Genomic DNA, 125,150 nt, shown 5'->3' on the forward strand with positions numbered 1-125,150 from the left:
GTGCGTGTATGTGTATGCGTGTGTGCATGCTTATGTATGTGTTGCTAATACATTTACAATAATAGCCATAAATTTTGATGCACACTTATCCTGTGAATGTTCAGAAAGGATGGAAAAATGTAACTTCAAAGATGGAAATAAGGCCAGACCAATTTTATTTATTCTTTTACGGATCCGCCGGTCGTATTTTACAAGTATAAGAAAAAAAATAATAATTAAGTTTCCCCCGCTCATAAAATAAAATCCTTATGCCTTATTGGCCTAAAATGTAAACTTACAAAAAAAACTTTTTTTATCCCCCGACAATATAGCAAACTCTGGGAAATAAGCGTCATCAGAAACCAACCTTTATCCAATAAAATCGCTTCTTACAACTGCGAAAATATTTGTGGCAAGGGTACAATAATATTGTTGATGTTCAGAGCTCTCGATAGATAACCGCCATCAAACGAACCGCCTCACATGTTATTCATACAGAGCTTCTAAAACTGAGGTATATCCTGCTATTGCATCACATTAGCGAGCGGAAAGCCACTGATATCGAGAAATAGACGACCATACATATTATTTGAGAAATTAAAAAAAAATAATTTTCAAATATTACGTCCATAAGGACGCACTGGATTTTCATTTGGGGGTCCTTCATCAAATTTCTGCATCCAATACGCAGGAATCCCGCATCCCGTAAAACCCTGGGGATATAGTATAAGGCTCTGTCTGTCCGTCGGTTGACTGGATTCTTTTCATATTGGGTACCTAGGTTCATCGCAGTAAAATATAGGTCCCAGTCAGGTTTGGTGACCTTGACCATTTCAAGGTCACAAGGGGACTTTAACGTTTTACCCTTATCAGCGAGATATCTCAAGAACCGTTCACTGGATTTTCTTCATATTCAACACCAAGCTTCTAGGGAAGCGCAGGGCCCAGTCCATTTGGGTGACCTTCACCTAATTTTCAAGGTCATGGCAACACTGAAGATTTCAGCATGTTAACCTTCATGTAAAGATTGTCTCTGAGATATCTCAAGAACCATTCACTGGACCTTCTTCATATTTGACAGAAAGCTTCATCAAGGGAAGGTGCAAGGCCCAGTCCATTTTGGTGACCTTCACATAATTTTCAAGGTCACGGTGACACTTTGAAGATTTCAGCATCTTAAACTGCATGTTAAGATTGTCAGTGAGATATCTCAAGAACAGTTCACTGGATTTTCTTCATAGACTTTCAAGACTTCCCTTCAATTTTTTTCAATAAGGAACTTCTTTATTACTATTTTTGCATATTTCATACACTAAGACATTTATGTCAAGGGCAAAGTGAGTCTTAAAAATATTTGTGGGTTTCAACAACTACAGAGCAAGATATCAAGAGAGGTTGACTGGTCATGTTTTTGTTTACATTTAACTTCATCTTAAATTACGACCTTCGCTTTCATTTAAGAATTGAATGTCAGTTTGTGTGTTTGCACTGAAAAATGAACGATGTCAAAGCGGTGTTCAAACTCGTGTGAACGAGCGAGTTTACGAGCGAGTTCACGCGAGAGTTTGAACAACGCTTTGACATCGTTCATTTTACAGTAAACAATACACAAACTGACATTCAATTCTTATAATTTCGCACTTTTGAAGTTTACACATACGTTTCCACCCACTTGTAGATGATCATTGTTTGAGTGTGTTTTAATACCTGTAAAATGTTGTAATGCCATTCGGTTCAAGAACGTACGTATTGCAGCGATGTTTGTATACACAGCGATTTCTTTATACACATGTATCCCAACCCTTGAAGAAATAGTTCTCAAAGTATTCGATCTTTAAAATATAACAACAAATTCGTTATGAGGTTTGAAACTGCTTCAATAAGTATAATCAATAACAGTATCAAACAGAAACAAATATCAGAAGCAATAACAATACCATTTTAACAAACTGGCATTGTACCTTTTCACTTGTAAATACCTTGTTTGACCGCGTAATAAATACACTGACCGACTTCGAAGTTGTGCGGCGTGGCGAATAGGAAACAGATCTTGTTGTATTCTATTTATTTGTGATTGTTTATTGTGAAATTTATTGAGCAGTTGTTGCAAACAGACCTCGGGGCAGAAAACCGCCGGATGAACCCGCAAACTGCGAGACATTAAACTCCTGTGAAAAGGAACAATGTTCAGCAATCCGTTTGGTAGTGACATTGCCAAACTTGGGGTGACTTGAAACAGGTTCGTTCGCGAAATTGGTATCACCAATTATTGGGGGTCCTTGAAACCGAAGCGAAAAACGTTCACACACGTATGAACGGTGTGTACACAAGTATGAACGATTAGAGGGGTTCAAGAGTAATGAACCTTGAAATTTAGATCACATGACCGCTCTCTCAACCAACCAACGTTCGGGAATCTGTGTAAACTTGAAAGCACGAAATTATTCCTTTTTATCCCCCGCAACGCGTTTTGCGGGGGGTATTAAAATGGACTCCGTCCGTCCGTCCGTCCGTCTGTCCGTGCACATTTGTCTTTTCCGGAGTAGAACTCTAAAACCGTTCAATATTTCTTCACCAAATTTGGCACATACATGGATCTGGTGGTGTACTGGTGCCTTTTGGTAGTTTTGGAATTCTGAATTAAATATTTTTGGCATTTCCATGGCAACAAGTTCGACTTTGACTGAAATTGGTGGTAGTGCTCTTTTCCGGAGCAGAACTCTAAAACCTTTCACTATTTCATCCCCAAACTTGGCACATAGATAGATCTGGTGGTGTACTGGTGCCTTTTGGTAGTTTTGGAATTCTGAATAAAACATTTTTGGCGTTTCCATGGCAACAAGTTTGACTTTGCCTGAAATTGTGGTAGTGCTCTTTTCCGGAGCAGAACTCTAAAACTGTTCACTATTTCTTCACCAAACTTGGCACATAGATAGATCTGGTGGTGTTCTTGTGCCTTTTGGTAGTTTTGGAATTCTGAATAAAATATTTTTGTCATTTCCATGGCAACAAGTTTGACTCAGACTGAAATTGGTGATAGTGCTCCTTTCTGGAGCAGAACTTTCAAAACCTTTCAATACTCTCCTTCCACTTTTCTATATACACACCTCAATATTTGACATAATCATACCTCGTAGACATAATCATGAAGAGTATTTTGCCTTTGCAGGGAATATTGATGACTTTGTCTTCTTGTTAAGTTTGATTTGATAATTTGCGGCAGGGATTATGTCACCTTAGTGACAATGCTTGTTTTTTTGCTCCATATATACTTCATAAATTGCCAGAAGTAAAATTCTTTTAATATTTAGAAGGAATATATTACTTTGACTGGTGGTTATTATTTTATTTTATTTTTTCCCTACTGCCTTTAGGTTTTCTGAGGAAAAAAATCTGTAAAACAAGAAATAAAATTGATCTGGGCTAATTAAAAAAAATAATCATGTAAACCTGTGAGAGCTGTATTTCATGTACACTATCGTGGCTGCAAGAATAAATCAGCTACTTTTGTCCTGGACCCATAAACTTTATTCCACAAACTATGTTATACTTAGTCAAAAAAGAAACTTCACATTCTTTCTTCAGGGAACTATAAAAGAACAAGGGATGGTAAGATGGTTAAATTGTTATTATTTCATTGCTGAGATCTGGGTGATGTACTCGATACACTGACAGTGCCATAATCAGTTCCATTAGGCTACACCGCCGTTCCAAAACATGTGAATACAGAATGTCAAGTCACAAGAATAAAAATGCGAAATGTCTCAGTTCAATATCATGTATGGCCGCCCCGTGCATTCACCACTGCCAAACACCGTCTCTTCATCGACTGCCTGATGCTTGTGAACACGTGGTTGGGGATTCTGGCCATTGCTCTTGCAAGGCAGCGCCAAGTTCCTGCAAATTCTGAGGTTGGTTCCTAAGACCACGAAGCCTTCTCCCAAGTGCATCCCAAACGTGCTCTATTGGATTAAGGTCAGGGGACCTCGATGGCCAGTCCATGACGTTGATTCCAGCGTTTTGAGGAAATTTCATGTCAACATCGCGGTATGCGGCCGAGCATTATCATGCTGGAACTGTAGACCTGGGCCATGCGCCACCAAGAAAGGAACGAGTTCAGAGGTGAGCACCTGGTCGCGGTAAGAAGCAGCTGTGAGGTTTCCACGGATGACCAGAAGTTGGGAACGGTTGTTCCCACAGAAAGCACCCCACACCATGCAACTTCCGCCCCCGAATCTGTCGACTTCCTGTACACAACATTGGGCATACCGTTCATGATGTCGTCTCCAGACTCAATGCCTGCCGTCCGCGAATCTGAGGGTAAACCTGGATTCATCGCTAAAGACGACTCGATTCCAGTCTCTCTGGGTCCATCGGAGGTGACGTTGGGCCCACAGCAGACGTTGACGTTGATGAAACGTCAATATTAGCCCACGATATGGACGTCGAGAATGGAGATTGGCAGCCCGCAACCGATTTCGAATGGTCTGTGAGGACAGTCGACCTCTGAACATCTCAGCCCTGGTTCGTGTAGCCAGCAGAAACCTGTCACGTAGGTGACGTAGGACGATTTGACGGTCTTCTGCTTGTGACATCACACGTGGACGACCCGACCTTGGGCGATCAGAAGTGGTGCCAGTTTGTTGTAGACGACCTCGCAAGTCATACACAGTACGACGGCTGCATCCCATTGCTCTTGCGACGTCAATAACTGATCTTCCCGTTTGCAACATGCAAATGGCACGTTCACGTCGCACATTTGACAATCGTGGCATTTCAAGTACCGTTAGAACTGTGGTTTAAAAGTGGTTTTCAATTCTTGAGGCCAATGCAAACACGTGCATATGAAGAAAACTTCGATGCAAAGATCACGTGATCGACTGCACGTGCAAAACCTGATTTGGCACTAATGTCATTTGCACGCCAAATGGATGGGTTTGAGTGGGTTTGGCTGACGTTTTTCTAGAGTCGAAAGATAGGGATCCCATTTCGGATACATAGCTGCATCATCAGAGAAAAAATATTCATTAATTTTCAAATTACATTTTGTGAAGTTTCTTTTTTGACTCGGTATATTATCAAAAACAGGACTTCTTGTTCTGCACATTGGCATTCATGATGCCCACGCCCATGTTATGCTGTGAGACTGAAAGTGTCATCAATGAACAGTTTGATGGGGTGCAAAATAGGTTTTGAATCATTTGAGTTGCTCAGATTCATTGCATTTTCCCTAAATGAATTATAGCGAGTATTTTTTAAACTTTTTATTCCTGATGCTAGGGCACATTGAAAGTATTTCATCGATGCCATTTCAGTTTTTCCTGTGCCATGTCATGCAGATTAAGCACTGATCCCTGAATGGTAATTAAACAATAAGCCATTGTGAAAAGGAGCTTTAGTAAAATAATGCAACAGGTAGACCCACAAAGGTGCAAGAGGTAATATTGAAAAACAAGCTATGAATGACCAGTCAGTAACACCCAAACGTGACTAAAACACAATAACAAATGATGCTAACTAAATTGAAAGCAGTTTTATGCAGTTGTCAATGGTTGTACACATCAAAGGCTGATAATAATAGATACAGAAATATGAAAAGCAGTAGTTATGGAAATATCTATGCTTTACCTCCATCCCAAATGTTTATGTTGCAAGCAGAAAATCAAGAGCAGATAACTATGTTGGTTACTACTACTGAAGTATGGGATATTGAAGATAAGAAGCAAGATGTCTTTGGCGTACAGGGGCCTTGTTTGTTGTTGTGTGGTAAATTTGCTAGGTCCACAAGCACTTCAGTGGAAAAGTCTTTTACTTTGTCTGTTTTTGTGTGCAAAAACTGCAGAAGCTCTGCACATTATTTGCAAGTTTAGCGAAACTTAATATCCCTTTCTTGGAACTTGTTTGTTTTATGGTCTCAAGGCATTGGCAGGATACATGCCTTTACCTTTAAACATGGCCTAGAATATTTGTGGAGATTTATATTTTAATTATATTCATGGTAGTACTCCATTCCTCCTTGAATCTCAAAACTGGAACATTGCAAGATCAATTGAACAGGGACAAATAAACACTTAATATAGATTATCCATTGACAAATAATTGTCTATATTACCAGCCTCTTTTTATCCCACCGGCATGTAATGCGGTGGGATATAGTCGTCGCCTCGTCCGTCCGTCTGTCCGTCCGTCCGTCCGTCTGTCTGTCCGTCATAACTCAAAGACCGTTCGATATTTTTTAACCAAAATTGGTAGATTTGTCAAACATAACCTAAGGTGGTGCCTTTTGCTATTTACAGATTATTGTCATTTTTATTTTTCTCGGTTTCCATGGAAACGTTTTGGACTTAGTCTTAAAGAAGGGTGGGCTTAGTTTCCGGAGCATAACTCAAGAACCGTTCAGTATTTTTTAACAAAACTTGGTAGATATATCAAACAGATCCTAAAGTGGTGCCTTTTGCTATTTGCAGATTTTTGGCATTTTTATTTTTCCCCGTTTCCATGGAAACGATTCGGACTTAGTCCCAAAAGTGAGGGGTGGGCTTCGTTTCCGGAGCATAACTCAAGAACCGTTCAGTATTTTTTAACAAAACTTGGTAGATATATGAAACAGAACCTTGAGTGGTGCCTTTTGGTATTTGCAGATTTTTGTCATTTTTATTTTTCCTGGTTTCCATGGAAACATTTTGGACTTAGTCTCAAAAAGTAAGGATTGCTTTCGTTTCCGGAGCACAACTCAAAAACCGTAAAATATTTTTCTACAAAACTTGGTAGATATATCAAACAGATCCTAAAGTTGTGCCTTTTGCTATTTGCAGATTTTTGGCATTTTTATTTTTCCCGGTTTCCATGGAAACGATTCGGACTTAGTCCCAAAAGTGAGGGGTGGGCTTCGTTTCCGGAGCACAACTCAAATACTTCTCTATATCTTTCAGCAAAACTTGGCAGATATGTGAGGCAGATCCCAAAGTGGTGCCTTTTGCTATTTGCAGATATTTGTGATTTATTGTTTTCTCGGTTTCCATGGAAATGATTCGGACTTAGTCTCAAAAAGGAAGGGATTGGTTTCATTTCCGGAGCACAACTGGAAAACTTCTAAATATCTTTCACCACAACTTTGCAGATATGTGAGGCAGAAGCCAAAGTGGTGCCTTTTGCTATTTGCAGATTTTTGTCATTTATTTTTTTCATGATTTCCATGGAAACGATTTGCACTCAGACTAAAATCAAGCTGGACTTTAAGTAACTGTCAGATGATTTGTTCTTTCAAAGATGTGGAGGCCGGGGGGATATGTCATCTTCTGATGACTCTTGTTTCTATTGTTTGCATTGCCAGTCTTTTTTGCAGATTTGACGTTGATGTGAAATACTCTATTTTATGTGGCTGCTAATGATTTTCCTGTTTTCTTTCAGTACAATATGTTACATCAGGATGTAGAGATGTGGGAACCTTAAGCCATTTCAGTCATGGCTACAAGAGAGACTGCATTCTGTATGTATAGATACATGTATTTTGTTTATTATGGCGGAGAAAGTATTCACTGTGTTGGAATGAAATTTGGTACATACGTTTCTTAGGGTGTGGGATTGAAGTGCTTTTGAGTTACTCTAGTCAAGGTCAATGGATTGGGAATTCAGTAGGTAGAAATTATCAAGTCAACATAAAGATAAAGATCAGGTTAGTACCTTGTGTGTAGGGCTAACTGCAGGGCTACAGTAACTTTAGACTAAGGAGGCTCTGTGAAAGCCAGCACTGGTAGTTTATCTGCATTTTGGGGGGAGAGAGAGAGAGACCTGTTGGCATCCATATTATATTATCACCAATCTGCATATACAGGCATCCCTCGCCATAACGCGGGTCTTGGGGTCCATGGATGACCCCCCGCGTTATTAGACACCCGCGTTATAAGTAACGATTACATAACGCGGAACAAAGGCCAAGTAAAATCGTATTTTCCATGGACATAACAAAACTGCTATTTTGTGTATTGTGCCCAGTCAAAACTATATCGTATTGTTGGAGGTGGAAAAAACAACAACTTTGTAAATAAAAAATAGATGTATGTACATGAAACTTGCAATCAAACACCACAAGACATGATAATTCAATTGTTGTTCCTGTCATGCTACCTGTTATTCAACTAAGCCGGAAATAGCAATCAGCTGGGCACACATCGATGTTTTGGTCCAATGTACCGGTGATTCATTTAAAAACGATCCGTAAATATAACATCCACGAATTTCTATTCCATTATCAGAATAATTGATATGTCAAGCAGTTATTCTAACAGAGATCTTATATATTGCTATCGTATAAGTATAATGCATGTTTTCTACGAACATATTTAACATAATAATAAGCATTGCTAAGCACTTTGGGTTACCTGGCTGGATACATTTTACGTAGGAGACAGTTTGACAAGTCACCGCTGACTTCCCGCGGTACGTGCCACTTTGATTGTAAAAACAAAATGTTGGCAATTAATTGTCAAATATGACTTCAACGAGTCAATAACGCGGGTCTTGGGGTCAATGGATGACGAGGCTGTAATCTGTTTGTGATTGCTGAGAAAAATGTGAAATTGGTGCTATCGCGGTAGGCGCGAAAAACGGACCCTCACGAATGTGGTAAGCGGGTGTTGTATGGAATGAGGTAATGCCATTTCACTCACGGTTTCTCTGTTGTTATTGTAAACAGTTTTAATGAATGAAAATGGGATTGAATTTAATCAAATAAAATGTGTTTTCTGACATCATACATTCTCGGATGGCGGTATATACCCGCGCAATTACGCGGTGTGTTGCATCATAGCAAACGTTGTAAGTACTCGGCTGATAATCGACATGTCTTTATGATAAAGTTATTACAATGTTTCGCTGTTCATCAATTATTATTGAAAAAGACCCTGCATGTTTTTAGCATCTGAAAAAACATGGATATATACGATAAACACTGTTAATTGCAATCCGCACTGAATTTCAGTAGTTTACTACGTGATTAACCAGAGCTCAACAGCGGATTTGTTGATGTGCTATTTTCGATCACGTGAATATGTGTGATAACTGGGCAACTTTTATGAGAGCCACGGATTACCCCGCGGTTTAACCGAATCCGCGGTATCGCGAAGAGCGTTATTGCGAGGGATGACTGTAATTGTATTTCAATGGAAATGTATTGTGGAATATAACGATTCTGTCAACGTTTTGAAAATATGGTGAGCTGGCTTATTCTGTTTCTTCTTCTTCTTGCAAACATCTTTTTCTAGTGATTCTGTTTCTTCAAGTACTTGCAAACATCTTTTCTAGTTATTGAAAGTGATTGCTATTATACGATGCCATGTGGACCTGTGATGTTGTTTGGTAACTGAGATGGCTCTGGAGAGGTTGTACAACTTCAGCTTCTGTTCCATCTCACACATTGAAGAACTTGAAGCACCCATGGTGTCTGCTTAGGAAAGTGATTCATTTTGAGATATGTCGTTATTCACCCAGCAGTAAATGGGTATCTTGTAGGATGAGAAGGTAATGTGCCTGTTACCATTCTAGTGCCTCAAAGGCTGCTTGGGCTGTATTTTATCAAATGAGCTGAACAAATAGAGGGCACTCTGATTCCTTGACCTGAGTAATGAGAGTGTCAGCGCTTTGAGTATGGTTTTAAAGGATGAACTTTAGTGCAATACAAATGTCTTTTATTATCCCCCGCCGGAACAGATGATAACCCAGACACCAGTCGATTTGGGTGACCTTGACCTTATTTTCAAGGTCACCATGACACTTTGACCACTTTTCAAACTGTTGTTAATGTGATATCTCATGCACTGTTGTATCCAATATCTTCAAATTTGGTGACAGCCTATGTTAGGGATGACAAGACTTTATGGATGGTCAACTTCTTTATTTGGACAATGGTGATGTTTTGGTATAGATTCATATGCCATTTTCAAGCATATGGGTGAATGAAGGGGCACACCTAGACTGTTGGCATGTTCATGGGACACAGTATTCTAGAACACTGCCCAACACCTCACCAAAGTGTTAGCCATACTGAGCAAAACTGCTGACTCATATATTTCAGACTCTGCTGAATTTTGTCATAAACTTAAGACTGTTACAGACCCTGGTAAGATCTTAAGCTATGATGTTGTGGATTTGTTTACCAGTTTCCCCATTAATAAAACCCTGCACATCCTCCGCCACCGCATTGACAGCCGTGATACCCCCCTTGACACTAACCTCTCCACTGACACTAACCTCGGCAGCAACTACATTGGTGAAATATCCACACCACTCAACATACGCATCAAGAACATAAGACATCCACAAACAATGCAGACACCAAATCAGCCATTTCGGAACACATCACCAAATTTCCTCAACACAGCATCAACTGGGACACTGTCAAAACACTTACAAACAACAAACGTGATTACACTCAGCATAAATTGGCCGAGGCATTACAAATACACTGTTTTAACCCCTCTATTAACAGGGATCAGGGCTCTTACATCCCATCAGCTTACGACCACCTAATCCACAAATAATTATCCACTCAACCCACCCTGGCTTCTCATCACCTGCCTAACTGACATTCCTCACCACTGGCTTCCCACTAATCAATCTCCCACCACCTTGGCTTCTGCCTAATAACTTACATTCACTAATTGTCATGGTAATCCCACTCATCTCATCTATGTTAGCTTAGCGCATCATCATGCTATTGTAGCTCATCAACGTCAGTCATTTTGGTGACCTTGACCTTATCTAAGGTCACCACAAGACTTTGACCACTTTTCAAACTGTTGTTAAGGTGATATCTCATGCACTGTTGTATCCAATATCTTAAAATTTGGTGACAGCCTACAATGGGGGATTAGGCAGACACCAGTTGATCTGGGTGACCTTTACCTTATCTTCAAGGTCACCATGACACTTTGAATACTTTTCAAGCTTATTTAAACACAATATCTCATAAAACATTGCACCCAATGTTTTCCGTTATCGACAGCCTACATTGGGTGATTATGCAGACACCAGTCATTTCAGGCATCTTGTATGTGACCCCAAAATATAAACATGATAAAGTAGTAAATATAGATATTCCATACTTTAGCGGCGGGGGACATTGCCATATCAATGGCAAACACTTGTTGTTTTTATGTACAAAAGAAATATAATGGTTTGTCTAAGAGACGGAAGGGGAACTAATTACTGAATGAATATTAACTGATCAAATGTCCAAATATAATTATATACATCTTTTTCTTCAGCTCTTGAGATTATAGTCTCTGCTGTTCTTACTCATGAGGATGGTACAACAGAGGATGTTGATGACATCAAGACTCTACAAAAACAGTTCAAAGACTATCAAGTTGTGCAGAAGTTCCTTTGCAATGAAACCTACTTCCATCTGCAAGGAGTATGTACAACTAAAGATGAACTTCTGCTCAAGTGTTATGTTTTATCGGACAGTGAACTCACTGATCTGGAAGAAGCTATTGCAAGTGATCACTTGGGACAGGAACTGACTAAGTATGTTATTTCTGTTGGACTTGAAACTGAACTAGGTTTACCACATGACAGTGGTAATACACTCAGTTTGGAGTTGGAGTTGAGAAAGCAGTATATCCGACATGGAAGGGCATATTTTAAGAAGATTTCCAAGTGAGTTAATTTTCTGTCTGCTTTCTGTCTCTGTGAATGTACTTATACATATGAAAAGCCTTCAATTATTGGTAATGTTTGAGCATAATTTTGTTTGAAACCAAACAACAAAAAGAAATAATGTTTTGATGCATTTCTGCTTTACTAATTTAATATTGCTACATTTAGAGATAAAGCTGTTTATGTTTCGACTGACTGAAAGTCAAGTAGTAGGTCTTTATTCATGAAGAATGTAGGCCCATGTTCATACAAGTGGTCAGTCAGCATATAATGTATATGACAATATATATATAGAGAGAGAGAGAATAATAATTAATCAACAGGACCTGGTAATTCTGAAGCAATTTGCAGAATAAATATACATGGCCAGCTGTCTGACAGCATTAAAGGGGCACTGATCCTGAGCAATTTCCATGGACTGGTTGCTTTTGTTATTGTTTTTCTCTCGTGAGTACCCGGATGATATCCCAGAGTTCCTGACTGGTTTGTGACCTCTGCTGCACCACCAGCATGCGCAATTGATAGTATAAGTATAGAATGATCAACAAAAATGAAATCTTTTTACTCGATAATATTTCCATCTTCATTTGCATGATAACACTTCAAAATTTTGGTAAGTTTAACCATCTGCCATTGGTAAAAAATGTTAGGACTGAAAAATAACGAAGTCAATGTACTTCTTTATATTTTGACTTATAATCCTAATGAGTTTATTATCATATTTGTATGCACTTTGAAACTTAAAGATCACATATACTCTAGGGGGGTACAAATACATAAATCACTAACTGGCATCGCTATAAATGAAACCCCATCATTGAAACTACTCACTTCGATCTTTAATCGACTTAAATCAACCTTTTTGACAACAGTGCACAATTCTCACCCGCGAACGAAATTTCAACCAATCAGAGCGGGGCGTCTCTGTGACGTCATATGAGGAATAGATATGTGGGCCGATGCAGATTTCATCTACATTTCAGGGGGTAAATTATCTTGTTTACAGGTTTGTATAAACCTGAAATCGTGACAACTGTTGTGGAAAATGAAAGCTATATGTTTTCACAATCTACTGTCATATAATTTTGTCTCCTGCTTTGCCTAGTTTCCGAGTTACAACTTGTTTTCATAGACGACTCTGTCAAAATCGCTTGGTGTCGTTAGGCCTTATTTGTATAATGACTGATCCAAATTGATCTCATTTCTGTGTTTTTTTACCTCGATATTTAATCATGTCATGTAAAAATATGACGTCTATTACGTATGTTATCGCATGATATTGCAGTAAGAACCGACTTTCTTGAGAAGAGGACTACAATGAAGGAAAAACAGAGACGCAACTGTGGATTTAATGGCCGAGGGTGTGGAGGTTCTAGTGGGCTACCCCAATCTTGAAATAGAATGCTAACAATAAGCCTAAAAGATTTTAGCTATGTGGCAACTAGCGTCGCCAACATAATTGTTACTAGCCAAAGAATGCTGAGGCCCAAATGACGGAAACGTCGCAACCTGACCAACGCTGGGGGGGTCAAAATTGGGAGCGAACGCCGCCAGGCCCAGCTGTGTAATTGCTAATCTATAATTAATGCTAAGACCCCAATGACGGAAACGTCGCAACCCGACCAACGCTGGGGGTCAACAATGGGAGCGAACTCCGCCAGGCCCAGCTGTGTAATTGCTAATCTCTAATTAATGCTAAGGCCCAAATGACGGAAACGTCGCAGGTCTAATTGGGAGCGAACACCGCCAGGCCCCGATACTTAACTTAACTGTTACTAGTTAACCAGAAACCCTAATTAACACATATATATTCTTATGAGTTATGTTGAAAGGTAGCCCACAAGAACCACGCCACCTAGCACAACAGTGCTACCCCACACCATACGGCTAAGGCTGAAGATACGCGTACCCGCCATGATTGCCTCATATAAGAAATTCACTTACCTCTTTAATATGTACTTACTTGAAAATTTGTACCAAGGCATCGTTTATGTCGCTGACGAATTGATGAACCCCTTTAGTGCTAAGGTGTGTCCCATCCTACTGGAACCAGGATGGGTCCGTGGCCACTATATGTGGATGGGGGGATTGCTACAAAGTTAGGAATTTGCGTAAAATGGTTGGCTAGACGCCGGTTTAGTTTGGACATACTGCGGTCCACCTTACGTGGGTCCCGCGCATTATGCCAATAACGGCGTGGCAAGATGTTGGAATATAATATCTTGGCGTTCGGCAGGTGGACCTGTAGCCGCTTTATGGACATCTCCATATCACCCAGCAGCTGGCTCGCCTTTGTGGTGCAAAGGTCGTTGGAGCCAAGGTGAATGACTACAGCCGTGGGTGGTCGCCGCATCGCCTGGATTTGAGCATCTATCAGCTGGTCGAGTTCCGCCCAACGCAAGCCCCCCCTCGCAAGCCACAGGATCTTTCTGTGACGAGCCAACTCCATTTGATGCCTTTGGAGCTCTCGCCTGGCTCTTGCCACGAAACTTGATCCTACGATCCATACTGGAAAGAAAACGCAGTAGTAGCATCGGAAGTCATTTACAGGAGTTAGAATATCAGTGCCCTTTGGATACAAATAGGTCGTTTGAATGTATGAAGATTTAAAGAGAGTGCTTGATATTATTTGATTACATTTACAAAAAGTAACTGATATGCTAAATTATTTTGTTGGTAGCCGAATATAGGACTGATAGCATTGTGACTTCCACCTGCCGTACTGCTGGATGAGATGTGGGGGGTACCCCATTCATGGCTGCTGTAGTTGCTGCTCCAATACGGAATGAATGTGAAGAATAGTTTTCAGTATTTATGGAGCTTAGGGCCAAGGTTCTTTTTTAAGTACGGCTTGGAATTGGTACCTGGTTAGCGGAGTATGGTCGAAATGGATGAACGCTGGAGAAGGGCCTAGTGGGCGGGCCCGCAAATAGGCCTTAAGGGCTGCTATTGGGCATGTGGATTGACCAGGTGTTGCCTCAATAACTACAGAAACGCCGAACCCTCGTGGGTCACCATTTGAATGTGGGAGGTGGATAGTAACTGTCTCAGGTTGACCTGATATACTTACGTCCTGGATGGTGCAGCCAGGCTGTGATGTCTTTGTTTGAACTAGTTCACTTACCCTGAAGAAACCAAAGAAGGCCACGCAATATACTGCTTTGAAGAGGCATACTTCGTATGACGAGGTACAAACCTGCCTGAGATTGTTGTTCACTATTTTTAACAGATCCAGCGTAATAGGTTTTCTCCTGTCCTGCCGCCCACTGGACTTGTACATACCTGTTATCAGTTTATTGACAAGGAAATGCCCGGTGCAGTCCTGGAGGCCTTTGAATTTATGGTAAGAAGACACAGCTGCGATATAAGTTTTTACTGTGTTTGGTTTACTGTGAATGATTAGTGACTGACAAATGAGCAATAAAGTTTACAACCTGATCCAGAGGGACTGGCCATGTCTCCGGGAAGTCGATGTACTGCTCGAAACTGCTGCAGGGCATCGATGCCTGTCTTGTAGGTCGACCAGGTATTTGTCGATAGGGACCGACGTAGGAGCCTGTCTGCTTCTTGTTCTAGATCTGCCATATGGTGTCTGGGATTGGCGTTGGTGCAGCTTTCGCTTCTGGTGCGGCTGCCCGAAAGCGGTCGAACTGAAACCTCGAGAGTGCATCAGCTATAACATTGGAATTGGTGTCAATGTATTTAGATTTAAACAAGATGTTATGATTAAAGCAAAGAAGAATAAGGCGACGGAGGAGATTCATCACCCGGGGCGCTTTGGATGATTGCTTGTTTATGAACGCCACCACTGCCTGGTTGTCACAGTAGAAAAGGATTTTCTTGTTTGCAAGCTGAGGTCCCCATATTTTGATGGCCAAGACGATGGGAAACAGCTCCAGGAAAGTCATGTCGAGTGTGGTCCCATTCACAACCCACTGATCAGGCCATCTGCCGCAAAACCATTCCCCCCGAAGGTAGGCCCCAAAACCTGTACTGCCTGATGCATCTGTGTAGAGCTGGAGATGAGAGTTGTCTACCCACAACTGGTCCTGAAAAACTGATACACCATTAAACTTTGTGAGAAATGTTAGCCACATATGCAGGTCCTGTTTTACCCATTCAGTGATTCGAATATGGTGGAATGGTTGCTTACCTTGACAGAGAAGGTCGATGAGCCGTCGGCAAAAGGCTCTACCCATTGGATTTGCCCTACAGATAAAATTGAGCTTTCCGATGAGGGACTGTAGCTCCTTTCTTGTTACCTTGGAATTAGGTTTGGAGAGGATATGCTGTATCTGGGATGTGATTTCACGTATCTTACTGTGACAGGGTGTTTAAGGTTTATCTTTCCCTACATACTTAAGGTAATTGGGAGATTCCTTTAAGACACGTGGGCTAGTGTTTGGGGATAAAGCTATAAATACTTGTCGTCTGGGGTTAGCTTAAGGCACCTTGGGACAAGGGTCGCCCCAGCATTGGTCCAGAGTGAAAGATCTACTGATAAGAGAGAGGGAGCGAGTGTGAGAGTTTAAGGAAAAGACAGTGTGGGGGTGAGAGCAGAGAGAAAGAGAGAAAGAGAAGCTAAACTGAGTGGCTGCTCCATGTGCTTCATCACACAGAAAGTTATGGAATACAAAATGAACTGGATACTCTCTTGTGTGATATGTTGGTAGACCAACCCCACTTGGTCACATTACCTTCAGGTATTCTAACCTGCATGGCCAGCGTGTCGATTTCAAGACCCAAGAATGTTAATTGAAATGCTGGGCCAACTGTTTTGTCATGAGCAATGGGAATACCTAGATGAGTTAGCATTGCCAGTGAAGTCTGTAAGTTAGCCTGGCACTGGGTTGTGCCCTGTGATCCCCCAGTCAGAAAGTCGTCGAGGTAGTGCATGATTTGTATGCCTGGGAGGCTTTGACTTACGCACCACTGTAGGAAAGAACTGAAAGTCTCAAAGACAGCACATGATATTGAGCAGCCAAAAGGTAAGCATTTATCAAAGTAGAATTTACCTTCGAACTGTACCCCCATCAGTTCAAAATCAGCTGGGTGTACTGGTATAATTCTGAATGCGGATTTAAAATCGAACTTTGCCAGCAGTGCCCCCCTGACCCAAGTGTTGTATCATTCGGATAGCTTCCGACCCAAGTGTTGTATCATTCGGATAGCTTCGTCAAACTTAGCGTAAGACACTGAGCATGCTTGCGGATCTATGTGGTCATTTATTGACCCGCCTTTTGGATAAGACAAATGATGTATTAGACGAAAATCGTCAGCCTGATTTCCCTGCCATAATTGGGATTCTGACTGTTTCTTTGGAACAAGACCTATTGGGGATACTTGCAAATTAGCAAAGGGGGGAGTGTTAAACGTCCCAGCCATTCTGTTCAGATCCAGTTCCTTTTTTATCCCACCGGCATATAATGCGGTGGGATATAGTCGTCGCCTCGTCCATCCGTCCGTCCGTCCGTCCGTAATCATTTTGTTTCCGGACCATAACTCAAAGACCGTTCGATATGTGAGTGATGATGTATTTGTCTCTTGCTTTACGTCTTGTCAACATCCCTCTAAGGAAGACCAAGTCTCCTACACGGAGATCAGGAGGAGAGCTAATTTGTTGACTGATAAGCTTTGGATTTGGCACTGAAAGGGTGGTTAGTTTTTCTAGTTTCACGCTGGAGAGATTACGCTTTCGCCGGGCAATTGGTAATTGATCGCCAGTCAACTGGTCACGTTAGCGTCCAAATCTCGAGCAGAAAGGCCGGTGTTCAACTTTGGAATTTAGACTTCGCTGTAAGCAAGGGCTAGAGTCACACTTGATATCGGACCACCCTCCGGTGATTGATGAAGTAATTCTAATCCAAGTTCCTGGATGGCCCTTTCAGCCACAGGATTCTTGTTGGGATTCTTGGCATTGCCGATGGCAGGTTAATGCCATACTGGGAGAGCAGAAGGCTTTGGCTAAAGCGATGAAACCAGGCCCAGGGTCAACACGAACAGTGATACCACCAACATTAGGTAGAGGCCTGCACAAAGAATGAGAAAGGCATCGCGTAGAGTTTCATGTGGCTCGTTTTCAATCAATATTGTGAAAGTCATGGAGGAAACCGTCTCTCACGGAGGACAAATATCAGCTGGCCATATCGGCGCATAACATCAGCGCGTATGACAAGCGATGGAGGTTAGTGAAGGGTCTGGACGCCTGAGGGTATAGTTGTTTGGGGAATGATTTCCAGTGACATACAATGGTGGCACGATGATGTCACGGGTAGCAGCTTTGTCTATTCCAAGAGCAAAGAAATATCTGTTAAACAGTGACTTGACCTGATATTGTGTTGGGTGGTCAAACCGTATGTGTATGGCAGTGAGGAGACCATCCAGAACGTCACATGGTACGATGATTCTTTCACGACTCGGTTGAACTGGTTGGGAATCCTTGACAACTAGCAATCCATCTCGAGCTATGGTAACTTCTCGCTGGTAACGTTTCACATTAGGAGCGTTAGGTCCTCTTCTTTGATGGGCCGGGTACCTTGTGTGAGGTGAGAATGGGTGCGTCTGAGGTCCGGCATTAGATGTTGGTATCCAGCCATGCTGCTCGGCTAGTGAATGGCATCCTGACACTATTTTCTGTGACATCTTTGATAGAGAGGCCGCGGATAACTGAACACTCTGTTTGATGGATGAACTGGCATATCTGACAGCTTTGGTCTGAGCACTCACTGGGGTGTCTACTGGCATAATCCGAAGGCAAGTTAGCTACACCAGATATGTGTCTGATCTCAACGATGAATCTGCTGACAGTTGCCAGGAAAGTTGTGACACGTGAGCTGGCTGAAAACTCCCCTCGCCTGAGTTTTTGGTAGGCTTGGACACAGGGTTGACTGTCGGTGAGGACTTGTACAGTCTGTTTTGCCTGGATGATATAGGGGGCAAAGTGTTTCACAGCTGCGCTGATGCCCAAAGCTTCTATTTCACATGGTAGCCAGGTAAGTTAATGTTTCTTTAGTTTTGCATTGAAGAACCCAGCAAGTAAGAGCTTGTTATGTCTCAGTGCGTAGAAGGTAGCAGCGAGGCCTTTGTTCTTGACAGAGGCATCAGTGACTATCCATAAACAGTCAGTTGGTCTTTTGAATGTTTCAGTTAGTTCATCCGTCCAGATAATCTTTTCTTGTGATTGTCTCCCCGCTGTAGCTTGTTCAAGGGGATCCAGAAGCTGTGTGTATCCATGTAGAACACGACTCAACACTTTGTAGGCACCTGTGAAGGAACGTAGTCCTTGGACTGTGTTGGGGAGATCAACTGATGAAAGATCAGCAATTCTGTGAGGGCTAGCTGTAAGTGTGCCATGTGACCAGACCCAACCAAGGATCGTTGTGGAACGTGGACAGATGACTGTTTTCGATGCTGTGAGTCTCAGGTTATTGTCCTTCAGAGCTTTGAGTACACGACTCCAATTGTGTAGAACAAGGAAGGAGAGATTGAGGTACTCGACAGAGACATTCACTTGCTCTGGTTTAGCGAACACGCCCGCAGACTCGAGTTCATCAAACTTGTGTTGAAGTTCAACAAGCATGTCACGGTTGTAATGGGGGAGCCTTCCTTTCCTCTGAGGGGGGAGTGTAGGTCCCATATTCACAACTGCTTGTATGTTTCCACTGAATCCATTATATTTGGCAACAGTAGGGTTGAAGACATCTTCAAATTGGTTGTGGAGATCAAGAAATTTGTCCCTTACATCTTTGGAGAGGCAGTTGTCAGGGTCTAGGGAGATATTTGCTGAATATGGCGGTGGTACTCTGGGAGGTGTTGAAGGCATGTTGGCACATCCAGGTATGTTGGTGAGAGAGGCTATTATGGCTCTGATCTGGCAGATATGTTCATTGCGCTTCAGCACAACAGGGTCATCAAGACTGTTTGTGACTCTGAGAGAGTGGCCAACAGAGTTTATTACTTGTGGGGGAGGCCATGCTCTTTGGAATTTGTGGGCAGAGTTAGAAGGACTGTCTAGTCTTGGCTCCAGGGCCCATTGAGTATCGGGATCACAGAGAGTGGCCAACAGAGTTTATTACTTGTGGGGGAGGCCATGCTCTTTGGAATTTGTGGGCAGAGTTAGAAGGACTGTCTAGTCTTGGCTCCAGGGCCCATTGAGTATCGGGATCACAGTCACTTGGTGTAGTTAGTTCGACGAATTCACCAGGTAAGACCACTGTTCGGTGTGATGGAGCTCGAAGCAGGAAAGCTTGGGTTCTCCTGACGGAAGCATCCATGTGAGGAAGGCTGCCGTAATGTACAACCTCAGAGCCTCTGATTACTATCTGGCTTTTGGAAGGACATGTAGCGATGTCGTTGGATGACTGAATGGGTATACCAGCTATGACATCCACGTCAAGATGCTTGACAACAAGAGCATTGAGTTTGAAGATGTGTGAACCTCTTGTCAGGTTACAGTGTATCTCGCCTAGTACCTCCAATGGTGTCATGCCATCAGCGTGGTGGGCTGACTGAGAAGCAGGTTTGATCGTCAGTCCGAGGCCCTTGGCAAAAGAGTCAGTTACCATATTTGTGGTGGCACCTGTGTCAAGTGTAAGTTTCACAGGGTGTTGTAAGTAGTATGCATACAGCACTGGGGACTGGATAACATCCACACGGCAAACTGCTGGAGAGTCTTTGAGAGGATCAGGGTTGGATTGCCCATCACTAGTTGTTGGATCATCTTGCTCTGTGTAGGCCTGTTCATCATCATACTCATCATCTATGATCATGCTGGAGAGGCTCAAGCTTCTCTTGTCAGAGTCTGGTAAGAATCTGCAGTCAATGAGGTTATGTGATGAAAAGGTTTGACGACCAGCAGTTTTGCAGAGGATGCAATTCTTAGGCTGTTTGCGACGCATTGTGTGTTGAGGGTGGGCCTTGAACCTTCTGCCTGGGTTGAAGGTGGAACTCCTGAGTATCTTAGTGTCTTCTATCGAGCGAAGTTCATCGAGGAGAGACGCCAAGGCTTGTGAGATTTCCAGTTAAAGGGAAGCAATAGATCTGTTGCGTAGTTCTGAACCATATTTCTGTTTCACATGTTGTGGCAAACCTGGATGAACCTTCTTGAAGCCAAAGAACCACAATGGTGTTCTCGAGTGTAGGGGTAAGATCCTCATCAGTTAGAATTTCCTCGCCATGATGTGCTATGTTTCCCTCTGTGGTTAACAGATTGTCTTCAAAGAAGGCTGTTAATTGTTGGAAAAGGTCCTCAGGTCTTTCAGCTGGCTTGAGAGTAATATTAACAAGGTCTAGGAAGTGTCGAACCCTTATGATAGAATTTCTTGAGATAACAGAGCAGTAGTTCGCGATTTGTCCGAGCATGAGTTCAAGTTGAGCATTTTTCTGAGCAGCAGTTTTACGTCATGCCTGTGGTACGGAATCACCATCAGATTGTAAGCCTCTGTGGGGATTAGCGGCACTTTTCTTCTGCCAAGTGAATCCATCGTTTAAGAAGGGTGCGAAGTTATTGTCCAAAGAGAAAATATAAATTCACTTAAGAATTGATAGTCTCATTAGTAGTTAACTGCCACTGCTTGGGTGCACGTGCTGCAGCCTTTATATTCCTGAATGGCGCTCACGAAGTTAATAATTGACGCAGTTTGCTTGGGCCTACAAGAACGTAATGGCACTCGATCGCACTGCTTACCGGAGGTGAAAGGTGTCGTGGGTTACTTTGTTTGTCAAGTAAATGTCTTCCAACGTGGGTAAAACTGCTGCCACCATGCCAGTAAACAGAAACACCAATGCTCCAATGCAGATGCGGCGAGGCCGGACATGTATTACCCAAAGAACGGAATGGCGCGTACAAAAGTAGGAACAGTATATAAACGAAAAGAAACGTAGTGGCGCTGATCATTTGTGTACGAAATAATTTGATAAACTACATTTGAAGTCAAATGAAACTCAGTATAAATGAATGCAAGGGTGGGGTTTTGAGTGACCTCTATGGAAGGTAAAGGTCACTTGGAGTCAAATTTTGGAGAAAGCTTCAAGTTCAACACATTTCAGGTTACGTTTAAAAAAATACAAGGAATATTCCCAATCAGTTATAACAGTAATACAAGACAAATCTTAGGGATAACAGCTTCTTGATTTATAATTTTTCACAACGTTTCTAGGCTAGTCCTTACGGAAGCGTAGTAGGGCCACAGTGGAAAAATGAAAGCTATATGTTCTCACAATCTACTGTCATATAATTTTGTCTCCTGCTTTGCCTAGTTTCCGAGTTACAACTTGTTTTCATAGATGACTCTGTCAAAATCGCTTGGTGTCGTTAGGCCTTATTTGTATAATGACTGATCCAAATTGATCTCATTTCTGTGTTTTTTTACCTCGATATTTAATCATGTCATGTAAAAATATGACGTCTATAACGTATGATATTAAAACTTGGCATTTGATTTATTTGAATTGGTAAACTAAACAACCCTATTTTGCCACTGCTAGAAGAATCTGAAATTTTACTTAGGTAAATAGGTACATACAGTTTTAGCACAGAGCAAATGCTTATATGTATTTCTTATGCAACAATGAAGTTCTGTTTGTATTCTCAAAACAGTGTCGGCCCATAAGTTTGCACATGCAATTAAAATTGCATGCAATACAGCAATTAATACTCCCTCGTTGTAACCCGTGTTAGGTTGTATAAACCTACACATGTTATTTGTCATCATTCACTTGATGGTCAGTTAATGAATTTATAACAGGCATAATTAGTGGTAACACCACTTAGATTACCCGACAAAGGTTCCCATTTGGCATTTCTTGTGTCTGGAGTAAATATTCAACATTTTAAACATCGATCAAAGGATTAACCGATAACACGCTGATTAATTACTTTTATCTTACACAGCGGATTTGTCAAAGGTAGTGTTTATGTATAAAGATTTACTAATCTATACTGAATACACTCTGTAGGTGTCTGTGTCTCGCGTAAAACAAGCGTCCTTCCTTCAAAGGATTAACCGCCAATACAGTGATTGATTGCTCATTATTGGCTAACTAAATTACCGCTTTTAAAGAATGGCGGACATTATGCAATCAGTTGCCAGGTGTGCTATCTTGGGTGACCAATGAGACTATACACCAATGTGACATACCTGAAACGATATATATCACTTTTTCGTATACGAGACTGTTAAAAGACACATTACTTGGAACAGCTGCAGATGAATGGCATATCACTTGTTTTTGTGGATATTGATGGATACATTCCTCGAACAAGGTAATAGCCTGACATTGTTCCTATAAATTTAGTCTGTTTTAATTTTAATATTTGCATTTTGTTTTTATTCATTTGTCGTAGCATTCAACAGAATCATTGGTTTTGCCGTGAAGTGTAATGAGACATACACTAGGGCATGTGTGCGAATTATGATTCACATTGGCAAACTATAAAATAAATGTCTAGATATTACAGTCCTGTTATAAATGCACTATAAGTATCAGCAGATCGTCTGCTATTTATTTAGTTTCAGAATGCATACAAGTATGATAATAAACTAATTAGGATTATAAGACCAAATATAAAGACGTACATTGACTAGTATCTACATACTGGTGAGTGCACGTTAACCATGTGAATGCAGCAAGAAATTTGTCGCACAGTATTGTCACTTCGACCCCCCCACCTCGCTTCCATGGAAGAAATCGTTATGTTATAAGTTGTGTCATGCAAAATGCTTTTGATTATGATTCTACAAGTAGAAAGTAGTTTTGATTTTCTAACTTGATGAAAACAAACCATAATCTCATTAATTCTAACAGACTTTAGCCCGTGACTTCACGATTTTCAAAAATGGCTGCGCCCTATCACGAACATCCGCCAGTCTGAGTTTAAATGCTATTTAGGTTTGTTTTCACCGAGTTACAAAATCAAAACTACTTTCTACTGGTAGTAAAATATGTATTTGATTGATGGCCAATAGGATTTTGCATGACATAGCGTATAACATAACAATTTCTCTCGTGGAAGCGAGGTGAGTGTCAATATAATACTACATGTACTTACAGTATTATTGTTACTTCGACCACAACCTCGCTTCTGAGGCAGAAATCGTTATGTTACAAGTTGTGTCATGGAAAATCTTTATGGTCATCAATCATATACATATTTTACTACGACTAGTGAGTAGTTTTGATTCTTTAACTTCCGTGAAGCGATCTGAACACAAGTAAGATATCGTTTCAGGCTTCCACAACGGCTTCAAGCCGCACTCACAAACATAACCCATTTTGCACAAACTGCGGGGTCCTGTGGAAATCTGTGCATGGCAACACCATCAGCCCGACCTCTAGGAGCAATTGGCGACAACGCAGCGATTTGGCATGTCTTCGTTGATGTCGAGAAATCATCAAAATGACGAGCTTGCAACACACTTTCTATACAACTAACTGAAAATCCTTCCTCATATGACGTCACTGCAGTGCTCCGGCAACAGAGTTACGTAACCTGTCTGTGGTTTCGTTGGCGGACAAGAGTGAAGCGACTTTTGGCAACTTTTAAAGTTTTTAACCACAAGTTTTAAAGAATGAATTTGGTGTTCCATAAGACTGACCACATATCTTTCATATGTAATAGTTAAAAGAGTAAAAAAAACCAAAGTTTATTTGTTCTTTAATAAAAAGCATACGATCTGCTTATACTAATATATATAGTGATTTTATAACATGACTGTAATATCTAGACATTTTATAGATTGTCAACGTGAATCATATTTCACACATGCTGTAAGTCCAACCTAGTGTATGTTGTCTGTCTCATTACACTCAACAGCGAAAAAAATGTTTCTGTTGAATGCTACCACAAATGAATGAAAACAAAGTGCAAATATTAAAATTAAAACAGACTAAAGTTATAGCAACAATGTAAGGCTATTACCTTGTTTGAGGAATGTATCCATCAATATCCACATAAAGGAATGATATGCCATTCATCTGCAGCTGACAAAGAATCCTGTTCCATGCCATGTGTCTTTTAACAGCCTAATATGCGAAAAGTGATACATTGTTTCAGGTTTTTCACATTGGTGTATAGTCCCATTGGTCATCCAAGGTAGCACACCTGGCAACTAACTGCATGATGCCCGCTCTTTAATAAAAGTAATTTAGCTAGCCAATAATGAGCAATCAGTCAACGTATTGGCGGTTAATCCTTCGAAGGAAGGACATTGTTTTTACACAGGTACTTTACGTCAGGGTGTATTTGGTATAGATTAGTAAATCTGCATACATAAACACTACCTTTTGACAAATCCACTGTGAAGTAATTAATCAATGAGCATGTTATCAGTTAATCCTTTGATCAATGTTTGTTTTTGTAACTCAGCTGATAATTCGTCTTGCTGCACTTCCATGCTCATGTAGCCGGGTGATATTTCATTCTACTAAAACTGAAAGTGTGATATTTTGTACATAGTTTGGGCATATGTCAGTTCATATTTTATTTTATTAAAAAAAACAAAAAAACATAAAATAAAACATACCAAAAACAAACTACTTTTTTTTATAAAATATTAAAATTACCTGAAGTGCCATGTGGGTGCTGTAATAGCAGTCATGTCATGTCATGTCATTGTCTGGTCTTGATTGTTTACTAACACTGGTCACCATCTTGGTAATCTATGTATTGTATGCAATTTTAATTGCCTTAAAAAACTTATGGGCCAACACTGTTTGGAGGATACGAACGGATCTTCATTGTGGCACAAGAAATGCATATAAGCATTTGATGTGTACAATTGAAAAATTGTATATGCCTATTTAGCTAAGTAAATTTTCAGATTTTTCTAGCAATGGTAAAGTGGGATTGTTTAAATAAATCAAATGTGTGTTTTTTTTAAATCATATGTAATAGACATCATATTTTTACATGACATAATTAAATATCGTGGTAAAAAAACACAGAAATAAGATTAAATTGGATCAGTCACTTTACCATCCAGGCATTAGAAAATCCGAAAAGCCTTCACTGCTGCTATACTTTATTACAATCAGACAAGAACTACCGGGGATATTTTCAAATAACGACATCTGATGGGCATCCACCCTTCCCAATGTCCCAATGTTTAGGTTGAAGAAATATTGCCAAGATGGACAGTAGCCCAGTCCTCGTGTCCGACACGGTCAAGGGAGCAGGTACCAACCAGCTTGCAGCTTGGTTTCATAATTAGACTGTTGGTGAGAAACATTAATTGCTCTGGATCAGTCCCCTTTTTAACATTCGTTGATGCCAAAAGCATGTTATATTTATCACACGTAGAGTATGATATACATTTAGTAGGTACTTCTCACGCAGTGTTTTATAGTGAACACAATTCATCTTCGATGTAGCCTTCATTACACACAGTGCTCACCTTTTATCTACAGGAATATTGACATATCGGCCTGTTGACTGAAAGTCAAGTGATCTTGTATTTTGACCTAATTTTTAGTGGGATCAATACTCATGCTGTTGATCACTGGATTGTCTGGTCCAGACTTGGTTTACGTACAGACCGGCACCATTTAGCTGGAATATTGTTGAAACTAGGGTGTCATTTTTGGTGGGACCAAGCATGTCAAGTATTTGATTCATCAAACAAAGAGATTTCTTTGAAAATGTGTACAATGCATGTTGCTCTTCATAAAACACAGGCCCCAATAATATTACTTTCAGCTCTGAGAGTGTATATTTTTTAATTTAATTACTAATGTGAGTTGCATTTTATCTGCTTTGTGGCTATGATTTTTTATATTGCCAACATATCAAGATTCAGGTGAGCTCCAGAACCTTATGACAGTGTCTTTACATGCAAGCAACATACAAAATTTCCGTTGAGTAAGTTCTGCTTTGAGTTAATAGGTAAATTTATTTATTTTCAGACCTTCAAAAAAGGATGGAAAGACTTCATCATCAAAGAAAAAGGGAGGGAAAAGTGATGATCGTGACCAACCATTGGACGATGCCTCACCATCAATGTAATTAACGTTAAAAACTCAGTTGACTTGATGTATTTTGCCTTTCTTTCACAGAACATGATGTATTTGTCTGTCGTGAATTATTCTGTAAACATCTTCTCTCCTCTGTCTTTCTTATTTTGAGAAGTCAAATTTGTTGGTCATTTTTTGTGTCGTTTGTGACTTCTCCCAAATGCTGTGTCACCGTATCCCAAAATGCATAGATCGAGGTTCATGACGTTGATCACTGGATTTTCTGGTCCAGTTGCAATTATTGACAGACCGTCGCCATAATGCTGGAATATTGCTGAGTGAGCCCTAAACAAAAAGAAAAACAAATATCATACTTCTGATATACTGTAAACGTATTATATTTCGCGCAGGTTTTATTTTCGGGCTTTTTGCGCAAAACATTTTAGAGCGAAAATTTATACACCACGAATAAACCTGTCATTCATTCAGTCTAACCACGGTCGCCCCGGAGTTGTTACCATTACACATCAAGTTTGAAGACAGAAATCTACGGGAATCTTAAAATGACGACTGATAGTAGCATAAAGAATCATACTTAACTGTCGCTGTAATGAATTTCCAAAAACATAATTAAATAATGAGTCAAATCCATCGCCTGAATTAGCGAAAACAGCAATGTGTGTTGTGGCCGCCATGGAAATTGGTCACATGACAGATGGTTTGATACAAAACAGATTACCATGAAGCGACTTCGGAAAGAAATAATACAGCAGTATTTTATTTATTCATTAAGATTTTATTTACCAGTACATCATGAAGCGATTAGTCACTTAACACTCAATCATCTCATTCACAACAACCCGGCTTGTTTGAAATCACAGAGCTGCATATACAGTAGAAGTTAATTCGTCAGATCGTCAGAATTCGGAACATAAGACTGATGTGTTTTTCATCTCTTCCGTGAGTAAACGGATTACTGTGTACTAGTATATCGCACAGATAGGGATTTCCTGTGAGTATGCAATACACGCCACCTGACAGGTTAAGCCACTTTGTTTGTTTTCACTGCTATTAGTGGCGGCCAAAGAGACAGCTGGCAGTTCCGGCAATTACTGATTGCGCGAATAATTGACCGCGCGATGTAGTCTAAACTGTCGATTCCGCGAAAATTGCGACACGCGAAAATAAGTACGTTTACAGTACCTTTTAGGACATGATTGTTAAGGTCACTTGTTATGAACAAGGGATCTGATCATTTGTGTACGAAATAATTTGATAAACTACATTTGAAGTAAAATGAAACTCAGTATAAATGAATGCAAGGGTGGGGTTTTGAGTGACTCAACTCTAGAGTGACCTCTATGGAAGGTAAAGGTCACTTGGAGTCAAATTTTGGAGAAAGCTTCAAGTTCAACACATTTCAGGTTACGTTTAAAAAAATACAAGGAATATTCCCAATCAGTTGTAACAGTAATACAAGACAAATCTTATAGATAACAACTTCTTGATTTATAATTTTTCACAACGTTTCTAGGCTAGTTCTTACGGAAGCGTAGTAGGGCTACGGTGAAAAAATTGTTTGGTCTCACTATCTCCAGGGTAGGACTTAAAATCTCCTACATAGGGCATAATATCTCACCATCTTGGTTCCTCGGTTCTTTCAATTTTCACCCTCTTCTTTTTCTGAATTGGGAATCATCCCAATTCACTTCAATTCTTCTTTTCTATAAGTAGACTCACCTTATTGCCACTTACCTGCCACTGATTGGTTTCTTATGCCAAACAATTCTCTTCTTGGCTGTGATTGGCCCTATTGGTTTGCCATAGTTTTCTTGTTGCTCACCTGTAGATTGTTCCTCAGTGTGTGTACCTGTCCCCCACTGAGAGACATTCTCCTTCCATATGCAGGTGAGTCAACCTTTCACAGTTTCATTGGAGATAAGTTAGGCATAGGTTTACTAAATTTATTAAACATGTTAAACATTTATTACAATTATCAACTATTAACTATCAACTAGAACATACTTTAATTTAAATTAACATTTATATATCTGGTCAATTTATAAACTTAACAATGGCCATGTGCTTGTTGGCGTCGGCCATGACAGTTTTTCCATTATAATATGTAAAGTCATAGTTGGCACATGTGTTTGGTACAGTCACATACTGTGCATTGATGTAGTGCTTGTAATATTCATGTAATGTTGCTATGGTTGGCCAAACTGTATTGTTATTGTTGTTAAATGTGACAGTGTGTGTACCTGTCCCCCACTGAGTCATCACCATCCATAATAAAGAACATTCATAGTTGGCCCTAGTTGACTGTTGTATGTGCAGCGTCGTTCAGAGACACGAGTATTATACCCCTGGACCATGGTCTCACTCATATTAGATAACATGTAATACATTTGTCACATCAGACCTTAATTCAAAATGTTAAGTATTTACTCCAGACACGAGAATTACCAAACGGGAACCTTTGGCGGGTAATATGAGTGGTATTACCACTAATTAAACCTGTTATAAATTTATTAACTGACCGTCAAGTGATTGATGACAAAAACATGTATAGGTTTATACCACCAAACCCAGGTTACAACAAAGGGTGTAGTAATCTATGTATTGTATGCAATTTTAATTGCCTTAAAAAACTTATGGGCCAACACTGTTTGGAGGATACGAACAGATCTTCATTGTGGCACAAGAAATGCATATAAGCATTTGATGTGTACAATTGAAAAATTGTATATGCCTATTTAGCTCAGTAAATTTTCAGATTTTCTAGCAATGTCAAAGTGGGATTGTTTAAATAAATCAAATGTGTGTGTTTTTAAAATCATATGTAATAGACATCATATTTTTACATGACATGATTAAATATCGTGGTAAAAAAACACAGAAATAAGATTAAATTGGATTAGTCACTTTACCATCCAGGCATTAGAAAATCCCGAAAAGCCTTCACTGCTGCTATACTTTATTACAATCAGACAAGAACTACCGGGGATATTTTCAAATAACGACATCTGATGGGCATCCACCCTTCCCAATGTCCCAATGTTTAAGTTGAAGAAATATTGCCAAGATGGACAGTAGCCTAGTCCTCGTGTCCGACACGGTCAAGGGAGCAGGTACCAACCAGCTTGCAGCTTGGTTTCATAATTAGACTGTTGGTGAGAAACATTAATTGCTCTGGATCAGTCCCCTTTTTAACATTCGTTGATGCCAAAAGCATGTTATATTTATCACACGTAGAGTATGATATACATTTAGTAGGTACTTCTCACGCAGTGTTTTATAGTGAACACAATTCATCTTCGATGTAGCCTTCATTACACACAGTGCTCACCCTTTTATCTACAGGAATATTGACATATCGGCCTGTTGACTGAAAGTCAAGCGATCTTGTATTTTGACCTAATTTTTAGTGGGATCAATACTCATGCTGTTGATCACTGGATTGTCTGGTCCAGACTTGGATTACGTACAGACCGGCACCATTTAGCTGGAATATTGTTGAAACTAGGGTGTCATTTTTGGTGGGACCAAGCATGTCAAGTATTTGATTCATCAAACAAAGAGATTTCTTTGAAAATGTGTACAATGCATGTTGCTCTTCATAAAACACAGGCCCCAATAATATTACTTTCAGCTCTGAGAGTGTATATTTTTTAATTTAATTACTAATGTGAGTTGCATTTTATCTGCTTTGTGGCTATGATTTTTTTATATTGCCAACATATCAAGATTCAGGTGAGCTCCAGAACCTTATGACAGTGTCTTTACATGCAAGCAACATACAAAATTTCCGTTGAGTAAGTTCTGCTTTGAGTTAATAGGTAAATTATTTTTTTTCAGACCTTCAGAAAAGGATGGAAAGACTTCATCATCAAAGAAAAAGGGAGGGAAAAGTGATGATCGTGACCAACCATTGGACGATGCTTCACCATCAATGTAATTAACGTTAAAAACTAAGTTGACTTGATGTATTTTGCCTTTCTTTCACAGAACATGATGTATTTGTCTGTCGTGAATTATTCTGTAAACATCTTCTCTCCTCTGTCTTTCTTATTTTGAGAAGTCAAATTTGTTGGTCATTTTTTGTGTCGTTTGTGACTTCTCCCAAATGCTGTGTCACCGTATCCCAAAATGCATAGATCGAGGTTCATGACGTTGATCACTGGATTTTCTGGTCCAGTCGCAATTATTGACAGACCGTCGCCATAATGCTGGAATATTGCTGAGTGAGCCCTAAACAAAAAGAAAAACAAATATCATACTTCTGATATACCTTTTAGGACATGATTGTTAAGGTCACTTGTTATGAACAAGGGATCTGATCATTTGTGTACGAAATAATTTGATAAACTACATTTGAAGTAAAATGAAACTCAGTATAAATGAATGCAAGGGTGGGGTTTTGAGTGACTAAACTCTAGAGTGACCTCTATGGAAGGTAAAGGTCACTTGGAGTCAAATTTTGGAGAAAGCTTCAAGTTCAACACATTTCAGGTTACGTTTAAAAAAATACAAGGAATATTCCCAATCAGTTGTAACAGTAATACAAGACAAATCTTATAGATAACAACTTCTTGATTTATAATTTTTCACAACGTTTCTAGGCTAGTTCTTACGTAAGCGTAGTAGGGCTACGGTGAAAAAATTGTTTGGTCTCACTATCTCCAGGGTAGGACTTAAAATCTCTCTACATAGGGCATAATATCTCCTACGTAGGAGTTATTAAGTCCTACGTAGGACATAGCATCTCATACTATCTCCTTAATATCTCCTACGCAGGAGATGATAAATATGTATTAATATATGTGTATGTACACAACTAATGTTCCATGAGGTGAAAGGGGAATTGATAAGAATCCTGCAGTTATGTGGATGGGTCACACGTAACTATTTAGTCAAGCAACCACATGCGGACTTGATAATAATTTCTTCTATTACATTTTATTTCTACTTAGAGGCTGGTAATGGTTAGAAAGTATTTACATTATAGTAAATAGTATCTCCTATGTAGAAGATACTAAGTCCTACATGGGAGATACTATATCCTACGTAGGAGATAATGAGGCTAAAAAAAATTTCACCGTGGCCCTACAACGCTTCATTAAGTTCTTGCCCCTTCTTCAGGTGGATAATGATGATAGTGAACCACCGTCCAGCCACAAAATCACAGTTAACCAAAATCCGAACCAGCTCCCATCCGAATCAATATTCCTTTCCAAGGCCAGATTAGCCATCACATCAGCTGACTTCTTAGAAAAACTGCCAGTGTTGATGTGACATTTTATTCCGACAAAACCTTGAAAACCATCCTTAGAGCGAATGGAAGAGGTAGCAGCAATCAGGGAAAACCCAATCCCAGAGGATGTGTCTACAAAACTAGTTGTGACTGTGGAAGCAGCTATATTGGAGAAACTTGTCGACCCTTCTGAAAAATCTATCAGGGCACTTCTTAGTCAAGTGGTTATCAAATCCGGGCATAGGGATGCTTCTTGACAGCCTCCCCCAAATTTGACACAAATTTGAAAATAATTATCAACTAAACGATTAATGTCTCTATCATCAGCACAGGACATGTCCATGATCTGTTAATCCTCAGGGCACTCAGGTAGTAGGATAAGTCGACATACAGGTCTCAGGATCCGCAGACCATTAACCTGAACAGCAGCTGATCGAATCCTACCGTCAACCCTGGGGAAAGTCTCATATACCCTACCAACCTGTCCTGAATCCCTAAACACTCTGTGGGTCTAAGACCATCACAACATCTCCACACTCAATGTCCTTATGATCCTTACGATTGTTCTGCCATTTCTGCCTCAGCTGTAGCTTAGGTAAGTAGTCACGAATGAAATGTTTCCAAAAGTGATCAGCAAGAACTTGACTGTGCAGCCATCTGCGGCGACAAAGTATATCTTCTTCTGGATACACAATCTGTGGCATAGAACTGTCTCTGCGACCGTTCAGAGGTATGTTTGGAGTCACTGGGTCAGTGTCACTTACATCCGATAACACATAACCCAAAGGCTTTGAGTTTAGGATTCCTTCTACTTCGGCCGAGACAGTCTGGAGTACTGGTTCTGTGACACTTTGATCTCCGAGGGCAACTCTAAGCCCATAATTTACAGATTTAATTTCTCTCTCCCATACACCTCCAAAGTGTGGGGCACTTGTAGGGTTAAAGTGGAAGCGAATCTTCTGTTTAGCAAGTTGTGTTGTCAATGATGGCACCATTACTGCCCATGCTTCATTGAGTTCCCTGACTCCTCCTTTGAAATTGGTTCCATTGTCTGACCAAATCTCAAATGGCTTCCCTCAACGTGCTATGAAACGTCGTAGTGCCATCAGGTAGGCATCAGTGTCCATTTTGTCAAGCAGGTTGATATGAACTGATCGGGTTGTCATGCATTTGAATATGATACCCCATCTTTTCTCCGAACGTCATCCAACTGTCACGTGCATCGGTCCAAAGCAATCAGTTCCTGAGGAATGAAATGGCAGTTTGAAGAGTCTCCAGCGTGCTGCTGGCAAATCTGCCATTTTGGGAACTTGTGGATTTGCTCGCCATTTCTGACAGACTACACACTTTCTCTTGTGGGAACGAACAGCTTCTCATCTGCGTAAAATCCAATAACTTCGCTGAATCTCGGCAAACACACACTCCGCTCCACAGTGTAACAAGTCAGTGTCATAGTTGCTGATGAGTAGACGGGTTGTCGGATGTTTAGGGTCAAGCACAATAAGGTGTTTGGTGTAATCTGGAAGTTCCTCAGTAATTGCTTTTTGAACACATGGTCGAGCTGCATTAGTCGACTCTTTGAAGGTAATCTGTCACCATTCTCAGGCACTGCAAGATCATCAAGGAAACATTGCAATTGTACATCTCGCAGTAATTGCAGTTCTGCGGCTTTTCGCTGTTCAGCAGGTTCGGCCGCCCCATCTAAACCCTCCATGGTTTTCGTCACAAGTTCATCCCAGCTGGTACATTCAGCTGGATCTACTGTTTTCAGATCTCATACCACAGCAGGAGTACAGAATGTCGACTTCAGTTCCACTGTGTCATCAATTACCTCAGAACTTTCTTGGTAATGGCGTGGCAATGACAGGAAGGGTGGACCTAGTTTCCAACGTGAGTCCTTGCTGAGTTCTGAGAGTGTTTTCCCTCGTGTGACGTCATCTGTTGGATTGTCCTGAGTGTCCACATAGCGCCGCTGTGTCACGTTAGTCAGGGTCTGAATCTCTGATATCCTAGTACCGACAACACTTCGTATCGACACGACTCGGACTTCAGCCAAGTCAACACTGTTGTGGAGTCCCTCCACAGAATCACGTTGGCTATTGGAAGGATAATTGCTTTCAAAGCAGCACATAATTCAAGTCTAGGAATTGACTGACGTTTTTGGCGCCACTCTGGAGCGGGATTGAACGAAACTCACGAATATCTCTCCATCTTCAGTATCTGTTCTCAAGTAGGCAACTGAACCATACAATCTCTCAGAAGCATCACAGAATACATGGAGTTCTCTGGATGCAGTTCTTGGGTCAATGTGCAATGGTGTGTAACATCTGGGTAACCTGATGTGCACTATGTCCTACAGTTCACTTTCCCAGACTGCCCACAGATCACGTAGGGCTCCTGATTCTAGTGGTGCATTCCAGTCCCCTTTTCTTGTTCCAAAGATCCTGAACAATACACTTTGCTCGTGCAGTGTATGGTGCGATGTACCCAAGGGGGTCGTATTGACTGGCCATGATGCGGTAGATGACCCTCATGCTCAAGCAGTCATATGGTATCTCCTTGTACTTGAAGCTCAGTTCATCGGATTCACAATGCCATCTCAGACCAAGGGCACCCTCACAGGGCTGACAATCATCAAGGGTCAACCACAATTCACAATCCAAGGACCTGTCTTCAGGAAGCACTCGTGATACCACATGGGACATATTACTTGCCCATTGTCTGAGATGGAATCCTCCTTCATCAAGCAAGGTACTCATTCGGTGGACAAGGTCTTTAGCTTCAGCTATGGTAGGCACACCCAACATAATAGGCATTTGCGACAGATTGGTAGACTTTTTCATTTCCATTTCTGTGATCAGTCGCATGTTTCCTGCGAAAGTAGCACAACAAGGGCTACATGTTGTTCCGAAAGTTAGGACTTCCCACTGATATACATCCGGGGTCTCTGTCACCTTCTAGATCATGCCATATGAACCTCAGGAGAGGCTTGTCCTTGTCCAGCAGTCTCACTTGGTGGAACATACCTTTCATATGGCAGGAGCTTCTTGTTCAGATTCTGTCCATTAGCCTCGTACAAGCAATGAAACACAAGTCTGTGTTTATCGTTGTGATGTACGAGATGGTGTGGGATGTACCAGGACTCTTTACTACCTTCTGCTTCATCATTAGAAATCACTTTCACAGATCCTGCATCAACTAAGTTGTGGATAAGTCGGTTGTGCACTTCTGCTAAATCAGGCTGATTTCTCAAATGTTTCTCAGTCCTTCTCAGCTTTGGCATCATTGACTCGGCAGTTGCATGAAATTGTGTACCTTCTTTCACTCAAAGCAAGGGTGTGGCATACCTGATTACTCCATTCACATTGATCATCTCAGTTTCAGTGTCAAGGGTTTGTATAGCTTGTTCATCATGTTTCGATCTGGTGAAGTCCTTAGTACTGTAAGGCAGGACATCCATTTTCCATAGTTTCTCAACATCCTGGTGGAAGTCACTGAAACTGGGTTATTGTGCAATAAAGAAGTTATGTTGATCCATCTGGCAGACTGAGTGTGCTGGACCTTGTAGAGACCATCCAAGTTTGGTATGAACTGCTACTGGTGTTGCTGGTGGTCCACACATGATTAGCTGATCGGGCACTATCAGCTCAGTACAGTCTGAGCCTATCAAGATCACAGGCTTCACTTTGTTGATGACTGGCAATGGATGTTCGCAAAGATTGGGGCCATCTGTCCTGAAGACTCTCAGTAGGGTAGGTATATTCCGAAAGGGCAACTTTGTCAGAGGCAAAGGCTCCCTTGACAGAGAATCGCAAACGTTGATTACTCCTTGGAGAGATTTCAAGGTCAACAGATAAACCATCAGATGTTAATGGTTCTCGTCTGATTGTGGTCAGCAAGATTTTATCCCTTCTTGCATCAAGTCCTAATTGCCTCACAACTGGAGCCATAAGCATAGTCCTTTGAGACCCATCATCCAGAATGGCATGAGCATCTAAACAAACGTCATTTGGTCCATGAAGTGAACCTCTACAATCTTCAGCATTGTCAAGTATGGCCTTGAGGGCTGATCAATGTAAGCAGGAGGCTGGTTTACCTTCGTACAGAAAACTTTCTGCTCTGTTTGACTGTTGGCATCATGAAGAATAGTAAGGTGAAAATCATTGCATGTACGACATTGTTTCTTCAAATAACAGTCTTCTATCTGTGGCCACACCTTCTGCATCTCCCAATCAACCATTTCAAGATTTCATCAAGATTCATCTTCTTGATCTCAAGGCAAGAACTAAGGAAATGATTAAAGGACTCGCACTTCGGACAATAACCTTTTTGAACTGGTTCAGACGACTCTTTCCTTTGGGGTTTCTTGGGCTCCGAGTGAAAAGATTTAGTTTTCCCAAAGAATGCCATGGTAGGGGCATGATCTCTCCTCGAAGGATAAGGCTTTGTTTTGTCTTGTAAGAGCTGACAGCATTACTGGCTATTCGTTTAGCTCGACTCTTTTTTTGCAGCCAGTCATTAAAACTCATCAAGTTGTAGGATTCATTTATGCTGAGTTTCAAACAATGTTCAATATATCCATCCCTCATACTAGGTGCTAGTTTGCTTAGCAGCCTGTCAACATGTGATCCGCAATTCAGTTCTTGTCCATACACACCTTCAAGTGATTTTAACGTTCCAACAAGCGACTGGTCTGCTAATGCTAAGTTATCAAAACCTTCACTGTCACTATGACGAACAGCCGACAGGGCCAGTATTGAACCAAGTTCACTCTGTATGAGTTGCCCGGGGTTGGCCATACTTTTCCTGGAGAGCTTGTAGAGCCATCGTGTAGGGGCTGGATTCATACATGTAAGGTTCAGCTAATTTCTCAGCCTTTCCTCCTAATTGACCCATCAAAACCTGGTATTTGTACCTTTCATCCAAATGAGGGTGGATGTTGACTAGGTGCTGTAAAGCCATCTTCAATAGGGCAAAGTCACGCTCACGTCCGTTGATGAAAGTTGGCAACGATGCTCTGGGGACACCATAAGATGAAGAGATTAACAACTCTGTCATATTTGGCGCTAGGAGGCACATATTGTGGTTGTTCAACATAAGGGGAAGACATGGTATTTGGGATAGTATTTGTATATATTGGCATGGCAGAATAAGGCATGGCAATGTTATTAGGTGTGACAGGGTTACCAACAGAATGACTGACCGGTCTGATTTAACCACTCTGCTATGTAAACACACCCTTGCCCTTATTGTAAAAACATACCCTATTGTATTCTTCTCTTTCTCACTGTATTGTTTGTACATACTTAATTATATCTCCTTTTTCCCTTGCACTTGTGTATACTTAATTTACATATCTGGCTTCCTGTACATCAATACACGCACGCACGCACGCACGCACGCACGACGCACACACACACACTGTACTGTTCACTATCACCCTTATCCACCTGAAGAGGGGCAAGAACCAGCCCAGAAACGTGAAAAATAAATCAAGAAGTTGTTATCCATAAGATTTGTCTTGTATTACAACACCAACTTCTAAATGCCTTTGAAGAATTTCAGTTATAATAGACTCTGAGGTAAGAAACTAACCAGTTGTGGTATGTCAATATTGTGTCAAGTTCTTTAAATGACTTACAATTAGAAAAGTGTTGTCAGTATTCTTTGGAGATTTTTATGTGTTTTACACCATCTTAGTTTTCTGCTAGTAATGTTCTTGCATGCAACTATTATAGATAAAAGATAAAGGTTACTCACTTTTAATTATGCATAAATAACTTTGTGCACAAGATATCTTGAGTAAACTTTAGGACTGGAATTTGATGAAACCATGTGCTGTGTCTTGTGGTGGTATCTCTTATTTTCCCACTATGAGGTCAAGATAAACAATGTTATTCAGACTCACAAACAAGTCAGTGGTTCCATAATGAGAAAACACAAATTGACTTTCACGATCTGATAAGCATTGCTCTGATTGGTCAGATGAAATATTGTACTGATGTGATCCATTGTGGGATGTCCCCAGATCCTTGTTTTGTGTCAGCCGACATTGAGATCATATTTTAATGAGACCACTTCCAAAACTTGATATTTTAGGAGTGCATCATTCATGTGCTGTCACTACCAATAATCCTCAGCCACATAGTAATAGTCAATAAGAAATCACTTGTGTTAGTTTCTGACAGGAGAGTTTATAGATTTTGAAGACCTTGGTTGAAATTATTGCATGCACATGGTGAATTTTGGTGTGGATGTCTCTGGAATGGGACTGCTTTTGCATATAGTTAAAACACATTTGTAATTCTAATTTCAGTTTCTACTTGCTTTACTTGCTGAAATTTGACGAAGTTTAAAATCATGATCCTAAATAACAGGGTGTGTTTTCATTTTTACTAGATCTAAACAAGATGAAAAAAATCCTATTTCAAAGAAGGAGAGAGGGAAAGGGAATGAACCAAATGCATCCAAGAGTGGTACTTTACCTTTGGTGGGTGACAAAAATGGAAAGGAAAGGAAGGATACAAATGATAGCAATGGGGCAGGTGAAGGAAAGTGTTTACCAGCAGATGTGGACACTACGACACCAGATGATGGTGGGAGTAAGACAGTTGCTACAACAGAAACAGTCACCTCTGTATCTGACAAGACCAGTACAGAAGCAACAGGGCCAGATCTTGAGTCACAGTCTGGTTCAGTTGATAAGGAAAATCAAAATACACAAACAGCTAAAAGCCTTGCAAGGTCCGATGAGACAGGGAAAAGGAAGGATCAGTCTCAGTCTGAATTTAGTCATGATGAGCACTTGTCTGGGAGCAATACGAAGAGAAAAAAGGTTGAGGATGGAAGTACAGCTTTAAAGCCTGAAGATACTGGCCAAAGAGCAACTCCTGAGTCAATCACAAAAGGTGTCAAAGAACCAGTGGTATGTTATATTTTCTTTCTCATTTTTACCATCAACCTACCAATATTTTGAGGTTTGGTTATTCACAGTAACATTTAACAAATGGTTTGTGTAGTTTTTGCAATGATGTATCTGAAAGCATTTGTCATGTTTAATGGGAATGTTGTTAAAGCATGAAATTCTGTAATGATCTGGAACTCTGAATTAACTCTTTCAACACCAGTCAACCAGAGGCATTTACTGCCATGACACCGAGTTCCCAGAGACTCTAAGGTCATAGATGAAGCCTATGTTTATGAAGGAAATTATAAGCTTGGAAAACGTTATTGCTACTACATCCCATACACCATTTAAAAGATCTGATCCTACTGTTGATAAATATGAAGTATATTTTTATGATGTTATTCAAATAATACAACTACAACTACAACTTAAATAAAATTATTTTTGAATGAAAATGCAAGTTTACATTTATAACGTCCAGATAAACCACGAAAGAAGCAAAAACTATGGCGATTTTTTCCATTTGTGACATGTCATAACATGCCCGTGCCTTTTTCTTTTAAATTTTCATTTTTACGTCATCAGAAAATTATTATTAAAAGATTTCTTAAATAATATGTATGGTCGCCTATTTCCCGATATCTGTGGCTTTCCGCTCAGTAACATGACATAACAACGGAAAATACCTCCGTTTTCGAGGCGTCGTATGAATAACATGGGAGGCGAATTGTTTGATGTCGGGTATCGTTCGAAAGCTCTGAACATCAACATCACTGAACCCTTGCCGAGAGTATTTTCACAGTTGTAAGAAGCGATTTTATTGGATAAAAATTGGTTTCTAATGACGCTTTTTCGTTTCAGTCTGCAATAAGGGTCGTGATTGGTCAAAATCAAACACGTGACCTAAGGCAGCCAATCATATTACGGCAATGGATACCGTCCTCGTAAACGAAAACTTTTAGATTTAGACGACAGTTTTGGGTAAAATAATGCTATTTTGAACATATTAAGCAAGAAATCGCTACCTATACGTAAATTATGGAACTTATTGGACGTATCGTGCTAGGTTATGACCTGTGACAAAAATGCTTCATGTATATATATTCGCATTAAACATCGTGTTCGAGCGTGAAGATTGAGGCGGCGAGAGCCGAGATGTCACATGTCAGTGATTTGACTTACATTACATGATCGCACAAAAAGATGGAAATAATAATTTTATATGTACGTTTGACAACTTTTATGAATGTTGTTGTTGATTTTATTCATTAGTTTATTCAATTTATTTAATGAATTCCTCGAAACATCGTTACTTTGCTCTTTGACAATGTTATTGTGGACCTGCTGCCGAAGCATGTGTCCGAGAATCGTTGTTTTCAATAACATTGCGAAAAATAGTTTATAATTTTAATTCTGCTGATATATGATGAATTGAAATTTAACTCATTAAGCCCGAGAGCCCCATCACTACTCAACACCTGGAAGCCCTCGCTGATTGCCCACTCTCTGTGCCGAAACTAATTAGTGCTTGTCACACCTGATTTCCCTGGCAGGTTTCGGGGATCACAGGAAACTGTCTAGTCGTACAAACAAGTCCTGATTGTTTAATTGTGTCGTAAAGATATATGTTGAAAGCAATCAGGTGTGAATACATGTCGTGTATTGCAAGCTTTATGTAATTTTATTGCAAGTTTCTCTTGTAGACCTTTTGTCGGCTTGTACATTTATATTTTATCACAATATGCATACACATGTATTCTTTGTATGTAACAGATGAGACACATTAACGTTAACAAATTCTCTCTCTTATATCATTTGTGAGGTTTAAATTTACAAAACATCTATGACAATGACATACTGTAAAGAAGAATTTACTTTCATACTTTATAATCTTCTAATTAAAATAGCGGTTTTGCCAATACATTTCTAGTGTTTACGAATTATTTTAATGAAAGTACTATAAGCAGCTAGTCTGTGACTAGCACAAAGCACATTCATAGCATTGCACTTTATTTCATACAGATTAAATGCAGAAAACATCATTGACCATACAAACATACATATACAAAATGTATACTACATATTCCTTGCATAGACATAAAACAAAGAGTCACGTGATAGGGCGTCATCAAATTTCGAATAGAGCGTTCGTATCTCAACTGTTCAATGTAGTGGCTGGTCATATGTTATCTGCCACCAATCATTATCATGAGATACCTGTCACAGAGGAAAGGACAGGTGATGGGTGGTGAGAAATTTCTGAAGAGCACGTTTGGCCACTCAGCAGCTTGGATAGAGATTGGTTATTGGCTATATCCTTGACCAGTCGATATGCTGGGTTTCGGCTTTATCAACTCAAGCTATCATGTAACAGTTAAAGTGTATTGTAAACATACACACTGGTAACGATGTATGAAATATACACATAAGACAAATAGGAGTAGATAGTCACTTTGGCGGTTTATTTGTCCTCATTTTAGTGTTTTTCGATAAGTAAAACAAAGCGATTGAAATCCAACCACTGAGTAGAGGTAGTATTTATTTTCATATACATTTTATGCACACAACTAGTACATAAAACATAATGGTTTGCTGTACATGTAAATATAATCTTCACCTTGATACGAATGACTATCCAAACTACAGTACACGCATTACAGAATTCATGAGGTGACACATTCTCTTCCCACAGAGGTTACTTGTCATTTCTTCCTACGAACCTCTGTTCTAATACGGCTCTTTCATGGTGCGAGTGTTCAGGATTCGTGATTGGTTGCAATCAGATTTAGTTGTGCAATCAGCGACGTTGTTTCAAAAGTGATCATTCGCAAGACCTTGGTTATTTCCGTATGCTTCGGGAAAACTAGAACCTCTTTCCCTGCGCGTTGCGCAAACGTTTCTTATAGACAAAACTCAGTCATGTAAATGGCGGATCAATGGCGTCTCCATCGCCCTCGTTGACAACGGACAAGCTAGCCAATAAATGTCTTGTGTGTCACATCAACACACGTTCCTGGCAGAGGAGGGATATTTGTGACCCAACATTTGCTTGTATTAGTCAAGTTGATGTAACACGTGTTCTGATTGGACAGAAAGAAGGGAGATAATTCGCGTTGCCGCTAGGGGATTTTACGAGAACCGGGAAATATGACAGTATTAAAAGAGAGGTTCGTAGGAAGAAAAGACAAGTAACCTCTGTGGGAAGAGAATGGAGGTGACACTATACTGAATTATTATAGTGTAGAAACTTGCAGTTGACAACCCCAACCCCAATATTTATGAAGGTGGGCGTACCTATATCTTTACTGAATGCAAACGAGGTTCATAAGATTACAGATGTGCATGCATGTATAAACATCACAGAGAGGAGCGTGACTCCATAAAGCAAGATGTCCAATGATATAACAGCGCATCTGTTTATTTTACACTTGTCACGGGACAAACCTTTCAACAAGGACGTAACTACATATGCATTCTACTGGAGGCTGTTATTTCAAGGTCGAAAGAGGCGTTCAATTATCTCATTACTGTAATCTGCTTGAATGATTATACGCATTTGTATCGATACCATAACTGATATACTATCCAGCTTTTTATTGACGATGGATCAATAGAGACTGAGTTGATTGATACAAATGATAATTGCGGATTTGATAATTACACAGATCAAATACAAACGCTTTTACAGAATGCTCATGTAAATTGCATAGAAAACTGACAATTAAATCAACATGAAACTTTCAACGGCTTGAACAAAAATGCTTGAAATACCTTTGTATGGCTTACATGTAATAACTTATGATATTACTTCTGTCCATGTGTGTGACAATGTTTTGAATTACCAACTTTACTGTCTATTTTTGTAGCAAACGTAGGCAAAACATTTCATTGTTGTAATAACACTGACATGTATATATGTATTCATGCAAAGGCAGGCACCCTACCTCTGACTTATCACATTTGCTAAACGCTGTACAAGCCTATGATGATAATGATTGTGCTAAATTGTTATCAAAACACTTTAAATAATCTTCTGATTGATACCTGGGATCTCTCAAAGAAAAGCCATCATTTGCTCAGTACCGCTAAAATTGGTTGGAAATAATAAGTACAGTGCATTTTAAAAGTACAACACACATGTGCTGCCCTCATGAATAAGAGGTGCTTTCTGTTGATGACTGTATGTATTCTCGCCATGAGAAAACTGCTACCACCTGCACGCCACTCCAGAGATAAACACAATGCCACTCTTAGGTTCAAAATCGCGCACAACATATTAACTCCGCGATGTATTACTAAATCAAATCAAGCTCAATCTTCTTCCATCCCTCGAAGGCTCTGTTCAAAGTGTTGAATAATCTGTTACATAAAAGACAGACATTCTGCCTAATCATAACAGTGAACTGGATTTTGCTTAATCGTTTTTGCTGATTTCTTCACTCTACCAAGATTGAGAACATCTGTGCTGATTTCTTCACTCTACCAAGATTGAGAACATCTGTGTCGACCTACAACAGAACCAACCAAACATAATAACTCCAGATAAAACGTTCAATGGACAGCGCTTTAGTAACATCAGACCAACATCAGAAAGTGAGATAGCACACATAATAAAGAAGAGTCCATCAAAGTCATGTGAATTAGATCCGATTCCAACATGGATCTTTCAATCTGCATTGGACTCTCACCTACGTTAGTGGGCATGTTCAATACATCGCTGGCTGCATCTGAAGTACCAATCACATTCAAAATGGCTCCACTTATCAAGAAAACTTCACTTGATCCAAATGACATTAGAAATTATAGGTGTCCAACCTACCATTTCTATCAAAGGTACTTGAAAAGATTGTAGCAATCCAAATCAAAGAACATCTGGAAAAAACAACCCCCAGGAAGAGTTCCAGTCTGCCTATAGAGAACACCACAGTACAGAAACAGCACTCCGTGTGCAAATGACATTCTTTCTCATCTCGACAATCAGAGAGTAGTACTCCTTGTTCTTCTAGACCTGTCAGCAGCCTTCGATGCAATAGACCACAGTATCTTTCCGTCTTGACTTGAGAAGACTGTTGGGATCACTGGACCAGCATTGATGTGGCTTGAGTCATATCTAAAAAACAGAACTGTCACTGAAAGTTGGTGAGGCCGTGTCAGAAGAAAGGTGGTTATCATATGGCGTTCCAAAGGGTTCAGTCCTTGGACCACTCTTGTTTACCATCTATATGTTGCCACTATGTGATGTTTTCCGGATCCACTGCATTGACTTCCAGTGCTTTGCAAATGACACCCAGAGCTGTATCGCCTCCAGGATTGCATCACTTCAGGACAAGATAACGAAGCTGGAAAGCTCCACCAGTGACACCAGAACTTGGATGAGAATTAACTTTCTCAAACTAAATGACAACAAAACGGAAGTATTCATTGCTGGGCCAAAGCACTTACAGGAACATATGACAGAATTCTCAGTCAATATTGGACCTGTGAAAGTGCCTGCCTCTTCCCAAGTGAAGAATCTAGGAGTTGTTTTCGACTCCCACATGACCATGAACAAGCAGGTCACCCAAATGTGCCAGTGTTCTCATTACCATCTGCATCAGATTAGTAAACTAAGACGATATCTTTCAGATGAAACCGCCAAAACTCTCACTCAAGCAACAGTCATATCTCGCCTTGACTATGCCAATTCACTTTCGTATGGGATAACAGCTTCCCTGGTTCATCGACTCCAGTTTATACAAAACACGGCCTGCAGGATAATAACTCGTTGTCCTCGAAGAGTTAAGAGAACTGCATTGGCTACCTGTTGCTAGATGCATAAAATTCAAGGTGCTCACCATTATCTACAAGTGCCTGAAGACCAACACTGCTCCATCTTACTTGTCATCTCTTCTTAACAACCATAGACCAACAAGAACCCTTAGATCACAAGATAGAGATCTGCTTATCACCAGACCATCCAGGACCAAATACGGGGAATGCTGCTTTGAATGTATAGCTCCCATGCTATGGAACATCCTCCCTATGTCGCTAAAATCCGCTCAAAGTCTACAAACTTTTTGAAAACATCCAAAGACACATCTATTTGAAATGAAATAGACTGAACTGCACAAGCGCCTGTGAGCAGTCTAGCTGGAACTCGACGCTATAGAAGTAGATAATATTATTATTATTATTATTATTTTCTCTTTTATGATAACTGGAACAAATATATGACTAAATTAGAATCAGAAACCAGATGCATATTACTTTTTTGTCAACCTTTAGCGTCCTGAATTCATTTCAGCATGTGGCGCTGTAAACAGGGTCAGTGATTGTATACAGTTAGGCCATCATTAAATAAGGAACAATTCAACCAATATTTTGCACATTAATACTAGATAGAAAAATGAACATTATTATTCAAAAATATCCTGATATTTTCAAACATGCAGAGGTTAAGGTCAAAGCAAACATAAATATTATAACTATTCTTGAATATACCCGAATTACTTGATTGACAGTGGAATGCTTTCCATATTAAGAACCTGTATAAATCATTAAATTTGTGCAATCGATTTAAATATTCATATCTCTGATGTCTCATATTTAACAGAGTGTAAATTCATATATTTTTATCATCAAATATAAGCACAATGACAAATTAATTTTTTTTTTCTCTAAATAATGAAAAACAATATTTAGGAGATAAATTTACTGTGTTTGGAAATTAGATGAATATTAGACAGGATTGAATTAAATTGATTTGATTTTGCCAGAATTGCATCGGGTTTGGAAACCATGTGTATACCGTTTTCACGCTCTTGAGAGAAAACCTATAATGTTTAAATACATCAATAAACCGAGCTCGATAATGAGAGCCATCCGTATCCACCACAATTTTCATGTGCGTGAAATTGGTAGCACTTACACGATCACTTAACGAAAAAGCAATCCCGACGTGTATTTTTGTGTAGACATGTTGAAAGTATAATGTAGAACCTTTGTATATTTAACATGTTCATCACGCATCACGCATCTCGAATGGTGAGCCCATTCAACTACTTCGGGCTATCGATAACACATCAGGGGAACTTGAAGCCATTCTCTGCGATCTCGCGTATTACCCGCGATGGAATAATATCAGTAGCTTTAGAAACAGCAAGAAGCTATTCATCAGTGGAAACTGCCACATTTTGTCCGACAGTTATTATAGCGTTTGTATGCTGAACGACGAAATTTATCCTATAGGATCCAGTCTAAAACTAAACAAATCGAATTTAAAGCTTATCTTAACCAGTGGGGAAGATCCCATTAGACTCGGTAGGTCCTTGGCAAGAACACTTGGGTTTACGTCGAACGAAATACGACCCCAAACCACAGTAAGGGGCTCGAAATGATAATGTTCAAGGCAAACACCCTTCCACTCTGTTAAGAGCTATGGCAGTAAAGCACAACATGTTCAACAACGATAGACCGAATCGTTCCCGTTCTTACAGCACAAAAAGGTAACGCTGTTAATCCCGGAACTCAAAGTCTCCGTTTTAAATAGCCGAATTTTGAGGACCAAAACTAGCAGTCTCTGGAAGGAGGACGGCTTATCTATGGGTAACAGTTTTGTCAAACTTTTTTTCAAGGGGTGAGAAAACTTCATTGTATCACTTCACGTGAACAAACAAATAAGAAAAAATGACTTTGTCAGTAAAGACGTCAAATTTGCAATGAAACATCACTAGACAGGATTATTTACCTATTCAGGTTCTAATTTGTTTTTGCTAGGCATTGTCTTATGTGCAAGGATTAAGATTACCATATGTATTTGTCTCGTATACAGTGCCGGAAATAGCAATCGTTCCCCTACCGGTGATTTGTTTAAAACATACCTGATAATATAACGAGATAAATTCTGATGCAATGATCTTAAAAATATAGTATCTGAAACTATTATTTTATAAACAGAAATATATTCTAGTATTGTTTCATTGCAGGTTTTGCTTTATAAATGTAAAATATTTACAATCAAAACTAAGGTTATGTGATAGCTTTTTGGTGTTATGCTGGATAGTTTTTATGCATGGAATAATTTGACCTGTCACTGATGAGTTTTCGCGCGATCTCGCTATTTCCACTTCGAAAGCAGTTTGTTGACATGTCCAGCTACACTAAATACGACTTTTGGCAAACGAAATATGTATGCGTATCCATTTTCTGTCAACTACACTTTGAGACGTGAGTAGACGTAATAATCGGCAATATGTTAGTGATTGCTGTGAGTAATGCAGGTCGGAGGGATACACGATTTCACTGCAGTTAATATAAACATTATTTAAACATTATGAGTAAATTACTGTCTCATTGATTGATACAACAACAAAACAACCATAAAACAAACACACGTTACCCCATATTATGGGTCGGTAAAATCTTTATTAGACACTATTCTCACCAAACATACTAACTGCCAATGGCCTACAAATCTGGAATATATATCAGCTGAAGTAGTTCTGCTTTCTAATCACTCAATCGCTATTCAAGCTGAATGCCTAATGTTGATTTGAAACAAATGCTCAGTTGATCCTTGGATGCGCAGGTGCAGAAGTGTTATTGTTATTGAAAGGACCATGAATCGTCTTAAACATTTAAAACAAACACCATGAAAGAATGTGAAGACTCTGATAGTCATGTACACTTTAAAACAGATGACTTCTGAAACTGACTTTTGAGTTTTGGTATAATCTAAAACATTTGTAATTTGCAATAACAAATAACTGGTACAAGGTGTCAAGCGAGTCCTATATTCCTATTAAATCCTATAATTTGGACACTATCAAATTATATCCTATATGTTGGTATGTTATCATATAAATTCCTATTTTCTGCTGCATGTTGACCCTGCATTTAGCTGATTGGATACAGCTAAATAGTCCCTAACAGCTAGATTTTTTATCAGTGATAGAATAAAGTTAAATCTGGACATACGAAATGACTGTGTACTCTGATGTCAATGTCTTTATAGACCCAGAGAGAGTGTATTGTGTTACAGTTAAGGTTTTTGTGTTTAGTTTATGATGTTCAAATTATTCATTATGGTTATTTTCATGGTGCTTTGATTTATTTCTTGTTAAAGTGATGGAGAAGGTTGGCTGTAAGGGGAGGAGGACTTTTTAACGTTTCTAAGGATCCTATATTATTTAGTTTTAGTCCTATATTTTCATCTTTAGGAGTCCAATATTCCAATAATTTGGAGGGCTCAAAGTGGTTGACACTCTGCAGGTATCATCACAGGTACATCATGAAAAGTGAACCAAATTAGACTTATGCAATTATATTTGAAATACCTCTTTTAATAAGTCTTTTGTTTTGTGTGATTATTTCAGCTTCTCAAGAAAGAAGTACTTCTCTACATTCCTGCCAGTGAAATGAAAAAGAAACATATGAAAAATGTGTTTGCTGAGTTTACATCAAAAGTTGGGGGTGATTATGGTTGGGTAAAAATGAGATCTTTGGATGAAAATATGTGGACCAGTGGGAAGGTAGACTTTCATCCAAATGTTGATGAATATTTGTGTGGAATCACAATACATCATTGCAATACATGGCTATCAGTAACTAAGAAGAATATGTATAAATGGCGTGCAATGGGAACAAATAGCATATTCCGTTGCATTGAAGGCCTATGTGACTATGAAGAAGGTTTCTGTGGTCATGTTAGTCACATTTTAATGAATATCTCAGCATATGGATATAAAGATGCTCTCATGCAAATTGAAGACCTTACAAGGAATATATTTAAGGACCACAGAGATATTGAATCAATCTTCAGGTTGATGAAAAAATGTTTTGAACATGGAATACACAGCATGTCACCGGATAGCTTGAGTGCCCTCGGGTATGTTTATAGTAAACTCTCTATGAATCAAGATTACATCAAGCATTCACAATGGGCTACACCAACCATCTGTCAGTCAATTTTGAAAGGTTTCAAGGCAATATCTGTGAAGGACATACCAAGCACAATGATGTCAGCTTTCAGGAGGATTGCAGAAAGTTTGTGTCAAGTTGCATTCCCTAAAAGTCCATGCCACTTCTTCACTGTACTGGAATACTGCTTTCATCTGTTTTCATCTGAATATTTCTCCAAGCTGTTGCAGAAATCTATTTCAACAAATACGTTCAAGGTACATGACATTGAACACGTGAGATCGGTTCTCAGAGGAACATACAGTCTTGTGAGCACAGATGATGAACCCTCATATTGCCAGTTCCTTGAGAGATTGCTACAGCACTTCCCGTTGGAATTTGCCCTGGCAGAAGAAGAAAATGTAAGCTTTTTGAAAACAGATACCCAGACTATCATTCATATGAAAGTGGAGAATGAATGCTCTTCTCTAATGAAGACAAGGAACATTGTGCAGATGGTTAAGCTCCATGAAGTGCTTTCCAAATGGGAAAAAGTTAAAGGAGATATTGCCAGATGTATGGAACAGAAAGTGATTTGGTATGTGTGAAAACACCCACAAGATTCATGATTTTGACTGCCACAAAGTACAGACACTTTTGCTTGCTGACAATCTCTTTGTTGAACCTTCCTCTCGTGTTGAAGTGATGAAATTACTGGCACTGTCAGACAACAAAATGTTGCACTCCTTGTTCAAAGAGATGTTGAAACATGACTTTTGGATGGTTGTGGCGGAAGATTTCCTTTCTGAACTGACCCAGAAATGGTTTGAAAAAGCTATTCTGTTACACTGTAGCGTAGAAGGAGAATATGTCAGACCAATTGATGATTTACCACATGTCTATGAATATCTGGGCTGGGCTTTGTCTCGCGCAGATTGTGTTTCATGCAATTGTATGCTTGTCCAGCGTTTGAAGAGAGAGCATTTATGTTCTTGAAGACAATAAATGTGCAAAGCTTAGTTGACAAGTTACTTGAAACTGATTTTGTAGAAGATTCACACTGTCAGGAAGTTTTGCTGAACATTTACAGACTTATCTGTTAGAAGGAAAACAGGCAGATATGATAGGTATAATTCTATCTAAAGCTGGAACTTCATCCTGGATTGGATATTCACAAAGCAGAAACTATTCAAAGTAAGTATTAGTTAACCAGTAGCTATTTTAAGAAGAAATATCAATAGAAAATTATGTGTTGTAACAATTGGTTTGTGATCGGTAGAGCACGTTTGAACAGTGTTTATCTGGGATATTTATGATATTCCTTGAGTTATGCAAATTGAATATCTCTCTAAGTAATGGCCATGCTGTCAATGGAAATGAAATCAACACAGCTTGACCATTGTCATCATGGCCACCACCATAGAGTCCTTAGCTGCCTATAATCAAAGTTAGACAAAGGCTGGTTGGCCACTGAAGCATGGCATTGTGCATGAGGTGCGGGATACTGCAGGCTGACTGGACATCTGTCACAAATGTGACACGTGACAGTCTGATCAGACCCTTAGGGATAAATTGAGAATGCTTTGTGTTGGTCGGGACTTGACCCTGAGACAGCGACTAGGCAGGTTGGCTAACCATCTCCTCCGACATGCCGCCTAGTCATTGTTGTAACATCATGTAGTTATACAAATTGAATCACGAATAAAAGTGTTGTGGACCCACTGATGGACTTCTGTATTTGAAGACACAGTTATCCCCTCTTTAACAGCCCGGGATACATTGTTATCAAGCTAAAAGTAATAGCTTGATAACGATGTAAGGATCTACATCAAAACGTCGCTTAACGCAATAAACCAGAAGTTGCCATCCATAAAGTTGTATGTTTCATTTACTTTTTTCTTCTTCAGATGATTGCAGTAAAATTTCATGTTCTATGTAATTGGTATTTTTTAAACTAAGTCACAGTTTTTAAAATTGGGAGGTAATGTGTGTGGAGATGATTTACAATTTACAAGTAAAAATAGTCATAGCATATGAAACAATGACTAGGATAACAATGTTTTGTTTTTTAAATGAGACAATGTTGCCTTGTTGTTGTGAATGCAAGAGGGGTCCATATGCTACTTTTGACTGTGAAGGAAAGTGTATCCTATTTTTTATATGTATATTTTTTAGTCACTTTATTTCTTTATGATGGGTGCATAAATGTTATATAATTGTTGCATTTGTGGTACATGTAAATACACAAAATATAGACACGGGTGGTAGATAATCCATAGGGTGATACAAGGCCAGAAGAACACATTATTGTAATTTTAGTGAAGAGGTTTTAGCAAGATGACCAAAAGATGAAGAATTTACAGTAGTTACAGTGTAAAAAGGCAGTAAATTTGTCAATTTCATACAGGGTATGTTGGTAATTTTTTAATCCAACAAACTGCAGGTGTGAATTAGAACATCTCTTTGCATATATAGTATTTTGTTGCAATGATAATAAGGTTTAATACGTCATTTTGTTTTTCTTTATATCCAAAGATCATATGTTTGCATCCAGAATGAATCTTGTTGGGTGTATCTTGTTCAATCCAGGCTTTTAGTTGTTGTCACAACATTTTCACATGTACACACTCACAAAACATGTGAATATTTGATTCGATTGTAACATTACAGAATGTACAAGAAGCGGATTGTGTCAGTTTATAGTTAAATAAATCCTTGTTGGTTGTAATGATTCTATGGACAATTTTATATTGTAGCAATCTGATTTGTGTATTACAAGTTATTCTAAAAGGTACAAAGTTAAAAACTTTCCAGAGTTGTTCTGATACATCTACTTTGATATCCCTTTCCCATTTAAGTTGGCTGTTTAGCTTTTCTTATAATGTATGTTTCCTTTGCAAGACAGAGTAGAAAATCTGGCAATTTAACGTTCTTTGTAAAGAATATGTATATTATAAGGAATAAATGGCTCCTCTGCTTTACACAGTTTTTTTGAAAGTAGACATGATTTGATGGAGTTGATGATACCCCTATTTTCTAAAAAAATTGTCTTAATATTGTACAAAGAAATTGTTACGAGAGTGTGTTTTGTAATTAGTAAAATCATTCATTAGGTGATAGTTATTATGGGTCACATTTCGCATCATGTATGTTCAGTGGCAATAATATTTTTAGCGGTACGCCCTTTTGATAGCGATTCAGAGTTGCCTCCCTTGACTGGTTTGTTTATCTTGTTGACTTCCGGCTATCGGAGTCTCCCAGCGATATCACGGAAGTTCTGAGAGAATAATGATACAGTATATATAAAGGCTGGTTATTGTACACACACACACAGAGTAACACATGGACTTATATCACTGGAGTTGTGTGCTTCTCTGTCTGCCATCGTCCACATTGCAAGTCTGACCATGCGTGCCTGACCGCTCTCTTTGTAAACTACATTCAATTAGAATATCTGCTCTCAGTGTAAATACCAAGACTCTGGTGAGTTAATATTTGTGACCCATTACTTTAGATATGTGACTCAACTGCATTGTACTAGAAATCTGTATGGTGATTCATTGTAGCTTGCTCATTGTTTGTTCAATATATTATTGAATTTTTTAGACTTGTCTGTGTTATTTGCTGGTTCAAAGGGGATTCTTAAACCTTTTGTCACCGCAATTATTTAACCATAACCAAATAATTCCTCATAGGTCGGGACTATCTTGTTTCAAGAGATCATTGATGAATTTAACATTTCCCTTCAAGTAATGTTTATAAATAATAGGTTTTTGATGTACGGTGATATTGTCGTTTGCCCATGTAAACTAAGCAGCAAAAGAAACTGTTTAGAATTTTCCTTCGCATAAACGTATAACTGTAAACTCATTTAATGTTTTGATTGTATATTTTTGACAACATCTCCAACTTTATCTGAGCAAAGACATTCCTTCCCAAACTCAGAATTGAATCCAGGAAATGGTCTCAAAAACACAACCTGACCTTGGAGAACTCATGCTGCATGTGCTGTTCACAAGGACCTGCCCTATAAAATGCACCGCCAAACCTGGTTGAAACATTCACATCACGTCAGCAGGATGCTGCGACAACGACAAGACCGCCATGTTGTCCGACAGTATGTACAGAATTCCTTCATGCAGGCATCCAAAACAGCATGCCAGACAGTGGGAACACGCGGAAGACCAATCAGTACTGATACAGTACGCCGATGTCTTAACAGCGGGAACCATTGCCGTAGACATTACCGTGGACCTATCCTGCGCCCCTCGTGAAATGGTGAGCTTTACGGGTTTTGCCTTTACAACACCAAAACTGGCGATACAGGCAATGTTGAACTGTTCTGTTCACAGATGAGAGTCGATACTGCGTATCAACTGCAGATGGCAGAACAAGATTATGACGACGACGTGGCCAGCGTTACTCAGACCAATGTGTTATGGAAAGAGACTCTTAGGGAGGTGTAAGCATCATGGTATGGGGTGGAATAGGCCTGAACCAGAGAGTGGGTCCTGTGGTATTCCAGAACCTTGGTCCAGTGAGAGGAGGCGGCATCACAGCGGTGCGCTTCATCGACCAAGTTCTCAGACCCCATGTCTGCACCACATTTCGTGACGCCACCAGAACAACATTTTCCAGCATGATAACGCCCGCGCCCATGCTGCCAGAGCTACCCGGGACTTCCTACAGCAGAACAGTGTCAACATTATGCAGTGGCCAGCCCTTAGTCCTGATTTAAACCCAATTGAACGTCTTTGGGATGAAATTCAGATGAGACTGAATAATGTCATACCAAGGCCGAACACAGCCGATTTATTGCGCCAGGCTTTTCTCAGAGTGTGGTTCCAAGTGCCACTGGCCTTCATCAATCTATTGGTGCACTCCATGCATAGACGCTGTGCTGCAGTTATTGCCGCTCGTGGTGGTCACACAAGATTCTGAAGTCAAGAGTCTGAATGGACTGCAAACGTTCACGTAATGTCTTGAAATTGTGCTGAGTTATTCATTGATGTGTCAAGATATTATACACAAAAACATTTTTTGATCCGTTTATTATGTCAATTTCTGCAATGATTTGATTACAGTGCCTATCTAATTTTGAATTCGTACCGACTGTTTTTTGCTGCTGAGTATATATTGTTGTGAAGTTTCAATATAATTTCATCATTTACTGATCCTTCTCCTTTTTAGTGTCCACTGACTATGTCCATAAGCCAGATTTATTCAATAGTAACACGTTTTATTCTATATGGGTTCGTTTGGGATATAAAGTAACTCATATAAAGTTTCTTTTTTTGCTTAGAGTATTATATTGTTTTAGATTTTTAAAACTTATCCTATCTCACGTATTGTACTCTCTCTCTCATGATCGACAGCTGAGTGGAAACAAACTGCAAACGAAGTGCCTAACCTCTCTGGTACCATTCGCCCGAACACACACCTACTACTCCTCTTATTGGACAGCTTGGTAGTCTCCTGAGAAGCATGCAGCATGCCCTCTGGTTGATTATCTGAGTCCTTGATCTAGTCATTCTCTTTCTTGTCGCGGGGCGATGGGGTAACCTAGTGGTTAAAGCGTTCGCTTGTCACGCCGAAGACCTGGGTTCGATTCCCCACATGGGTACAATGTGTGAAGCCCATTCCTGGTGTTCCCCGACGTGATATTGCTGGAATATTGCTAAAAGCAGTGTAAAACCCAACTCACTCACTCACTCACTCACTCTTTCTTGTCGCACTGCTGAGCAGACATGCTGTAATAGAAGTTATTCACTTTGAATCCCCAATTTCAACATGGGAAAAGAAGATTCTTCATCAAAGAAAATGAAATTTTGTCAACAGTGTAGAAAGACATTTTCCCACAGTTCCACGGGTCCCTCGAGAATTGTGGTTGTTCAGCATTCGCCAATCAACGAAATTCCTTGATGAACCGATCTGATGCGACAATCCCTTCTTCAACGAACGCTCCAGACCAGCCCTCTCTGTCGGTTACAGCCACACTTTCTTCCCCGTCTGTTTCAAGAGATTTGGATCATTCGTCGGCGACCTCTGTTCACAGACCTTCGTCCGAAGAATGCGACCAATTCAGCGCCTCTGTTGATTCTTCCAATTCAACATTTAGGTGTGGAGAACCTTATCAGTTCTGTGATCTACCCTGGTGCAGCAGTCCCTGTTGGGTCAGTGAACTACCCTGGTTTCGTGAATGCCTCTGGTTTGGCAATCTACCTTGGTCCGGCAATCACCTCTGGTTCGACGATATCCTCTAGTGCGATGATCTACCCTGGTTCAGCAATTGTCTCCGTACAAACGAGTCACCTTGGTTCAACGATTTTTTCCGGTTTGACGAGCTACCCTGCTGCGGCGAACTACCCCGATTCTGCCATCACCTATGGATCTATAAACTACCATGATGCAGCCATCTCATCCGGTTCCGCGAATTCCCACAGACGGTCTACCCAGGTTCGATTGACTACGCAGGTTCAGCGATCTGTTCCAGTTTGGCAATCCAGTCTGATTCAGTGTTGCATATTAACGCTCCTTGAGATAGAGTGCCAGCGTCTCATCCTACCACTTCGTCACGCCAAACTCTGCCTGTGTCTTGGGATCCTTTCCTGGACACTCAACCACAACCACCGATGAATTTCGACATGTTTGTTTGAGCCATGTCTGCTGTATGGAGGGAGGTACAACAATATGAATCACAACCGGATCGGTGAGCGTGATAGACCTCTGACATTCGGCCTCAAGCCGTATGTCCAAACTCTCCAGTTACATCTCCCAGGATTCATCATCAAACTGCCTCACTGTCCTCTTCATACTCAGAGGATGGTGATTATCGACTTCGTTGACTTATCTATTATGATGGCCTGGATGATTGACAACCTTAAACTGACCAGGAGTGAGTCTTCTGATGACTTGATATCGACATTCTATACGAAGGAGTGGGACTTGTCAACCGTGACCTTACCTTCTCACCCTTATTTCACAAAGATGGCAGCCTTCCTAGATGCGGTATTTAAGAACTTCAAGAGAGTTCAGGATGGCTTCTCTGCTCTGAAATATTCCCTGAACAACACTCAAGTGCATGGCTTCACCAATTCCCTATCCTGGATGAATGTGCGGTGGGGTAGCCTGGTCGTTAATGCGTCCACTCGTCACGCTGAAGACTCCACATTCCCCACATGGGTACAACGTGTGAAGCCAATTTCTGGTGTCCCAATCATGATATTAGTGGAATATTGCTCGAAGTGGCGTAAAACCATACTCCCTCACTCACTCACTTACTCTCCTGGAAGAAGACATGTTTTCGCCGTGCCCAAAACGAAACAAAACTCCCTTTTTAACTGATGATCTGGAGCTAGTACATTTGGGCACTGGTATTCGCTGTTCCTTACCTTCCATCAGCATGATCCTGTCAGCAACAGAGGCAGTTGTGGCACCACCCAGAAACAGGAGCAAATAAGGGGGGCCATGGCTATGGTTCACGAACATTTTCAAACCATGTTGGATCAAATCACTCATTTCCTCTGATACATGCTGGCGATCATATGATGGGGTCCACTAAGCCATACCGCCTGGGACGAAGGGTATAGAGTTGAATTGTTCCACAAACCCTGGTCACCTCCCTATCTCTTCAACAGTGTTATCCATGACATCTCTATGAAAGTGGATTGAGGGACCCAGTTTCAGGTCTTCATTGAGCTACTCAAGCTTCAAAAGTCACAACTACAGGAGTCGATGAAGCATAGACGCCCAGTGCAGTACATGCCTTCGAAACCCCAATCTGAGTGACTCCTTTCGTGCGTGTAACATTTTTTTGTGGCAGGGAGAGGAGACAGCCCAGATCCACCACCACCAGAGGAAGCCGCAACTTGGATGCAGCTTGTAGAGCTAGTGCTGAGAGGCATTAAATATCACAAACGTTCGCCCGACTGGGAACTTCCGCCCCCATACGTCCCATTCCTAGACACCCCAGTAGGCGGAAGACTTGGACTATTTGCTCGAAATTGGACTCTTCTACCCTCAGCCAGGGCTACAAGCTGCTGATTATATGATCTCCGTTCCTGACCATCCATCTGGTTCAACGAATCTACCCAGCAGCGCAGATACCAGCTCTACAAACCACCAGTTATGTTGTTGGAGAAGTTGAGCCTCTCAGACTTTCGCCTGACACTCCCGGTTTCTATTTGTTGATCTTTCTCGTCCCGAAGAAGGATTCTGACAAGCTTTGACAGAAGTCTAGATAAGCTACATATCTACGTAAAATATGCATAGAAATTTCCAAAATACGCACTGAAAAATATCTGTAGCGTCTCAAATAGGCAAAGGAAATTACAGAAACGCTTAGTTAGTTGTTGACTTGCGTACCCTGGCTTACCGGTAAAAAAACAAATGCGTAACAGAAAGTAGCTAACTGTTAAATGTTACGAGTGGATTGTTTATCAACAGAGATGGCCTAACGGAAATCGCGTGTGCTTTCGTCTTCTAATATATCATCTCAAAGTAGGATTTCGGCAATTGTCACTGTTTTAAATTTATCTTTTGAAAATTCTGTCATTGCAAAAGAATTAGAGGCTGCTATCGATAGAATATTGACAGATTTGCTTACTGCTGTCATTCACGCAATTGTGAAAAAACATGACGGCAATAGCCTTTAAAACAAAAAAAAATCAGGATGCATGGAAAATTAAGTTTCCATGGTTAACTTTCAATAACCAGTCTGAAGAAATGAGATTATGCTGTACTTATTGTCAGTCGGCAAGAAAAATATGTCCCTTTCAAGTGTGTGGGCTAGTGATAGTACGCCAAGACACTACAAGTCTAATAACAAAGTAACTTAAAAACTTGACATTTTGTTATTTCTCTTTAAACGATGATCAGGTTAATGTCTAAAGTACAAACAATTGGCTATAGTTCTCTTTTTTAACATATCAAACATTACTGACATGGAAAATACCTACCCACATATATAAAAAGGGTGGGTATTGGAAAATTTGAGTACCCACTGAAGATCAGTAGTACCCATTTATAGCAGACACCATGGGTAAAATACCCAGATTGCAAAAAACGTATCTAGAGCTCTGCTTTGACTAATCTTCAGCTTGAAGGTCTTCAATGTCAACTACCTTCAGCCGCCTCCACACTTCAGAATAATCTCCATGAACCTTCTATGAACAATCTTGAACGACATGACTACATGATTTTTAAGACCATTGCAATTACCTGTGATTCATCTTCCAGGGCATTCACTGCCAATGGAAGGTCCTCCCGTTTTGGCATTTCTACGGCTCCCTGGCTATTTACCTGTCTCACAAAGCCGATCACTGTTTTTACATCAATGAGGCATCGCGTTCGAGGCTTACATCAATGATTGTATTCAAGCCAAGCCAGATCGACAGATCGTGTTTCAATCTACAGTTTGCCACCAAACTGCTTTACCAGCTAGGTTGGATCGTCAATCTCAAGAAGTCAGAACTGATTCCCACCCAACAGCTTCAGTTCATCTGGGCTGTATTCGACACACGCCGCCTGGGGAAGATGTTTGTTCACCAGGAAAGATGGGTCAAGATTCAACGCTTCATACCTCTAGCTCTGACTCAAGACAGATCTCTACGACAGTGGCAGGAACTTCTCTGCTTGCTGACGTCAGCCCAAGCCATGAGGACCAGAGGACATCTTCAGCTTCGACCCATCCAGAGATTTCTAAGACCGTTTCTGCTGATCAACAATCCCCATGCGCCGATCCGTTTACCTTCATCGTCTCTTCACATAAACATACTGGAGGCAGTCATACTAGCCATAGATCATTGGGCACGGGAGCTTCAGTCGACCAGTCTTCTCATACAGTGAGACAGTTTGATGGCAGTTTGGTACGTCAGTCATCTTGGCTCAACAGGTTCATCGCACCTCCTTAAATGGGCGATCTGCTTCTTCAAACTAATAGATTCACTGGGCATCTCAGCCAGAGCCAGACACATAACAACTGTTAGGAATGTCATCGCCAACACTCTCTCAAGGTGAGATCAGCTGTCCCCGACCGAGTGGAAAATACACCCACACATCTTCGAATCACCCACCCTCGGGTGGATCTATATTTTTTATGCATATTTTAAGTATTTTTCTTTGTAATCGATAATTGTCTACAATAAAAGATAAAAATATGGGAATTGCGTGGATTCGTTGTTTTATCCAAAGGTGTTATTAATATTGAGGCAAAGAATAACATAAAGGTTCAAGTTTGATGAATACTTTTAATTATAAAAACATTATTTAAGTAAATAATACAACTCAAAAACAAGAGAATATAAAAATAATCTCTGCTCAGCATACTGTTTTTTGGGGGGGTATTTTTCGATGAAAAAGATAAAAATAAGTAAGTGTTTTAATCCAAAGAAGATCTCTTGCTCTTCCCAGTTCGAGCTTCAAAGATCTACATAGCTGCCTCACAGGATCATTGCAGGTTGTGCAAGCGCCTATTTATCCCACTCCCTACAGCCTCATCAGCTTAAGTCTCCCGAACTACCTTGGCATTATCATGGATGATATTGATGATCTTGCAAGCCTATACCCACACCAGTCTTCCCTCTCCTGCTGCATCAAACCCTCATAAGACTTGGGCCTTAGCGTCGACGATGGCTCTTCACAGCAACTGCTTATTGGCATCAATCATGGCGGGGGTGCTTTTGGATCAGAAACGGTCTTTGCTTCCCACTATCTACGCGACCTATCAGTGACTGATGTTTAGTGGCTTCATCAGTTTGGTCCCTTGATACAGGTGCAGCAGCTGTCATAGGCCTGACAACGCACATAGGAATTTCCTCAGTTCGCCTAATCAATGATTCCTTGCACATAGGGAATAAAGATGTATGAAATTCCACTTCATCTTCGTTCTACTTACCTTGGGCATAGATTTACCTCACCTGACTTCATGCCAGGGCATTGCAGTACAGTCACCGTTGAGCGATTTCATCATAGACTGACAGGCCTGTCTTGTACTATGTTGCAGAGGCGATCAACACTTATGCTTACTGTCCTCGACTCTCCGAGCAGTTAGTCAGTGAAGTATGAATTCCAAATTCCAGTGGATTTAGATGCATTCCGCTCCTAAGTTGCCGTTCACATCCTTGACTAAGCTTAAGCAAAGGAACGAGGGTCATTCGATGTTATTCAGATCTGAACGTTAAAACAGTCGAGCTAACCAGGCCATCTTGTGTTTCACCCTTCTGGTTGAGTTATCTGGGGATGGTTTTGAAGCAAGATCTGGCCAGATTAGGGTCATAAGACTATATTTCACTGAGATTTTCTGGAAATCAGGGTGAGGTGAGTCACTTGCTGAGTTCCGCATTTGTCTTCGGACAAATGTATGGCAGAAAACCACATTTACTCAGGAGCGCCAACTCCCTGGGAGTTTTTGTTCTGAGTAAGCCAAGGGGTTTTGAAGGAAGCAACCCATCACAAGTATAGGTGTTAAGCAGTCAATCACAGATTATGCTTATAACAGGCCTCCTTGTGCATCGCCATTACGTCTCTATGGTTGTATCATCTATAGACACAGGCCAACAGTCCAACCATGGGATAAGTACAAGATGTGTGAAATTTTAACAATAACTTGTATATTTATAATTCTTATCCTGTCTCACATAATGGATGCCCACCTGACCTACCCCACTACAAAGATTACGTCATTGGCTCCGAGAAGAGAAGGACTAGACAATGGAGTCACATTATCAACCAGAGGGCATGTTGCATGCTTCTCAGGAGACTACCAAGCTGTCCAATAAGTGGAGCAGTAGGGATGTGATTAGGCAAATGGTACCAGAGAGGCTAGGCACTTCGTTTGCAGTTTGTTTCAACTCAGCTGTCAATCATGAGAGAGAGAGAGTACAAGATGTGAGATAAGATAATTATTATAAATATACAATTTATAGTTAAAACTTTCTATTTTGCATATATTTTCAGATTGTATGAAAAGATGCTGGTGAAATGCATTGAACAGTGTGGCTTACAGGAAACAGAGAGTGATGAAACCAGTTTTCTTCTGATGTTGAAAAATGCTGAGTTCTGGACAAACCTTCTGGAAAAGGCAGAGCAATATGAATTCTTGAAGAGAAATGTTGTCCTTAGAAAAGGTCGTTGGGCTTCTGTCCAGATGGCACAAAAGTTGTGTACTAACACATTGTCCCTCCTATTTTCAAAGAAATTACATGCAGCAGTGAAAGATGGTTATTCTAAGTGTACCAAAATGCTTTTAGTTTCTGGTACAGTCTACAAGAAAGAAGATTTGGATAAAGCACTGTCACTGTTGCCTGAAGCTAAGAAAAGGGCAGAAAGTGATGAAGAATTCATTTCTAATATTTTGAACAAGCTTAAAACTCTCTTTGGGGGAAAATGGCCTGATTTAGAAATTGCATTTAGAATGTTTCATGAAATGCACAAAGAAGTACAGGCGGGAACAGTAGTTGTATCAGCTCTTCTTGATCATTTATTTTGGGGCCCTTTCTGTGATATCCTGAGGTCTAGTGAGCTTATTTCCAATGTTTCAAAGTCACAAAGTTATTGGAAAATCTCAGAAGCTGTGATAAACCAGTGGTTATCAAGTCCTGGTATATTAGAAACAGTTATGCCTTCTAGTCCAGAAGACGACATTTGCCAGCTGTTTGGAGAAGACAGAATTGAAGATGATAACCCTTATGTAACTATGAAGGTGATGGGATTGCTTGCTTCTGAATGTGTAATAGAATATGAAAATATTTGGAAGCCCCTTTTTGATGGCTCTGATCAAAGAATAGGTTACATGCGACCCCTGCTTGATGTTGATGACAGTCTCTCTGAACAGTCAGTAGCAGAATGTCATTTTGACGGGGAAGTTACAAGTTTGGGTTAAGAAAGCAGTTGAGATGTATGACAAATACTTTGAGTATTCTGCTAGAGTTGAAATATTGAGGAAGGTGTTGAAAATACTTCACTTACAGGAAATGGAGGAAACATTTGCAGAATCTGTACAAGCATTTACAGCTCTTGAAGAAAAAAATGTGGATGACCTAACACTGAGACAGCTGTTTGAGACTGGAATCATATTGAGTCAGTTAAGTGAGATACTTCAAGGTGAACTTTCAAATATTTTGGAGGAACTTTCAAAATCATCATTACTTGTAGACTTTCTTCGAGAGACAGCTTTGGAAGATCTGCGTAACCTAATTGATGCTGTGGAGGAGCACTCAGAACAGTCTGTGCAAGAATCAACTGTGTCTGCTCTGATAAATGTGAAAAGATTTCTCAGCCCAATACTTAGGGAAACTCCCCATTCAGAAGTGAAACATGTGTTGACAATGCTGCAGAAGTCACTGACTGATTCAAAAATAACCAACCTGGATCAAAAGATTTCTGAGTGTAACACCCACCTTCACAGCCTAAAGGCTCTTTTTCATAATGTTGCTAACAGGGGTGAAGTTACAAAAGAAATTGTCAAGAAAGCTGTCCAGCAAGGATCAAAGTATGTATTTACATTATCCCAGTCTGGATGTGATTTAAATCTGAAGTATAGGAGTCACAACACAACAAGGACTCATACACACTCTGACATTAGTGACTTGAGAAGCAGAGTTATGTTAATGAATACAGATGTGAAAGAGAAAGGCAAAGCCAAAAAACAGGACAAGATCAAAGAAGATTTTGAAGTATTTAAGCAGTCTGTTGATGATGCCATGAATATTGTTTCAATTTTGACTGAACTCTGTCAGTCTGGTCATCCAGGGTATCCTGATAAATACACAGTGTCATTGAACATAATAGATCTGCAGCAATGTGCCACTGAATATGGCAATACACTAGTGAATTGGCAAAGTGCATTAAGAGATAGTAGAAACCAATATTATTGGCTCAACTTTTTTTATCCTGAACAATTGCGTCAAATTGAAAATCACTTAAAAGCAATACACAGTAAAGTGGATACAGAAATATCTGATCTTTTGTCCTTTACTGGTTATGACTTAAAACATTTATCAGGAGGAAATGACATATATTCCCACGTTCAGGAGGATATAGGACATGATGCCTTTGGACTGAAAAGTGTTGGAAAAACGTTAGAGATCTTGTTTCAAGGTAAAACAACAATGTTGACTCAATTTCCCGATACTAAATCTGGAAGGGTCGCTGACGCAGTTCAGGAAGGTGAATTATTTCTAGTGGGTTTGAATGATGATAGTGACCTTGCTGTACCAACTCTGTTAGCTTTGTACAAAAACACAACTAGATGTTTACCAATGTCAAGCCAAGTACTTTTCTGTCAAGAGGATACACTTTGGGAAGACATTGAACTTCTCATACGAAGGTGTCTAGGTGCAAAAAGGGAAAAGAAACCAAATCAGCTCTTCTCCATTGTCTGTGTTGAAAATCTGTCAAGTGAACTTCAATTTAGGCTCGTTGATATACTTGAAACAATGGAGGAAGAGTCTTACCTGCTGGCAATAATATGTAGAGGAAATGCTCATCACCCCTTTTTAGATCATTTTGGAGAAAATGTTCATCAAGTGCAGCCAATGTCACAATCAGCAATGGAAGAATGTCTTCAAACATTATGGCCAGATGTTGTCACTGTCTTATCAGATGTCCCAGGTCAAGGAAAATCAGAATATATCCAGCAACTGGCATGGTCAAAACAAAAGAGAGTCTGCTCATTGCATGTTAGTGGAGAAATGACCCCAAAAGAACTTGTGAAAAAGATGTCCGACCTTGATTTGACATCATCAGATCTGCTTCACATTGATATTGGAATGCTTTCTAAACCCAAGGACGTGGATCTGCTTCTCACTCAGTTGATAGTGCTAGGTTTTGTTTCCCATGGATCTGATCTAGTGAAACTCACAACAAAAACAATTTGTATTGAGGTAGCAAACACTATCAGTAACAGTCTTAGAAACTCATTAAATACAGTTTTGTGTTTCAGAAGAGAAGTGCTCAAATGGCGAAATTATGCTAATTTTTGTGTAAGCAATGAAACATGCAGCCCTTTGCAAGTTGTCTGTCACTACTTGCAAGCGTATGACTGTGGAAAACTGGACACCACTGACTTGTACTTTACCGGTGAAGCTGCATGCAGGCCCTTGCCACAGGAAAAGTGTACAGAAATGCTCAAGAAGTATTTTTCAAGTGGAACAGATATGTCCTTCACTCTCGTGAGAACATTTTTAAATGTGTTGTCGGATCAATTGAAAAAGTTTTCATGCAGTTACTTCTTCAGGACAACAAACATATCTGGAATGCTTGGTGGAGATGCACATTTAAAAGATGTTAAGAGTCAGTTGTTCAGGGCTCTCCTTGATGTGTCAAGGGAATTTGCTACAAGATCTGTTCATGCATGTCGGGAAGATCAGACAGCCAGTGTTCTAACAATGAGTCAATCTGCTGATATCAATCAGAGTGTGGAAAATCTAGTAGCTACTTCTGCTTCAGCTTCAGCAATGACAAAACGTGTAGAAGCCATGATACAGTGGGAGGAAAGTAATCATTTACTGATTGCATTTCACAATCAAGACATTCAAACACTTTCTGCTCTTTACAGGAACAAAAATTTGGTACCTGTACATGTGAAAACACTCTTTGAAACACAAGTGAAAGCTGCCATGCCTGAGTTCTCAAAACTAAGTCAAACAGAACTTCAAGATATGTTGCAACGAATTGCCAGATTCAAACCTGGAGCAACATCTGATAAGGTTAAGAATCACATGAGTTCGTCTTATGCTCTGACACCTGACAATCTATTGAAAATGATACTAATCATACTATGAACGAGGGCTCATGTTCCTGTCATCATCATGGGGGAAACTGGGTGTGGAAAAACAAGTTTGATCCGATATTTGTCTGTGATCTGTGGAGTAGATCTAAAGATACAGAACATACATGCCGGGATTGTAGAAGATGAGATTATTAGACGTGTTTTGGAAGTGAATGAAACAGCTTTGAACTCCTTGGATGACGTAGTTTGGCTGTTTCTAGATGAAATCAACACTTGCAACCACCTTGGTTTAATCAATGCAATTCTTTGCCATCACACATGCCATGGTATGAGGCTTGCTCCCAATCTTGTTGTCATGGCAGCATGTAATCCATACAAGATAAGAAGTGATCAGAGTATTTTCACTGCGGGACTTGAGACTAAAGTGCAAGCAGATGAAATGTCTAGACTGGTGTACAGGGTGAATCCTCTTCCAGAAAGTATGGTGGATTTTGTCTGGGATTATGGCAGTCTGAGTGACAGCGATGAAAAGGCATACATAAAGCGCATGATAACTGGCTGTGTTCAGCAGAGTTTAGAAAATTGTGTAGTTGAACTGTTGGTTATGTCTCAGAGCTTTATCCGTGACAGGGAACACTCAGGATCATGTGTTAGTCTTCGTGATGTGAGTAGATGTCGGAAGTTGATTGACTGGTTTAAAAAGACATTGAAAGAGAAGCAAAAATTAAAGGAGAAATGCTTTTCTTCAAGTATTCAGATGGAAAGGTCCTCTGTGGTCTTAGCATTAGCACATTCATACCACTCTCGGCTACCAGACACATGTAGCAGACAGACCTACAGACAACAAACTGCAAGGATCTTTGCTAAACATCTTGTCAGTACAACTGAGCATGACATCTTAACTATCATCCAAAGTGAACAACGAGACATTCTCAATAGAATGGAATTACCCCAAGGTACTGCTAAAAACACAGCTCTCCAGGAAAATGTATTTGTCATTTTGGTCTGTATCCTTAATCACATTCCTGTGTTTGTTGTAGGGAAACCTGGTTGTAGTAAATCTTTGTCTCTGCAGCTGATTAAGAGTAACTTGAGGGGGAAAGACTCAAAAGATCCATATTTCCAGCGTTTGCCTCAGTTGTTCTGTGTGTCATACCAAGGATCTGAATCATCTACCTCTGACGGTATCCTCAAGGTATTTGCTAAAGCTGAAAAATACAAAGAGAATGACAAAGACAACAGTGTTCTACCTGTTGTCATTTTGGATGAAATTGGACTTGCAGAGATGTCAAGATTTAATCCCCTAAAAGTTCTTCATAGTTTGTTAGAACCTGGGGAAACAGAGCTTCCAAATGTTGCTGTTGTTGGTATTTCCAACTGGGCTCTTGATGCAGCTAAGATGAATAGAGCTATCCATCTCTCAAGACCTGACATGGGCGCTGAAGAGCTATATCTTACAGGGATTTCTATCAGTGAGTCTAGTGTATCAGATAATCAGAAGAGAATGAGTCTGTCATCACTGCACCCATCAGAACACTGTGACAGAAAAATTAATGAAGATCTTGTTCAAGCAATTGCAAATGCTTATTTGCAGTACACAGGAGAACAGACATTTAAGAATTTCTATGGTCTTCGAGACTTCTATTCACTAGTGAAATATGTTTCAAAGGAATTCAGTGCCTTATCTGACCATGACTCTGTTGATTCAAGTGTCCAGTTAAAAATCATTACGAAAGGATTGCTGCGTAACTTTGGGGGACTGTCCAGTGAAATCCACTCTGTTCTGACAGTATACAGAAAGCATTTGGAGAAGTTGCTTTCTGTCAACTTCCCTGAGGTGGAAGACATTCCGTCAGTGTTAGAACTTGTAGCTGAAAACATCAATGATAAATCTGCACGTCATTTACTTTTGTCCACAAGAGGAGAATCTGCTTTGAGCATAATTGAAGATTTGCTAACTGAAAAGAACAGAAAGTTTGTGTCAATCCTTGGTAGTCATTTTGAAGAGGATTTAACAGATGACTACAATTATCGTATTTTGAGCAAGATCATACTGTGTATGGAGCAAGGGGTGGTACTGGTTTTGAAGGATTTGGAGAATATATATGGTAGTCTGTATGACATGCTCAACCAGAATTACACAATTGTAGGCTCAAAGAAGAATTGCCGCATTGCACTTGGAGCTTACAGCAACCCATTGTGTCATGTGCATGATGACTTCCGATGCATTGTGTTGGTAGAGGAAGACAAACTAGATCTATCAGACCCACCATTTTTGAACAGATTTGAAAAACAGTATATGAAACTGACTGAATTGCTGTCACAAACTGAAATGAAGGCAGTCTCAGTTTTAGAAGACTGGTTCAGTGAAATTGCAAGTATTCAAGGGCATACATTTACAAGGTGTGATGTTATTCCAATAGACAGCCCAGACATGGTTGCTTCACTTGTTCATTTTGTATATTCAAAACAGAACAATGAACCTGACTCCACTGATCATATGAACATGTGCAAAAGAATGATGCTGACAATGTGTTCTCCAGAATCAGTAGTGCGAATGAATTTGAGTGAACTTCAAAAGAAAGACCCTAATGAAGTACAAGAACTGCAGGACATGTTCTTTCATTTGCCTGTTCACTATGGTTTGGCACACTTTTTCTGAATGCAAGACTTGAAGACAGTGAATGTTGTTTAAAGGAAATAATCTTTACTCACAGCAATCTTCACACAAATGTTAGTGCATGTGTGGAGATGAGTACAGCTGTTATTCAAAGTGAAAAGCTTGGTGCTTTCAAATCTGAAAAGCAACTTTGTACCAGAATAGGGAGTTTTTGGAGTGACCCTTCCAAGACATGGCTTGTTATTCAGTGCTCAGCAAGTACAGATCAGGAAAATATTCTCTTGATGAAATCTGTTGTAGACCGAGAACAGGCTGATTTCATATCCAAAAAAAGACCCAAAGACGCAAAACATGTCATGATTGTTATGCACATGGACAGAAATGACTCTGAAAACACTCTTAGTTTTGTAAACTTTTTGAGTGGATGGAATATGACATTCATAGATAGCCTTGACAATAGGGAGATCTCTCTTCAAGACTTACTGCATAAAAGGAAGATACATCTTATTCATGACAGACGCCCAATAACCTCCTTTTTGAAGCAGCATCTCTTTTGGGCATTCACCCTACTTGACTATCATGACATACCAAGGAGTTTGGAGAGTCTTAAGGATGTAGTTGATGCCACAGTGAGTGATTCAAAATTGATGATATTCCTGGAGGAATTGGTGTCTTCCACTTTAGAGGAACAATTATATGCAGATGAATCTCAGTGCTGGCAACTTGATGTAGCATGTGATAGACTAAAGCTCTACAATTTTCTTACCCTACATGATGCTCTTGAACATGAAGTTTCAACATGTATAAAACATCCATTAGCAGCCCTTGTTTACAAAATTGAAGCTGCAAGTGCTTGGGATTCTGTGACTTTGTGGTGCAATACTGAAGACAAAGACAGAAAAAGAGAGGTCTGGTTAAACCTCACACGTGATAAAACTATGATTGATACTGAATCAGTTCCACCACCAGAAGGTCCTGAGTGTTACGTCATTCTGGACAGTGTACTTTCGCTCAGGTGCCCCTTCAGCAAAGTGTTCATTGATCAGATAGAAACTTTGAAAGAACCTTTCATGGATGCCTTCAGAACTGAATATTCAGACTTTGATGTTGATGAAGTTAATGAAGAAATCAAGGATACATTGACAATGCGATTCCAGCCCACAGTGAGACAGGCAGCAATGGACATGTTTGAAAATACTTACTCTGAAAACCAGTTTACTGACTACTTTCATGACTTTTGTAATGTCATCTTCTCAGGAATCAAACTGCAAATGACAGAAAAGCAGAGAGAAAAGGCATCAGAGAGGTCAATCTTGTCACGATTTACAAGAAAACGATATTCATTTGAATATGATGTATGCAGTTTGCATATCACATGTTGGTTGTATGGCCCAGTCATCGAATCAGAGGTCAAACTAATTGATGTGTGCCTTGACCTAACAGAGACAGAAATGGCTGACTTTCTGCAAAGCAGTAACCTCTCTATTAATGCAACTTTATCTGATTCACAGAAACAAGCAAATGAAGGTTTGAAAGAAGTATCTTCAGGTAGCTCAGAGGAACATGGTGCATTGGACAAGTATGTCCAAGATGAGGATGCAGAAGAACAACTAGATGCTGAGCGCACAAGCAGTGTGGTGGATGTAATGGACATAGAGTTAGAATCTGAAACAGAAAGTGAAGATGAAATCTGTTACCAGAGGGAAGACTATTTGAAGCCACCAACTCCTGATGAAATACAAAATGAAGACAAACCAACTTCTGATGAAGATGAAAGTGAAATGATCAAAGACAAACTGTCAAATGTAGATGAACAACCATGTGCAGATGACTGTGAAGATGTTAACACTGCCATAGTGAGTTTTGCCTGCCAAGAGTTGATCCCTACAGAAAAGCTCTTGTCAAGACTTGATTTAGAAAAATGGATAAATGGGGTTAATCTGGTTTTATCTCATGCAGGACAAGTGTCACAGTCAAAAGTCTTCCTATCACTAAGAATGTGCAGTGACTTCACATATGTTGTCTTGGTTCCATTCAAGTTACCAATGAGTTACCTCCACAGATTTGGCCAAGCACTGAAATCTGATACACTTGAAAGTAGGACTGTCTTTAATATAGTTTGTGAGTTAGCTGAGGAACTGTTAAAAACAGGATCAGTACCTTGCAGTGTTCTACAGCATTTCTTTTCTATTTATATCAGCAACTGCTTGGCTGCAGACACAGAAAACTCTTTGCTGGATTGGACATTCGAATCTTTGCAGAATCTATCAATATTTGAGTCTTCACTTGACTACATTGGACCAACAATCTTTCAGACTATGTTGATTGAAATCGAATCAGATATTCTTGGGGAGGAAAATGTAGTTGAGGAGTCACCTGTATTACAGTGTTTGGAGGATTGCATTGATACTTTCAAAGGCAATGGGGAACCTGATTCTGAGTTAGCTTGTCTCCTGCTTGATGTTCTGCAAACAAACTTTTGTCCCCAGAGCTTTCCCTTAGACAGCGACACACTAGAGAAAGTGTTAAAGTGTGACAAAATCTTTAAATCAGATGGATTAACCTTACATCATTTATTTGCACTGGCCTACCTGAAAAACTTTTTGATACATCTTGCCTCTGAGTTGAACAAAAATATGGCAATGGATGTACACATCATTCAAAAGGTTCATGGGATTTTCAGCTGTGATGAATCTGATACTGATTCACTTAAAACATGAGAACAAAGTCCTACAAACTTTCCTTTTGAAAGTCATTACTCAGGACCCAGCCCTAAAGAAATTGGATGAAGTTGTCAGTGAGTATTCATCAGAGTGGCCGTTTGTCAGTGAATTTCAAATGAAAGATGAACATAGATTCTTAGCTTTAGAACTGTGTCCCATGGAAATGACCTATCAGGATGTCTATACTCGGATTCATGACGCATATGATTTATTACCCAAAGACAGCACACAACTAAAGAAAATACTTCAAAGCATAAAATCCAATCCTGAAATTGTGTATGGTGTCTTTGCTATTGCTCTTCAGAAAATCTATGTTGTTCAGAGTGTACGAAGAATTACTGATACAGAAAGAAACGAGAAAGTGAAAGAATTCTTGAAAGAATGTCATGTCAGATTGTTTGACAATCAACGACAAATGTTCACAAACTTGTGTACAATGGAGGATTTTGCATTTCTGTTGTTACAGACCAATCCAAATAAATCAGCAGAAGACCACCATTTGTCAATGTGCATTTTTGCACTTGATATGCGCTGTCCTTGCCTTTAATTCAAATTATGGAGCAGTCAGTCAAAAAAGTCCATTTTGGCTGAGGTGTATACAAGCTCCAAAAGATTTACAAAAGATCTATCTTCCAGGATGTGGTTATAAAGAAGGAGACTTGCACTGCTATACATTAGCCCCATTGGTCACAAAGAAGACAAAGTATGCCAGATCTAACTGTTCATGTAAAAGTGTTACAATCCATGATGTGACCATAGAAGACCATCAGTGCAGCATATGCGAAAAACCTCTGCAAGACAGTGATTTGTGTCGTATTTCAGCCATGGATAGTACAGGTCATGACAGACAAGGGTACATATTTGTTGATATTGGATGCCTGAAAAGTGAATATGTATCTGTGGGAAGTCTGTCTCCTGCTTCATTCCGGGTCCTCCAGTTATTTGTACATGGCTGTTATTGTGCATCACTTGCTTTAAAGTTTACAACTAAGGAAGAACTTTCAAAAGCAATGCACTTGCCAGAATCTGTTGATCCTTCAAGCTACATTGAAAATCATCTTCATGTGCACTGGTGTGCTTTGAAACGTTTGACTGCACTTGGTGATTCTCAACTGTCAAAACTGTTGAACTTTATCATCAAGGATTGCATGCCCCTCATTGCTAGACATAATGTTCAGTTTCATAGCAGAGATGAACGTGAATCATACGAGAAGGAATTTACCACATGTATTGATAAGATCATGGAGAAACGGTTCCAAATTGTTCAGGATGAAACAAAACAATACCATGCTAGACATTCTGACAGCACTGCTTCGAGGCATGAATTACTCTTGGCTGAAATACCTTGGGATGAAGACAGATTGGCAAAACTTCCAAAATTAATGAGAGATCATATAATTCCCACCACAGAGAACTTGCAAAGGGAATTTCACATTCTGAAGCAAGTGCATGAATTTCCCATGATGGCATTGCTGTTTGATAGACTGAAACACATATCACTTCTACAGCATTTGATCCCAATTGTACAGTGGCATAAGTGTGTCATTAGATTTGGTAGTCACAAGCTGACAAGAATGAGCTGCAGGACTGTGACAGTTCAAGATTTCATTCATGCACCTCAACAGCAGCTCCTGCATGCAGATAGCAAGAAAGCAGAGTTGCAGAAGAAATTTGACACGTTCATGAAGTCTTGGAATACATTGAAAGATCATCATGATGATCTGAAGACTTACAATCAACATTTGCCAGAATTAAAGAGAATTCATCAAACCATCTTACTTCAAGATTGTTTAATGATGACAAAACAGTCTCCTATGATGCAGTTACTGTTGGCATTGCAAGCTATCCAGAATGACTTTCTGTCAGACGCAGCAGCTTTGTGTTTGTCTACAAATAGCTTATCTGTAAGCTTTCTCAAAGCGTCACCTGGGGTTGCAGTTGTACCTGAAGTGCAACTGCAACACCTCAATTCAAACAGGTTATACCAGTGCCAGATTTGACAAGTACTCTTAAATTCTCACAGGTAAGCACAAAATTTGGGCATGGCAGAGAAAGACACTATGACATGTACCAAATTGAAACACAGGTTGTTGATGATGTGTGTGTACTGAGCAAGCCAGTGATCAAAATTGGATCAAGTTTTCCATTGATAAACTTTGCTGGTGAATCATTGCATAAAACAGATGAATTGTTTGAAAGTGTTTCCAAGGACTGTTGGTCATGATCCTGTTGACAAAGATTTGAAGAATTCCATTCTTCAAGTGAAAGAAAAAAAGTCCATCAAATATGCAAAATACTTTTAGATTATTTGCAAATGACATTTAGTTTACTGAACAGAACCCCAGTATCTGGCAGTGACAAAGTCAGTACTTGAGTGAATTCCTACAAACATGGCAGTCCTTGTTCCCAAACAGAGTAAAGGAAGTGGATGGATTATGTAGTAGAATTAGACTATGTCAAATCATTTCTGTGTATGAATTCACAGAAGATATTGTGGCTGATGTCATTTTTGATGGCCTCGAAGAAAAATACAGGAGTGAACTACCAGAAGAATGTTTAAAGCAGTTGAGTGCATTGGTCAAGTGCTCTGGTTTCAAATTTCAAGAAGCTTTAATGTCTGCTTTGAAGAAGATTGTATTTCGGTATATCCAGTCAGGATTTGCCAGCCAAGATGAGAAACTGGCGCCCTTACTCATGGAGAAAACTCTGTGGCCGCAGGGAGTTTATGAAGATGCAGTTGCTAAAAGTAGAAATGCAGATGCTGGACTACTTCATGATGCGCACTACATTGAACACATTCACTGTACCATTGTCTTCATCGCTGAAAGTGTTCAGGTAAGTACAAGTGCAACACTGATTTAATATGTTATTGCCTTAAGTTTTCTTAGTTGACGTTATCTAATATTCTTTAAGGAAGGAAATGCCTCTGCATGTATTTTGATAGGATAACTTCAAGACTGTCTCTGTGGTGATTTCAGTCAGTGGTCTTCTTAATGAATTTTGAGTTACAGTTGTCCATTTGCCTGTCTATTCAACATAATCCTCAGTCGAGTCAACATATGCCTGCCTGTGATATCAGATCAATGGGATACGATTATACATGCTCCATGAATGGAGACCAGCCTCATGGAGACGATTATGCTCTGAGTGAAAATGTTAACACCAGTGGCATTTTTCAAGTCACATCTGTGTGTAGTGGCAGACACAAAGTGATGATGTCTTGCTGCCCATGACTGCACATCCTCTGTCCATTCACCATGATGCCAAATATTTATAAGCCAGGGTTATATGTCTATTTTGAATACATATTGCAAAATAAACAACAAGAGAAACATGTGAGGGAGTGCACATTAGCAAAGATAAAACATATTCATGTGATTGCCATTTTGGGGTTATCACATAACAAAATCACAGACAATGATATAAAACAGTGATTTTAAAATGCTTACCCCAACCGGAAATACTATTAATATTTTCAAGTTTGTTCTCCTCAGCTCCATCACTGACATCGCTGTGTATGGTTTTAATAAACTCCTTCCATGTGAAAATTTCCTGTGTCGATCAAGTACTAATCTTTTTGATCACAATATGTCAGGTTTTGAGTCCACTGAACCTACTTCAATTTACAAATATCCCGTTAACACATCATTTTAGATCACTTGTCATATAACCTACAGTTTAATTTTGCAAAGGGTTATTAATTAGTACATGATAGTTGTTATTTATTACACTTACAACTGTCTTGAGGTATTAAATCAAATTTCATTCTGTGTTACCAGGAGCTGAAAATGAAGGAGGAGAAGAGATCATCACTGTTTCATCCTGTTCCAAAGCAGATGGAGAAGAAACAACAGCGTAGAAAAAAGCAGTGGGCTTTTCGGAAGAAGTAATAAAGACTTGGTAGATCCTACCTTTGACAATCTTACTGGCAAACAAGGATAAGTTGGACCCGGCACAGAGAACACATTTACAAGTAGTAGGTGGTGCACGGCAATGAGCAAACCCATTTGGTTTGTGAAAGGTAGTGCAGATGTAGGTTAGTGCACGTGCAGTGCATGAGGATGAAATTGATTCCACGCGTAGCTGCACACACCTTGCTCATAAGACTCTCACATGGTCGGTGTAGCAAGTCGGACAACCTGGGGCCCCTTCAATCACAAGCTTGCAGTAGGCGGCACTCATACATGCTGATACGGGTCAATTAACGTATCGCCACCTGTCAATCAAACAAATGACATGACCAATGAGAAACGTCAGATTATTCAATCCGCATCGCGTTGCCGTCAGCTGACAGCTGACCACCATTTTGTCTGACATCAGCGGTCTGGCGGACTTTTCAAAAATAAATCGACGTTTACAGTAAACGTTTTGATCATGGTGAAAAGGTGTAGCTGGGGTACCTGCAACTCGGACACGCGGTACCCGGAACGACTTGCTGGTGGTATCTGCTTTATTCCATTTCCCAAGCCTGCCAGAAATTTTTGACAAATGTCAGCGATGGATGCGTTTGTGTGGTAAGCCCCAAGTATCAACTGAACATGGTTATGCCATTGACCACAGCCGAGGAAAAACATTTCTTCGGTATGTACAAAAGGTATGGAAACTAAAAATTGAATAACACCTTAACCAATGTTGAAGTTAATGTAAATTTAGAAATCTTTGACTTGGTAGGCTTTCAGTGCTTTTATTTGTTATATAACCGAGTTACACCGATTTTCACTGATTTAGTTACTAATGTTTCACGGCGTGGTATGTCAAGGACAGGCGATGTCTGTTTTGAGCATCACGATTTCAGACTACATCCATGTTGTTTTTAAATTAGTTTCTGTCGACTAATAAATGCGACTTATTTACAGCACTTTGTTGATAGAAAACCCTCCAAGACATTTCGGACCCTGCGTCTGCATTACCTCATGAACAAAATGAAAATCCAAAGACAGTAAGACCACGACCCAAACCACGCTTGCCATTTATGGGCGACAGAAAAAGGAAAGTTCTTCTTGAAACACACAGGTAAAACATTGTTGCCTTTATACTTACTGCTCACAAAACACAACAAAAACATTGAAACATAATAATCAAACACATCCTTGTTTATTCTGAGAGTATCACAGAAAGTTAGTAAAGGTAATGTCACACATTTAGATCCTTTGTAGTTCTGAAAAGACAGAAGTATCACATGCATCACAAGATCACAATCATACTCAAGTTCTGTTCATATAAGCATGATGAAGGGACTGATATCACCTGCAACAGGTGCATATTGACATAAAACCTAATTGCTCCAGACAAAACTGTGTTTCACCCAGGTCCCATAATATTGAGTGATAAGACACAATAACTCTGAAGGATCCAAAGTATTCATTACAATCCATCATAAATATTAATACATCAACATGGACGTTGCTGTAACCACTGAGATCATCCCGACAGTGGTTCTTTTAAATATGTTTAAATACAACATTAATTTACATATTTATAGATGTTTTTTTTACATGGCATGGCCAGACACAGCCATTAGTCTCCTATCAGAGATTGCCAATATTTCATACAGAAAAGATGACTTCTCAAATATAGAGATAATGTATGAATCAGATGGTCCAATATCCACATACAACTAGTCCATTCATACTTGTCATTTCTCTGGCCCGGGCACAGTGTTTCAGAATATATTCTTTATCCTTCATCAGCTGGAGAGCGAATAAAACTAGGAAGCAGATGGCAATGTACATATGAAAGAACAACAGTCATATGATGTCAACTGTGGGCACTTAACAAGTGAAGCCAAAAGTTATTTATAAAGCTGAATTGTAATAGCAATAAACACATATATTAGAAAAGTTAATCCAGGCATAAATAGTCCTGATAGGTAATCAAGAAGTTATAGGAAATAGACAAAGATGGTAACCATTTAAAGGCTGTAATACATTTGAGGTTCAGGTATAAAGATAATTTGGTCTTCATCTTCTTTTCAGTTGTAATCATGGTACAGATATTTCTGATTCACCAAATCAGATGGATATGGAACATCGAGGAGCCTACAACCATGCAGCAGGAATCTGATATTCTTGTCCAACAAAGTGACACCATGGGTAATTTTTTATGAAGTTTGTTTCCTTGCAAAGTATGGTTTGAAGTGATTGACATATGTTTGTGACAGAGTTTCAAGCAGAGTCCTGAAGGTATTCCTGTCTGGATATATCCGTTCAATGTTAAAGTCTTGTCTGGTGTAGGTTACAAAGTAAAGCAAAATGGTGCCCCAGTTACAAGTAGTTGGCCCTGTACCTGATACCAATGCCTATCACCTCTCTTCAAGTTGTAATATTTTTCCTTCTTTTTCAAAAAGAAACCAGTCTTACAGGAGGCTTCATTAATGGTCAAGTCCCTTACAGCATAAGGACACTTAATTTCCACAATACCAGAAACAGAAGTGTCACACACTATAGCATCAGGGGTGGCTCCTATAAATGGAATAGATGGGTTTACAACAAAGCCAATGTCATGAAGATGATTTTGAGTTTTTTTCATGTACATTTGTTTAGCTATTTTCTCATTAGAATTCCCATAAGTTGTTGGATTGGAGGAAAATTTCTCTTTGTCAAAGGTGTTTCTGATAAATGTGTCATTGATTTGTTTTTTCTTGAAGTCATGAGCAGACCAAAGTTTGAAGCAGTAATTAAGCCCTTTCCTTGCTTTTGTACCACAAATCAGACTTGCTTTGAGATCTTGTATTTTTTCTAAATTATGGGACTGAGTCAACTGAAAGTTCTAAATCTTTCCTCTGATGTTTTAAAGTTGCAATTGAATCCAGTTCGGGCAAGTTGTCATCTTTTGGAAATGTGACATCTCCGCACCTGTCCTCCATCTTTGGAACCACTATTGGTCTAATTAAGGGTGCCTGTAAAGAGAAGAAGCCTGTTTATTCACATTTAGTTTTATACAAGGGAGGTAATAAGGCTGTTTTTCTTCTTAAATCTCAAATTGAAACAAGTATGTTGTGGGTGCTATGTGTTCATTCTTAACTTATTCTTCTGAGTGCAAAGCATTTTTAAACATTACAACAAGTCAGATTGATAATAGGTAAGTCTGTTTCAGGCCTAATAATGAGTTTGGTGCCCTAAACTAGCCAGATCATTTCTTCCCTGTAGAATGTATTATTGCTTGAAACAGCTGTAATTGCTTTACAGGTCCTCTGCCACTGGATATGCTGGCTCCAGCTGCAGAGAACAAGCAACTCAAAGAAGATATGGCCAAACTGATCCTAGAAAAGGAGGAGCTCATGCGAGCCCAGCAGATCAACACCAAAATTAGTGCTAAAAATGTTAAGCATGATGTGTATTCTTTTTGTAAAAATATAGAGAATAAAGATTACAAGTATTACACAGGATTTCCCTACGAACAGTTTCAGAAAATATTTAAATTTGTTGTCCCTGGCAATGCTGATGATGAACCTTTTCAATTTACCAGAACAGTTAGCAGTTTGAAGTGTATGGGTCTTGAAGACCAGCTTTTGCTTGTTCTGATTAAACTTAGACAGAATTTTGATTTTAAACATCTCTCAAAGTTGTTTCTGATATCACCCCAAGATTGCAGTACTGCGTTTTCAAATTGGATAAATTACTTATATTACAGGTTTGGATCTGTGTCAATTTGGCCTCACCGTGATGTTTTTGCAGCAACATATGCCTTCAAAATTTAGCCAGGAATTTCAAACACTTTTAGTATCATTGATGGAACAGAAATAAAAATTCAGGAGACCCTCTTCACTGACAAGGCAAAGTCAAGCATATTCAGATTACAAATCAAGTACTACCCTGAAAGGTCTCATTGGTGTGGACCCAAGAGGTTCAATTACATTCATATCAATGCTGTTTTCTGGGGCGATATCAGACAAGAATTAACTGAAAAAAGTGGTTATCTGTCCCTCCTCAGAGAAATGGTTAAGTGTGGGAAACTTAAAGTGGGAGATGGTCTGATGGCAGACAAGGGCTTTAATATTGAAAAGGAAATAAGGGCCACTGGATTACGCCTCAACATTCCCCCTTTTGCACCAGGTATAAGTCAGATGTGTGTGTCTGATGTGGCAGAAACAGTGAAAATTGCAACACACAGAGTGGTGGTCGAAAATGCCATTGGAAGGGTAAAAAAATTCAAAATTGTTGGTAAAAAAATTGCATTTAAGTTTGTTTTCCTCAGTAAATCAAATTTGGTTTGTGTGCTGTTTCTTGACCAATTTTATGCCATATTTAATTCAAGATAAAGATTAATTACTTGATGTCCAAGAGTTGATCCAACAACCTGAGGACCTATTGGTGTGTGTCAACTGTCTGACTGGTGCTGGTACATGTATCTGTCAGGTATGAAATAGGAATCTCTTCATACTGTGCAGCAGAGACATGTAAGACTCCTGTATTTGAACTTTCCTGCAAGTACAAAAAGTATTAGTCACAAATATTGTATTTGTGTATGTTAAAACTTGCAATGTCAATGAATATTTTGTATGCGTGCTCTTGTTCCTTGTTCACTTAACTGAACTGTAATATTTATGCAAACAACTGCTCAATAGTCATCTGATATTGCTTTCTAAACTGTGATGAGTATTTTCTACCTTGGAAATATCTGATGATCATGGAGTAAAATGTCATATAGGTAATGCTTGCATTATGATACATCATTTTCATAAAACAACTTCAGAATCTGAAATAAAACTTGAAATTATATAATAACATCACCTGTTGTCATTGAATGTAGCCATCACAGGTCTCCTTTTCCTATTGAGATTTCCAGGCCTGGCAATAATTATCTGTGACACTGCTTCAGATTCAATCTTTGGTCCCCTTGGTTTATCCCACTGCTGAGGCAGGCTAGTGGAAGAGGGCTGTGAAGGAATGGCTTGATAGCCTGATATCTTCCAGCCTTCCAGTATCAGGACAAGTGCCAGTACATGGGAACACTTTCCACTTGCACTGAAGAGAATAGGGTGAATACATTTGTTACAGAACTGTGACAGCAGGAATATATAATATATAATATAATTGAGAAGAAAATACATTTACATGGTTTTATTCCCATAATGCCCTAACAACAGATATTACATTTACCTCTTACATTTATTACAGAATCTGTTTCTTTCCGCGATGATAGAAATTTATAAATTAATTATATGGGATAACATGGGTTTCATTGTCAACAACTAGGCGGCCAGCACACAGGCGTGTAATTGATTTGATATCTATATATGCTTATAAAACCCCAACAGATTTATGCCATAAAGTGGAAAGGCACCGAGAGGTTATTTAGTGTACTACTCACCCACATTTGCAGCTACAATGGAAGTCAGTGAAGCGATTTGTGAATTCTGTCAAGGGACAAGTTGATTACATGAGGAGCTTCGGTTTTCCGTTGACTTCTATAAATCCTCCCGCAAATCGACACGATATTATCACAACATGAATGGAAAGTAACGGAATGAAGGTATGAGGCCGAACTAAAAGCCACTCCACGTTGTTTTTGCCGCAAAGTAGGTTCATAAGGCAAATATTTCAGGCCAATATCATCGGGAATGTCTCTAAACGATATCACGACTGCCATCTTGACAGTTGGTTTTGACAGCGATGTTGTCGGACCTTTTGAGAGTTATCTCCCTTTCTTTTGGGGGCGTGGTTAACTCTCCACTGGCGATACGTTAATTGTGAGGTCGGTTCTCAACTTATCCTTGTTTGCCAGTATGTTGTTATCTAACTAATCTCATCATTTTGGATCATCAAATGACACTATTTCCATTAAAACTCCTTTTATTACAATTTTTTTAATTCTGGATGATAATTATTCCCCGCAACGCATTTTGCAGGGGGTATTAAAATGTACCTGTCCGTGCGTCCCTGCACATTTGTCTTTTCCGGAGCATAACTCTAAAACCGTTCACTATTCTTCACCGAACTTGGCACATAGATAGATCTGGTGGTCTGCTGGTGCCTTTTGGTAGTTTGGATTTCTGAACAAAATATTTTGTGCGTTTCCATGGCAACAAGTTTGACTTAGACTGAAATTGGTGGTAGTGCTCTTTTCCGGAGCAGAACTAAAAACTGTTCACTGTTTCATCACCAAATTTCATACATAGGTAGGTCTAGTGGTGAACTGGTGCCTTTTGGTAGTTCTGGATTTCTGAATAATTCTTTCTTTTTTTTTTGCATTTCCATGGCAACAATTTTTGCTTCAACTGAATTTGGTGGTAGTGCTCCTTTCTGGAGCAGGACTTTGAAACCTCTCAGTACTCTCCTTCCACTTTGCTATATACACGCCAAAACATTTGACATAATCATAACTCGTAGACATATTCATGAAGAGTATTTTGCCATTGCGGGGGATATTGATGACTTTGTCTTCTTGTTTGATGTGCTTGTGGTTGATTTAGAAGATAAAGCTACTCTGTTTTCAATTTTGCGGTCCTTGATCGTTGATTCAAGTCCACTAAATGTAATTTAAAAACCCAAACCCAGGTTTATATTCAGTCATCTTTTTAACACTCTAAAACCATTTGAGCAGAAACCAAAAGAGGTTGAGAATATTAAGGATAAATGCGCCCTTTCCCTATGAAGTGATAAATGAAACTTAAATTTGATCTGGATATTTGATATTTGCTTTGGCAAAAATAATAGTAAATAATAGTACACGTATATAGTATACATGTATATAGTACACAACTTGTGCTCAATGTGCATTACATGCACTTCCTCAAATGATGACACTGACTTAGGTTGTTTTTATCCCAAAATTAAACCATTGCTGCTATCATGCAATTCATAACATTATGAAATAGTTCTGTTTCATATACTATTTTACCATAATCATGTTTTGTGTTTTGAAGTTTTAGCTCTTCTGAGAGAAAGTCAAATGAGCTTATGTCGTTACCTATTTATTTATCAATTGTCATTGTTTTAAACATCTTCACCTCAGAAAGGGCCATTCAGTTTCCAATCTTTCTGTCATCTTGAAAGTTCTGTTTATTCACAGAGGGGAATGTTTATCACCCGATGCATCTTACAGAGCCTGATTGCTTAAAGGTCACATGCAACGTAAAACACAACTTTGCAGATTCTGATACCTTTCGGTATGGACTTACCGAAACAAATCATGAAAAATGCAAATTCAACTTATAAAGTTGAAAAATAACGCGATGAAAAAAACCGCGCGTCGGAGTTCAAACGATTCACTAATTTTCCCCCGACTTTTCGGAGGAAAACTGGTTTCAACAGCTGGGCTGCGCTCATAGCACTTGCGCAGTGAAATAGGTTCGCGCAGCTTGGAAGTGGGTTGTCCTGTGAATACTCGGTGAAGGCTTTGGTGTGAGCTATTTTTCTAATGTTTTGTTGATATTTCACAGGCGCGAGCTTTTTATATGTTATGACAGTAGATTAACTGTTTATATAATTTCATTTGCCTATTTCACCACACGTTCTTCTTACCGAGTCACTTTCTCAGTTCGATACTTAAAAGCAATGTCATTATTTAGCTAGGAATTTCAAAGTGTGATATAGATATGTCGTTATCACAGACCAAACTCAAACTCTGTTTTATTGACACCTATGTGTCTGCCTGCCTGTCTGCTAATGACCATATTCAATACACAACTGCGATCACTGACCACATGCAATTTAAACTTAACACCAATCAGGCTATACACCATAAACAAAATGCATTGATTTATGGCCCGAGTTCGGTCTCTGTCACATTATGTAATTACACAGACAGGCAGGTGTGATACTTGTACACATGACATGTTATGATGTCTGTTGATTGCAAAATGTTATGCACCAAAAATGAGCATGTATTTACAAAACCCAACATCTCTATATATACACACACAATGAGCCGTGAGGGCATCTGCAAATGAACCAGCCGTTACACTTGAGTGCACACCCACCTGCTCTGACTGGGTTCGGTATCCCGGCTGCTTCGTTTCTTGGGAAGTAAACCCAAGTACACAATATTGCACTTTTGATTTGCGATTATATGCTTATAATTTTGTTTATATGTTTTTTCATAACCAGCAATGTATATTATATGTCATGAATAAGTGATAATTGTGTTTTAATTATGTTTGATTTTTGGTTGCATGTGACCTTTAAGCAAGTAATTAATACATTTTGAAGATAGTGATGATTTGATGGCTGTATTGCAGTTTGCTGACACTTTAGGGTACTGTGACGCATGATATGCTGGGTACTGTGACGCATGATATGCTGCCCAATGTCTGTTTAGAGCCTATTCTTAGTACATTTACCTACCTCAGATTTCTCTAGGTTTAGGTAAAGTGATGCTTGGTCCACAACATGCACATATAATTACCAAGAGTGTAAAATACAAATTCAGGTGAGCAACAGCACCTTTTGGCTCTATTCTATAACTTGTCTTTTGGTTAATGCTTTTTTTTGAAAGGTCATTTTGTTTCTTTTAGGTTCACAGAAACTGAAGACAAAGGATAGAAGACAGGTGTTTGTGCATGAAATGAGTTGAATAACTTATGAAAAGAAATTGGAGCTATGTTTGTAATGAGGCACATCTTCATCATAGACTGAGTTTGAGTGTGTTATAATTTGTTTTATGATTAATGCATCTATAGCATTACTTATGTATATTACATGTATTTCTTATGCATATCACGTTTCATTTCTCTATGTACTCATATTACTATTGATAATGAAACTTGAAACCTAAAATGATATACGTATTTGGTGTCTATGTTGTCTGTAATTAACTGAACTGTATGTAATATGCTTATGTTTATGCAGTTTTGTTCTGACTAATATTGACCCTCTCGCAGAGGCCAAATTGGGCCTCAGTTATTTGAACCTGTTGTTTATGAAAGACAACCAATCCCCACATATCTTTGCTGATCCAAACTAGTTTACTGATGTCTTCAATCTTGTCTTGTAGATATGGACCATTTTAATTGGATATATATTATTCAATTACATCTCTGGACAAGAAACCATTTTTGAAGTGTTCACCTGCATTTAAAGAATTTTAAAGCTCTGATACACCAGCATGTGGTCATGCATGTATGTGCCAACTTGAATATTATTGATACCAGCAACAAAACAAAAAAACTACTGATATGGCCGTTATCAGTATTCTGTAAATAAAGAAATAATGTTCCGGTTTCTTAAAAATATGCCACATGTCATGACCTTGAACAAATCTATTGATGTTGATATGGACCTAAAACTCTTGTACTTTGTGCATACAATTGCTTTGATGATATTACTCATTTGAATGTTTTATATGTATTTATACTCATGGAAACGAATAAGGGAACACATGAAAGTACAAGTGTTCCTTTATGCTTTCCAGGTTGCTTCAGCAAGGTAATTATTGCACTGTGAGCGAAATTCTGGAAATAAATAAAGGAACACTTGTACTTTTCATGTGTTCCTTATTGTTTCTATGAATATATATGAACTTTCCCTGATACATCATATGTTGATGTGACCATTATATAATGCTAATGTAAATATCAAATAAACCCAATGTTGGTTTCGATAGCAAAATATGATGTAAATATGGACCTGATACAGTGGTATCCTACAGATATATCCTTTTCCTATGTGACCTGCTCATATATTATTCATAAATGACTTAAGTTTACATGGCCTTGAAAAAATATTATTGATGTAAATATGAACCTGAAAGATTTGTATCTTGGAAGTAAACCTATTGTTAATGATATTGTTGATTTCAAGATGGACCTGATACACCACTATCACACAAATATTGCTATATATTGAAGTGACCTAGACAACATATTATCACTTTACAGCACCTTGTCAAAATATTATTGATGTAAATATGGACCTAATAGAGTAGTATTTTACAAAATGAATCCTGTCTTGATATAACTCTGATGAAATAGTATTGATGTAGATATGTCCTTGATATACTTGTATGTTTTAGACTTAATGTATCCTGAGCTTTCCATGGTGTAAATATGGACCTGATACACAAGCAGCATGCCCTAAATCTTTGTTGAAATATCATTGATGTAAATATGGACCTACTACACCAGTATGTTAGAAATAAACCCACTGTTGATGTTACCAAAAAGAAAGATGATTATGTAAATATGGACTTGATACACTTGTATCTTTCAAATACACTTGTATCCTGAGTTTTCCTTGGTGTAAATGTGGACCTGATGCAGAAGTATCATTAGAATTAAACCCAATGTTGGTGTAACCTGAAAAAGAAAGATGATTATGTAAATATGGACTTGATACACTTGTATCTTTCAAATACACTGTGTCCAGAGTTTTCCTTGGTATAAATATGGACCTGATGCAGAAGTACCTAGAATTAAACCCAATGTTGGTGTAGCCTGAAGAAAAGGATGAAGATGTAAATATGGACTTGATAGATTTGTATGTTTCAATTAGACACTATCCTGAGTTTTCCTTGATGTACGTATGGACATAATACACCAGTATATTAGAAGTAAATCCAATGTTGGTGTAACCTGAAAAGAAAGATGATTATGTAAATATGGACCTGATACACTAGTATGTTTCAAACTTACTGTATCCTGAGTTGTCCTTGGTGTAAATATGTACCTGATACAGTTGTATCCTAGAATTAAACCCAATGTTCTTGTAACCTAAATTATGAATTATGATGTAAATATGGACTTAATACACTAGTATCTTTCAAAAACACACTGTATCCTGAGTTTTCTTTGATGTAAATATGGACCTGATACACTAGTATCTTAGAAATAAACCCAATGTTTGTAACCTAAAATATATGGATTATGATGTAAATGTGGACTTGATACACTAGTATCACTCAATTAGACTGTATCCTGAGTTTTCATTGATGTAATATGGACCTAATACACCAGTACATTAGAAATAAACACAATGTTGGTGTAACCTGAAAAGAAAGATGATTACCGGTATGTAAATATGGACTTGATACACTAGTATCTTTCAAACTTACTGTATCCTGAGTTTTCCTTGGTGTAAATATGGACCTGATAACCAGTATCACTCAAATAGACCATATACTGAGTTGTCTTTGATGTAAATATGGACCTGATACAGTAGTATCCCAGAATGAAACCCAATGCTGTTGTAACCTTAAAAGATTGGTTATGATGTAAATATGGACTTGATACACTAGTATCTTTCAAATACACTGTATCCTGAAGTTTCTTGATGTAAATATGGACCTGATGCACCAGTATATAATACAGATATATCCTTTGCATGTATGACCAACTCAAATATTATTCAAACATACTAACCTGATGTGTCCTTGCTAAAATATTATTGATGTAAATATGACCCTGAAAGATTTGTATGTTGTGAGTAAACCCAATGATGATATAACCTTGATGAAATATTATCACTTATTATGTTCTTGTCAAAATATTACTAATTTAGATATGGACCTGATACTGTAGTATCTTAGAAATAAACCCATGTATGTGTAACCTAAAGAAAAGATTATGATGTAAATATGGACTTGATACAGTAGTATCTTTCAAATACAAATATATACTGAGTTTTCATTGATGTAAATATCATTGACAGTACTCAAATGAGACTAATACACCAGTATTCTTGAGTAAATAAACCTGATAGAGTAGTAACCTCAAATACAAAGAAGATGATTGAATTATGTGTAAATATGGACTTGATACACTTGTATCTTTCAAACACACTGTATCCTGAACTTCTTTGATGTAAATATGGACCTGATACAGTAGTATCTTAGAAATAAACCCACTGTTGTAACCTAACAAAATGGATTATGATGCAAGATGGACCTGATACACTAGTATCACTCAAATAGACTGTATCCTGAGAAAGATGATTGATGTAAATATGGACTTTGATAAATATCATTGATGTTTCAAAGGACCTAATACACCAGTCCAGAGATAATACAGATATTATCATTTGCATGTATGACCAACTATGGATATTATTCCAACAACAGTATCTGATATGAATTAAACCCAATGTTGGTGTAACCTAAAGAAATGAGAAATGATTGATGTGAATATGGACCTGATACACTAGTATGTTTCAAACTATACTGTATCCTTGAGTGTTCTTTACATGTATATAGTGGACCAATGAAAGTAGTATCCTGAAAAGAAAGATGATTATTAAAATGGACCTGATACACTAGTATGCTTCAAAGAAACTGTATCCTAGTGTTCTTTCATGTAAATATGGACTTGATACAGTAGTATCTTTCAAACACACTGTATACTGAGTTGTCCTTGATGTAAATATTGACTTGATACACTAGTATCTTTTAAACACACTGTATCCTGAGTTGTCCTTGGTTAAAATATTGACCTGATACAGTAGTATCCCAGAATGAAACCCAATGCTGTTGTAACCTTAAAAGATTGGTTATGATGTAAATATGGACTTGATACACTAGTATCTTTCAAATACACTGTATCCTGAACTTTTCTTGATGTAAATATGGACCTGATGCACCAGTATATAATACAGATATATCCTTTGCATGTATGACCAACTCAAATATTATTCAAGCAATACTGACCTGATGTGTCCTTGCTAAAATATTATTGATGTAAATATGACCCTGAAAGATTTGTGTCTTGTGAGCAAACCCAATGATGATATAACCTTGATGAAATATTATCACTTATTATGTTCTTGTCAAAATATTACTAATTAAGTATGGACCTGATACAGTAGTATCTTAGAAATAAACTTGATGTATGTGTAACCTAAAGAAAAGAATTGTGATGTAAATATGGACTTGATACAGTAGTATCTTTCAAATACAATGTATACTGATGTTTTCCTTGGTGTAAATATGGACCTGATGTAGTATCTGTCAAATATGGATGGACCTGATACAGTAGTATCTCTCAAATATTGTATCTTGTGTATTCTTTGATGTAAATATGGACCTGATACAGTAGTATCTCTCAAATATTGTATCTTGTGTATTCTTTGATGTAAATATGGACCTGATACAGTAGTATCCAAGAATGAAACCCAATGCTGTTGTAACCTTAAATGATTGATTATGATGTAAATATGGACTTGATACACTAGTTTCTTTCAAATACACTGTATCCTGAAGTTTCCTTGATGTAAATATGGACCTGATACACCAGTATATAATACAGATATATCCTTTGCATGTATGACCAACTCAAATATTATTCAAACAATACTAACGTGATGTGTCCTTGCTAAAATATTATTGATGTAAATATGACCCTGAAAGATTTGTATGTTGTGAGTAAACCCAATGATGATGTAACCTTGATGAAATATTATCACTTATTATGATCTTGTCAAAATATTACTAATTTAGATATGGACCTGATACAGTAGTTTCTTGGAAATAAACCTGATGTATGTGTAACCTAAAGAAAAGAATTGTGATGTAAATATGCACTTCATACAGTAGTATCTTTCAAATACAATGTATACTGAGTTTTCCTTGGAGTAAATATTGACCTGATACAGTAGTATCTCTCAAATATTGTATCTTGTGTATTCTTTGATGTAAATATGGACCTGATACAGTAGTATCACTCAAATCTGCCTTAAATACTTGATGATATATCATTCATCTAGATATTGACCTGATACAAAAGTATCTTAGAAATAAACCCAATGTTGGTGTAACCTGAAAAGAAAGATGATTATGTAAATATGGACTTGATACACCAGAATATAATACAGATATATCCTTTGCATGTATGACCAACTCAAATATTATTCAAACAATACTAACGTGATGTGTCCTTGCTAAAATATTATTGATGTAAATATGACCCTGAAAGATTTGTATGTTGTGAGTAAACCCAATGATGATGTAACCTTGATGAAATATTATCACTTATTATGTTCTTGTCAAAATATTACTAATTTAGATATGGACCTGATACAGTAGTTTCTTGGAAATAAACCTGATGTATGTGTAACCTAAAGAAAAGAATTGTGATGTAAATATGCACTTCATACAGTAGTAATATAATAATATAATAATAAATGGATATTTCTTATGCGCCATAGTCCATTCAGAGCATGCTCAAAGCGCTACATATAAAAAGAGTGACTAGAGTTCAAGAAGAAGATATGACAATTAGCCAAAAATAACTTGTATCTTTGAGAGTATTTTACTGAGTTATAGGTTGTAGACATTTTTTTTTTTGAAGAGGATACAAGGTATTTGAGAAATCGATTTGAATGCTTCTAGGGATGAAGCATTTTTTTATGGGAGTAGAGATGAGACTGTTCCATAGGGTTGGTGCTGCAAATTTAAATGACCTATGGCTTGAAAGTATCTTTCAAATACAATGTATACACTGAGTTTTCCTTGGTGTAAATATGGACCTGATAACAGTAGTATCTCTCAAATATTCAGATCTTGTGTATTCTTTTGATGTAATATATTGACCTGATAATGTAGTATCTCTCAAATATTGTATCTTGTGTATTCTTTGATGTAAATATGGACCTGATACAGTAGTATCTCTCAAATATTGTATCTTGTGTATTCTTTGATGTAAATATGGACCTGATACAGTAGTATCCTAGAATGAAACCAATGCTGTTGTAACCTTAAATGATTGATTATGATGTAAATATGGACTTGATACACTAGTATCCTTCAAATACACTGTATCCTGAAGTTTCCTTGATGTAAATATGGACCTAATACACCAGTATATAATACAGATATATCCTTTGCATGTATGACCAACTCAAATATTATTCAAACAATACTAACCTGATGTGTCCTTGCTAAAATATTATTGATGTAAATATGACCCTGAAAGATTTGTATGTTGTGAGTAAACCCAATGATGATGTATCCTTGATGAAATATTATCACTTATTATGTTCTTGTCAAAATATTACTAATTTAGATATGGACCTGATACTGTAGTATCTTAGAAATAAACCCAATGTATGTGTAACCAAGCAAAAAAGATTATGATGTAAATATGGACCTGATGCAAGTATGCAAGTAGCATGCAAATATATATATACCAAAAACATTAGGGAAATATCATTGAAAAACATATGGACCTAATACACCAGTATCTTAGAAATAAACCCACTCTTGGTGTAACCTAAAGAGAAAAGATGATTATGTAAATATGGACTTGATACACTGTTATGTTTCAAATACACTGTGTCCTGAGTTTTCCTTGGTGTAAATATGGACCAGGACACAGTAGTATCCTAAAATTAAACCCAATGTTGATGTTACCTAAAGACAAAGGATTATGATGTAAAGTATGGATTTGATAGATTTGTATATTTCAATTAGACTGTATCCTGAGTGTTCCTTGATGTGCGTATGGACGTAATACACCAGTATATTAGAAGTAAACCCAATGTTGGTGTAACCTGAAAAGAAAGATGATTATGTAAATATGGAATTGATACACTTGTAAATCTTTCAAACACACTGTATCCTGAACTTTTCTTGATGTAAATATGGACCTGATACAGTAGTATCTTAGAAATACACCCACTGTTGTAACCTAACAAAATGGATTATGATGCAAAATGTGGACGTGATACACTATTATCACTCAAATAGACTGTATCCTGAGCTTTTCTTGATGTAAATATGGACTTGATACACTAGTATCACTCAAATAGACTGTATCTGAGCTTTTCTTGATGTAAACCTAAGACACTTTGATGAAATATCATTGATGTAACTATGGACCCTAATACACCAGTATTTTAGATAATACAGATATTATCATTTGCATGTATGACCAACTCAAATATTATTCCAACAATACTAAGCTGATATGAAATAAACCCAATGTTGGTGTAACCTAAAAGAGAAATGATTGTGTGAATATGGACCTGATACAGTAGTATCTTTCACATACACTGTATACTGAGTTTTCCTTGGTGTAAATATGGACCTGATAGTAGTATCACTCAAATCTGCCTTAAATCCTTGATGATATATCATTCATCTAGATATTGACCTGATACAAAAGTATCTTAGACATACAACCACTGCTTATTGTTTTCCAGGTTTCTTCACAAGGTATCTATTACACTGTGGGTGAAATTATGGGAATAAATAAAGGAACACTTGTACTTTCATGTGTTACCTTATTAGTTTCCATGACTATAGATATTGATTAGGTACCTGTGTTGATATACTAGTATAGGAATATGCACCTCTTTTATTTATGAGTTTGTGCTATATTTAGATATGTATTTAGATAACTAACTTGTTACTAAACTGCATATGTACTTACGACTGAAAGCAATGTTTTCTTTGTAAAAATACTGTTTTGTGATGAGATGTGCCTCCATTATGAACATGGGAAAGTCATATTAGGATGTATGGTGTTACCTAATAGCTGATACATGAGTTGGAGTTAGCGACTCACAATAGTGATGTCATTTGACACATACAAATATGTATGTTGCAGTTTTTCATTTCTTTAGGTTTACTTCTATTACTTCTTGCTTCTTTGTTGATTTTAAAAGTGATCACAGTGAATGTTTTATACTTTCGCTACAGTAAGCTATGCAAATCTAATTAGTGAGGAATATTGATATTTGTGTTTCTTGTAGACTTCAATTCAGATATTGCTGTGTGAAAATTACAAATTTACATGTTTGTGTTTAATCAGTTCCAATATTTTTGTTAATTGATCATACTTAGTATGCTTTGTATTAGTTGATTAGCATTCATTGATGTCTCAATAGTTGAAAACAAACAGTTTTTTGTATTTCTATCATGCTTTACAAATGTGAAATCTACATTTTGTCGTAATAGAACACAGGAATATATTGAGAAGCCTTTTCCTTATTTCAATTTGAGACTGCACCTTGAATGCTGTATCGTCATGTCACACATTTGTGTGAATTAAAGGTCTAGAAAACATAGTATTATTGCATTGTACCATTATATACTGGACAAAATAAGTTAGGGATGTATTTATTCACTGACACACTGATAAAATATCAATAATAAAAATACCAATATCCCTAACTATTTTGTCCAGTATATATAATGGTACAATGCAACAATAATATGTTTTCTAGACCCTTTTAATTCACGCAAATGTTATGACATGGCTTGATACAACATTCAAGGTGCAGTTCAAATTGAAACCGGGAAAAAAAGGCTTTCCAATATATTCCTGTGTTCTAATACGACAAAATGTAGATTTCACATTTGTAAAGCATGATAGAAATACAAAAAACTGTTTATTTCAACTATTGAGAGCATCAATGAATGCTTAATCAACTAATACAAAGCATACTAAGTATGATCAATTAACAAAATATTGGAACTGATTAAACACAAACATGTAAATTTGTAATTTTTCACAGCAATATCTGAATGAAGTCTACAAAAAACACAAATATCAAAATTTCGACTAATTAGATTTGCATAGCTACTGTAGCCAGTATAAACATTCACTGTGATCATTTTTAAAATCAACAGAGAACTGAAGTAATAGAAAGCAAAACCTAAGAAATGAAAAAGCTTTGCAACATACATATTTGTATGTGATAAATGTTTATCACTATTGTGAGTCGCTAAGCTAACTCATGTATCAGCTAATAGGTAACACCATTCATCCTAATATGGCTCCATGTTCATAATGGAGGCACATCTCATCCACAAAACAGTATTTTACATAGAAAACATTGCTTTCAGTCGTAGTACATATATGCAGTTTAGTAACAAGTTGGTTATCTAAATACATATCTAAATATAGCACAAACTCATAAATAAAGAGGTGCATATTGCTATACTAGTATATCAACACAGGTACCTAATCAATATCTATAGTCATGGAAGCGAATAAGGTAAATACATGAAAGTACAAGTATTCCTTTATTTATTCCCATAATTTCACCACAGTGTAATAGATACCTCGTGAAGAAACCTGGAAAACAATAAGCTTGATGGTTTGTATGTCTAAGATACTTTTGTATCAGGTCAATATCTGTGATGAATGACATATCATCAAGGATTTAAGGTAGATTTGAGGATACTACTATCAGGTCCATTTATACCAAGGAAAACTCAGTATACAGTGTATGTGAAAGATACTACTGTATCGGGTCCATATTCACACAATCATTTTCTCTTTAAAGGTTACACCAACATTGGGTTTATTTCATATCAGCTTAGTATTGTTGGAATAATATTTGAGTTGGTCATACATGCAAATGATAATATCTGTATTATCTAAAATACTGGTGTATTAGGTCCCATAGTTACATCAATGACATTTCATCAAAGTGTCTTAGGTTTACATCAAGAAAAGGCTCAGGATACAGTCTATTTGAGTGATACTAGTGTATCAAGTCCATATTTACATCAAGAAAAGCTCAGGGATACAGTCTATTTGAGTGAGTAATAGTGTATCCGTCCACATTTTGCATCATAATCCATGTTTGTAAAGAGTTACACCCGGTGGGTGTATTTCTAAGATACTACTGTATCAGGTCCATATTTACATCAAGAAAATTTCAGGATACAGTGTGTTTGAAAGATACAAAGTGTATCAATTGCATATTTACATAATCATCTTTCTTTTCAAGTTACACCAACATTGGGTTTACTTCTAATATACTGCTGTAGATGCGTCCACCGTACATCAAGAGAACACTCGGGGATACAGTCTGAAGTGGAAATATACAAAATCTATCATCAGTCCATGCCGTCATGATCCTTTTTCTTCAGGTAACATCAACATTGGGTTTAATTTTAGGAGACACTACTGTGTCGGTCCATATTTACACCAAAGGAAAACTCAGGACACAGGCCCAGTGTATTTGAAACTTTTTAACAGTGTATCAGAATCCATATTTACATAATCATCTTTCTCAACTGGGATTTAAAGCCAAGTGGGTTTATTTCTCAAGATACTGGTGTATTAGGTCCATAGCCGTTTTTAGGGTATATATATTTGCATATATATATTTGCTTGCATCATGGTCCATATTTACATCATAATCTTTTTGCTTGGTTACACATACATTGGTTTATTTCTAAATCACTACAGTATCAGGTCCAGATCTTCATTAGTAATACTTTGACAAGATCATAATAAGTGATAATGTTTCATCGGAAGGTTAAATCATCATTGGGTTTACTCACAACATATACGAAATCTTTCAGGGTCATATTTACATCAATAATATTTTAGCAAGGACACATCGGAAGGCTTAGTATTGTTTGAATAATATTTGAGAGTTGGTCATACACATGCAAAGGATATATCTGTATTATATACTGGTGTATTAGGTCCATATTTACATGCAAAGAAAGTTCAGGATACAAAGTATTTGAAGAAAAACTGGTGTATCAAGTCCATATTTACATCGTAATCAATCAGTTTAAGGTTACAACAGCATTGGGTTTCATTTTAGGATACTACAGTATCAGGTCCATATTTACATCAAAGAATACACAAGATACAATATTTGAGAGATACTACTGTATCAGGTCCATAGTTACATCAAAGAATACACAAGATACAATATTTGAGAGATACAGTATCAGGTCAATATTTACATCAAAGAATACACAAGATACAATATTTGAGAGATACTACTGTATCAGGTCCATATTTACACCAAGGAAAACTCAGTATACATTGTATTTGAAAGATACTTTGGCCATAGGTCATTCAAATTTGCAGCACCAACCCTATGGAACAGTCTTCCTACTCCCATAAAAAATGCTTCATCCCTAGAAGCATTCAAATCGGGACTCAAAACCTTCCTCTTCAAAAAAGTCTACAACCTATAACTGTAAAATACTCTCACGGTTATTTTTGGCTAATTGTCATATCTTCTTCTTGAACTCTAGTCACTCTTTTTATATGTAGCGCTTTGAGCATGCTCTGAATGGACTATGGCGCATAAGAAATATCCATTTATTATTATATTATTATATTACTACTGTATGAAGTGCATATTTACATCACAATTCTTTTCTTTAGGTTACACATACATCAGGTTTATTTCCAAGAAACTACTGTATCAGGTCCATATCTAAATTAGTAATATTTTGACAAGAACATAATAAGTGATAATATTTCATCAAGGTTACATCATCATTGGGTTTACTCACAACATACAAATCTTTCAGGGTCATATTTACATCAATAATATTTTAACGGGACACATCACGTTTGGTATTGTTTGAATAATGTTGAGTTGGTCATACATACATACAAAGGGATATCTGTATTATATTCTGGTGTATCAAGTCCATATTTACATAATCATCTTTCTTTTCAGGTTACACCAACATTGGGTTTATTTCTAAGATACTTTTTGTATCGGGTCAATATCTAGATGAATGATATATCATCAAGGATTTAAAAGGCAGATTTGAGTGATACTACTGTATCGGAGTCCATATTACATCAAAGAATACACAAGATACAATATTTGAGAGATACTACTGTATCAGGTCAATATTTACTCAAAAGGAAAACTCGGTATACATTGTATTTGAAAGATACTACTGTATGAAGTGCATATTTACATCCATAATTCTTTTCTTTAGGTTACACATACATCCAGGTTTATTTCCAAGATACTACAGTATCAGGTCCATATCTAAATTAGTAATATTTTGACAAGATCATAATAAGTGATAATATTTCATCAAAGGTTACATCATCATTGGGTTTACTCACAACATACAAATCTTTCAGGGTCATATTTACATCAATAATATTTTAGCAAGGACCGCATCACGTTAGTATTGTTTGAATAATATTTGAGTTGGTCATACATGCAAAGGATATATCTGTATTATATACTGGTGTATCAGGTCCATATTTACATCAAGGAAACTTCAGGATACAGTGTATTTGAAAGATACTAGTGTATCAAGTCCATATTTACATCATAATCAATCATTTTAAAGGTTACAACAGCATTGGGTTTTCATTCTTGGATACTACTGTATCAGGTCCATATTTACATCAAAAGAATACACAAGATACACCAAGGCAATATTTGAGAGAGATACTACTGTATCAGGTCCCATATTTACATCAAAGAATACACAAGATACAATATTTGAGACATACTACTGTATCAGGTCCATATTTACATCATCAAAGAATACACAAGATACAATATTTGAGAGATACTACTATATCAGGTCCATAATATTACACCAAGTATTTCTAAAGAAAACTCAGTATACATTGTATTTGAAAGATACTACTGTATCAAGTCCATATTTACATCACAATTCTTTTAAGTTGGGTTAAACATACATCAAGTTTATTTCTAAGATACTACTGTATCTTGGGTCCATACTTAATTAGTAATATTTTGACAAGAACATAATAAGTGATTAATATTTCATCAAGGTTATATCATCATTCATTGGTTTTGCTCACAACACACAAATCTTTCAGGGTCATATTTACATCAATAATATTTTAGCAAGGACACATCAGGTTAGTATTGCTGAATAATATTTGAGTTGGTCATACATGCAAAAGGATATATCTGTATTATATACTGGTGCATCAGGTCCATATTTACATCAAAGAACAGTTCAGGATACAGTTTATTTGAAAGATACTAGTGTATCAAGTCCATATTTACATCAATCTTTTAAAGGTCACAACAGCATTGGGTTTCATTCCGGGGGATACTACTGTATCGGGTCAATATTTTAACGAGGACAACTCAGGATACAGTGTGTTTCAGGATACTACTGTACATCAAGTCAATATTTACTACAAGGACAACTGTATACAGTGTGTTTGAAGATACTACTGTGTCGAGGGTCCATGTTACAGGATACAGATAAGTTTGAAACATACTAGTGTATCGGGTCCATATTTACATAATCATCTTTCTTTTCAAGTTACACCAACATTGGGTTTACTTCTAATATACTGGTGTATTAGGTCCATCACGATACATCAAAGGAAAACTCAGGATAGTGTCTAATTGAAACATACAAATCTATCAAGTCCATATTTACATCTTCATCCTTTTCTTTTAGGTTTACACCAACATTGGGTTTAATTTCTAGGATACTTCTGCATCAGGTCCATATTTATACCAAGGAAAACTCTGGACACAGTGTATTTGAGAAGATACAAGTGTATCAAATCCATATTTACATAATCATCTTTCTTTTCAGGTTACACCAACATTGGGTTTTGCAAAGAAATTCTGCGATACTGGTGTATCAGGTCCATTATTTACATCAAAAGGATTTTGTTGGAAGGTTACAACAGTGGGTTTATTTCTAAAGATACTACTGTATCAGGTCCATATTTACATCATAAAAGAAAGGTTACACAAGATATAGTCTATTTGAGTGATACTACTGTATCAGGTCCATATTTACATAAAGGAAAACTCAAGATACAATATTTGAAAGATACTACTGTATCAGGTCCATATTTACATCAAAGAGATACACAAGATAATATTTGAGTGATACTACTGTATCAGGTCCATATTTACACCAAGGAAAACTCAGTATACATTGTATTTGAAAGATACTACTGTATCAAGTCCATATTTACATCACAATTCTTTTTCTTTAGGTTACACATACATTTCTAAGATACTACTGTATCAGGTCCATATCTAATTAGTAATATTTTGACAAGAACATAATAAGTGATAATATTTCATCAAGGTTATATCATCATTGGGTTTTAATCACAAGATACAAATCTTTCAGGGTCATATTTACATCAATAATATTTTAGCAAGGACACATCAGCTTAGTATATTTGAATGATATTTGAGTTGGTCATACATGCAAAGGATATATCTGTATTATACTGGTGCATCAGGTCCATATTTACATCAAGAAAAGTTCAGGATACAGTGTATTTGAAAGATACTAGTGAATCAAGTCCATATTTACATCATAACCAATCTTTTAAAGGTTACAACAGCATTGGGTTTCATTCTGGGATACTACTGTATCAGGTCCATATTTACATCAAAGACAACTCAGTATATGGTCTATTTGAGTGATACTGGTTATCAGGTCCACATTTACACCAAGGAAAACTAAGGATACAGTCAGTTTGAAAGATACTGGTGTATCAAGCCCATATTCACATACCGGTAATCATCTTTCTTTTCAGGTTACACCAACATTGTGTTTATTTCTAATATACTGTTGTATTAGGTCCATATTCACATCAATGAAAACTCAGGATACAGTCTAATTGAGTGATGCTAGTGTATCACGTCCACATTTACATCATAATCCATATATGTTAGGTTAATTACAACATTGGGTTTATTTCTAAGATACTAGTGTATCAGGTCCATATTTACATCCAAAGAAAACTCAGGATACAGTGTGTTTGAAAGATACAATGTATTAAGTCCATATTAACATTATAATCCATAATTTAGGTTACAAGAACATTGGGTTTAATTCTAGGATGCTACTGTATCAGGTACACATTACACCAAGGACTACTCAGGATACAGTAAGTTTGAAACATACTAGTGTATCAGGTCCATATTTACATAATCATCTTTCTTTTCAGGTTACACCAACATTGGGTTTACTTCTAATATACTGGTGTATTACCGTCCATCACGTACATCAAAGGAAAACTCAGGATAGTCTCTAATTGAAACATACAAATCTATCAAGTCCATATTTACATCTTCATCTACACCCTTTCTTTAGGCTACATATTTATACCAACATTGGGTTTAATTCTAGGATACATATTTACTGCATCAGGTCCATATTTATACATCAAGGAAAACTCAGGATACAAGTGTATTTGAAAGATACAAGTGTATCAAGTCCATATTTACATAATCATCTTTCTCTTTTGGTAACATCAACAGTGGGTTTATTTCTAACATACTGTTGTAGTAGGTCCATATTTACATCAATGATATTTCAACAAAGATTTAGGGTATACTTGCATGCTACTTGTATATCAGGTCCATATTTACACCATGGAAAGCTCAGGATACATTAAGTCTAAAACATACAAGTATATCAAGGACATATCTACATCAATACTATTTCATCAGAGTTATATCAAGACAGGATTCATTTTGTAAAATACTACTCTATTAGGTCCATATGTACATCAATAATATTTTGACAAGGTGCTGTAAAGTGATAATATGTTGTCTAGGTCACTATCATGTGTGATAGTGGTGTATCAGGTCCATCTTGAAATCAACAATTTCATTAACAATAGGTTTACTTCAAGATACAAATCTTTCAGGTTCATATTTACATCAATAATATTTTTCAAGTCATTTATGAATAATATATGAGCAGGTCATATAGGAAAAGGATATATCTGTAGGATACCAGTGTATCTGATACATATTTACATCAGGAAAACTCCAGTATATAGTCTGTTTGAAAGATACTTGTGTGTCAGGTCCATATTTACATCATATTTTGCTATCGAAACCAACATTGGGTTTTATTTGATATTTACATTAGCATTATATAATGGTCACATCAACATATGATGTATCAGCTTCATATACTCATAGAAACAAATAAGGGAACACATGAAAGTACAAGTGTTCCTTTTATTTATTTCCAGAATTTAAGCTCACAGTGCAATAATTACCTTGTTGAAGCAACCTGGAAAGAATAAAGGAACACTTGTACTTTCATGTGTTCCTTATTCGTTTCCATGAGTATAAATACAGATAAAATATTCAAATGAGTAATACCATCACAGCAATTGCATGTACAAAGTACAAGAGTTTTAGGTCCATATCAGCATCAATAGATTTGTTCAAGGTCATGTGGCATATCTTTAAGAAACCGGCACATTATTTCCATATTTACAGAATACTGATAAAGGCCATATCAGTAGTTTTTTTGTTTTGTTGCTGGTATCAATAATATTCAAGTTGGCACATACATGCATGACCACATGCTGGTGTATCAGAGCTTTAAAATTCTTTAAATGCAGGTGAAAACTTCAAAAATGGTTTCTTGTCCAGAGATGTAATTGAATAATATATATCCAATTAAAATGGTCCATATCTACAAGACAAGATTGAAGACATCAGTAAACTAGTTTGGATCAGCAAAGATATGTGGGGATTGGTTGTCTTTCATAAACAACAGGTTCAAATAACTGAGGCCCAATTTGGCCTCTGCGAGAGGGTCAATATTAGTCAGAACAAAACTGCATAAACATAAGCATATTACATACAGTTCAGTTAATTACAGACAACATAGACACCAAATACGTATATCATTTTAGGTTTCAAGTTTCATTATCAATAGTAATATATAAGTACATAGAGAAATGAAAGCATTGATATGCATAAGAAATACATGTAATATACATAAGTAATGCTATAGATGCATTAATCATAAAACAAATTATAACACACTCAAACTCAGTCTATGATGAAGATATGCCTCATTACAAACTATAGCTCCAATTTCTTTTCATAAGTTATTCAACTCATTTCATGCACAAACACCTGTCTTCTATCCTTTGTCTTCAGTTTCTGTGAACTAAAAAAGAGACAAAATGACCTTTCAAAAACGCATTAACCAAAGACAAGTAATAGAATAGAGCCACAAGGTGCTGTTGCTCACCTGATTTTGTATTTTAGACTCTTGGTAATTATATGTGCATGTTGTGGACCAAACCATCACTTTACCTGAACCTAGAAATCTGAGGCAGGTGAATGTACTAAGAATAGGCTCTAAACAGACATTGGGCAGCATATCATGCATCACAGTACCCAGCATATCATCGTCCACAGTACCCTAAAGTGTCAAGCAAACTGCAATACAGCCATCAAATCATCACTATCTTCAAAATGTATTAATTACTTGCAAAGGTCACATGCAACCAAAAAATCAAACATAATTAAAACACAATTATCCTTATTCACTGACATATAATATACATTGCTGGTTATGAAAAACATATAAACAAAATTATAAGCATATAATGCAAATCAAAGTGCAATATTGTGTACTTGGGTTTACTTCCCAAAAGCAGAAGCAAGCGGGATGCGAACCCAGTCAGAGCGGGTGGGTGTGCACTCAAGGTAACAACTGGTTCATTTGCAGATGCCTCCAGCTCATTGTGTGTGTATATATAGAGATGTTGGGTTTTTGTAAATACATGCTCATTTTTGGTGTATAACATTTGCAATCAACAGACATCATAACATGTCATGTGTTCAAGTATCACACCTGCCTGTCTGTGTAATTACATAATGTGACAGAGACCGAACTTCGGGCCATAAATCAATGCATTTTGTTTATGGTGTATAGCCTGATTGGTGTTAAGTTTAAATTGCATGTGGTCAGTGATGCTTGTTTGTGTATTGAATATTGTCATTAGCAGACAGGCAGGCAGACACATAGGTGTCAATAAAACAGAGTTTGAGTTTGGTCTGTGATAGCGACATATCTATATCACACTTTGAAATTCTGTAGCTAAATAATGACATTGCTTTTAAGTGTCGAACTGAGAAAGTATTTCGGTAAGAAGAGCGATGTGGTGAAATAGGCAAATGAAATTATATAAACAGTTAATCTACTGTCATAACATATAAAAGCTTCAGCCTGTGAAATATCAACAAAACATTAGAAAAATAGCTCTCACAAAGCCTTCACAGTATTCACCAGGACAACCCCACTTCCAAGCTCTTGTGAACCTATTTCTCTTACTGAAGTGCTATGAAAGCATAGCCAGCTGTTGAAACCAGTTTTCCCCGAAAAGTCTGGGGGAAAATTAGTGAATCGTTTGAACTCCGACCAACGCGTTTTTTTTCAGCGGCGTTATTTTCAACTTTATAAGATTGAATTTGCATTTTCATGATTTGTTTTGGTAAGTCCATGCCGAAGGTATCAGGAATCTGCAAAGTTGTGTTGTTTCGTTGCATGTGACCTTTTAAGCAATCGGGGCTCTGTAAGATGCATGGGTGATAAACATTCCCCTCAATGAATAAACAGAACAAGATGACAGAAAGATTGGAAACTGAATGGCCCTTTCTGAGGTGAAGATGTTTAAAACAATGACAATTGATAAATAAATAGAGTACTTTGACATATAAGCTCATTTGACTTTCTCTCCAGAAGAGCTAAAACTTCAAAACACAAAGCATGATTATGGTAAAATGGTATATGAAACAGAACTATTTCATAATGTATAGTGCATGATAGCAGCTTGTGGTTTAATTTTGGGATAAAAACAACCTAAGTCAGTGTCATCATTTGAGGAAGTGCATGTAATGCACATTGAGCACAAGTTGTGTACTATATACATGTATACTATATACGTGTACTATTATTTACTATTATTTTTGCCAAAGCAAATATCAAATATCCAGATCAAATTTAAGTTTCATTTATCACTTCATAGGGAAAGGGCGCATTTATCCTTAATATTCTCAACCTCTTTTGGTTTCTGCTCAAATGGTTTTAGAGTGTTAAAAAGATGACTGAATATAAACCTGGGTTTGGGTTTTAAAATTACATTTAGTGGACTTGAATCAGCGATCAAGGACATAAAAGTGAAAACAAGTAACACATCTTCTAAATCAACCACAAGCACATCAAACAAGAAGAACAAAGTCATCAATATCACCACTTAATGGCAAAATACTCTTCATGAATATCTGAGTTATGATTATGTCAAATGTTTTGAAGTGTATATAGCAAAGTGGAAGGAGAGTACTGAGGGTTTTCAAAGTCCTGCTCAGAAAGAGGAGCACTACCACCAAATTCAGTTGAAGCAAAAATTGTTGCCATGGAAATGCAAAAAGAAGAAAGTATTCAGAAATCCAGAACTACCAAAAGGCACCAGTTCACCACTAGACCTACCTATGTGTGAAATTTGGTGATGAAACAGTGAACAGGTTTTAGTTCTGCTCGGGAAAAGAGCACTACCAATTTCAGTCCTAAGTCAAACTTGTTTGCCATGGAAGCGCTTACAAAATATTTTGTTCAGAAATCCAAACTACCAAAGGCACCAGCAGACCACCAGATCTATCTATGTGCCAAGTTCGATTGAAGAATAGTGAGCGGTTTTAGAGTTATGCTCGGAAAGACAAATATTGCTTGGGGCTTTACGGACAGAATTTTAATATAGCCCCCAAAAAATGCGTTACTTGAGAATAATTATCATCAGAATTAAAAATTGTAATAGAAAAGGAGTTTTAATGGAAATAGTGTCATTTGATGATCCAAAATGATGAGATTAGTTAGATAACAACATACTGGCAAACAAGGATAAGTTGAGAACCGACCTCTGAATGCTTGTAGCCAGTGGAGAGTTAACAACGCCCCCAAAGAAAGGAGATAACTCTCAAAGGTCCGACAACATGCAGCTGTCAAAACCAACTGTCAAGATGGCAGTCATTGATATGGATTTAGAGACATTCCGATGATATTGGCCTGAAATATTTGCCTTATGAACCTGGCTGCGGCAAAACAGCATTGGTGGCTTTAGTTAGACCTCATACCTTCATTCCGTTACTTTCCATTCATGTTGTGATAATATCGTTATTCGATTTGCGGGAGGATTTATAGAAGTCAGCGAGGCGAAGCTCACCATGTAATCAACTTGTCCCTTTGCAGAAATTCACAAATGGATTCACTGGCCCATTGTAGCTGCAAATATTGGGTGAGTAGTACCACGAAATAACCGGTGCCTTTCCAATTTATGGCATAAATCTGTTGGGGTTTTATAAGCTGGCATATATAGATATCAAATCAATTACTGCGTCTGTGTGCTGGCGCTTCAGTTGTTGACAATGAAACCCGTATGTTATCATATAATTCGATAGAATTTCTGTGCGTATTAGAAAGTGCAGATTCTGAAATAAATGTAAAGAATTAAATGTAATATCTGTTGTTGGGCGATGAGAATAAAACCATGTAAATGTATTTTTTCTTCTCAATTATACTTATATATTATATATTCCTGCTGTCACAGTTCTGTAACAAATGTATTCACCTATTCTCTTCAGTGCAAAGTGGAAAGTGTTCCCATGTACTGGCACTTGTCCTGATACTGGAAGGCTGGAATATATCAGGCTATCGAAGCCATTCCTTCACAGCCCTCTTTCACTAGCCTGCCTCAGCAGTGGGATAAACCAAAGGGGGACCAGGTGAATCTGAAGCAGTGTCACAGATGATTATTACCCAGACCTGGAAATCTCAATAGGAAAAGGAGACCTGTGATGGCTACATTCAATGACAACAGGTGATGTTATTATATACTTCAAGTTTTATTTCCAGATTCTGAAGTTGTTTTATGAAAATGATGTGTCATAATGCAAGCACATTACCTATATGACATTTTACTCCATGATCATCAGATATTTCCAAGGTAGAAAATACTAATCACAGTTTAGAAACAATATCAGATGACTATTGAGCAGTTGTTTGCATAAATATTACAGTTCAGTTAAGTGAACAAGGAACAAAATTGCATTACAAAATATTCAGTGACATTACCAAGTTTTTAACATACACAAATACAATATTTGTGACTAATACTTTTGTACTTGCAGGAAAGTTCAAATACAGAAGTCTTACATGTCTCTGCTGCACAAGTATGAAGAGATTCCTATTTCATACCTGACAGATACATGTACCAGCACCAGTCAGACAGTTGACACACCAATAAGGTCCTCAGGTTGTTGGATCAACTCTTGGACATCAAATAATTAATCTTTATCTTGAATTAAATATGGCATAAAATTGGTCAGAAACAGCACCACAAACCAAATTTGATTTACTGAGGAAAACAAACTTAAATGCAATTTTTACCAACAATTTTGAATTTTTTACCCTTCCAATGGCATTTTTCGACCACCACTCTGTGTGTTGCAATTTTTCACTGTTCTGCCATCAGACACACACATCTGACTTATACCTGGTGCAAAGGGGAATGTTGAAGTAATCGGTAGTATTTTATTTCCTTTTCAATATTAAAAGCCCTTGTCTGCCATCAGACCATCTCCACTTTAAGTTTCCCACATAACCATTTCTCTGAGGAGAGGACAGATAACCACTTTTTCAGTTAATTCTTTGTCTGATGTACCCCAGAAAACAGCATTGATATGAATGTATTTGAACCTCTTGGGTCCACACCAATGAGACCTTTCAGGGGTAGTACTAGATTTGTAATCTGAATATGCTTGACTTTGTATCAGTGAAGAGGATCTCTGAATTTTTATTTCTGTTCCATCAATGATACTAAGAGGTGTTTGGAAATTCCTGTGAGAAATTTTGAAGGCATATGTTGCTGCAAAACATCGGTGAAGGCCAAAGTGACACGATCCAAACCTGTAATATAAGTAATTTATCAATTTGAAAGCGCCCAGTACTGCAATCTTGGGGTGATATCAGAAACAACTTTGAGAGATGTTTAAAATCAAAATTCTGTCTAAGTTTAATCAGAACTTGGCAGCAAAAGCTGGTCTTCAAGACCCATACACTTCAAACTGCTAACTGTTCTGGTAAATTGAAAGGTTCATCGGCATCAGCATTGCCAGGGACAACAAATTTAAAATGTTTTCTAGAGAGCTGTTAGTAGGGAAATCCTGTGTAATAGCTTGTAATCTTTATTCTCTATATTTTTACAAAAGAGGTACACATCATGCTTAACATGTTTTAGCACTAATTTTGGTGTTGATCTGCTGGAAGCTGCGCATGAGCTCCTCCTTTCTAGGATCAGTTTGGCCATATCTTCTTTGAGTTGCTTGTTCTCTGCAGCTGGAGCCAGCATATCCAGTGGCTTGAAGGGACCTATAAGCACAATTACAGCTGTTTCAAAAACAATAGCCATTCTACAGGGAAGGAAATGATCTGACTGGTTTAGAACTTCAAACTCATTATTGAGCCTGAAACAGACTTACCTATTATCAATCCTGACTTGTTGTAATGTTTAAAATGCTTTGCACTCAGAAGAATAAGTTAAGAATGAACACATAGCACCCACAACATACTTGTTTCAATTTGAGATTTAAGAAGAAAAACAGCCTTATTATTACCTCCCTTGTATAAAACTAAATGTGAATAAACAGGCTTCTTCTCTTTACAGGCACCCTTAATTAGACCAATAGTGGTTTCAAAGATGGAGGGACAGGTCTTGGGAGATGTCACATTTCAAAGATGACAACTTGCCGAACTGGATTCAATTACAACTTTAAAACATCAGAGGAAAGATTTAGAACTTTCAGTTGGCGAGTCCCATAATTTAGAAAAAAATACAAGATCTCAAAGCAAAGTCTGGTTGTGTTACAAAGCAAGGAAAGGAATTACTGCTTCAAACTTTGGTCTGCTCATGACTGCATAAAACAAATCAATGAAACACATTTATCAGAAACACCTTTAGATAAGAGAAATTTTCCTCCAATCCAACAACTTATGGGAATTCTAATGAGAAAATAGCTAAACAAATGTACATGAAAAAAACTCAAAATCATCTTCATGACATTGGCTTTTGTTGTAAACCCATCTATTCCATTTATGGGAGCCACCCCTGATGCTTTATGGTGTGTGACACTTCTGTTTCTGTATTGTGGAAATTAAGTGTCCTTATGCTGTAAGGGACTTGACCCATTAATGAAGCCTCCTGTAAGACTGGTTTCTTTTTGAAAAAAGGAAAATATTACAATAACTTGAAGAAGGTGATAGGCATTGGTATCAGGTGCAGAGACCAACTACTTGTAACTGGGGCACCATTTTCGCTGACTTTGTAACCTACACCAGACAAGACTTTAACATTGAGCGGATATATCCAGACAGAATACCTTCAGGGACTCTTACTTGAAACTCTGTGCACAAACATATGTCAATCACTTCAAACCATACTTTGCAAAGGAAACAAACTTCATAAAAATTACCCATGGTGTCACTTTGTTTGGACAAGAATATCAGATTCCTGCTGCATGGTTGTAGAGGCTCCCGATGTTCCATATCCATCTGATTTGGTGAATCAGAAATCTGTACCATGATTACAACTGAAAAAGAAGATGAAGACCAATTATCTTATACCTGAACCTCAAATGTATTACAGCCTTTAAATGGTTACCATCTTTGTCTATTTCCTATAACTTCTTGATTACCTATCAGGACTATTTATGCCTGGATTAACTTTTCTAATATATGTGTTTATTGTATTACAATTCAGATAAATAACTTTTGGCTTCACTTGTTAAGTGCCCACAGTTGACATCATATGACTGTTGGTTCTTTCATATATAATATTGCCATCTGCTTCCCTAGTTTTATTAGTCTCCCAGCTGATGAAGGATAAAGAATATATTCTGAAACACTGTGACCGTCAGAGAAATGACAAGTATGAATGGGACTGTGTTGTATGTGGATATTGGACCATCTGATTCATACATTATCTCTATATTTGAGAAGTCATCTTTTCTGTGTGAGAATATTGGCAATCTCTGGATAGGAGACTAATGGCTGTGTCTGCAGCCATGCCATGTAAAAAACATCTATAAATATGTAAATTAATGTTGTATTTAAACATATTTAAAGAACCACTAATAGTGGATGATCTCAGTGGTTACAGCAAAATGTCCCATGTTGATGTATTAATATTTATGATGGATTGTAATGAATACTTTGGATCCTTCAGAGTTATTGTGTCTTATCCTCACTCAATATTATGGGACCTGGGTGAAACACAGTTTGTCTGGAGCAATTAGGGTTTTATGTCAATATACCTGTTGCAGGTGATATCAGTCCTTCATCATGCTATATGAACAGAACTTGAAAGTATGATTGTGATCTTGTGATGCATGTGATACTTCTGTCTTTTTTTAACTAACTTCAAAGGATCTAAATGTGTGACATTACCTTTACTAACTTTCTGTGATACTCTCAGAATAAACAAGGATGTGTTTGATTATTATGTTTCAATGTTTTGTTGTGTTTTGTGAGCAGTAAGTATAAAGGCAACAATGTTTTACCTGTGTGTGTTTCAAGAAGAACTTTCCTTTTTCTGTAAGCCCATAAATGGCAAGCGTGGTTTGGAATTAGAGTGGTCTTACTGTCTTTGGATTTTCATTTGTTCCTTAGAGTAATGCAGGCGCAGGGGTCGAGGAAATGTCTTGGAGGTTTTCTATCAACAAAGGATGCTGTAAATAAGCTTAGCATTTATTAGTCGATAGAAAGCGTGAAAAACAACATGGATGTATCTGAAATCGTATGCTCAAAACAGACTTATAGATCTGTCCTTGACATTATACCTTGATGATTGAAAACATTAGTAGCTAAATCCGGTGAAAATCAAGTTGTAGCTGGTTATATAACAACTAAAAAGCACTGAAAGTCTACCAAGTCAAAGATTTCTAAATTTACATTAACTTCAACATTGGTTAGGTGTTATTCAATTTTAGTTTCCATACCTTTGTACATCTGAAGAAATGTTTCCTCGGCTGTGTAGTCCGCAAGTATGTCCATGTTCAGTTGATACTTGGGGGCGACCACAAGCATTATCCATCGTTGACATTTTGTCAAAATTTCTGGCAGGCTTGGGAAATGGAATAAAGGTGATACCACCAGCAAGTGCGTTCGAATTTTTAGCGTGTCGAGTTGCAGGTACCCCAACTACACCTTTTCACCATGATCAAAGCGTTTACTGCTTGTCGATTTGGTTTTGAAAAGTCCAGCTGAACACCGCTGATGTCGAACAAAATGGTGGTCAGCTGTCAGCTGGCTTGACAGCGATGCGGATTGAATAATCTGACGTTTCTCATTGGTCATGTCATTTGTTTGATTGACAGGTGGCGATACGTTAATTGACCCGTATCAGCATGTATGAGTGCCGCCTACTGCAAGCTTGTGATTGAAGGGGCCCCAGGTTGTCCGACTTGCTACACCGACCATGTGAGAGTCTTATGAGCAAGGTGTGTGCAGCTACGCGTGGAATCAATTTCATCCTCATGCACTGCACGTGCACTAACCTACATCTGCACTACCTTTCACAAACCAAATGGGTTTGCTCATTGCCGTGCACCACCTACTACTTGTAAATGTGTTCTCTGTGCCGGTCCAACTTATCCTTGTTTGCCAGTAAGATTGTCAAAGGTAGGATCTTACCAGTCTTTATTACTTCTTCCGAAAGCCCACTGCTTTTTTCTTACGTTGTTGTTTCTTCTCCATCTGCTTTGGAACAGGATGAAACAGTGATGATCTCTTCTCCTTCATGTTTTCAGCTCCTGGTAACACAGAATGAAATTTGATTTAATACCTCAAGACAGTTGTAAGTGTAATAAATAACAACTATCATGTACTAATTAATAACCCTTTGCAAGAATTAAACTGCTTAGGTTATATGACAAAGTGATCTAAAATGATGTGTTAGCAGGGATATTTGTAAATTGAAGTAGGTTCAGTGGACTCAAAAGGCTGACATATTGTGATCAAAAGATTAGTACTTGATGCGACACAGGAAATTTGTTTTCACATGGAAGGAGTTTATTGGAAACCACATACACAGCGATGTCAGTGATGGAGCTGGGGAGAACAAACTTGAAAATATTAATAGTATTTCCGGTTGGGAATTAAGCATTTTAAAATCACTGTTGTTTTATATCATTGTCTGTGATTTTGTTATGTGATAACCCCAAAATAGCTTAATCACATGAATATGTTTTATCTTTGCTAATGTGCACTCCCTCACATGTTTCTCTTGTTGTTTATTTTGCAATATGTATTCAAAATAGACGCATATAACCCTAGCTTATAAATATTTGGCATCATGGTGAATGGACAGAGGATGTGCAGTCATGGGCAGCAAGACATCATCACTTTGTGTCTGCCACTACACAGATGTGACTTGAAAAATGCCACTGGTGTTAACATTTTCACTCCAGAGCATAATGTCGTCTCCATGAGGCTGGTCTCCATTCATGGAGCATGTATAATCGTATCCATTGATCTGATATACAGGACGGGCATATGTTGACTTCGAGCTAGGGATTATGTTGAATAGACAGGCAAATGGACAACTGTAACTCAAAATTCATTAAAAGACCACTGACTGAAATCACCACAGAGACAGTCTTGAAGTTATCCTATCAAAATACGCAGAGGCATTTCCTTCCTTAAGGAGAATATTAAGATATATAGCGTCAACTAAGAAAACTTAAGGCAATAACATATTAAATCGAGTGTTGCACTTGTACTTACCTGAACACTTTCAGCGATGAACAATGGTACAGTGAAGATGTTCAATGTAGTAGCATCATGAAGTAGTCCAGCATCTGCATTTTCACTTTTAGCAACTGCGTCTTCATAAACTCCTAAGACCACAGGTTTTCTCCATGAGTAAAGGCCAGATTTCTCATCTTGGCTGTGAAATCCTGACTGGATACCCGAAATACAATCTTCTTCAAAGCAGACGAAAATTAAAGCTTCTTGAAATTTGAAACCAGAGCACTTGACCAATGCGCTCAACTGCTTTAAACATTCTTCTGGTAGTTCTACCTCCTGTATTTTTCTTGAGGCCATCAAAAATGACATCAGCCACAATATCTTCTGAATTCATACACAGAAATGATTTGACATAGTCTAATTCTACTACATAATCAATCCACTTCGCTTTACTCTGTTTTGGGAACAAGGACTGCCATGTTTGTAGAATTCACTCAAGTACTGACTTTTGTCACTGCCAGATACTGGGGTTCTGTTCAGTAAACTAAATGTCATTTACCAAATAATCTAAAAGTATTTGCATATTTGGTGGACTTTTCTTTCACTTGAAGAATGGAATTCTTCAAATCTTTATCAACCAGGATCATGACCAACAGTCCCGCTGAACACACTCAAACAATTCATCTGTTTTATGCAATGATTCACCAGCAAAGTTTATCAATGGAAAACTTGATCCAATTTTTGATCACTAGCACTCAGTACACTCATCAACAACCTGTGTTTCAATTTGGTACATGTCATAGTGTGCTTTCTCTACCATGCAAATTTTATGTGCACCTGTGAGAATTTAAAAGTACTTGTCAAATCTGGCACTAGGTATAACCTGTTTGAGGAATGAGGTGGTTGGGTTGCACTTCAGGGTAACCACAACCCCAGGTAACGATTTGAAAGCTTACAGGAATGGCTATTGTGAACGAACACACAAAGCTGCCGTCTGACAGAAAGTCATTCTGGATAACTTGCAATACCAGCAGCCAAATACTGCATCATGAGGAGACTGTTTTGTCATCATTCAACAATCTTGAAGTAAGGTGGTTTGGTGAATTATCTTTCATTCAGCGTTGATTGCTAGTCTTCAGATCATCATGACGATCTTTCAATGCTATTCAAGACTTCATGACGCGTGTCAAATTTCTTCTGCAACTCTGCTTTCTTGCTATCTGCATGCAGGAGCTGCTGTTGAGTGCATGAATGAAATCTTGAACTGTCACAGTCCTGCAGCTCATTCTTGTCAGCTTGTGACTACGTTAAATCTAATGACACGCTTATGCCACTGTACAATTGGGATCAAATGCTGTAGAAGTGATATGTGTTTCAGTCTATCAAACAACAATGCCATCGCATGGAAATTCATGCACTTGCTTCAGAATGTGAAATTCCCCTTTACAGAGTTCTCTGTGGTAGAGAATTATATGATCTCTCATTAATTTTGGAAGTTTTGCCAATCTGTCTTCATCCCAAGGTATTTCAGCCGAAGTAATTCATGCCTCGAAGCAGTGCTGTCAGAATGTCTAGCATGGTATTGTTTTGTTTCATCCTGAACAATTTGGAACCGTTTTCTCCATGATCTTATCAATACATGTGGTAAATTCCTTCTCATGTATGATTCACGTTCATCTCTGCTATGAAACTGAACATTATCATCTATGTGGGGGGCATGCAATCGCTTGATGATAAAAGTTCAACAGTTTGACGGTTGAAAATCACCAAGTGCAGTCAAGCGTTTCAAAGCACGCCAGTGCACATGAAGATGATTTTCAATGTAGCGGAAGGATCAACGAGATTCTGGCAAGTGCATTGCTTTTTGAAAGTTCTTCCTTAGTTGTAACAAACTTTAAAGCAAGTGATGCACAATAACAGCCATGTACAAATAACTGGAGGACCGGAATGAAGCAGGAGACAGAGTTCCCACAGATACATATTCACTTTTCAGGCATCAATATCCATATAATATGTACCCTTGTCTTAATGGCAGCGACCTGTACTGTCAACAGCAATCGACGACCTACCAGTCCACTGTCTTGCAGAGTTGGTTTTATGCTGCACTGATGGTCTTCTATGGTCACATCATGGATTGTAACACTTTACATGAACAGTTAGATCTGGCATACTTTGTCTTCTTTGTGACCAATGTAGCTAATGTAGCACTTGATACAAGTCTCCTTCTTTATAACTTTGTGACATCCTGGAAGATGAATCTTTTGTAGATCTTTGGGCCGTATACACCTCAGCCAAAATGGACTTTTTGACTGACTGCTCCGCAAATTTAGATTAAAGAGCAAGTTGGCAGCATATCAAGTGCAAAAATGCACATTGACAAATGGTGATGTTCTGCTACTGATCTGGATGGATTGGTCTGTAACAACAGAAATACCTGCAAATCCTCAGTAATACCTAAGTTGGCGAGACATTTAATAGGTTGATTGTCAAACAATCTGACATGACATTCTTTCACAGAATTCTTTCCTTTCTGGATTTCATTTCTCATATCAGTAATTCTTGTTACACTCTGAACAACATAGATTTTCCTGAAGAGCAATAGCCAAAGACACCATACACAATTTTCAGGATTGGATTTTATGCTTTGGAAGTATTTTCTTTTAGTTGTGTGCTACTGTCTTTAGGTAATAATAAATCTTATGCGTCATGAATCCGGTATAGACATCCTGATAGGTCATTTCCATGGGACACACAGTTCTAAAGCTAAGAATCTATGTTCATTCATCTTTTCATTTGAAATTCACTGATAATGAGCCATAAATTGAATACTCGCTGACAACTTCATCCAATTTCTTTAGGGCTGGGTCCTGAGTAATGACTTTCAAAAAGGAGAAGAAGTTTGTGGAGACTTGTTCTCATGTTTTTAAGTGAATCAGCTATCAGATTCATCACAGCTGAAAAATCCATGAACGCTTTGAATGATGTGTACATCCATTGCCATATTTTTGTTCAACTCAGAGCAAGATGTATCAAAAAGTTTTTCAGGTAAGGCAGTGCAAATAAATGATGTAAGGTTAATCCATCTGATTTAAAAGATTTTGTCACACTTTAACACTTTCTCCTAGTGTGTATTAAGTCTAAGTCAGCTCTAGGGACAAAAGTTTGTTTTCGCAGAACATCAAGCAGGAGATTAAGCCAGAATCAGGTTCCCCCATTGCTAACTGAAAGTATCAATGCAATCCTCCAAACACTGCTCAATACAGGTGACTCCTCAACTTCATTTTCACTCCCCAAGAATATCTGATTCGATTTCAATCAACATAGTCTGAAAGATTGTTGGTCCAATGTAGTCGAAGTGAAGACTCAAATATTGATAGATTCTGCAAAATTGAATGTCAATCAACAAGAGTTTTCTGTGTCTGCAGCCAAGCAGATTGCTGAAATATAAATAGAAAATGCTGTAGGACACCGCACAAGGTACTGATCCTGTTTTAACAGTTCCTCAGCTAACTCACAAACTATATTAGGAGCAATCCTACTTTCAAGTGTATCAGTTTCAGTGCTTGGCCAAATCTGTGGAGGTAACTCATTAGTAGCTTACGATGGAACAAGACAACATATGTGAAGTCACTGCACATTCTTAGTGATAGGAAGACTTTGACTGGTGACACTTGTCATACATGAGATAAAACCAGATTAACCCCATTTAGCATCCATTTTTCTAAATCAAGTCTTGACAAAGAGCTTTTCTGTAGGGATCAACTCTCTTGGCAGAGCAAACTCACTATGGCAGTGTTAACATGCTTCTGAGTCATCTGCACATGGTTGTTCATCTACATTTGACGGTTGTCTTTGATCAATTTCACTTTCATCTTCATCAGAAGTTGGTTTTGTCTTCATTTGTATTTCATCAGGAGTTGGTGGCTTCGATAATCAATTCCCTCTGGTAACAGATTTCATCTTCACTTTTCTGTTTCAAGATTCTAACTCTATGTCCATTACATCACTACACTGCTTATTAGCTCAGCATCTGAACGATTATACTGCATCCTCATCTTGGACACTTAGCGGCCAATGCGCACCAATATTCCTCTAGCTTCCTGCAAGATGCACTTCTTTCAAACCTTCATTTGCTTGTTTGTGTAGATCAGATAAAGTTGCATTAATAGAGGTTACTGCTTGCACGAAAGTCAGCCATTCTGTCTCTAATTTAGGTCCAGTACATCAATTAAGTTTGACACTACTGATTAGATATTTGGGCCGCATACAACCAACGTAATGCTAGCTGGCTGCACATCACCTTCAAATGAATATCGTTTTCTTGTAAATCGTGACAAGGTGAGCTCTCTTCTACACTGATGCTGCTACGCTTTTCTCATTGCAGTTTGATTCCTGAAGAAAATCGGTATTCTAAAGTCATGAAAGTAAGTCAGTAAACTGGTTTTCAGAGTAAAGTATTTTCAACTTATGTCCATTACTGCCCTGTCTCACTGTGGGCTGGAATATCGCATTGTCAATGTATCCTTGATTTCTTCATTAACTTCATCATCGCATCAAAGTCTGAATGTTCAGTTCTGAAGGCATCCATGAAAGGTTCTTTCAAAGTTTTCTATCTGATCAATGAACACACTTGCTGAAGGGCACCTAACGGCATTTTACTGTCCAGAATGGCGTAACCTCAGGACCTTCTGGTGGTGGAACTGATTCAAGTATCAATCTTATAGTTTTATCCGCGTTAGTGGTTAACCAGACCTCTCTTTTCTGTCTTTGTCTTCAGTATTGCACCACAAAGTCCACAGAATCCCAAGCACCTTACAGCTTCAATTTTGTAAACAAGGGCTGCTAATGGATGTTTATACATGTTGAAACTTCATGTTCAAGAGCATCATGTAGGGTAAAGAAAATTGTACGAGCTTTAGTCTATCACATGCTACATCAAGTTACCCTTTTTCAGTTCAAATGCATATAATTTGTTCCTCTCTAATGGAAGACACGCAATTCCTATAGAGATATCCATCAATTTTGAATCACTCACTGCTAGTAAACTTTACATCCTTAAGACTCTCCAAACTCCTTGGTATGTCATGATAGTCAAGTAAGGGTGAATGCCCAAAGAGATGCTGCTTCAAAAGAGGAGGTTATTAAATCTGTCATGAATATAATCTTATCTTCCTTTTATGCATTAAGTCTTGAAGAGATCTCCCTATTGTCCAGGCTATCTATGAATGTCATATTCCATCCCACTCAAAAAGTTTACAAAACTTAAAGAGTGTTTTCCAGGGCATTTCTGTCCATGTGCATAACAATCATGACTGAGTCTTTGCGTCTCTAGATTTTTGGATATGGAAATCAGCCTGTTCTCGGTCTACAACAGATTTCATCAAAGAGAATATTTTTCCTGATCTGTCACTTGCTGAGCACTGAATAACCAAGCCCATGTCTTGGAAGGGTCCTCAAAACTCCTATTCTGGTACAAAGTTGCTTTTCAGATTTGAAAGCACCAAGCTTTCACTTTTGAATAACAGCAGTACTGCATTATCCACACATGCACTAACATTTGTGTGAAGATTGCTGTGAGTAAAGATTATTTCCTTCAAACAACATTCACTGTCTTCAAGTCTTGCATTCGAAATGCCTTGTAAACCATATTGAACAACAGGCAAATGAAAGAACATGTCCTGCAGTTTCATACTTGTACTTCATTAGAGGTCTTTCTTTTTGAAGTTCACTCCAAATTCATTAGCACTACTGATTCTGAAGAACATTGTAAGCATCATTTTCACTGTTCATAGCGATCAGGTGGAGTCGGGTTCATTTGTTTCTGTTTGGTGGGCAAAATGAACAAGTGAAGCAACCATGTCTGGGCTGTCTATTGGAATAACATCACCTTGCCAAATACATAGCGCTTGAATACTTGCAATTTCACTGATGACCAGTCTTCGTGAGACTGCGCTGATTTCAGTTTGTGACAACAATTCAAGTCAAGTTTCATATACTGTTTTCAAATCTGTTCAAAAATGGTGGATCTGATAGATCTAGTTTGTCTTCCTCTACCAACACAATGCATCGGAAGTCATCATGCACATGACACAATGGGTTGCTGAAAGCTCCAAGTGCAATCGCGACAAGTCTTCTTTGAGCCTACAATTGTGTAATTCTGGTTGAGCATGTCGCTGACTACTACATATATTCTCCAAATCCTTCAAAACCAGTACCACCCCGCGCTCCATACAGTATGATCTTGTCATCACGATAATTGTAGTCATCTGTTAAATCCTCTTCAAAATGACTGCAGGATTGACACAAACTTTCTGTTCTTTCAGAGTTTATCGAATTATGTAAAGCAGATTCTCCTCTTGTGGGATAAAAACCGAATGGCGTGCAGATTTATATTTAGTGTTTTTCAGCTACAAGTTTAACACTATTGAATGTCTTCCACCTCAGGAAGTTGACAGAAAGCAACTTCTCCAAATGCTTTCTGTATACTGTCAGAACAGAGTGGATTTCACTGGACAGTCCCCAGTGCTGGAAATAATGATTTTTAGCCTTTGGACACTTGAATCCAACAGAGTCATGGTCAGATAAGGCACTAATTCCTGACATATTTCACTAGTGAATAGAAAGTCTCGAAGACCATAAAATTCTTAATGTCTGTTCTCCTGTCACTGCAAATAGCATTTACGAATTGCTTGAGCAAGATATTCATTAATTTTCTGTCACAGTGTTCTGGTGGTGCAGTGAGACTCATTCTCTTGTTATCATTTTCGAACTGCTGATAGAAATCCTGTAAAAGATATAGCTCTTCAGCGCCCATGTCAGGTCTTGAGAGATGGATAGCTCTATTCATCTTAGCTGCATCAAGAGCTGAGTTGGAAATACCAACAACAACATTTGGGAAGCTCCTGTTTCCCCAGGTTCTAACAAACTATGAAGAACTTTTAGGGGATTAAATCTTGACATCTCTGCGAATCCCAATTTATAATCAAATGACTAACAGGTAGAACACTGTTGTCTTTGTCGTCTCTTTGTATTTTTCAGCTTTAGCAATACCTTGAGGATACCGTCAGGGTAGATGATTCAGATCTTGGTATGTTACACAGAACAACTGGGAGCAAACGCTGGAAATATGGATCTTTTGAGTCTTTCCTCGATTCATGGCTCGCTGGGGCAAAGATTTCCTTCAGGTTTCCCTACAACAAGCACGGGAATGGGTGGGATACAGACCAAAATGACAAATACATTTTCTGGAGAGCTGTGTGTTTTTTTAGTACGCCATTTCCATTCTATTGAGAATGTCTGGATTCACTTTGGATGATAGTTAAGATGTCGTGCTCAGTTGTACTGACAAGATATTTGGCAGGTGCTGCAGTTTGTTGTCTGTGAGTCGTCTGCTACATGTGTCTGGTAGCCGAGGTGGTATGAATGTTAGCACAATGCTAAGACCACAAGAGGACGCTGCATGCAAATGCCCGAAGAAAGAAGCATTTCTTTAATTTTGCTTCTCTTTCAATGTCTTTTAAACCAGTCAATCAACTCCGACATCTACTCACATCCGCGAAGACTTAACATGATCCTGGTGTTCCTGTCATAGGATAAAGCTCTGGTGCAACCAACAGTTCAACTACACAATTTTCTACAAACTGCCTTGAACACAGCCAGTTATCATCGCGGCTTATGTATGCCTTTCATCGGCTGTCTCAGGAGCTGCCATAATCCCCAGACAAAATCCACCATACTTTCTGGAAGAGGATTCACCCTGTACACCAGTCTGAACATTTCATCTGCTTGCACTTTAGTCTCAAGTCCACGCCAGTGTCTCTGATCACTTCTTATCTTGTAGCGGTTACATGCTGCCATGACAACAAGATTGGGAGCAAGCCTCATACCATGGCATGTGTTGGCAAAGTACGTTAAACCAGGTGGTTGCAAGTGTTGATTTCATCTAGAAACAGCCAAATCGTCATCCAAGGAGTTCAAGCTGTTTCATTCACTTAAAACGATCTAATAATCACCATCTTCTACAATCCCGGCATGTTTCATCTTGAATCTACTCCACAGATCACAGACAAATATCGGATCAAACTTGTTTTTCCACACAGTTTCCCCATGATGATGACAGGAACATGAGCCCTGGATTAAGTAGTATGATTAGTATCATTTTTCAATAGATTGTCAGGTGGTCGCGAAATAAGGCGAACTCATGTGATTCTTAACCTTATCAGATGTTCCGGGTTTGAATCCTGACAATTCGTTTGTATCTTGAAGTTCTGTTTGACTTAGTTTGAGAACTCAGGCATGGCAGCTTTCTTGTGTTTCAAAGAGTGTTTTCACATGTACAGGTACCAAATTTTGTTCCTGTAAAGAGCGAAAGGAATGTTTGAATGTCTTGGTGTCAATGAAATCGGTAAATGATTACTTTCCTCCCACTACAATATCATGGCTTCTGCGTTTTGTCGTGCTGAAGCTGGAAGCAGAAGTAGCTACTAGATTTTCCACTCTGGTGATATCAGCAGATTGACTCATTGGTGCAGAACACTGGCTGTCTGATCTTCCGGTATGCATGAACGAATCTTGTAATTCCTTGACACATCAGAGAGCCTGAACAATAACTGACTTAACATCTTTTAAATGTGCATCCACCAAGCATTCGATTCTGTTTGTCTGAAGAAGTAACTGCATGAAAACTTTTTCAATTGATCCGACAACACATTTAAATTTCTCCGCGAGTGAAGGACATATCTGTTCCATGAAAAATAGCTTGAGCATTTCTGTGCACTTTCTGTGGCAAGGTGCATGCAGCTTCACCGGTAAAAGTACAAGTCAGTGGTGTCAGTTTTCCACACAGTCATGAACTTGCAAGTAGTGACAGACAGCAAAAGACATGTTTCATTGCTTACACAACCAATTTAGCCATTTGAGCACTTCTCTTCTGAAACACAAAACTGTATTTAATGAGTTTTCTAAAGACTGTTACTGATAGTGTTTGCTACCTCAATACAAAATTGTTTGATCGTGAGTTTCACTAGATGAATCCATGGAGTAAAACCTAGCACTATCAACTGAGTGAGAAGCAGATCCGTCGCCGGGTTTAGAAACATTCCAATATCAGTAATGAAGCAATCTGATGTCAAATCAAAGGTGGGACATCTTTTCTAGGATTCTTTTGGACCATTTCTGCAGCCGGCAGGCTCTCTTTAAACGACCATGCCAGTTGCTGGATATATTCTGATTTTCCTTGACCTGGGACATCTGATAAGACAGTGACAACATCTGGCCATAATGTTTGGTATTCTTCCATTGCTGATTGTGGGCATTGGCTGCGCGATGAACATTTTCTCCAAAATGATCCTAAAAGGGGTGAGTAAGAGCATTTCCACTCATGTGTGCCGGCGGTAAGACTCTTCTCCATTGTTTCAAGTATCAGCGAGCTGGTAGAAAGTTCACTTGACAGATTTTCAACACAGACAATGGAGAAGAGCTGATTTGGTTTCTTTTCCTTGCACCTAGACACCTTAGTATGAAGTTCAATGTCTTCCCAAGTATACTCACTGACGAAAAGTACTTGGCTTGACTTGTTGGTAGCATCGTTGTGTTTTGTACAAAGCTAACAGAGTTGGCAGGGTCATATCATCATTCAAACCCACTAGAAATAATTCACGCTGCCTTGAACGCGTCTTGTTCTTCAGATTTAGTATCGGAAATTGAGTCAACATTGTTGTTTTACCTTGAAACAGTCTCTATATTTTTTCAACACTTTTCAGTCCAAAAGGCATCATGTCCTATATCGTGGGGAATATATGTCATTTCCTCCTGATAAATGTTTTAAGTCATAACCAGTAAAGGACAAGATCGAATGTTCTGTATCCGCTTTGTATGTGCTGAAGTGATTTTCAATTTGGCCTTAATTGTTCAGGATAAAAAAGTTGAGCCAATATTGGTTTCTACTATCTCTTAATGCACTTTGCCGATTCACTAGTGTATTTATATTCAGTAACTTGCACATTGCTTTTAGATCTATTATGTTCAATGACATATTAATGTTATCAAGGATACCCTGGATGACCAGACTGACAGAACAGTCAAGAATTAATGTATTCATGGCATCTCAACAGACTTCTTAAATACTTCAAAATCTTCTTTGATCTTGTCCTGTTTTTTTGGCTTTGCCTTTCTCTTTCCACATCTGTATTGTTTAACATGCTTCTCAAGTCACTAATGTCAGGTATTATTATGAGTCATGTTGTGTTGTGACTCCTATACTTCAGATTTAAATCATCGAACTGGATAATGTAAATACTACTTTGATCCTTGCTGGACAGCTTTCTTGACAATTTCTTTTGTAACTTCACCCCTGTTAGCAACATTATGAAAAAGAGCCTTTAGGCTGTGAAGGTGGGTGTTACACTCCAGAAATCTTTTGATCCAGGTTGGTTATTTTGAATCAGTCAGTGACACAGCATTGTCAACATGTTTCACTTCTGAATGGGAGTTTCCCTAAGTATTTGGGCTGAAAATCTTTTCTATCCAGAGCGAACACAGTTGATTCTTACTGAACTTTGTTCTAGTGTCCTCACATCAATTGAGTTCACATAGATCTTCCAAAGCTGTCTCTGTCTACAAGTAATGATTTTGAAAGTTCCTCCAAAATATTTGAGGATTCACCTTGAAGTATCTCCTTAACTGACTCAATATGATTCCAGTCTCAAACAGCTGTCTCAGTGTTAGGTCATCCACATTTTTCTTCAAAGGCTGTAAATGCTTGTACAGATTCTGCAAATGTTTATGTTTCCTGAGTGAAGTATTTTCAACACCTTCCTCAATATTTCAGCCTCTAGCAGAATATCAAAGTATTTGTCCTTATCTCAACAACAGCAAACTTGTAGCTTCCGTCCAAAGTGACATTCTGCTACTGTTCAGAGAGACTGTCATCAACGTAACAGAGGTGCATGTAACCTATTCTTTGATCAGAGCCATCAAAAGGGGCTTCAAATATTTTCATATTCTGTACACATTCAGAAGCAAGCAATCCCATCACCTTCATAGTTGGGTTATGTATGCAATTCTGTCTTCTCCAAACGGCTGTAAATGTAGTCTTCTGGACTAGAAGCATAACTTGTTTCTAACATACCAGGACTTGATAACCACTGGTTTATCACAGCTAAATTTTCCAACTTTGTGACTTTTTGAAACATTGGAAAAATAAGCTCATAGACATCAGGATATCTGAAAGGGCTGAAATAAGTCAAGAGCTGATACAACTACTGTTCCCTTCTGTACTTCTTTATTGCATTTCATGGAAACATTCTAGTACATTTCTAAATCAGGCCATTTTCCCCAAGAGTTTAAGCTGTTCAAAATATTAGAAATGAATTCTTCATGCTGCTTGCTGTAGCTTCAGGCAACAGTGACAGTGCTTTATCAAATCTTCTTTCTTGTAGACTGTGCAAGAAACTAAAAGCATTTTGGTACGCGAGAATAACCATCTTTCACTGCTGCATGTAATTTCTTTGAAATAAGGAGGACATGTGGTAGTACACAACTTTTGTGCCATCTGGACGTGCTTGACCTTTCTAAGGACGACATTTCTCTTCAAATTCCATATTGCTCTGCCTTTTCAGAAGGTTTGTCCAGGAACTCAGCATTTTCAACATCAGAAGAAAACTGGACATACTCTGTTTCCTGTAAGCCACACTGTTCAATGCATTTCCTGTATCTTTTCATAAATGAAAATATACAAAAATAGAAAGTTTAACTATAAATTGTATGTTGTAATAATTATCTTATCTCACATCTTGTACTCTCTCTCGCCAGTTGACAGCTGAGTTGAAACAAACTGCAAGCGAAGTGCCCTAGCCTCTCTGGTACCATTTGCCTAATCACATCCCTACTCCACTTGTTGGACAGCTTGGTGTCTCCTGAGAAGCCATGCCTCTGGTTGATAATAGCGACTCCATTGTCTAGTCCTTCTCTTCTCGAAGACCAATGGCGTAATCTTTGTATTAGGGGGTAGGTCAGGTGAGCATCCATTATGTGAGACAGGATAAAATTATAAATATACAAGTTATTGTGTTAAAATTTCACATCTTATTACTTATCCATGGTTGGACTGTTGGCCTGTGTCTATAGATGATACAACCATAGAGAGCGTAATGGCGTGCACAAGGAGGCCTGTTATAAGCAATCATGATTGACTGCTTAACACCTATACTTGTGATGGAACGCTCAAAACATGGCTTACTCAGAACAAAACTCCCAGGAGTTGGCTCCTGGTAAATGTGGTGCTACGCGTAGAAGGTAAATCGCGAGGAACTCAACAGAGCTCACCTGCCCTGATTTCCAGAAAATCTCAGTGAAATGAGATCTTATGACTAATCTGTGAATCGCTTCAAAACCATCCCCAGATAACTCAACCAGAAGGGGTGAAACACAAGATGACCTGGTTGGCTTTCGACTGTTTTGCGTTCAGTCTGAACAACATCGAATGACCCTCGTTCCTTTGCTTAAGCTTAGTCAAGGATGTGAGAGCGGCAACTTGGGCCGAATGCATCTAAATCCCGTGGAATTTGGAATTCATAGCACTGACTAACTGCACCGGTCGAGGACAGTAAGCATAAGTGTTGATAGCCTCTGCAACATAGTACAAGACAGGCCTGTCAGTCTATGATGAAATAAGCCTTGTTGACTGTGCAATGCCCTGGCATGAAGTCAGGTGAGATAAATCTATGCCCAAGGTAAGTAGAGCAGTGAAGTGGAATTTCATACATCTTTATTCCCTATGTGCAGGAATCATTGATTAGGCGAACTGAGGAAATTCTGTAATGGCGTTGTCGGGCCTATGACGCTGCTGCACCTGTATCAAGGGACCAAACTGATGAAGCCACTAAACATCAGTCACTGATAGGTCGTAGATGGTGGGAAGCAAAAGAGCCGTTTCTGAACACCCGCCATGATTGATGCCAATAAGCAGTTACGTGAAGAGCCATGCGATACGACGCTAAGGCCCAAAATTATGAGGTTTGATGCAGCAGGAGAGTGGTGTGGGCATAGGCTTGCAAGATCATCAATATCATCCATGATAATGCCAAGGTAGTTCGAGACTTAAGCTGATGAGGCTGTAGGGAGTGGGATAAATAGGCGCTTGCACAACCTGCAATGATCCTGTGAGGCAGCTATGTAGATCTTTGAAGCTTTCGAACTGGGAAGAGCAAGAGATCTTCTTTTGGATTAAAACACTTGCTTATTTTTCTTTTCATCGAAAATGCCCCCAAAAACGATATGCTGAGCAGAGATTATTTTATATTCTCTTGTTTTTGAGTTATTATTTACTTAAATAATGTTTTTATAATTAAAGTATTCATCAAACTTGAACCTTTATGTTGTCTTTGCCTCAATATTAATAACACCTTTGAGTAAAACAGCGAATCCGCATAATTCCATATTTTTATCTTTTATTGTAGACAATTGCTCGATTACAAAATACTTAAAATATGCATAAAAAATATAGATCACCGAGGGTGGAGTGATTAGATATTATTGGTGCTGTTTTCCACTCGATTAGGGACAGCTGATCACCTTGAAGTGTTGAATGACATTCCTAACAGTTGTTATGTCTGGCTCTGGCTGAGATGCCCGTGAATCTATTAGTTTGAAGAAGCAGATCAGCCCATTTAAGAGTGCGATGAACCTGTTGAACCAAGATGACTGGCGTACCAAACTGCCATCAAACTGTCTCACTGTGAAGACTGGTCGACTGAAGCTCCCGTGCCCAATGATCTATGTGGCTAGTATGACTGCCTCCAGTATGTTATGTGAAAGAGGCGATGAAGGTAAGCGGATCGTATGGGGGATTCGTGATCAGCAAAAGCGGTCTTAGAAATCTCTGGATGAATTGAAGCTGAATCCTCTGGTCCTCATGGCTTGGGCTGTCATCAGCAAACGAAGTTCTATTAGTAGAGATCTGTCTTGAGTCAGGCTAGAGGTATGGCGTTGAATCTTGACCCATCTTTCTGGTGAACAAACATCTTCCCCGAAGTGTGTCGAATACAGCCCAGATGAACTGGCTTTGTTGGGTGGGAATCAGTTCTGACTTCTTGAGATTGACGATCCAACCCTAGCTGGTAAAAGCTTGGTTGGTGGCAAACTGTAGATTGAAGCTCCGCGATCTGTCGATCTGGCAGCGAATACAATCATTGATGTAAGCCTCGACGCGATGCCTCATTGATGTAAAAGCAGTGATAGGCTTTGTGAAACCGGGTAAATAGCCGGGGCGGTAGAAATGCGGGGAGGACCATTGGCAGTGAATGCCCTGGAGATGAATCACAGGTAATTGCAATGGTCTTAAAAATCATGTAGTCATGGTTCAAGATTGTTCATAGAAGTTCGCGGAGATTATTCTGAAGTGTGAAGCTGACTGAAGGTAGTTGACATTGAAGACCTTCAAGCTGAAGATAGTCAAAGCAGAGCTCTAGATAGTTTTTGCAATCTGGGTATTTTACCCATGGTGTCTGCTATCGCAATGGGTACTACTGATGCTGGTGGGTACTCAAATTTTCAATACCACCCGCACATATGTATTGGGTAAGGTATTTTCCATGTCAGTAATGTTTGATATGTTAAAAAAGAGAACTATAGCCAATTGTTTGTGCTTTAGACATTAACCTGATCATGGATTTAAGAAATAACAAAATGTCAATTTTAAGTTACTTTGTTATTAGACTTGTAGTGTCTTGGCGTGCTATCTAGCCCACGCGAAGGGACTTGTCTTGCCGTTGACGTGGTGTAAGCAATCTCGACTGGTTATTGAAGTTAACAAAATGACTTATTTTCCGTGTCTGATTTTTGTTTTGAGAGCTATTGCCGTCATGTTTTTACAATTCGCGTGAATGACAGCAGTAAACAAATCTGTCAATATTCTATCGATGGCAACCTCTAATTCTTTTGCAATGACAGAATTTTCAAAATAAATTTAAAACAGTGATAATTGCGAAATCTACTTTGAGATGATATATTAGAAAGGCAGCTTACGATTTCCGTTGAGCCATCTGTTGATAAACAATCACTTTCGTAACATTTAACAGTTAGCTACTTTCACCATTGCATTTGTTTTACCGGTAAGCCGAAGTGCATAAGTCAACGGCAACTAAGCGTTTCTGTGAACTGGCACTGTTGAGGCGGCTACAGATATTTTCAGTGCGTATTTTATGCATATTTTCGTAGATGTAGCTTATCAGACTGTCAAAGCTTGTCAGAATCCTTCTTAGAAAGATCAGCAAATAGAAACGGGAGTGTCAGGCGAAGAATCTGAGGCTCAACTATCCAACATAACTGGTGGTTTTGTAGAGCTGGTATCTAAGCTGCTGGGTAGGTCGTTGAACCAGATGAGATGGTGGAGCGAGGATCATCAGCAGCTTGTAGCTGGCGAGGGTAGAAGAGTCAATTTAGAGCAAATAGTCCAAGTCTTCCGCCTACCGGAATTGATAAGTGGGGCATTAATAGGCGGAAGTTCCCAATCGGCGTTTGTGATATTTAATGCCTCTCAGCACTAGCTCTACAAGCACCATCCAAAGATAAACTTCCTCTGGTGGTGGTGGATGGAGCCATCTCCTCTCCCTGCCACAAAAATGTTACGCCGCGAAAGGAGTCACTCAGATTGGGTTTCGAGAAGGCATGTACTGCACTGGCGTCTATGCTTCATGAACTCCTGTAGTTGTGACTTTTGAAAGCTTGAGTAACAATGAAGACCTGAAACTGGGTCCCTCAATCCACTTTCATAGAGATGTCATGGATAACACTGTTGAAGAATAGGGAGGTGACAGGGTTTGTGGAACAGTCCAACTCTATACCCTTAGATCCCGAAGCGGTATGGCAAGTGGACCCCATCATATGATGTAGCATGTATCAGAGAAATGAGTGATTTGATCCAACATATGGTTTAATGTTAGTGAACAACCATAGCCCCTTATTTGCTCGACTGGGTGATTGCCACAACTGCCTCTGTTGCTGACAGGATCATGCTGATGGAAGGTAGGAACAGCGAATACCAGATGCCCAAATGTACTAGCTCCGAATCATCAGTTAAAAGGAGTTTTGTTTTAGTTTTGAGACGCGGCGAAAACATGTCTTCTTCAGAGTAGAGTAGTGAGTGAGGAGTATGGTTTTGCCACTTCGAGCAATATTCACTAATAATATCATGATTGGGACACCAGAAGTGGCTTCACACGTTGTACCCATGTGAAGTGTGGAGTCTTCAGCGTGACGAGTGGACGCAT

General features: G+C 38.4%; 3 protein-coding genes and 6 long non-coding RNA genes across 10 annotated transcripts; 5 read left to right on the forward strand and 4 right to left on the reverse strand.

Moving 5' to 3' along the window:
• The first annotated feature begins 7,384 nt into the window (after window positions 1-7,384).
• On the forward strand, window positions 7,385-49,395 carry LOC124272568. Of its 2 annotated transcripts, XM_046707777.1 has the most exons (6): window positions 7,385-7,468; window positions 11,244-11,637; window positions 26,539-26,634; window positions 30,445-30,540; window positions 38,240-38,765; window positions 48,101-49,395. In XM_046707777.1, the coding sequence occupies exons 1-6, from the start codon at window positions 7,444-7,446 to the stop codon at window positions 49,229-49,231; spliced, it is 2,268 nt and encodes a 755-aa protein (XP_046563733.1). In that variant the 5' UTR covers window positions 7,385-7,443; the 3' UTR covers window positions 49,232-49,395. The 2 variants fall into 2 exon arrangements, with proteins under 2 accessions (XP_046563733.1, XP_046563734.1); XM_046707778.1 differs by lacking the exon at window positions 26,539-26,634.
• Window positions 49,396-49,700: 305 nt separating this feature from the next.
• On the forward strand, window positions 49,701-62,048 carry LOC124272569. The gene is made up of 2 exons (XM_046707779.1): window positions 49,701-49,817; window positions 60,579-62,048. The coding sequence occupies exons 1-2, from the start codon at window positions 49,744-49,746 to the stop codon at window positions 61,501-61,503; spliced, it is 999 nt and encodes a 332-aa protein (XP_046563735.1). The 5' UTR covers window positions 49,701-49,743; the 3' UTR covers window positions 61,504-62,048.
• A 9,988-nt stretch (window positions 62,049-72,036) lies between these two features.
• On the forward strand, window positions 72,037-73,586 carry LOC124272567. Its single transcript, XM_046707776.1, has 2 exons — window positions 72,037-72,531; window positions 73,476-73,586. Exons 1-2 carry the CDS (start codon window positions 72,310-72,312, stop codon window positions 73,584-73,586), a joined length of 333 nt encoding a protein of 110 aa, XP_046563732.1. The 5' UTR covers window positions 72,037-72,309.
• A 4,866-nt stretch (window positions 73,587-78,452) lies between these two features.
• Window positions 78,453-101,350, reverse strand: LOC124272572. Its single transcript, XR_006897357.1, has 3 exons — window positions 101,339-101,350; window positions 90,204-90,209; window positions 78,453-78,662 (listed from the first exon to the last, which is right to left on the reverse strand). It is a non-coding gene; the product is annotated as an uncharacterized LOC124272572 (long non-coding RNA).
• LOC124272575 lies at window positions 83,550-89,124 on the reverse strand. The gene is made up of 3 exons (XR_006897359.1): window positions 89,071-89,124; window positions 85,448-85,519; window positions 83,550-83,689 (listed from the first exon to the last, which is right to left on the reverse strand). It is a non-coding gene; the product is annotated as an uncharacterized LOC124272575 (long non-coding RNA).
• LOC124272570 lies at window positions 83,745-84,912 on the reverse strand. Its single transcript, XR_006897355.1, has 3 exons — window positions 84,660-84,912; window positions 84,303-84,441; window positions 83,745-84,027 (listed from the first exon to the last, which is right to left on the reverse strand). It is a non-coding gene; the product is annotated as an uncharacterized LOC124272570 (long non-coding RNA).
• LOC124272571 lies at window positions 86,536-87,426 on the reverse strand. The gene is made up of 3 exons (XR_006897356.1): window positions 87,210-87,426; window positions 86,591-86,710; window positions 86,536-86,559 (listed from the first exon to the last, which is right to left on the reverse strand). It is a non-coding gene; the product is annotated as an uncharacterized LOC124272571 (long non-coding RNA).
• Window positions 93,121-93,343, forward strand: LOC124272573. Its single transcript, XR_006897358.1, has 2 exons — window positions 93,121-93,153; window positions 93,271-93,343. It is a non-coding gene; the product is annotated as an uncharacterized LOC124272573 (long non-coding RNA).
• Window positions 93,976-96,921, forward strand: LOC124272576. Its single transcript, XR_006897360.1, has 2 exons — window positions 93,976-94,013; window positions 96,860-96,921. It is a non-coding gene; the product is annotated as an uncharacterized LOC124272576 (long non-coding RNA).
• Window positions 101,351-125,150: the final 23,800 nt, after the last annotated feature.

Source organism: Haliotis rubra, unplaced genomic scaffold (assembly GCF_003918875.1).
Source record: "Haliotis rubra isolate DU_JTF1 unplaced genomic scaffold, ASM391887v1 Scf1702, whole genome shotgun sequence".
Classification (NCBI taxonomy): Eukaryota; Metazoa; Mollusca; class Gastropoda; order Lepetellida; family Haliotidae; genus Haliotis; species Haliotis rubra.

Coding starts and splice junctions, on each gene's coding strand:
- LOC124272568 (XM_046707777.1), top strand. CDS start 7,444: ATGGCTACAAGAGAGACTGCATTCT. Junction 11,638..26,538: donor TATTTTAAGAAGATTTCCAA/GTGAGTTAATTT, acceptor ATTTATTTTCAG/ACCTTCAAAAAAGGATGGAA. Junction 26,635..30,444: donor GACGATGCCTCACCATCAAT/GTAATTAACGTT, acceptor ATTTTTTTTCAG/ACCTTCAGAAAAGGATGGAA.
- LOC124272569 (XM_046707779.1), top strand. CDS start 49,744: ATGATAGGTATAATTCTATCTAAAGCTGGAACTTCATCCTGGATTGGA. Junction 49,818..60,578: donor CAAAGCAGAAACTATTCAAA/GTAAGTATTAGT, acceptor ATATATTTTCAG/ATTGTATGAAAAGATGCTGG.
- LOC124272567 (XM_046707776.1), top strand. CDS start 72,310: ATGTCTGCTTTGAAGAAGATTGTATTTCGGTATATCCAGTCAGGATTT. Junction 72,532..73,475: donor TCATCGCTGAAAGTGTTCAG/GTAAGTACAAGT, acceptor CTGTGTTACCAG/GAGCTGAAAATGAAGGAGGA.